This window comes from Micrasema longulum, unplaced genomic scaffold (genome assembly GCF_059751315.1).
Source record: "Micrasema longulum isolate JH-2025_06_02 unplaced genomic scaffold, ASM5975131v1 h1tg000328l, whole genome shotgun sequence".
Taxonomy (NCBI): domain Eukaryota; kingdom Metazoa; phylum Arthropoda; class Insecta; order Trichoptera; family Brachycentridae; genus Micrasema; species Micrasema longulum.
This window is the reverse complement of record NW_028277532.1, coordinates 118468-262646: the sequence shown is the minus strand read 5'-3', so window position 1 is coordinate 262646 and position 144179 is coordinate 118468. Positions and strand designations below refer to the sequence as shown.

At 32.3% G+C, this 144179-nt stretch overlaps 8 protein-coding genes across 23 annotated transcripts in view; 3 read left to right on the top strand and 5 right to left on the bottom strand.

The window, feature by feature from the left end:
• LOC148282447 (uncharacterized) overlaps positions 1–196 on the bottom strand; it is a 5080-nt gene extending 4884 nt beyond the window's left edge. Inside the window, exon 1 of the mRNA XM_088225080.1 lies at positions 106–196. Coding sequence (XP_088081206.1) covers positions 106–117 — 12 coding nt within the window. The 5' untranslated portion in view covers positions 118–196. The remainder of the gene's footprint in view (positions 1–105) is intronic.
• Positions 197–4075: 3879 nt separating this feature from the next.
• LOC148282446 (uncharacterized) lies at positions 4076–11363 on the bottom strand. Its single transcript, XM_088225079.1, has 5 exons — positions 11175–11363; positions 9961–10111; positions 6582–6693; positions 5966–6092; positions 4076–4618 (listed from the first exon to the last, which is right to left on the bottom strand). Exons 1-5 carry the CDS (start codon positions 11251–11253, stop codon positions 4476–4478), a joined length of 612 nt encoding a protein of 203 aa, XP_088081205.1. The 5' UTR covers positions 11254–11363; the 3' UTR covers positions 4076–4475.
• Positions 11364–13833: 2470 nt separating this feature from the next.
• mldr (mitochondrial ribonuclease P catalytic subunit) lies at positions 13834–20666 on the bottom strand. Of its 5 annotated transcripts, XM_088225058.1 has the most exons (6): positions 20088–20386; positions 18546–19374; positions 17357–17734; positions 15642–15834; positions 14104–14162; positions 13834–14018 (listed from the first exon to the last, which is right to left on the bottom strand). In XM_088225058.1, the coding sequence occupies exons 1-5, from the start codon at positions 20170–20172 to the stop codon at positions 14139–14141; spliced, it is 1509 nt and encodes a 502-aa protein (XP_088081184.1). In that variant the 5' UTR covers positions 20173–20386; the 3' UTR covers positions 13834–14018; positions 14104–14138. The 5 variants fall into 5 exon arrangements, with proteins under 5 accessions (XP_088081184.1, XP_088081186.1, XP_088081183.1 ...); XM_088225060.1 differs by lacking the exons at positions 14104–14162; positions 20088–20386 and adding an exon at positions 20548–20666; XM_088225057.1 differs by lacking the exon at positions 14104–14162.
• A 1446-nt stretch (positions 20667–22112) lies between these two features.
• On the top strand, positions 22113–30352 carry crn (pre-mRNA splicing factor crn). Its single transcript, XM_088225053.1, has 5 exons — positions 22113–22275; positions 22363–22548; positions 25947–26062; positions 28484–28640; positions 28720–30352. Exons 1-5 carry the CDS (start codon positions 22237–22239, stop codon positions 30262–30264), a joined length of 2043 nt encoding a protein of 680 aa, XP_088081179.1. The 5' UTR covers positions 22113–22236; the 3' UTR covers positions 30265–30352.
• Positions 30254–42011, bottom strand: Naa20A (N-alpha-acetyltransferase 20 A). Of its 3 annotated transcripts, none has more exons than XM_088225055.1 (6): positions 41914–42011; positions 35674–35811; positions 35476–35591; positions 32353–32482; positions 30715–30851; positions 30254–30475 (listed from the first exon to the last, which is right to left on the bottom strand). In XM_088225055.1, exons 2-6 carry the CDS (start codon positions 35724–35726, stop codon positions 30390–30392), a joined length of 522 nt encoding a protein of 173 aa, XP_088081181.1. In that variant the 5' UTR covers positions 35727–35811; positions 41914–42011; the 3' UTR covers positions 30254–30389. The 3 variants fall into 3 exon arrangements, with proteins under 3 accessions (XP_088081181.1, XP_088081182.1, XP_088081180.1); XM_088225056.1 differs by having other exon boundaries at positions 35674–35863; positions 41883–42005; XM_088225054.1 differs by lacking the exon at positions 41914–42011 and having other exon boundaries at positions 35674–35874.
• Positions 42012–46686: 4675 nt separating this feature from the next.
• e(y)3 (PHD finger protein enhancer of yellow 3) lies at positions 46687–78890 on the top strand. 4 transcript variants are annotated; one of them, XM_088225066.1, is made up of 15 exons: positions 46687–46901; positions 47059–51354; positions 52688–53123; positions 57318–57445; positions 58604–58705; positions 59285–59381; positions 59751–59880; positions 60548–60720; positions 61976–62196; positions 64326–64476; positions 64731–64956; positions 67518–67706; positions 68115–68310; positions 72682–72791; positions 75729–78890. In XM_088225066.1, the coding sequence occupies exons 2-15, from the start codon at positions 47087–47089 to the stop codon at positions 76364–76366; spliced, it is 7065 nt and encodes a 2354-aa protein (XP_088081192.1). In that variant the 5' UTR covers positions 46687–46901; positions 47059–47086; the 3' UTR covers positions 76367–78890. The 4 variants fall into 4 exon arrangements, with proteins under 4 accessions (XP_088081192.1, XP_088081191.1, XP_088081193.1 ...); XM_088225065.1 differs by having other exon boundaries at positions 61964–62196; XM_088225067.1 differs by lacking the exon at positions 72682–72791 and having other exon boundaries at positions 61964–62196; positions 75729–76009.
• Positions 74048–114029, bottom strand: LOC148282441 (uncharacterized). 3 transcript variants are annotated; one of them, XM_088225070.1, is made up of 11 exons: positions 113644–114016; positions 106757–106941; positions 98897–98970; positions 96165–96270; positions 93387–93553; positions 92600–93309; positions 91495–91808; positions 90166–90327; positions 89112–89277; positions 88364–88465; positions 74048–75109 (listed from the first exon to the last, which is right to left on the bottom strand). In XM_088225070.1, the coding sequence occupies exons 1-11, from the start codon at positions 113756–113758 to the stop codon at positions 75090–75092; spliced, it is 2121 nt and encodes a 706-aa protein (XP_088081196.1). In that variant the 5' UTR covers positions 113759–114016; the 3' UTR covers positions 74048–75089. The 3 variants fall into 3 exon arrangements, with proteins under 3 accessions (XP_088081196.1, XP_088081195.1, XP_088081197.1); XM_088225069.1 differs by lacking the exon at positions 74048–75109 and adding an exon at positions 80241–84652 and having other exon boundaries at positions 113644–114029; XM_088225071.1 differs by lacking the exon at positions 74048–75109 and adding an exon at positions 80241–84652 and having other exon boundaries at positions 92596–93309; positions 113644–114015.
• Positions 114030–114327: 298 nt separating this feature from the next.
• On the top strand, positions 114328–138724 carry LOC148282440 (REST corepressor-like). 5 transcript variants are annotated; one of them, XM_088225047.1, is made up of 10 exons: positions 114619–114860; positions 118160–118297; positions 119736–119950; positions 121501–121671; positions 126700–126809; positions 130216–130435; positions 133571–133721; positions 134514–134696; positions 136298–136413; positions 137778–138724. In XM_088225047.1, the coding sequence occupies exons 1-10, from the start codon at positions 114752–114754 to the stop codon at positions 137874–137876; spliced, it is 1512 nt and encodes a 503-aa protein (XP_088081173.1). In that variant the 5' UTR covers positions 114619–114751; the 3' UTR covers positions 137877–138724. The 5 variants fall into 5 exon arrangements, with proteins under 5 accessions (XP_088081175.1, XP_088081178.1, XP_088081177.1 ...); XM_088225049.1 differs by lacking the exons at positions 126700–126809; positions 130216–130435 and adding an exon at positions 123866–123949 and having other exon boundaries at positions 114328–114860; positions 118145–118297; XM_088225050.1 differs by lacking the exons at positions 126700–126809; positions 130216–130435 and adding an exon at positions 123866–123949.
• The last annotated feature ends 5455 nt before the right edge of the window (positions 138725–144179 follow it).

The window sequence follows — 144179 nt, the reverse complement described above, 5'->3', positions numbered from 1 at the left end:
TTTGGTTTTGGTGCCATTAATGGTTCACAGTTTAATGTTTTAGTATTATAAAGCATTCGAAACAATTGAAAGAAAGTAAAATCAGGTATTCAAAGAAATACTTACGAAAGAATTCATCTTGTGATATCAGGAACTACCTCTTCTTGGGGTCTTCCAAAACTGCACTGGCTTGAATATTATTCCTCGGATCCTTTATACAAAGGGACACAAGGTCGATTGATGCACTGTTATTATATGTTGTTTTTTTTTTTTAATACCTATGTATTTCTGGCACGTATTAATTTCTTATAAGTTGAAAAACTGCAGCAAGTCAACCCTTTATAAGGCAGCGTGAGATTGTTCACGCGTTAACAAAACAAAGTACATCGACAAACCAATCATTTAATTTTACTTTATTTTATTTGGAAAACCAACAGTTCTACATATTTAAAGTTTACATTAGGAAATATTGCAAGGACTCGGGACCAATAGTAGGCTTCCACGAATTGTACAAAGTAAATAAAGAAATACAATATAAATACGTTATACATTAAGTGTTAACATAATTCGTCCGTTTGTTGAAATAAGAATAATAAATAACCAAACAATTACGATCGTAATGATTTTTAAAAAATTTTCGTGCGACACCGAATAAATTTTCTTCAAAGGTTTAAAATATGTGTTGACTGAATTACCCGAAAACAAGACGTTTCGCGCCCTGTGAGACAAACGCAAAAATGACGTTTTGGCGACATACTTGTACGCAATGTTTATTACAAACACAGTCGGCGGGCATAACGTGTGACGTCAAAATGACGTAACGCCAACTGCGACCCATTTTGTATGTGCTTATTTTCAAACCCGAAAATTATAAATAAAATTTGTATACGGTCATTAGAATCGTAAAAATTTGCCATAAATACATAAAAATATTCATCATCATCATAATTCCCTATCCGCAACTAATGGTACTGCATTGGTACACCAATCGCACCGTATCTTGAAAAAAAAATGTTACATGAAGGTAAGATGATCAGTCTTACGCTTCAGGTACCAGTTCAGGGACTATGAAATATTTTAGTGTGAAAACACCCTGGTAAATAAATATTTCATATTAACCCTGTCGAGAATCGAAGGAATACGATATCGATACGAATATATTAGTAGATATTTATTAGACTTTTTTTTTATTATTCGTATTTACCTGCGTATCTTAGTCAAAAAACTAAATGTTTCATTGAAACTATCTTCATTATATTTTATTTCAAGTTAATGTGATATATAAGAAATAAAAAAAATAATGTGTAGAAATATTACCATTTAAATGATTTTTGTTTGTTTATTGGGGTGTAAAAGGGTTAAACCTACCCAAAACGACATGTTTTAAAACAGTGCAAGGGCATTACTTACTTATGTACCACCTACCTATAATCCAACCACATATTTCTCATCAAGTTTCGTGAAGCCGGTACCCTTGACAATACTGAAATGTACAGATCTACAGGTGTGGTTAATATTGTAACTGATACACATCCTCAGTAATATTTTTCTTAATAATTATAGTATCGTACTAATTCTTCTAGACTTTTCTTTAATTTGATTTATTTTGGAAAAACCACAACTAATCTTTATATTTATAATTCCTCTGTACGTGTGATGTCACTGAACTCCTCCTAAACGGCTTAACCGATTTTCGTGCGGTTTTCAGAGAAACATAGATCTTTGCGCTGTGCGTGTTCGTAGGTATAAAAATCTTCAATCTAATATATAAAAGAGAAGTTTGGAGCCTAAATGTTTTATTCATCGATCTACCGGGGTTACATTCGAGGAGAATGCATTTACAAAAAAAATTGAAAGATGTTGTTTGTTTGTGTATAAAAAAAGTTTGTTTTTGAATGTTTACAAACAGCATTTGTTTTTTGTGAATCTCAATCAGATTCTTTCCTTGAATTCCTTAATATTTCTACCCATTTATTTCTTTATACTGGATTTTCGGTACTTTTACTACTAAAATAATATTTAATTCAATACATTTTTAAAAATCGTATTCCTACATAATTACAGCCCTCTGTTGGTGAGAAGACCGGAATTTGACGTTTGCAAAAAGAATGCCATATTCGAAAAAAAAATATTTTTGTTTTAGAATTCAACCATAAACAAGTACCTAGGTACCTTCTTATCAATAAAAAGTATTTTTCCAAGCTTATAGCAGGCATGCCAACGTTCAAGCAGAACAACGTCTGTCGGATCCGCTAGTTTATTATAAATTAAACAACATCAATATTATTATCATAATTTATCATTCATACCGAAATCATCACTAAATATTAATTCCATAATCATGCAATTAACACCGCTTATTTCAAGGTTATGTAGGTACTTGAATCCAGGCACAGATAATATTATTGCTAGTACTACATTTGACAATAAATTTATATTATAATGTAACACATTGGCAATACTACTTTCCTTTGATGGGAAACGCCAATACGTGGCACTAAACTCAACTAAAATAATCTCGACCCGGCCAGGAATCTAACCTTCGACGACCTGAATTATTTTGAAAAAGAGCAGACTCTCAATCTGCCTTCATCGGAGAAACGTAGAACGGATGTGGACCTCAATTGCAAGCAAAACAAAAACAAACAAACCATCATGCCGTTTCCCCGTAAAGGTAGGCAGAGAGGATAGAACGCCACATCACTCTATCTTTGCGTACATATCTCCCTTCCTCTATATTGATACATCTTCTCATGCACGCGCGCCGATTATTCCGACTTTAACCATGTCCATCTTCAAGTATTTGTTGGATTTGGTCATGCCATATCTTTCTCGGTCTTCCTCTATTTCTGCATCCATCAATATTTGCATCGTAAATATTTTTAGCCTTTCTTTCGCTGTCCATTCGCTCTACATGTCCAAACCAACGCAGGCTCCTTTCTTGATTTTGTCGATAATGCTTATCTCAGCCTTGCATAATGAACGGATCTCAACATCTGCGCATCTATCGGACATACTTTTACCGCACATTCGCCTGAGAGATCGCATTTCGACAGCATTAAGCCTAATTTCATGCCTGTTTTTCCAAGTCCATACTTCGCTCCCATACATCAAGGTCGGGAGCAGGACTCCATTGTGAACTGCTAATTTTGCCTCTTGCGACAAACATTTATTTGCCAAGGTTAATTTAAGTGCACCGTTAACTCTGTTCCCGGCACTCACCCTCCTTTCAATATCTTTCTCAGTCATTCCATCCCTAGTAAACATACTTCCCAGGTACACAATTTCCTCTACCTGTTTTAGTATAACCCCATTCACAGTGATGTCACATTTAGTCATCCTTTCATTTCTTTCAAAAACCATCACATTCGATTTATCGACATTCATTAGCAAATCGCTTCCCTCGCATACATCGTAGACCTTTGTTACCAAGAATTGCAGTTCTTCTTTGTTGTTTGCAAGAAGCACGGCATCATCAGCATACAAAAGACAACTGACCCTCATATGCATTTTCAAAATACATGCTATAAGTGATGTGCCATCTGTGTTGCAATCAATTTCTTATCATGTTCCCAACCGTGTCACCAGAAGCCAAAATCTGCTACTTATCGAATCTTCTAAAACCAACTTTTGTTTATATGCCTTAATGTCCAAAATGTATAGATTAGACAATTCGTAACACGACTTTGAATTCTTCGGGATAGATCTTCCGGCTTTTTGTAGATCTCTTCGTGGGATGGAGATCGATTGACATGGGTTAGCTAGAAGTCTTACATGTTTTTCAATGTATTGTATACTGATCATTTGTTGTCTCAGAATGCAATTCACACAACTACAATTATTTTATTGCCCTTGTTTGTCTTTGCTACATAGTTTTATGTTTTTTTTCAGTTTATGGTACATAAATTTCGTCGTTTTACTGTTGTAATGAGCTTAGGCTGTATATTTAATAAATAAATCATTATTAGGCGAATACTACATTTCGTGGCGGACTTACCTCCACTCAATTTTTTTTATTTTTAAGGATTTAAAACCAAACAATTTTTGGAAATTATAATATTAGATACTCTAGAAAGTAAAAGTAATATTATTTTATATCATTTATTAGATCACGTAAAAAGAGTGTATACAAATATATCAAGTAGGTTTAATATTATGTTTTATACTATAACAATGAGGAAGTTCAGTACTATAGGAAAATTGGATGTAAAAAATGTTTTCTTACGCGCAGTAAATTTTTTACGGCGAAGTTTCGTGAAGATGTGTGAAAAAAAAAACGAACCACTTTGAACAACGTAACTAGTTCTGTGAAATCAACCAATGATGGGGTGTTGTGATAGATTTCCGGTTGCCGGAAAGCCAATTCACCAATCAGGACTACTCGCTGAAGATAAAACAGCTTTAAATCAATGTTTCGGACAGTTTTTAATGCATTTTATAAATTTATATCTTTCTCTATGAACAATATTTCTGATTTAATTATCTTGGCTTTGATTCTATCTTAAACTAAGCAGACTATCACTCAAGCCTTGGTTAGCCTCTCTCACCACGCTTTCCACCCAAATGGCCACTCTGTCTGAGATTGCCAACATGAAGCGAGCCAGTCGAGATCTGTCCTTTCTAGAAGGTTTCTTCTGACCTGTGGAATACTCGTATTATCAACTCATAATACTACCAAAAGTAACAAAGGAATAATAAATTAACTCAATTTAATTGTAAATAGATATATGGGTAAATGTGTCGGTGGCGGTTCCTCAATAATAGCGAAAGGGACAGTGTCCCCATAAAATTTAGAAAAAAAATAGGGTTCAAACTATATTTTATTAAATGGGTGCGTAGGTTTTCACTGTAACCGTTATCAATATGTATCTTTTTTGGGTGATCCTGTCTAAGTTGGATTCATTCATAGGACAACAAATCAAATTATAATTACTACCTCGAGACAAGATCTGATCTATCTTAGTGATTGTTCAAATCTATAAAGACTTACACCAAAAAGTTCAGATCTTGTCTCGAGTTTACAATGCGACACATGGACATTGGTACATTCAGGCCATAGTTTATGCCGTGCTGATCAAGGAACAACACTTTATTATTTTGCAACCAGTGGATTGGAGCATTAAATGCCACTTGTTTCAGTAATTAAGCCATTTAGTAAATTAAACACAAATATGGAATCAACGTTTTTTCCACTTTTTTGTAGACTTTCAGCATTGATTCCATTTCTCCATAAGTGTAGTGTCCTCTCTCGAGGCCAATCATCCATGCTACTTTTCTTAGCAGACGATATTGCACCGATTCGATTTGATTTATCCGGCCCACATAAAAGGGAGACCAGGGCCTCGATTACAATAGGAAATTAACAGAGTTATCATCAACTGTATCGAGAAAAATCGATATTTGTGTACGAAAATGAATATATTTGCATGAACATTTAATGTATCTTTGTCGGAAACCTACAATTAAACATGATTAGAAGAAAAAATTGTATGGATATTTTGCTTTTCATAGAGAAAACTTAATTTTACTTTGTATATAAAATTTAAGATAAATGTTAACTTCCCATTGTAATTGGGGCTCAGATAACTGAGGCGTATTCTAAAAGAGAACGAACAAATGAGCGATAGAGTGCTTTAAATGTAAACATATATGTAAACATATTAGTAAAGTCATTAGAAGTTCTGCTAACAAAACTTAAGAGTTTTCGAGACTTTTTAATCATAGTATCAATATGTTTATTAAAAGGTAGTTAACAGTCCATGATAACTCTGATAACTTTATTTCCTTATTCAGCTGACAGCAGCCATGGAGTCCAAAACACTCGTCTAGGGTTCTGGTTCTATTTCACACACCCGCTTGGACACAGAGAATCGCAAAAATTCGCTGTAAACATATCATATATTTTCCCTATTACTTTTCTTTCTTTAATATTTTTTTTCCTGTTCTTTACTAATCATTTTTTTTACTTATTATATTAATTTCATACCTAGAATATCAGAAACCTTCTCCAAAACAATATCTGCCATATCCTTTACACTCAGCCCGCCATTTTGGTCTTGAGAAAATCCATAATCTTTGTGCTCGACCACCCACTCGCAGAGATGTCGAGCAACCTGTAGGTATAAATCAAAATGATGAATATTGTTATTTGTAGCGTTTACCAAGAATTTTCCATAAAAAAAAATATATATATCCATACTAATATTTAAGACCACCAGACTTGGATGTACTTTCCACACAAAATCTTTTCAAACAAACTATGCTCAGTTAGCCCGATTAGTGCGATTTTATCTAAAGGACAATAAATTTAACAATCCTTTTGATATAATAAATACTTCACCTGCTTTAATTAAATCAAAAATTATGTCAAAAACAGCATAATAAATTATCACCAAAAACAGTGTTTAATTAATTAATTAATTAATTAACTCATTTCTCCCTAATACCACGCAAACGAAGCCGCGGATAAAAACTAGTGATATTTATAATTTAGTAGGTATCTGTTTTTACGAGACATTCCTGCGTTTAACTTTTCTGAGATTCCCCGGCCACCATAAGGTCGCGTTTGTTGCATGTTGTGGACAACAATGGGGGATTAATACCTGTGAAGAGAACTCTGATAGCCATTGTCTCCTTTCGGCTGTAGGAATTTTCTTTTTCCTCTTCCTGCCAAAATTATCGGTAACTCGCTGACGGAAATAATCTTCTGTTTGCCTAGAAAAATAAATCAAATTGTAATGCAGAATATTTTGACTACAATATTTTTTATACTTGGAAACGGCATGTCGGCCCCGTGGTTTAGTGGTTAGCGTATTCACCTACCATGCAAGAAGTTTCGGGATCGATTCCTGACATGGTTGGCATGAAATATTTATTAAAAAGCTGTTTTTACACAAGAATATTTCATAGTTCCTGGACTATCGCCTGAAACGTAAGACTGATCATCTTTATGTAACAAAAAATGATGAAGATACGCTACGATTTGTATTCCAATCCAGTGTCCTATTATTATTAATTTTAATCAAGCAGTTTAAAGCTAATATGCTTAAATCTATATAAATGAAAGTTAGTTGTTGGCTCACGTTAACTTTTCCGAAACAAATCTAGTCCATTTTTCGAACCCGTTGAGACTACACATTGAGATCAGCTCTTGTGGCAGCTTATTCCAACCATCAACAACCCTATTGCTTAGGAAATGCTTCCGTAGATTTAGATTGAATCTCGTTTTCTCCAGCCTGCGACTGTGGCCTTTAAGACGAGCATCTTGTTTAAGCTCGAACATGGGATCCAAATTTGGGCAGCTATAGTGACTGTTGAGTATCTTGTGTGTCTCTATCGGGTCACCCCTTTTTCGCCGTTCCTGCAGCGTTGTGAGACCGCGAGTTTCCAGTTTCTCCACATATGGAAGCCGTTTTAGGGTCGGCTACAACTTTGTAGCTCGCCTTTGGATGCACCATTTGGTGCGGAAAAGGAATGTTGATGATACTTGGCAATTGAAGCCTAAACTTATTCACTTCCTTTCATGTAGATTACAATTTATATAAATATATTCCAAGGTAAACAAAGGCTGTGCCCTTTGCAATATAATAAAGCTTCTTTTACTTTAATTATTTGTTTTTATTTACTTAGTTAGTAAATTAAAAAATAAAGTGAAATTTTACCAATAATGCTATACGTTCGTAACTGGAGATTAAAAAAAGAAAAGATTACCAATGGGGAGTAAAACAGAGTCTCAAAACTCACTGTGCAAAGAATTAAAACTGTACAATTAGTTGCCTGAAGGATTAAAAAAATTTAATGCCTTCCAATATTTTAAATCAATTAAAAAATATAAATCCTTTATAAATATTGATGTACATGTAAATTGTATCATTGCTTAAAGTTTCTGTTAGTTCTAAATAATTTTAAAGGTTACGTTATTAATAATATTAATTAATTAAATAAATAAATCACTTTAATATTGTAAAAAAAATAAGAAAATTAAAAAAACAATGTACATTTCGATGATGAATTTTTCACATATTTTTTTACTGGTAGCAAAAATAAAAAGTAACAAATTTTATTTTCAAAATATACTTTGTTATAACAAAATTGTAATCTTAATAAGAAATTGAAAAATACTTTAAAAAAATAAAAATCACTCAACGTGTATTTCCGGCGCAACGTAAATGTAAATATTTAAAACGGGGTACAACTCGGTTTATCCGAAATTCAAACTTCAGTCACCCAGATTGCCAAATATCCAGATCGTTATCAGAAAATAAAAAATAGAGGAGTTTCATGAAAATTTAATTGTGCAATTAACTTTTCAGAACATGTTAAAGCAAGTTTTTAATGGGATTCCAATCTGGCACTCATTAATTGGCATAGTTGGAGTTTTATTATTAATAATAATAATTATAATAATAAATCTTTATTAGCTTCATTCAGATATTCACTAAACCCTGTCACATCCGAAACCACGATGAGCAGTATGAGCAAGAAGATATGTAGGCACATTAAAATATTTTGTTAGAACGGATAATTAAAAAAAATATATATATCAAAAAAAACAAATGGTTGCAGAAGTAAGCAACCATTTGTTTTTTTTTTTTTAATTTTCTTTGTTCTTCATAGAGTCTTTATTCAATAAAATATACACATAAGTACAATATTAATATAGAAAATAAAGTATCAAAATATATTTTGTCCCGATAAACTATTCAATAATAGTTTGTCATCGGGTGCTCAGACATTAGTTTGATTTATAATCAAATAAAAAGAGTACATATATAATAATGTATACGTATAAAATAATAAACATAAAAAATGGTTTAAAGAAATATTTTATTTTTTTAAGTAAGAAAATAAAGTAAAATAATACAATTAAAATAAAAGAATAGCAATTTACTTGAATATATTTTGAATAAAAGAAAAAAATTAAACAGATATATAAATAGTGTGTGCTCATAAATGTAATCAAAACAAGATAAAAAATGAAACAAAGGAAATCGAAAATTTCAATTCATATCTATGGAATTTTTTTTAAAATTAAAAGTACCTTTTAAAATTAAGATCAAAAAAATGTAAGTAAAATAAGAAAGAAATAAAAGAAAGGGTAACCTAAGAAAATAACAAAAATATATTTAATGAGCGATAAAAAAAAATATGTTTTACATAAATAATAAATCAATATAGGAACGTTCTGTCTACTAACCACTTACGTAATAAAAACATAATTTTACTTTTATTATGACATGTTTTTATGTCAAGTGGCAACATATTAAATATTTTTGAAACAACAGAATCCAACGTACGTTATCCATATTTATTTTTTAATTTAAAATATAAATATTTTTTTTAATATGCCAATATGTCTTCTTGCCCATACTTATCATTGTGGTTTCGGATGTGACAGGGTTTACAAAAATAAATAAATATTTATGCTTAAATAAAACAAAGGTATACACAGTTAAATAGCGGACTTATTGCCACTAGCAATATCTTTCAGTCTGACCAAAAAATACAGTAATGAAAAAAAAAAAACATTAAAAAAAAAACATTAATTAAAATATTGTACATACTGTGATTTATCATTGAACTAAATAAATAAAATAATAATAATAAAATTTACAAAAACAATTGGCACCTAAGCGGTAGTAATGGCACAAGTACAAAATTGTCGTAGTAAAGCAATGTCGGGCCGGATCTACTATAGGTGCAGTTGGCACAAAGATCCAGACATTTGCTTACAACGGAGGGAAGAAAAGTATCTATACTTAACTTTACAATGATCATTATGCCATTGTTATTTCTGAAAATATTTTAAACTAGATAGCACACTTGATAAAACTTTAAGTTGTGTCTTTATTTTTGCGAATTAATGTCGGTTTAATAATATCGCGGTGTGTGCGAAAGTGCTCTTCTGTAAAAACGAGTTTTTTTAATTGTGCCATTATTATTCCCAGGGTGTGAACTGATTAAAATGAAAATACAACTAACTCTGGCGTAACAAAGTAATTAGCTTCAAGTGCACTCTTAATATTATTGCTATAACGCAAAGGTAGGCTGAGTCCTTTCTCATTCCACAGTTCTTCAAGGCGACGCTGGGATGGATTTGACAGAATAGAGACCCTGGATGGCTTCTCTTTCACTTTAAATGAAAAAAAAATCACACATAATTTATAATTATATAGATATAAATATAACACACTACCAGGGCTGGTGTTCCGAACGCACTTACAGCGCGCTATAACGCGCAGCCCAGGGGTGGTATTCTGAATGCAAAAGCGCCCGTAGAAAGCGGATTTTTAACGCGTATTTACGTACTAAATACACACTAACAGACCGATCTCTTCGAGCACAATAGGGAAATATGACATACTACGAATACCGATAAAAATATATGAAATGGATTTAGAATGATTAATTGTATTTTCAAAATCAATATGGATTTTGTGGAGAAATGTTTTCATCCATAAATGGAAAAAATAAATTTAATAAAAATATGTTGCTAGAAAAACGCGACGTGTTTGGCCTTGGTTGTTGTGACGTCAAGACGATTGTTCTGAACAAATTTAAATGGCCAGGAACAAATAAACATGAATCGTGACGTATTAGGGGCGTGGCCAATGAAATGACCGCTTTTGCGGGAATTCGAAATCACATATTTAAAAATATTTTTTATGCTATTAATAATTAGCGAAAATTATTTTTTACGCTCCCAACTTTTTTTCTACAGATTAAATTGAAGATTTTAAAAGCTATAAAAATACCCAGCGTAAAGTTCATCACTTCCAAAAAAAATCGCACGCAAATCGGTCCAGTAGGTAGTTATTTAGGACGTAAATAAGGACGCACATACGAACATTGCCTTTTATATATATATATATCAATAATAAAAAATATAATAATCCATCGGGCAAACAATTGTACAGAAATGAGAATGTGCAATATAACAAATTGTAACTAAGCTATGTTTAAGGGAGAGACCAAGAATTTATGTTTTACTTCCATTGACAAAATACATATAGTTCCCATCTTATTGTGTAAAATTATTTATTTTAGCGGCATACACATTTGGATTATTTAACACAGATCAATAAAGGATATTTTAACATCCTAATACGATTTTTAAAATAATGTTTTCAAGACAATGGTGACATATGGGTGACATCATGAGCATTGAAATAATTATAATTATTATGAGGACTTACCTCTTTTAAGTCTCCTGTTTATATTTTCATCGGTGTGGTTAAGATATGAAATTGAGGAAGATGCATACGAAGAAGACATATTATGTAAAAATAATTTTCAAGAAAACAAAATTTCAAATTTAAATGGAATTATAATTAATACAAAATGTCAATTTTACACACCGACATATAATTAAAAATTTCTATTGTTTTTTATAACTTTCGACGTTTAAATAAGTATTTAAAAACAAAGTTCTTACCTAACAAACAATTTCATACCATCAATAAAACAAAAAATACAGCGGAAAGTAAATCCCAATATAAATTCCAAAAGCTCAAATTGAATTAAGAGCATAAAGAAATACGGGAATTTATTTAACTGCCATTGGAAACCATCACACCATTTCCCCATAGGGGTAGGCAGAGAGGATAGAAAATCATATTACTCTGTCTTTGCATATAGACCTCGCTTGCTCTAAATGTATACATCTCCTCATGATTATTAATACTTTTGGTATGTCCACCTTCATCGTATGATCACTAGGATGTCCCAGACTATAAGGGCAATTTTTTTTTTACAGATTGAGACACGCATACCCTCTTATTTTGTTCCATTTGACCTTAATAACTGAAATAATAAATATTATTGAAATTGGATAGCGATAACCCGTGCCGACTTGATGTCAAACTTTGAATATAAAAGTTTGTATGGAATATTTTAACTTAATATTTATTTTGTAAATAAAACAATGGTACTTTGATTATTGTATCATATTTATTATGTATTATACATATCAATTATTTAAAGGACATTATTAATTAGATTTTCTTTTTAAGGTTTGTTTTGTTTGCATCTTTTTGCAAATTTCTCCAATCTTGGTATAAGGCTACAAGTTTCTTAACACAGTTAGGTAAAGATTTAGTCGGTGTACGTGCCTTTTCCCAGTAAATAATGCATTCACGAATAGTAAGATTTGCACTTTCATTGACGCTTACATTGACTTTGCGAATATTATAAAATAAAACCGCCAGCACTTGTCCATTAGAGGGAAGTTTAGAACCTGTAATTTGATGTTTTATATCCCCAACCAAAAATATTTCCTTAATTAGAACTGCGTAACTCCACAGACATGTTGACACAACGAAAACAATGCGTTCACTAATAAAAACAAACACGATATAACAAGCACATTAACACTTAGTTTGCGCGCGCCGTACTATGTAAGTTTTGACAAGTTCCGATGCAAGTCGGCACGGGTTGCCGTGATTCAATTTACGTGAAATTTTATTTATAAGTGTTTTGACATCATTCAAACAAAATTAGAGGGTATGCATTGAAAAGATAAAACTTTAATTTTTCTGGGACACCCTAATGATCACATTTCTTTTCTCCGATCATTTTTCTTAGAATCATTATTTTTCCATACATTTTGCCAAGAGCTTTTAAAAGGCTGATAGATTTATAATTTCTGTATTCCATCCTAGCCTTTTCCCTCATATAGAAGCATAACTACAGCCAATCTTTAATATAGAGAAGTGTAATCCTCTATACATTGACTAAAAAGCTTGTTCAGCCATATAAAAATTGTCTCACAACGACACAACCCACCTTTATAAACTCTGCACCAAAATTATCAAAACCTTGCGCCTTTCCATTCCACCAGGGGCGTGCGGTGGGGTTTTTGATTAGGGAAGCAATTAATACCTATATAAGAAATTGGTACATAATAATATACACTGCCCTTAAAAAATTAAAGACAAAATAAATACTTTATACATATGATTAGAACTATAAACATTAGTTTTACATATCTAGTAATAAATTGTAATAACAAATTAACCAACTTCACTAAAATACTATAGTAAAAAACTGCGAAGTATTTTGTGGAATTATATTTTATTTGACTAAAATGCAGTGAAACCAAAATAAATATATCTTGTTAAAAAACATGGCTTTTCAACGAATATTGATTGGTCATTATTTGAACCCGAAAAATCAATATATGTAGTAGATTATAAACTTTTTTCTTATAACAAATCAACATTATATTGATGTAATGTTTGAATTAAATTCTAGATTTAATTTTGTATTCCTACTCTACCACAAAATAATTATTAAACTATTATGTCCAGCGCCAAAATACCAAAATCCCATATCTGTGCTGTGCGGTGCGGCGCGGTATTGCGTTCGGATCACATGGAAAATAATGTATTGTTATGCTTCGATTGCTTCCACTGCCTAGTGAGAATTAGGCGCAGACTGCGCGTTCAGTACGGCGCTGGAACGGAATTTCGAATTTGCTTCCATCGCGATCGTTCTTTAAATCGATACCCAGCCAGCCAGTAACAAGTACTTGCCGATCAGTACGCGCTTGACAGCGCTGGTAAATGGGTGTGCCGGAGGCTACGTTGCTTTTTAACGTATTTTTTTAAGGCGATAGTAAAATTCCTTTACAATTTATCGCGATTATTAATCAAATTATTATTACATAATTTGTTTATAGTAATCTTAATGTTCTAATTCCTGCTCTCAATTATAAAACCTTACCCCTGAAACATACAAAGATACATAAAAAAAAAGAAAAATAACAGCCCTTTCCAATCCAAGAGTGTTATTTATGTAGCCATAAGATAATTTATATGGATTAAGTACTTATTAAAAAGAAAAACCATTTCGTTCTTGTGCAATATTATTTATTGAAAAATGACTTCTGTTATAATACTCGTATATCAGTTCTTTGGTTGGAGGCATAACCAATTTAAAGGCAAATTAATTGTGTCTTGGTAAATTTTGTCATCGTCCATGTTGAATGGAACATGCCAACCAACAGTTTTATGGGCTACCGGTAAGTGTTGGGTAGGACTCTGAAATAAGGATGTGTAATATAAATTAATCTTAATACATATTTATAAAAAAGAACCTTAGATGTAAATAATATCAAAATATTACCTTAATTAAATACACTGAAGTGCTAAGAGTATTTGCTATTTTGAACGTCCGCTAACAGCCTATTCAGATAAAAATACATTTTCACTATTTGGCATACTTTTACAACGAAATAAAAAAATACAAATGATATGCTAACTGTCAAAATGAGTCACTTTGACCATTCAAATATCATCATTGTGCCTGCAATATCCATTGTCATCATATCATTCCCTTTCTGGCACTGCATTGGCACACCAATCGCAGCGTATCTTTGTCATTTTGGTTACATGAAGGTAAGATGATCAGTCTTACGATTCAGGTACCAGTCTAGGGACTATAAAATATTCTAGTGTGAAAACACCCTTTTAAATAAATATTTCATATCAACCATGTCGGGAATCGAACCCGAGACTTTTTGCATGGTAGGCAAAACGTGCTGACCATTACACCACAAGGCCAACATAGTATCCGTTAAGTGGCATTTAAAAAAAAATTAAGGAGATAATTTAAACAATGTACCTTTTGATGATGGTTTTTTTTTTTTACATAAATTTTTATCGACAAATATTAAAATTTATTTTGTTGAAACAAAGTTGTATAAGAAATTAAAAATACTTTTAAAAAAGAAAAAGAAAAATAATATTTTACATTTATTGTATCTTATTATCAGAAAAAAATTGTGAGTGTACACACATATGTTTTTGTAAGAAATATTTTATACAAAATAATTACTGTAATGATTTATGGCCACAAAAAGTACAAGCACATCGTGTACATAAATTTAATCAGATACCATTTTGAACGTATAAATAATACAACAATGTTTGATTATGTCCAAATGCTTGCAGACTGGCTGGATTTCCTCCCTAGGGAGTTGTTCATATTTAAATTTATTTCAACAGAGAGGGAAATTATTTTTGAGAAGGGAATATGGAAGTCAAGGCATTTACAGGGCTTATGACCTATCATTGGCTGGTTTAAAGGTAAAAGAAGAAGTATAAAAATTAGAAAATTGTTTTCAGGCGTTGCCTAGTAGGTGATTTGGTTCAGCCGGATGAATCTCACCCACGTGATAAAGGTTTCAGCAATTTTACTTCACAAAAGTCAACAGATAGAAGAGTTGAGGAAATGTGGATGTTCAAACATGGGCAGAATGGTGAATGTTACACAGTGTGTAAAGTGGCCACTTAAACCAGCCAATGACAGGCCATAAGCCCTGTAAATGCCTAGACTTCCATATCCCTTCTCAAAAATGTTTTCCCTCTCTGTTGAAATAAATTTAAGTATAAATAATAAATCATCTGTGACTTTTACTGGCATTACATTACATTATGTTATTTCATTGTAATTTGTAAATATGTAACTTTTTCAGCAGATGTTATCATGTTTTGGTGGAAGGCCTCAATAGAGGGTAAAAATATTTAACACCACTATTTTTTAATATTTAAACTTAGAAATATTGTTTGCATACATTTTGCTCACTAATCTTAAAGTAAATATTTTAAAAGCCAGCCAAATGTGTGAATACCAGCACTAATATGCAATAATCCAATACTAACTTTTATAATGGCTACTTCATTGGCATCAACAAATGTCAGATACATTTGATTCTTTTGTTGCCACCTTCGAAAAATCAACTGAAGTCGTTCATTTTTTAATAAAAATTTATGGGCACGCATAAAATCCCTTGATAAAAACTTTGTGTGCGGAGATCTTAATGATGCAAAAAGAAGAAATGGGTCATCATAGGATCTGAAAAAACATATAATGAACATCTCGATACCTTAATGTTTTTATTATTGTAATTAAAAACTTTCAAATGAATGTACGGGGATTTATATTTTAATATATCTGTACCTTAAAGCTGAAAGGCTGGAAGTCACATTTTTTGCAAAACTGAGTTATGAATGTCATTTTGTTCATATATTCAGATTATATTAATGTTAAAAACATTAGAGTCCTATGGTATACCACTACTGAAATAGCTTGTTCTAAAACACCAGTAGTGTAGTAATAATACTCATGCTTTCAGCAAAATTCAACGGTTTGCTGGTATTAAAGCAGTGGGTACCGGATAAATTCCAGAATTTTTATAACAAACTACCTCTGATGCAGCGAGGGATTTTGCACAAGATTAAGTCTTATTGTCATAATCAACCATACTTAACCATTATGTCAATTCTTTTGCAGTTAACTTAATTATTTTACTTTGCTTTTTTTCACACACTGTTTACTTTCAATTACTGTTTTATTGCTATTAATATCATGTCATTAAATTTATATTTACCCATTATTTTCATAAGTAATTCATGTTTTAATTAATGGCACGTAATTTAATGTTTTTGCCTGAAGAAAGCTTTATAAATACATTGTTTTTCATTCAATATTCTACATGACTTTTTATACTACAGTCCGAGGAGGAATTAGGGCACGGGCTGGGCGGTTAAAACAAAAAACATTGAAGTCTCATTAGTTATTTGATAGTCCGTACTTTAAATGTTTTCTTATTAAATATTCTTATCAAAAGCCTATAAATCCAAAAAAAACAAAAATAACTTGTGTTTTTATTTCGAGAGATACATTTGAAACAGTTTTACAACTTCAAACCGCTCTCCTGAACAATTGACCAAATGTGACTTCCAGCATTTCAGCTTTAAGGTACAGATACATATTATATTTAAAAGAGCAGTTGAAGAGATGTACAACAACTTTTTTAAACATTATTTAACCTTTGTTTGAATGAACTTTTGCTTGTATTCCGTTGTAACATTGTACATAACTGAATCTTAGAAATTCATACCAATATTCAAGTGAGGTTGCAAGCGAACATGGGCATGTGCCAGCACTGCACAAATTACGTACATTTATTGTCTTCTTTTAACACATGACTTGCCGCTACGAAGCATAGTCTTTCTAGCTCAAGCCACGGTTTCACCACATTTGGTACTTTTCATGCAATTTTAGAACTGAAACTCGTGCAGAACAAAATATGCACAGTAACGAGTAGCTGATGCGTGAGCAAGATAAGAAGGTCGTACGCAAGAGACAATCTTACTAGATCTTTTGGCACTTGTATTAAATAAAATATACATATGATGTTGCAATAAATCCAACTTTCTTTCTGTTACTTTTTTAAATGACCTATTTTTTACTAAAATTTTTACATGTCACAGACTTGGAAATCGCATATGTTTTCAATACAGTTACAATTACAGTTAACCCTATTTTGTTTTGATTTGATTTAATTTATTGAAAACATAAAATAGGTACTCACAAATCATTGGTCAAATAGAGAACAGCATGTTTTTCGATATCATCAGTATCAGATTTAGACCACTTAAGCATATGCTTTCGTCCAAGAACTAATATTTTCTTATTTTCAACTGCAAATTTCTTTAATACAGAAACAATAAATCGTGGGTTGCAATGGTTTGGTGCAGAGTAGGCCACGTTTAAACCATCCACAACAATATCGAAAGGTGCGTGTTTGTCAAGCATATCCAAAAACTCTTTTTGCTCCTTCGGTGTTGATTTGATGAAAATATTATTTCCAACTAAAACCCGATTGTAAAATTCTGATTTTAAATCTTCAAATTCACTGTTTGACACTTCTATTGGACTGAGTTTATTCTTACATACTTGACATATTCCGCTGAAAAAATATAGAATACATTCTTTTTTATGATAATAGCAATGTTCCAACTATCTTATGACATTTTAAAATATAATTTATTCAGTATATCCACCAATAGAGTAATAATAAAATAAATGGAGAAATAAAAAATTCATAACTAATCGAATATGCAATCTCCTATTGTTTTTTATTATATTATATTTTTTACAATTTATTTTCATACTAGAATATCTGCAGGTTTTAAAAAAAGAACATGGCATGTGTCATCCTAGCGCATTATTATTGTTAAGCATACCTATATATCGCTAGCCGAAAGCAACAGTGAGATATCTCTGAAATACAAATTCTGAGATAATCAAACTTTTACGTTTGCAAAGGGTCTGACTGAATTAAATTATTTGAAGTAGGTTATGAATACTATATTTTTGAATAGGTAAACTATCTGACTTCGGTATTTTATTATTTGAAATCATTAATTTACTAACATATCTGCGTGTTTATCACATTGGAAATTTCGGGTTAATCTCACTGTTGCTTTGGGCTAACAATATGCACTCAACAAAAACACAATATCCATACTCAAGTAACAACTTACACTATCGTAAATCCAAGTTATAATGAAAAAACATTACTTTTATTTATTCAATTAATTAGGACATACTTAATTAGTGAAATAAATATGCGATAGTTTAAAACAAACCAGGTTTTTTTATGATTTAGTTTACAATAAAGGTTGTCAACTAATGACTATAAAAGTAAGAACGCACAATCAATTACAATGAATCAAACAAACCACACCTGTAAATACAATTAGCTGTATTCAACTTACTTTGGCTTCATTTTTAAAATATCTGTTTTCCAATTCAATGATGTTGAAAATATTTTACCTAAACTTTCCACAGCAGTCCTTCCTATAACTATATTGTTTTCTGCAGTGTAAAATAATATTCTCTCCAGCTGCATTAGCAATTTTTTTTTGTCATTTTTGCAGGTAGAAAGGCAATAGTTAAACCAGGATAAATATACATGCGTAAGGGGCTGCTGAAAACATTTGGCCATGTCACGAAGTATCGCCCACCCAGTATCGGGATCTTTATTTATAAAAGCTGCACTGGCTATGGAACTATGGCCGAAAATTGTTGGTTTAGAAGCAGCCTTGACCATTTCAATAATATTAAGACCTTCTTTCCAATCCTCTGTTAGAGAAAGAGCACCGATAAATCCATCACCTAAAGTGCTATCCAGAACTGCATACTTGGAGATTGTATCCTTATACATCTTTTTAATAAAAGATTTTTCCTTTTCTGTAAGATCCCGATTCGATCCCAAGTTGTAGTAAAATTTTAACAATTTTCCAACAGCGCCAATATTTAGTTGTGTACCGGTTCGATTTATGTAAGAAATAAAATCCTTTACTTGATTCCAATAATTGTTTTTACTGAGGTAATCAATAATCAATGCATCAATGTTTCGCAGGTTAGCATTTCTATCTGCTTCTATATATTGTTTTTTTATATTTTCCCATTCCAAATTAGTATCTTTGTCAGAACTACTGAAATAATCACGTAAAAAGTTAGATCTTTTATACATGTGTGAAGTGTCTGAAGCTTGTTCATTAAAGCCTTTGGTATTTTGTCTGGAGTGAAATAAACAAGATCCTGAAAAAAAAATATCAACATTGTCAGATAATTTTTTGAATGGACATTAGAACAGATGAAGAACCTTTAGGAGAGAATATTGAAGCCTAGGAATTTATGGAAGTCATTGGGTGGAGTGAACACTTTACACTTCTTTTTTTTAATACAGCCATTGACATTATTGTAGGTGCACCAAACTGAATTAATTCGTAAATAATTAATGAGTTTTTGTTTGCCGCTATTTCTTTTCAATTATAGGCATTCAAACCCGTTTTTGCCAGGTGTTTTTATGTCTGGTTAAGTAATTATTACTTGAATCACCGAGTCCATTTATGATCAATAAAATTATTTTCTTAGATAATCTTCAACGTGACTAACAATATTATGTAGATTGATATATGATAGCCAGATTATGAAATAACTCAAGGGGCAAGTTCTTTTAACATCATAATATCACCATGATTTTTTCATGGCAATTTGATGCCAATAAGGAAGTTCAGTAGTTACATTTTCTTTGTTAAAGAATATCAAACTTAGACAATTTTTTTTAATATTTTTAGGTATTGTATTATCAGCGCTACGATTTTTAAAAGTTTTTTTAATTACTCAGCCTGTGACATTACAAATTATCTTCATTGGATTCAGGTTCAATATTCAGTAAAAAAATAATCACATATATACAAAAATATCATCATAGGTAGGTAAAAACAATAACAGAAAACGACTTTTCTTACCATTAAATGAAGTGTTTTTAATGTTTAAAACACATAAAATTGGAGTTTGAGAATACCTGAGTATATGAAGAGCTGATTTAATCATGATTTTAATATTTGGAAATGATATATTTAATTGCAGGTCTCTAAATAACCGTGCAAAACTCAAATATACGGTTAAGTAAATAACCGTATAAACTACTCGTATACTTAACAACTACCACAATGACTTAAATTGCGACATATCTCAGTTGATATTTTACTTTAGAGGTTAAGTTCACAGACTGTTAAGTTCTTAAGTTGTTAAAAGTAAAAGTCACAAAGCCAAACGTCAAAATTCAAAACGCTCTTATCGGCCATAGAGGTAATATCAGCTCCGATTATTAATTACTATTAGTGATGCACACGGCACACGATACATCGCTAAAAAAGCATCAGATAAAACATCGATATTAGATTAGAAAAATATATATATTTATACCGAGATTGCAATGTTTTTCGTAATTAATAAAACGGTTTTTGAGAGATTTTCTTATATTCTGAATCGGGACTGGCACCGTGGCGCTATTGACTGGCTGTTGACAAAACAACTAATCGTGAAATTGTCGTCGTGGCACAGTGTTTCGAGTAGAACAAGCTAGGTTGACAAAATTATTTTAGATGATATTTCTGTGTAAAAATATTACATTGTGTGCATAAAATACAATTTTTGAAAAAAAATATATTAATAAGGACGTTAGGTATTTTAGTAAAAAATATTCATTGAATTGTAAAATAAATGTTTATTTAAAAAAATATTTAGCCGAACAATATTAAATGGAATCATATAAGAATTATTTTCTTAATATTTGAATACATTTTTACATGAAGAAAAAATACATATTTACAAATATAAACGTAACATTTAATTTTAAAAATTACATATCTAAATATAAAACATTTCATTTCGATCAATTGCTACTAGATGTTTTTTGTTTAAAAATTTCAATTAGTAAATATTTACATATCTAATGCCTATACAGGTTCACTATTAATCGCCTAATTATGGATAATTATTAAGTGTCAGAACCTTCTACGAAAAATGATTTATAAAATAGTTAGCTAGTTCTACTCGACACTCAGTGCGTGGGTTCGATTCCCGCAGTTTTAAGAAAAAAAGTCAAGAACGATTTTTGTAATTGCTTTCTTAAAAAGCTCAGCGAGTTTTTTTTTATTTTTAAAGAATCGTTTATTTGTTTTCTTTTGTATATTTATATATATTAGTTTTCAAAAAAAAAAACTGGAGTTCTTATTATTTACTCAAATTTTTAGACCATTTCCGAAAAATCGTAAATAACTTGTGCTGGAAAAATGGGAATCGAGTTGTGGTAGATTATGTGGAATTTGAACCTGGAACCTTCGATCCGTGAGTTCGCAATATTACCATGGGACCACAACTCTGTTCCGCGAACGTACTTTTTCAAATGTGGGAAGTATAAAAAATATGCTATTTTGCTTGAGTAGTTATTTATTAAATTTAAATGCAAATCACAAAATCGGGTGGACATGTCATGTGCGGATTTATTCTCCAATGTGCAAATAATTACCAAATTATTAGCACAGATCACAGATGAGAAATGCACAATGTCGTTATTTAGTTTATTTTTTCGTGTATCTACAATAAAACATCGAAAAATATAATTATATCGTATTGTATAATAGGGACGAGTACTCCTTTGTGTCCCAAATTTATTTCCCATTGTGCCCCGGGGGGTGGGGCAGAATGGGAAATTTCTTCTTTTTTTAGGCGCTATTGTTTATGGTAATTATGGATTTAGGTAAGTTAAACACTTGTTTTTTAGTAAATAAATAAGTAAATAAATGTACAAATTGACAAATAATGATGTTATTCATTTCAAACTCTCACAAATTGCAATCACAGCTTAGCTACCCCGTTTCGCCCCGGGTTCCCCCTACATCGAATTACCATAGAATCACCGCACCATAGATATTAGTTATATTCGACAAAACCTGCATATTTTGTCTGTGTAATGTGTTTTGACTTTTGACAAACGAAAATTTGTGAATTGCTGCCGATTGCTGGTTTGAGTGACTATAAAAACAACTTCCATCGTTTATTTTTCTTCATTGAATTCAAGCATTTGTATTGCACCTTTAAATACTCACAAACATGGAGACTAAATCGCAAAAAATGCCTAAAGTAGCTAAGGTTTGGATCATTAAAACACAGCGAACATAGTTAACCTCATATAATAATTATTTGACGTTAAATAAACGTATTTTTTTTTAATTTCAGGTAAAAAATAAAGCGCCGGCAGAAATACAAATCACAGCTGAACAACTTTTACGTGAGGCTAAGGAACGTGATTTGGAGATTCTTCCTCCTCCACCAAAACAGAAGATTTCTGATCCCGATGAATTAAAGGATTATCAACATCGAAAACGGAAGGCTTTTGAAGACAATATTAGAAAAAATAGACTCGTGAGTACAGATTTAACTTATACTAGATGATTGCAAATATTAAAATATCGTTTTTCATGTCAAAAGTTGACACAACTGAAGGGCGTGCATGACAAGATGTATAAATGTGGAAGAACCTATGAATTTATTTTTTATTTATTAAAATTTTTGTACATAATGTTATTTGTACATTGGCGGGCTTATTGCCAAATGGAAATTTCTTCCAACCAACCAATAAAATAAAAGTTTTATTTTTATAATTCAAGTTACAGAACATATTCAATAGAAAAAAAAGATTAAAAAGTTAAAAATATATAAAAATAGAAATAAACGTATTTGTAAATTACCTTAAATCAAAACTATTACTCAATGGGAAAAAGGAAAAAAGAGGAAAGAGGAAAAGGGAAAGGAGGAGAGATTAAGGAATCAAAGGTATATTAGGATAGGCGTGTCTAGCGGTCTATCCTCTCTGCCTACCCTTAATGCCAATGTCTTAAATTTTAATTTCTTATGGATTTTAAAAATAGATACTACTATTTTAGATATATCACTAAAACAACCAATACGAAATTGCGGAAATAGATTAATGATATTAAAAAATATATGCATTTAAAAACCAAAACCACGGAAAAAATATCAAAAATAGTACATACATCCAGTTAAAAATTTTCACAAATATTACACAGTAAAGAGAAAAAATAATATATTTTATAAGACAACAATATGAAGATTAAGGGATGAGGAAATAGAGTGGAGGAGAGGGATTTTTAAATGAACATAATTTTTAAAGGTACATAAACTTATACTGACAACTGTTTAATTTTAGACTGTTTCAAAAAGTTTTTTTTGATGTCACAATTTTTTTTTTTTATATCAAATGGGGACAAAGTAAGTTAAATTTGTAGCAGCTACGATAAATAAACTGGTTTTGAACATAATTTTTTTGGGCAATGGATTATAAAAAAAAAATAATAACTTGTGTTGACTTTATATTATGATTATTTATTTAATAGCTGGAAATCATCAGAGTTTTTTAATTGTTTTTAATAAGAACATTTAGAACTCTACATATCGTCGACCTGACTTGTAAAACTCGTAAGTCCCAAACTTGCTTTTGTTCAGGAGAGAGTAATGACAGTTTTTAGTAGCGAAATTTGTTTTTGTTTTTTTTGTGTAAATATCTATTTATTAATGGTGTTAAGTTGCAAGTATGTTAATCGTATTAAATATTAATACACTAGCTTGTATACATAGATCCATATACTACAATACGTAAGAGTGAAGTGATGTTTCGGAAAAAACTTAAAACCCACTGGTTCTCTAAATCATTTGAATAAATCCTTAGCATGTGATGACAAAGTACATTGTTTTTCTTATTGAAATTAAATTTATTTCTTTATATAATCACTTTGTAAAGCGCCCTTGAGGTATTATGAAAATGACGTTGTATAAGTTATCCAAAATAATAATACGAGCGACTGTCATGGCTTGTTCCGGGTCAAAATCAACACTGTTTGTAACATTTTTTTTACCAAGCCATTATCATATAAAATTTATATTTTGCCATGTGATTAAAGATAATAGTAACTACTCATAGAATTAATTTGTAAATTTAAAAATATGTCCTTTTTGTCAAATTTTAATAAATATTTTTTTAGTTTTGACAAAAAAAATCTTTAGCCTTAGTATGTTGTATACCACAGTAAAGGACATGAAACATGCTGTAAAATAACACCCCTTCCAGCTCTCTAGCTCAATTAGGAGAGCTCCGACCAAAGACTTGACCGGATTCAATCCCAAAGTCTGAGACTAGTCGTCAGAGCCATGAAATCATCTCCAATTAACGCTTTATAAGTAGAAGCTTGTGATCCCCCACTCGGTATGAGAAGACAATACTTGGTGGATAGATTTCTTCTAAAATGCTCTGTCCAAAAAAACAACCTGCTCCTCAAAATGGTACAGTTTCTCTCTGACTGCGTGACATCCTCATCTTTGGTTTCATAAACTGCCCCATTTACTAGTTAACAGTTTTCATTTTTACAAATCTTTCGAATCTAGCATTTATCCTAAAGACTTTCTCCCCTTTATCGTTTTCCATTTAAAGCTTTTATTTATGTCCCAAGTATTGAACTCACATTCGGAGTCGAAAGCCACCTACAGCCTCGGTGTACATTTAACTGTATTCGGTTGTCAAGATGGATAGGTAGGAAAATTATCTACACCGGTGGTCAGATTCGCCAACCCATACGGGTGCGACTATATATTGTGAAGACGACAATTTTCAAAGATTGTACAAATTGCACAAGAATGCATCTGTATTTACCGCGGAATGTATCGCAATCCGAGAAGCTGTCAAGTATGCCTTAAGCTCACAATATAACAAGTGCCTTACAAAAAATCAAATCCCCTCCATCCTCTTATCCTGAGGACGAACTCTGCGTGAAAACTCAATTTCTTTTTTCTTTATCAGAGGCATCCAATAAGAGTATTGTTATGTCCTGGATCCCTAGCCATTGTGGTATTCCCGGTAACGAAAAAGTAGACGCAATTAGCAAAGGAGGCGGTTCACTCCGGGGATCCTGCGTACAGTAATTTACTACCACTGGGTGATCTCCTTGTTATGACGAAGGTGAAGCAACTTCGCACATGGCAAGAATATTAAGTAGCCTCCTCCCAAGCCAAGGGTAGACATCTTTTCTAACTGAAGCCAAGCGTAACAGAAAAGCCTTGGTTTTCTAAAGTGATTCTGAACAAGTTTGAGACATCCTCCATATGCAGAATGCGTATTGGGCACTGCTGCAATGGTTCTTACCTGTTCAGAATCCATGTCCGGGACTCTGCCATTTGCGAATGTAAGCTTGATGAGGAAGATTTAAACCATGTTTTTTTTGGATGCCCCATAAATGATTGTTATCCTGATTTCCTATCCGACCTCTCTGATATAAATATCCCATTCCCTATTCATATTCTAACTCTCCTGTCCCCACCCAATAAACGCGTATTTAAAATCCTATGTAAATATCTAGTTATAAATGGTGTAAAGCTGTAAATATGTTATATTATTATATGTATATATTATATTAAATACTAACTTACTAACTTGTATATATTATGTTACTAAAACATGTGTAAATATGTAAAAAAACAAAAAACTCGACACTGGCCAGAACACCTGAGTTGAGAGGTGAAAAGGCCATTAAAAAAAGAAGGAGAGCTCCTAGAGCAATTTTTAAAAATGTGTGCGGTTTTTGTCAAATTTTCGAAAACTTTACATGGCTGTAATTCAAAAAAGAGCTGACATATCTCGATGAAATTTGTTATCTTTTCAAGTCTAAATGAATGGTGAACCTGTGCAAAATTTCATGATATTATTTACCATTACTTTACCCATATAAAATGTGTGCTTTTACTTGTTTAAGGTTATCAGCAATTGGTTAAAGTATGCATCATGGGAGGAATCACAAAAACAAGTGCAACGGGCAAGATCCATCTACGAAAGGGCCTTGGATATGGATCATCGGAATATTACTTTATGGTTTGTAAATTATTTGACACCGAATAAAGCAGTTGGTAGTAAGTGCTGAATTAAAACATGTATATAATGAATGTTAGAAGAGAGTGAAACAAGGTGTGTGTGAAAGAAAAAAATTGCTGAAAGAAAAAGAAGGGATCAAAATGACCAAAAACCTCTAAGAAAATACATATATAATATAAAGCAGTAAAAAATCCCGAAACAGTAATGAAAGTGGATGTATGACACCGGTAAAAGGAAAAGATGGAAAAATGGTGACGAGTGATAGTGGAATAAAAACGAGATGGAAGGAATACTTTCAAGGAGGTGTATAAAACACATACAGAAAATATAAGAACTGCAACTCCTTAATTAAGTTTAAATGCGGATGATGGTATGACAGATATAAGTGTGAAAGAAATTAGAAGCGCTGCCAAATATATGGAGAATGGAAAGGTGCAAGATTTTGATAATGTTGCTACAGAGTTCATAAGGGCGGACGGTGAAAAAATGTTTGTACGGCTGCCTAAGATTTTTAACTGTTGTTTAGAAGAGAAAATCACTCCTCTAGATTGGAAAAGGGTTGTTGTTATGCCTCTACACAAGGGAAAAGGCTCAAGGGTGGAATGCGGAAATTATAGAGCAATCGACCTTTTAAGTGCTGTTGGAAAAATGTATGGAAGAATACTGATTGAGAGAGTAAGAAAACTTGCTAAAAATAGAGCGTGGGATATACAGAGCGGTTTTATGAATGGAAGAGGATCTATGGATCAAATATTTGCTTTAAGAAACATGACAGAAAACTTTCTTGCTAAAAACCAAAAACTTTTCTGCGCATTTGTCAATCTGCAAAAAGGGTTTGATGGAGATGACAGAAAAAAAAAATGAAAGTGTTATTAAAGTATGAAGTGAATGGCAATCTAACACGTGCTATTTCTTCTCTGTATAAGGACAGCATAGCATGTGTTAGGGTAAATTAATTATTTGTAGTATGGGTGGTTTGACATTCCTAAGGGAGTAAAACAGGGATGTGTGATGTCACCATGGCTGTTCGATAACTGTATGAAAGAACTGGAAGATTTAGAAATTGGAGCAAAAATGGATGATTTAACTGTCAATTGTCTTTCCTATGCTGATAAGCCGATTTAAAATTTGATGCCGTGCTTCTTGCTAGCAACAAAGAGGACCTGCAATTCTCGGTAACAAAAGTCTACGATGTATACAAGGGGAGTGATTTCCTTGTGATCTGGCATTCTATCCTCTCTGCCTACCCTTACGGCATTATGGTTTGTTTGTTTGTAACCTCAAATTGAATCATAAAACATTTGCCATATTTTTATATGCCATAAAAATTCAAATCTAGCTTTGTAATGGTTGAAATTGTTAATGGTTTAAATGCGGGAAAATACAACCGGCTAACTTTAACACCATCTCCAAATAAAGGTAGAAATGAGGAAAAAATGCCATATTTCTTTCTATATACGAGTATTATATTTATGTATTTCACCATACACAATTATTCTGACATTTGACATGTTGGGAATTTGTTAGGTTTGATTGTGCCATATTTTTCTCAATCTTCCTTGCAAACAAATAAGTATAAAATTACAAATGTTTTGTACACACAAAATTAATAATAACGTTTCTACCTCTCTAATAGTATGAAAATTCGTGTTTAAAGAGGGAGTTTGCTTTGCATTAATTTTTATTTGTATGTAACTAACTAACTAACTAACCATCACGCCATTTCCCCAGAGGGGTAGGCAGAGAGGATAGAACGCCACACCACTCTGTCCTGGCACACTTCCTTTGCTTCCTTCACATTCATACATCTTCTCATGCACGCACGTCGATTATTCCGACTTTTCACATGACCACTTTCAAGAATTTGTTGTACTTGATCATGCCATGTCTTTCTCGGCCTTCCTCGACTTCTACAACCAGACACATTCGCATCATAAATCTTTTTAGCCGTTCTTTCATCATTCATTCGCTCCACATGACCGAACCATCGCAAAAGACCTTTCTTAATTTTGTCGATAATGCTTAACTCAGCCTTGCATTCTGCTCTAATTTCGACATTAGGGCACCTATCATACATTGTTTTTCCGCACATTCGCCTGAGGGATCGCATTTCAACAGCATTCAGTCTACTTTCGTCCCTTTTTTTCCAACTCCATGCTTCGCTTCCATACATTAGGGTTGGTACCAGAACTCCATTATGAACTGCTAATTTAGCCTCTTGCGATAGACACTTATTTGCTACGACAGACTTTAAGGCACCATTAACTCTGTTACCGGCACTAACCCTCCCTCCTTTCTTTTCTTTCTTTTCATATCTATATAATATAAATTATATAAAAGTTTGATTTTTTCAAATTTTTTATTGCTGTGATAAATAAAAAAAAATGTATTTCACTGATTGATTGATTTTTAAATGTTTAGGTTGAAATATGCTGAATTAGAAATGAGGAATCGACAAGTAAACCACGCTCGTAATCTGTGGGATCGAGCTGTCACCATCTTGCCCCGGGTAGCCCAATTTTGGTACAAGTACACCTATATGGAAGAGATGTTAGAAAATGTGGCTGGCGCAAGACAAGTAACCATTTATCTTTTTATACTTAAATCCTTTTAATAAATTGATATTTAAAAAAATAATTCTTTATAAATATTTGCAGGTGTTTGAACGTTGGATGGAATGGCAGCCAGATGAGCAAGCTTGGCAAACTTACATCAACTTTGAACTCCGGTATAAGGAGATTGATAGAGCCCGACAAATATACGAGCGTTTTGTGATGGTTCATCCGGATGTAAAGAATTGGATTAAGTATGCACGCTTTGAAGAAAACCACGGATTTATCAACGGTTCGAGAAATGTTTTCGAAAGAGCTGTAGAATTTTATGGAGACGAAACCCTAGATGAGAGACTGTTTATTTCATTTGCCAGATTTGAAGAAAATCAAAAGGAACATGACAGAGCTAAAGTAATATACAAATATGCTCTGCAGCATATTCCAAAAGAGAAAACGAATGACCTCTATAAAGCGTATACTATTCACGAGAAGAAGTATGGAGATAGATCAGGCATTGAGGATGTTATTGTGAGCAAACGCAAATTTCAATATGAACAAGAAGTCAAGGATAATCCCACAAACTACGATGCGTGGTTTGATTTCCTACGACTCATAGAAAATGATGGAAGTTTAGAAGAAATCAGAGAGACTTATGAAAGGGCGATAGCTAATGTCCCTCCAACAAAAGAAAAGCACTTTTGGAGAAGGTATATTTATCTATGGATAAACTATGCTCTGTTTGAAGAACTAGAAGCGCAAGACATAGATCGTACGAGACAAATATACAGAACATGTTTGGATCTACTTCCGCACAAAATTTTCACGTTTTCTAAAATATGGCTTATGTATGCACAATTTGAAATCAGATGCAAAAACTTAATGCAAGCCAGAAAAACACTTGGGTTAGCTCTTGGTATTTGTCCTAGAGATAAACTTTACAGAGGTTATATAGATTTAGAAATACAACTCAGAGAATTTGATAGGTGTAGGATTCTGTATCAAAAGTTTTTGGAATTTGGTCCTGAAAATTGTATTACGTGGATGAAATTTGCAGAACTTGAAACCCTTCTCGGAGATATCGACAGAGCCAGAGCTATTTATGAGTTAGCTGTAAATCAACCCCGACTTGATATGCCCGAATTGCTTTGGAAAAGTTTTATTGACTTTGAAGTATCTCAAGGAGAGACAGAAAAAGCGAGACAGCTGTACGAAAGACTTTTAGATCGCACGGTTCATGTCAAAGTGTGGATGTCCTATGCAAAATTCGAACTGAATTCTGAAAATACAGATAACGTCAATGTAGAGATGGCCAGGCGAGTTTATGAAAGGGCTAACGATAGTTTAAGAAATGTACAAGAAAAAGAATCCAGAGTTCTTCTACTGGAAGCTTGGAGAGACTTTGAAAATGAAAGTGGAGATGATCTTAGTATTAAGAAGGTGTTAGATAAAATGCCCCGTAGAGTCAAAAAGAGACAAAAGATTGTGTCAGAAAATGGAGTGGAAGAAGGTTGGGAAGAGGTATTTGACTATATATTCCCAGAAGATGAAATGGTTAAACCTAACCTGAAACTTCTTGCTGCTGCTAAAAATTGGAAGAAAATCAAAGAAAAGGAGGGAACCGAAAGTGAAACAATACAAACAAGCTCATAAATACTTTATTACCATAATCATTATACACAAAAACAATATCAATTAATAATTGCAATTCTCACAAATCATAATAAACTCATTATCTTAATAATTGTTTTATTTTTAAGCAATATTACATTTTATTATCAATCAACATCCTCAGGTCTAACAGGATGAGTTAATGGTATAACAGATTTTTTCTCAACATCTCTCGAACATGCTTTTCTCATATCTGGAACAAAAATACATTTAGAATGTAGTAAAGTTATGACAGATTTAAAACAAAATTAAGATATTCAATATGCAGAACAAAAAACTTGTTCAATTCTGTTAATTGAGATGTTGATTTTTCTTTGCACTTGATAATTTACAATTGAGATAGTGGTGCCATTGATATCCTTAATTCAGTGCACTAAACTAAAGGAAATATTTTTATTGTTAGCACAGCTAAGATTTAAAATATTTTCATACCATATGCATCTTCATCGGGATCTCCAGAATAATATTCTAAGACTTTTCTATACACGATGTAGCCCAGTTCAGTATACATTGCTATAGCCACCTTGTTACTGACTCTTACAAATAAGTCAACGAAGTATGCATTTTTACTGGAAAGCAATATCACAAATTTATGTATTAAAAAACTATTTTGCTAATTGTTTTGACATGCTTACTAACCTAGAGAACATAAATGTATTTTCTAAGCCCTTTTTTAACATACCTTTTTGTTAAGAATAAAATATTTTTAACACTTAACAAATAAAACTTTCTAATCTCTTAATTTAAGTTTGCATGTGAATATTTTCTTCATATAAAATTGATGTTATAAAATGTATTAAATAAAAAATTTAAAATATGTATAATTATTTGGAAAAATAATTTGTAATAACTTATTATGCAGAAGTATTTACATTTTTATGATTTACCCAGATATTTCAATTTCGGGGACCATTTTCAAAGAGTTTTTACAAATAAGTCACTATTGGAAACTCGGCGATAGGCTCTAAATAATCATCTAAAGCATCTGAAAGTACAAATACCGCCCACAGTTTGGACTTCCCTACGTGGAAAGTTCTCAATAGACTAAGGGTAGGCGTGTCTAGGTGCAAATACAATCAACAGAGGTGGGTTTTTCTCGCGGGAGATGACATGAACTGTGATTGTGGAGAGGTGCAGGATGATCCACATCTGCTGCGGTATCCACAAATGCAGTTAACTTGTGATGATAATGATTTGAGGATGGCCACTGACAAGGCGATATCTGTCGCTGCACGCTGAAGTGGCAAGATCTGAAGTCCGGACCCGGTAAGTAAGTATTAGAAAATGGAAATCAAGTTGTAGTAGAGTGGGATTCGAACCAGCCAAAACTGTCTTTGTAATTTTTCTATTAATAATATTTTTAATATAGTTTTTAATAAAGTAATCAATTATTTTGTGTAATAACCTGTTTACTTATGTAAAAATAAACAATGTACATTATTCCAAAATATTGATGTCTCTTGGTGGTTTTTTTTATTAATTTAACCTCTTGAAAGGTTTTTTTTCATCGTGATTTTCTTTGAACTTTTGATTGGTAATAATACCTGTCTCTTGTTGAACTTAGAATGACATTTTTTTACATTTGTACTGTAACAATACTCAAATCAATAATGGAAAGCACACTTGAACAACATTTGCAAATTGTGGAAATTTTCTCTTCGTGAAACTATGAATTTACCGCATGACAAATTTGGTGACAACATTATTTCCAAAAATGGTCCTGTTAGTAGGCCTCAACGATCCTGTGATATGAAACTATTGGATTATTTTCTATGGAGCTACAATAAGTCCACGGTCTATGGAAAAAATCAACAACCCTAGAAGCATTAGAAACCAATATAACATGCACCTTTACGGAAATAATGATGGATTTTTTTGGTAAAAATTGAACTGACAGAATGTGCTAAGTAACTGAGAGAACATATTTCAGGTATTTAAAAAAAAAGTGTATTTTCATTCTTTCGAACACGAACACAATCCAGCAAATATTTGCTTCTTTAATTTCAATCTCAAGTTGTATCAAGCTCAATGGAAATAACATTAACACAACAAATAAATATGGAATAATACTTTTCTGACTCATCTTCAAGAAACTTCATGAGCGTAGCCGCTAGTCCCAATCTTCTATACTCCGGTGCCACAGTCAGTGCTGTAACATGACCATGCCAGTTTTCACCGTGACCTTCCGCTTTTCCCATTACTAAATTTCAAAAAAATAAATTCTTCAGTGCACATGAGAAATATAAAAATAAAAAGCAGAAAAATCACCACATACAATTTTAACGCCAGATAGTTGTGGTCCACTTTATTCTTCACCAAAAATCCAAACTTGATTGATGCCGATATCTAATCAATAAAAAAACTATTTCATTAATCAGAATCGGCCATATAAAAAAATAAAAAAAATACATTGCCGGAAGGAACCTGTCTGTGAATCGAATTTTTAAGACAGATTTTGTAAAACAAATTAAATTTTTTAATCGATCGAATATTATAAAGTAATTCTTAACCAAGGCGCAACTTTTTAAATATTAATTACAATGATATTTACACAGTATATATTTTTAACAAACTACTATTTTTAACAAACAATTTTGTTCAGGCCAAAATTTAAAAACTATTTTAGTTTTAAAAAAAAATCTGAAATTTAGAATGATCTCAAAACAAACCACCGTGCATTTGATAAGGTGATTTATTTTTACCTTGAATTTTTGTTTATTTGTCGGGTTTCTGTAATAAGTTAACAACTATAATTTTATCAAAAAATATATTTATTCATAACAACTGGTATCAAATTATCTTTGTTAAGTAAATTAAAATATTTTATTAATACAAAACTGTGTATTTTATAAGATTCAACTGCGGTTTTATTTTAATTGTTGATTTGAGATGAGCTTTTAGCTTCAAAAGTGCAATAAACTGAAGAAAAAAAAAACTAAATTCAAATAGAAGGCTGAGAAATAAATGTGTTAGATAACTTATAAATTAAACATATGTATATTGTTATTATTTGAGCACACATAAGAATATGTTTATGTGTGCCCTATTTCAAGATTAAAAATAAAATAAATATCTCAATAATATCAATGTTTATTTTTTGGGTGATACCGTGTGTGTTGGATTTGTTCCGACATTTCGGCTACCATTGCAGAAGCCATCTTCAGGGTAAACTGTGTGTGACACTGTACAAAGTACTCGTAATTTGTACAGTGTCACAGTCGGCACTAGGAACATTTCTATTCGTTTTTATAGTATGTAGTGCTGGAAACCATGTTTAGTTTATTTTGAGCCCGTTGTATTAGTTAATGTTATTTGGGTGCCTGTGTATTTCAATTGCCCCTTTTATTATGCGTGCACTGTAATTACTGGAGATGGCTCCTGCAATGGTAGCCGAAAAGTCAGAAAAAATATCACCCAAAAACGAAACATATTGGTAACAGTGACCGTGAAAACCTTCGCACCTACTAGTAAAATGTTAGTCACCAACTTGTTTCAGAAACCTGATGATTTATTGGTATAAATGTTACTAAACTACAAAAAATATATAAACTAATTTTAAGATATTTATGTTTATGTTTTTGTTTATATGGTAGAATTGGCTCTGCACTATGTAGCCATTTTATTGGAATAAAAAATAAAAAAGAATAATGTTATCAATAACAATAAAATATTAATTTAAAAGGGAACATTATTTTGTTAAATGAATGTAATCCATAAGGATAATAATAAATAATTATAATTATATGATAATAAATAAATAATAAAATTGGCAATGAATAAATGAAAGCAGCAATATATTAGAGAATTATAGATGATAAATGCCAATCGTAAGTTCGGATTTAGGGAAAACCCGGCAGCCCCATACCAATTGGTAAGATTTTTAAATCACAGCCTGTCTTTGGTAAAATAAGCAATAAGAACCAAATTCAATACAATACTGAAAGAGACACAATTCCTTCCTCAACAAGATTTACATCTGTTGATGGCCTAGTAGTACCAAAATTTAAAAATAAATATGGACAATGTACGTTGGATTATATTGTTCCAAAAGTATTTAATTTGTTGCCACTTGACATGAAAACATGTCATAGTAAAAATAAAATTAAGTTTCTATTACGTAAGTGGTTAGTAGATAAAACGTTCCTATATTGATTTATTATTTATGTAATACATTTTTTTTATTTATTATTTTTTTTATTTTTTACCCCTCATTGAATACATTTTTGTTATTTTCTTGGGTTAACCTTTTCTTTTCTTTTATTTCTTTCTTATTTCATTTACATTTTTTAGATCTTAATTTTAATATGTACTTTTAATTTTCTTATTATTTTTTTTTCTGTTGATATGAATTGAAATTCTCGATTTACTTTGCTTTGTTTAATTTATTTTTTATCTTGTTTTGATTACATTTATGAGCACACACTATTTATATATGTGTCTATTATTTTTTTTTCTTATATTTTAAATATATTTAAGTAAATTACTATTCTTTAATTTTAATTGTATTATTTTACTCTATTTTCTTACTTAAAAAATAAAAAAAAATCTTTAAACTATTTTTATGTTTATTATTTTATACGTATACAGTATTATGTCTGTACTCTTCTTATTTGACTATTAATTAAAACTAATGTCTGAGCACCCGATGACAAACTATTATTGAATAGTTTATCGGGACAAAATATATCTTAATACTTTGTTTTCTTTATAATGTATTAATATTGTAATAATATGTATATTTTATTGAATAAAGACTCTATAATGTATTTTACCATCTGCTCATTATCTGGTTAAAAAATGTCCCTGAAATATATTTATTAATATTTTATTTTATAAACATCTTTTGCTTTCGGGGTAAACAAAAATGGCAACACATGAGGAAAAAACATTAGTAATTATCATACTATATTCATATAGATTTTTTTTAAAAGATCAACCCGCTAAGCCTCTATTTAGAGGCTTGTCAGGAGGTGGGAAAGAGGGGGGATATGGAAGGAAGTTATGAAAAATACACCACAACACCCAGACCAATTGAGAAAAAAATCGTTCTTGATTTTTTTTTCAACTGGCGGGAATCGAACCTGCGACGCCAGTTTCACGGTTAGCCGTCTAACCAACTGCACCACGGCGCCTGTCATGAGACATAAAATAATAAAGAACCTAGCATTATCAAAATTAAAGAAACATACTAACTATATCCCATAATTTCGCCACTTGGTGACTCCGCAACTTGGAAATATTCTGGCCAGTGTGCCAAATACTGAGTATAGAACAGAAGTCCATATGTTTCAGTTAGTGGATCCAAGTTACTGTGAATTAAAAAATATATTTAATATAAATACTTAAATGTTCACTGAAATATTACAAAAAATTAAAATGTGAAGTACTCACACGTTATTAAATTTCAGCATATCATTACAAGTGAACGGTCGCAAAGTAGTCATTTTTTATTTGCAGGTTTCGCAGAGAAAATGATTTGCTCTAACCTAAAAAATATTTTTTATCCGTACCAATGTTCACGGCACTCAACTACAAATAAAATATAAAAGTGACAAAATGAGAAGTGTTTGGCCAAAAATCTCTGTAATATCCACAGATTACAGATATCTTTAGATAGGAAACTATGGTACTATATCTAAGCACTTTGGGCGTCGATCGCAGCGCTGTCTAGTGTGGCATACAAGAAGCTTTGACGATGGCGCGAAAATTCAAATCACTGCGTTGCATCGTATATTGATATTTATTGTACAATATCAATACAAAATTGCTTAATTAAATACAAGTATTAGCACGCAATTTAATTTTTCTGTCCTGTATTTAAAAAAACAATTTTATATTGATATTGCACATTAAATTTATTATGGAATAGGAATACATAAATAAAAATTTTTAAAAACATTTTTAATAGTTTTATTTTACTGTTAAAATAAATCGCTCGATTCTATTATATACGTCAGAAAGAATCGAGAAAGAAAACTGACACTTGTAAAATAATATTATATACATGTGTGGTTAGTATATTGGATTATCAAAAATAACAATTGAGTATTATTTAAAAATTGTGCAGCATTGTGATCAGCATTGGATCCCTGCTATTCCTGGATGAAAAATATTTTCTTCGTGCAGATTAAGAGCCATGGCATCAACAATCACCATTCTGAAACAAAAGAATATTATTAATGGTGGATAATTTATTTTATTTCACATTGACATTTCTAGGCTGCTGCTTAGGAATAAAACAAGAAGGAAGCACTTATAAGCTTATTAAGTAATGAAATGAAGTGCTTATATGGCAGGTAAGAAGAAAAGGGTATGCATGTATCTACTTTATTGTCTGCGCTTCTTATTCTTAAGTCTTTTATTATAAGACTTTCTAGCTTGTAATTTGAGAGGATCAACAATGCAAGACTCTAATTTTTTTCGCCCAGTTAATAGAAAGTTCATTTGTTTACACCAAGAAAAAATACATAATCGTAATACTAAGTTAACAATAAAATCAAAAAGATGGCCTCTATGTGCTGGACAAGATAAACATGCTGGATTTAATTTAGATAGTACTATTTCCTTCAAACTCGACATAACATGAAACTTATGGCAAATAATCGGTAAATTATTTTTGCAGTGATTGACAATGGTATTAAAAACTTTATGGATTTTGATTGTTGGGTGGATTAAAGTATTTGGACCACATGCCCTAGAAGTTATTAAACTATGCCCCGGTAACTGTATTTTAGATTTAAGATCCAGTCTACATTCACAACAAGATCCAAATTTAGATAGAGCCCGTTTTGCCACATAACCAGCTATATATTTACAAACCGCAACATATTGACTACTTTTCTGTCTTGAAGAACTTGTTGGTAAGGAGTGACTTCGATGTCCGATGTTAAAAAAAGTTTTAATGAATCTAAAATTTCACCGTCATCATTTTCACAATTTGCTCCAATGGAGCGAGTATGAGATAAGTTTGATATGAGAAGCGACTTAAAAGCATCTTTAAAATTTGAACTAGAGGGGTTAATGTTACGTGCACCCTGACTTCTTACCATGCCAAAAAAGTTTTCAATGGGGTCTTGGTTAAGGTTACGTGGAAGCACAAAAGTAAATTTATAACATGTAAGTAATTTATTACTCAAATATGATATTGCTTCCAGAGTTGTAATCCAGTTACGCACTGTAGGTGGTATTGATATTTTTTGGTTTTAGGAATCTACAAATTTTACTGATTTTAAGATGGAAATAGCTTCCTGCCAAAATTTCCAGTAGGGAGATGTTAATCTGACTCCACAACGGTATTTACAAATAATACTATCAGCATTGAGAGAACTGCCATTTAAACTGTCGATAAGTTTATTTATAAATAAGACAAGATCAGCAGTCTGCGATGCCCCATCGTCAATATCATCCACAGTATCTGCCAAAGATTTCATGGTAGTTCCTACTGTCCTGCTGAACACCAACCTTGACCTTCATTTTTCTAAGTTTATCAGGGAAAATATGACAATCTGTTAATTTGTGCATTTGGAAAAAGTCTTCCCCTCTTGCTTGATCGTATGTGTATGATTGTACAATATGGGACCACTTTGCTATTTTTGATACAGAATTTTGAATAAAATGTACATCTTTTACTAGCATATTATTTCTAAATCCCTTCAAAAGATGTGGCACATCAAACATTTGTACGATTTCATGGCCTTCAATTTCAAACCCGTGAACTTTATATTCAGTACCACCCCGAAGGTACAATTCACGGGTTTCCTGTTTCAGGATATTTATTTTATTTACAGCAGAGTTGTGCAGTGACATATACATAAGCCAACAGAGTTTGTATTCCACCCTCTGTGGAAAACGTAGCCAGTGTAGTTCCTGAAGTAGTGGAGTGATATGACTGAACTTAGAGATTCCGAAAATAAGTCTCGCTGCGGTATTCAATACAGATTGTAGGCGAGTCATTTTGTTCATTGGTAGACCTGCATAGATACCATTACAATAATCGCCTCTAGACACTACAAACGCATTTTTTAATTGACGGGCGGCATCAAACCTTTATTGATGTCGGTGAGTTTCATCTAGATAAATTATTTCACCTCCTAGGTAATGCCTAAAAACACTTTAATTTTTTTATGCAAGTTTTTTAATCAACAATATTTTAAGAGTATGTCCAAATGTTTGTAGGGAGTTATTTAGATTGAAACTTAAAGATAACTGGTAAATGTACTAAGAAGTTATGTTATTTCTTGGTAGTTGTAATAATATAATAAAAAATAAAAAAAGTTTTTGTGCAACTGTCTCACAAATTGATATTTCTTCCAAGAAAAATATTCCGTTTCACTAATAGCTAGTTCACGCATAATGGATTGAGCGAGATAGACAACAGTTGCCGAAATTACAAACAGCTGTGGTAAATTACATATTTTTTACATTTATATATGTATATATTTAATCTTACTTTGTTACTCTAACAAACAATTTAACTCTGCAAAGCGTCCTTTTTATTGTGAATAAATTTACAAAATATATCATTCAAAATGATAACGGATAGTGAAAGTGATATAGAAATAATAGTACCTCACCGAGAAACTTGGAGACTTAGCAGCTCAACCTATTCCGAAAGTGAATTAGACAATAACGATCAACTTCTAAGTGATGTGATGATAGTTTATATGACTCTTAAGGAAGAAATCGAAGAAACTTTTTCTGAAGTATTCTTGGATCAATATCGAGCTGATATACCTCATTTACCACAATTACGTTTTGTTTGTAGAATAGTTTGTAGAATAGAGTTTGTATAATAATAATTACGTTTTTTTTGTAGAGTAATAATTAACACCTAATGAACAGCTAAAACATTTTAATTTCCCATTACTGTGGGTACCCATTATAATAAATTAACAAATTATTTTTTTAATATTCAAACATCCTAATTGACAAACATTAGGTTCCATGGTAAATTATTTTTATGTTTTATGGCTCTTTACTTATTTGTTTATATTCTTAATTAAGGGGTTTTCCGGTGATATTGGGACCTCACTAGATAGGAGTTATTATATTAAAGTTAAAATATTCAATTAGTTATTCAACGAAGGACATCAATATTTTCGTAATCACTGGGTCGGGCATAATAGCGGGGAAAGCACAGAATACAATTATTTTCCTCAAATATCATATAAGTGATTGAAAAATCTAAATATTAACATTGACTACTGGACTACATTACTCTGCTGGAGTGCACTCAGACCAGAAATACGCAGTGGGCCTGATATGTCATCAGCGTTGATATCTAAAAACATTATTAATTAGTAATATGTGACAATGTGTCAATGAGTCGGACAAGTAACTGTATGTATACATTTTAAGTTCTTCGAAAATACAAACAGCTTTAATATGCCGATTTGCTGGAGAAAATTATGGGTCAGAAATTTGTTTCAACTGAGAGGGTCACTTTCATGGTCATGTCATACGATATAAATGTGCTATAAACTTTTTAATAATTAAAAAAGGAATGGCCCACGCTCAGACGCTGTAGTCTTTGTCGATCACAAAAACGGCATTTGTAAATTTGCAGAAAACACCCACAAAACTAGAAAAATCTTATGGTACTATAAAAATCATTTAAACTTGTCAAATACATAATAAGATTCTTGTTTGTAATATTTAAAAAAACTTATGTATTCATTGTTATCATTTGTTAGTCAAAAACATTCCAACTGTTGTGTAGATTTTATAATTCACCCTTTTCACAAAATGGCTATTATCTCAGTTTCACTTTTCTATGGCTGGCTGCTTTCTGTATAACTACGTTCAAATATCATCACTTTTGACTTAGTTTGGTTCATCGCCAATTGGCTCTCCAGGCATACATCATACATTCTAGAGACTATTTGTTGCAAATCCTCGTTGCTGCTTGCTAACAGAACTGCATCATCAACATACAACAAGCAGCTGACTGAAAAATTATCAGTTTTTGCTCCAATACCCATACATTCTATCTCTTTCATACAGTTGTCCATGTATAGATTAAACAACCATAGTGACATTACACATCCCTGTTTCATGCCTTTTGAGATCGCAAACCAAGATGTAAATCTCCCATTAACTCTTACACACGCTGAACTCTCCTGAATTTATATGTATTTTTTCTTATTTTTTTCTTTTTAACAAAGAAACAAAGATGTTTCTCTTTCTCTTATATATAAATATGTATGTCTGTAAATTTTTATTACAAAAATAAAAAAATATTACTACAAACCAGAAATAGGTTGGATGAAAGTCGTACCACTGCAACTGGCAACGCCTTCCGGGAGTGCACAGGGGAGTTCTTCAGTAACAGCTACGCCGACTGTAATTCACAATAAAAATAAAATGAACATCATACCAGATAACATAATGCAAGAATTTCAGGAAAAACCTTGAAAGATCGAGTAAGGCTTGAACGAATAGAAAAAAATAAGCTGAGATGGTTAGGACGTGTAGAAAGCATTAACGATAATATAATAACTGAGATAGAACATAAGTCTGAAAGAAGGGGTGTAAGGAAATGTGAAAATTATAGAAATACATACCCGAACTCTGTTCACCAAGTAAATAATGAAAACTATTTTCTTTGGATGGTGACTTGTTAAACCCTGTAAAAAAAATACAAATTACCAACACCACATTTCAAAAACACATCCTTACAATTGTATACACACCATGCCACCCTAGTAATTGTTTGTAAATAATGACCAAATAAAAATGTCGGAAGTTGCAGGAAAAGGCACTACGCCAACTTTGTACATACATTATAACCCGATTAATCAACTGTAAAAACAATATAAACTCCGATTGAGACAAAAAATATGGAACGATATAGCAAAACTGTAAGACAAATCACAAACACCACATTCCAAAAGCAGACTTGCAATTGTATAGACACAAGACAGATAAATAAGGTGCAATTACAGTGGAAAGCTAACCTAAGTCGTACATATATTTTTCTTGCAGAAATACTAATAACTTTAATTGTAAAATGGGTCCAGATTAATAAAAGTATGCTTTCCCTATGAGTTATAAATTTGCAGGGCAGGCAAACGGGACGAATAATGGTGCAACATGAGACAAATTCTTGAAATAATTATGTATGAAATATCATGTAATTTACCTGGCAATCCAATGGTAGGCACAGAGCACAATAAAAGCTGGATGTCATTGTATTGGCTAAAGTTGAATGCGTTGAAGTGTTTAATGCATACAAAACAACGTCGATTAATCTTGTCATCGGATAAATTCATAAATTTGGGACTTTGAACACGATTGATCCGTTCTTTAAATAAATGTGGATATCGTTTCGGAAAACGATGTAGTTTTTTCGTAGAATTACGATTCGGTACGCAACAACTCGGTATTTCGAAGAAAAAGTGCAAAAACACAGAGAGCAGTGTGACAGCGATTTCGAATGGAAACGGATAAATTGGCGGTTCGTCTAGAAGGACGCCGGCCGGCACGGCGTGGCTGGGCGCACGCCGCCGACAGTTGCGCCACAAACTGTATTGATTTACTAGCAAGTGGCTTGTGCGACATCGGAAGAATGACTAGAAAGTCTTGTATTGGCTGAAAACTGCCTGGTAATATCCCTTAAAATACTCTTCCTACATTTGGCACTATTCGCCTATGAAAAATCGGTAATCTGGCAGAATTAAACATTTGACGTTGTTTCTTGTTTCTACTGGTAGGAATAATCGAATTAAAATAATCGAAATATTCGATTATTAAAAAGGTCGGGACATTTCGAAATGCTTACAATTAATCGAGTTTACTCGTACTAATCGGAAAAATAATCGAGATCTCTCGAGTGAACTCATTCGAAATGGTTTTCCGAGACAATCGAGATATGAATTCGGGCTTGAGATTTCGAGACAATCGAAATATGATTTCGGACTTGACATTTCGAGACAATCGAAATATGATTTCAGACTTGAGATTTCGAAACAATCGAAATATGAATTCGGACATGACATTTCAAAAGCAACGATAATTAATTTTAATGATTTTTCGGAAGTGTAAAATATCATTCCCCAGATAGCAATTTAAACTTGCCTCAAGCTTGTATCAAGTTTGAAGTATCAAGAGTTCAAGCTTGAACCAAGTTTGAGATTGCAACTCTGTAAACTTGAGGCAAGTTAAAAGCAAACTTCCTAGTTACCATCCAACAAACTTGCATGATGTTTGTTTTTTTACAAAAAAAACAAACATCATGCAAGTTTGGATTTATTTAGCAAAAAAAAAACAATAACAAAAATACAAAAAAACAAAAGAGTAGAAAAAAAAAACAAAAAAACAAGAAAAAACAAAAAAAAAGGAAAAAAACAAAAAACACGAAGCTTCTTGAAAATATTAATATTAAATAAAATATCTTGTTATTGTTACTCAGTATATTTATTTTGAATAAATAATAACAATTACGGGCTATTTTTGCCAAGAAAGTCAAATGATGTGATGTCAGATGACAAATAATTCATGTCAGTTGACTGGAGATCAGAGCCTGGTGCAATCTTTTGTTTCTCAACTCTGAAACAAATAAATAAAACTGTTTTATGACTTGCTAGCTTTTCGACTAGCGAGATTTCTCATGGTAAAAAGTATCCGATATTCAAATCAAAATTTGTTGCAACAAAGGGAAAACATTTTGGGAAGGACATATGGAAGTCTAGGTATTCACTGGGCTTATGTACTGTCATTGGCTGGTTGAAGTGGCCACTTTACAAACTGTGTAACATTAAACGTTCTGCCTATGTTTAAACATCTTCATTTCCTCAACTCTTCCATCTGTTAACTTTTGTGAAGTATAAGAGCCTCTGAGGTTAAAATATTGGTTTATTCCGTTATACAGCCTTTTCGTTCTGTAAATAAAACATAATTCAATCAATTAAATTCAATAATAGTATAATGTTTGTGATATTTAATAATTAATCAGTTTAAACTATTGTAAGCATTATACAGTGGATGAGATATTAATATCATACTTACTTTTAAAGAGCTCTTGACAAGACGGTTTTGTCGCGTGATAGTGCAACAAAAACTCATTTTTAATGTTTTTTCCTCAGTGGCATATCAATAATCCTTTAAACTAAGTATTAACACTTCGACAATATTAAAAGTTTTAAAATCGCCGGAAAAACGTTCAATAATAAATGCGTAATTAAAAATGACATGAAACCCACGGACAAAAGCGGTGAAATATATCATTTTTCTATGACTTTGATAGTATTGCCAATCTAAATGTTGTTTGGTATTAACCACTTTTTTGGATATTTGTCATGCACTAATTTAATTCAGCGGCCTCCATGGTGTAGTGGTTAAGACATTTGGCTCACACATGGAAGGTTCTGGGTTCGATTCCTGGTGAGAACACAAAAATTAAATGTGATTTTCTTAAGGCTGGGCGTACCGTGCTGTAATTCACCACTGTAATTGGGCCTCACGGCCTGTTGTGGTGCCAAAAAAAAAATCGGTCTTGTAGAAAAGTCCTGGGTCTAAATATAACAGTTTAAATAAAAAAAATAATAAAAAAAGGAATTCTCTCCATATTTTTATGTATATGGCAATGTGTTGATCATCACTATATAACTTTCGGATTCTGAAATACCATTCTTGACATAACAAGATTCCAGAAAGTTTTGTCAAAACTTGTCTCTTCAAATTTGTCTCAACAATATTCCAGCAGCTTTTGATAAAAACTTGTCGCGTCAAATTTTCCTTTTCAACCTTCCATCAATCTTAAATCAAGTTTGTACCAAGTTTCACTGTACCAAAATTCAAGAATTTAATGTTTAATAAATTGTTGTTATGGGTTCATGTTTATAATATAAAGGGACTTTTTTAACATTTTTGATTCACAATTTTTAACATTTTTGTGTGTCTTATTATCAGCGCTATGATTTTAATTGAAATTTGAAATTACTCTGCGTGTGACGTATTAGGTTCACGTCTGCTAGTTTGTTTCCCGGAAATAAGATAACTATTATTATCATCTTCATTCCCTTTCCGCACCTAATGGTGCATAGGGCACTGCATTGGTAAACCAATCGCAGCGTATCTTGATCATTTTGTGTTACATGAAGGTAAGATGATCAGTCTTACACTTCAGATACCAGTCTAGGGACTATGAAATATTTAGTGTGGAAACACGCTTTTAAATAAATATTTCAAATCAACCATGTCGGGAATCGAATCCAAGACCTCTTGCATGGTAGGCAAACGCACTGACCACTACACCACGAAGCTGACATATAACTATCACAACGTATATTGGATGATTTCGGTGAACTAGTGACGTCATTCAAATTAGTTCGTTTTTATTAAAATAATTTATTTCATACATTTTCAAGAAATTTAAAATTTATTGCTCTTATTTTTACCGTGCGTAATTAAACATGTTGGATACCCAATCTCCCGTAGGTCTGAACTTCCTCATTATTATTTTGAAGTACTTTGTTATTACACATGTATTTGTTTACCCCCCCCCCCTCCAACATTCAGAGATATATTTTTATTTTTTTGCCGTTTTCTGGCATTCACGGTAGCAAAAAATTCGATTGATTCGATGGTAGAGTTCGATTATTTGCATGTCTCGAATGCTTGTATTCCGGTTATTCCATCATTAGTTGTTTCTTGTTTCATTCAATTCCACAGATTTAGCTTTTTAAATATGTTCTTAAGTCTATGGTCTTGCGTCTATACTGGCGTCTAGCAATTGACAATGCGTCTACGAAATCCATAGATCAATGATTTACACATTAGAGTATATATATATACATTTATACTAGTATTTTATGTTTAAATCTAGTATAAATATATGGTCTGCGTATTACTTTACTTTGTAAAAAATGTAACTGCTGTTTTATAACAGTTAAAGTTGCATAAAAATAATCGAAAAACAAAAACTAAATCACCAAGCGCAGAAGAAAATAAAAAAACATTTTCAAAATTCAACGCCTAGCCGCACTCCGTATTGTGCTTCGCCCTAACTTCAAATCTTTTCCATAATACCTATCTACTCGTATTACGATCTCCCAAGGAAGAAGTATTTACGCTTGTTCATCCGTTTCTTGAAAACGAAATTTAAAACCGCACGAAGTCGTTACCGCTATAAAAAAAAAACACCAAAAACTGAAGGTATTTCCACAATGGAGTAACGAATCAAACTGAATCAATGCCATAACCATATGAGTTATAACCTTTAAGACATTTTAAGAAAACGGGAAAACTTCATTGTTTAAAAACAACTGTGAGCCTACACCATTTAAAAACAACTGCTTTTCAAAAAAGCCCTGTTTAAATTTAGCTGGGTGTTGTTTTTTTAAGTTTTTGACCCATCCATCCAAACTCTATATAACACTATCAAAATTTACACACAGTAATGAGGCACTTAATCAGCTCACGATTTATTTAAAATGCCAACCCTGGCGTTTAATTGTTTTTGATAACAATGAATAATTAGCACCTCATAAACACATCTGTATTAAATAATGAATACCATATTGTAAAAAACGTTTTATTTACAACGCGTTAAAAAAGTAACACAATAGAAATGTCAAGTTTATTAAGAAGTTCAATTTTAGTGTAAGCTCCTATAAATAATATAAGCAAAATATAAATTCAACTTTATATTTTGTTTTATATTAAAATAATTTTGAAGCAAATCAAAATTTTATCAATTCAGATAATTTTTTTATTTTATTATTATTATTATTATGGATAATTTGTGTAGCGCCATTTTAGTAATAAAGTACCTCAAGGGCGCTTTACATATTGATTCTATTGTTAAATTAATTTTATTGAAGCTTTTAAATTTGTAATTTAATTAAAAAACTTATTGTAATATTTTGGCGTACCGTAAAGAAACAAATTAAATTTTAAATTATTATTTTATTTTACTGAAGAAATAATCACTTTACATAAAATACATTTTATAAATTTCATAGGTATTATTACAAGATTTAAGAAACATGCTTATTGCGCTTATTTTAGCAGGGAGCGTCGAGAAAATCATGTGTTTACATCAAACGTAAATTTACATAATTAGATAATTAAAGGAAAATACTCTGCAAGAGTGCTAATCAAAATAATTAGATTTGAAGAAAGGAAGATGAAAGAAAAGGAAAATGCTAACCTATTATTTTCAGCATATTTTGTGACTTCAGAAGTCCATCAAATTGATAAAAAATGACATTTTTTATGTTGTTGAACAACCAAAATCGAAAGATGATTGAAGCACATTTAGTAAGGTAGTAATATTCTTTAAAATTGAATGCATTCTTTAGAAAAAATCATGAAATTGGTAACCTTTGTTGATGAAGTCGGATTTAGTTCTTACCTACTCTGTTTTATTATTTGTTCCTCAATAAATTTAACGTTGTCTACAATGACAGTTAGATTTTATTGTTATGTTGGTTAAGGTGGAGCGATACTGGCTGCCATGTTTGTTATTTGATGGTTGGCTCCGGCCATGTCCTTGGCTTGAAAAATGGCGTTTACAAGCTTTTTGTTTGCCGGTTTTCAGTTTTGATTTTTTATTAGTACAAATCTTCAGTTCTCGGAGTGGATTTTAAGTTTTTTGAATATGAAATTATACAATGCGTGTACGTACAAGTTAAAATTTGCATTTAAAACACCGTTCTATCAACGCGATCTCTTAAATTTGTGCATTTAGTCGGGCTTGTCAAGTGTAATGTTAGGTTAGTTGAAAAAAAATATTCGACATGAAATATTTGTAATTTACGGTTTGTTTATTTGCAGCAATGGTAACTCTGTCAATCAACAGATAATGGAAAGTTCTGAGGATGATGCGGGTGCCATGCAGGACGCTGCGCGCCAATCGACGACGCGGGAAAATACGTGTGAAAAGTTGTCTGGCGAGGTCAGTGATGAAAACCCCTCAAACGTCCTGAATGTAAATACTGCCCTCGGATCATCTGCTAAAATGGAAGAAGATATTATCGGCAGTAATTCGACGGCGCTCAACGAGTTCGTGAATCGACTGAGCCCGCCGATCGACGGTGAAACCTGTCACAATACGGAAACAATTCTGAATATGATCGATGATATAATAGATGGTCCCAAGCCGGCTAAACGAACCAAATACATAGCGGATTCTACTGATCCTGATGACGCTTTACTTAAAAAAAGCGAAGTTAGCATAGGTCGAGAGCGAGTGGCGTCTACGGAGATTCGGAGCCCCACAAAAACTAACTGCATAGCTTCTGGTAGCTCTGACGCTATTAGTCACAGGCCGGGAGAGGATTCCGCCGAGTTGAATGACAGTTTAGGTGAACAGCACAACCTTCTAGTTACAGGTGGTGTTGAGAAAACACCGAGCAAAGAACCCACCAAACCCCCCCATATACCTGCCCCGGATTCCACCAAATCCGACGAAATGGTTAATGTAATTAGCAGCTCCAAGACTGCAGTGTTAGTGCCTGTAAAAAGTAATAATAAGATTGTAGAAGAACATAAAATAAATGCTAGCGATGGAAGTGCGGGCAACGATTCCAACGTTGCCAACTCTGCCGGTGATTTGAAGAAGGAAACTAACTCTCGCGATGGGACTTTACCCGAAAGAGCTTCTAACAAAACCGCCAGCCCTCCAGTGTCCCAGAGAAGCGAGGTTAAACCTTTAGATAGTAATATTGTTTCCAATGAACAAAATGCGGACGGTTCAACTTATAAAGCTTTACCGGTTCAAAGGCGAAAGCTTATTCGGCCGTCATCCCACGCATCGAAAGTGGTTGAACCTCCAAAGTTAATTATTCCCCCCGCTAGTACTACTCCCTGCGCTGAGAACGCTGTCTCCGTTCCACCTGGCGAAGTCACGCACAAGACGCTGGAAGGAGCTCTCTCCGAGGCAAGTGCTTCAGTGGGAGGTGAGTCCCCAGAGATCGCCGCGAATGTGTCTCCCAAGAAGGTCAAACTGGTACGAAATCCCAACCTAAGGAGTCAGCCCCTCACCATTAGCCACGTACCGCCTCCTAAGCAACCTGTTGTTAGCGAAGCGACCGTGTCGTGCTCCGAGAGGTTAAGTTCGCCCGTCGCTTTTGTAGCTCCGAGCGAGAATAAATGTGATGTTCCGAAAGAAAATGCCATTACTGCGACTCCAGAAGAAAAGGCCCTAGAATTGAGAGATTCTGATGGAGTTTCCACTATAGAACCTTCGAAAGTTCGGTGTACAAACCCCGAAGATAGTAGCCGGAAAGAAGTTTCTAGTGAAGTAGTGAAAATTGAAAAAACTCCTCCAGGTGAAAGTGCCGCTAATTCTGACAGTAATCATTCTTGTAATTCTATTGATACGTTAAAAAATAACATAGACGAGTTAAGAGAAGATCGCGACATAAGTCCTGATAAATCCAATGATGTTTTAGATGTACGAAAGGTTTCTCCCTTAAAGTTGAGCCGATCCGTTGTTGCAGAATCTCACGTACCCGATATGCCCGATTCTTTTGTCCGTAGTGTTATAGTTGAAGAGTGTGAAGACATTCCAAAACGAGTGAATTCCGAAGAATCCAAAAGTATTCCCAAGTTAACGCTGAAGTTATGCCCTAAGGCCGGTGAAGAATCTAAACTAAATGTTAAAACGCCTAAAGTTAACATCAAACCCCTTATTCCCCCGGAACCCAAAATCGACGGGCATAAAAATGCTAGACATTTAAAATCCAATGAAAATTTAAATGACGTTACAGAACCCAAAATTCCCAATGTATTGAAGCTGACAATCAAACCGATCAAAAAACCTGAAGAAGACGATGAAACGGCAGCGTGTACAGAAATGAAATCATCAAGTTGTAGCGAGGTTTCCGAATCTGAAAGTTCGGAAAACGAAGTTTCTTCAAAGTGCGTGCAGTCACCGACTGTTGAAACAACTGACTGCGAATCCATAGACAGATGTCCAGCTGTTCCCAAGTTGACGATAAAGTCAATTTCTACTACACCTAAAGTGGACTGTGAAACAGCTAAACTGAAATCTGGAAAGAAGCTCCCGACGAGATGTGATTCCCCTGGCCCAGTTATTCCCAAAGTTACGATTAAACCGCTAATTCCTCCTCCAATTGAAAAAATGACCATTAAATTAAGTAAATCTCACGATACTAACACTGAAAGCAAATGCGAATTGGATACAGTGACTCATACTGAAGGCATACCAAAAATGACAATCAAAATTGGAAAACCCGAAGCCGACTGTGTGGAAAATAATTGTGTCGATGATAATGCCCTTAAAATGAAAATCAAACTTTCGAAAATAGTCGAAAATTCCTCTGAAATGAAAGTTGATTCTCCGAGTGATGTCTCTAGCATTCCAAAATTATCTAAAAGGACTAATCAGAAGAATGAAACTTCTTCTGAGCCGCATGTTCCTAAATTAACTATTAAGATTCCTCAAGAACATGAATCTAGGATTTCTGAAAGGTCAGACTCTCCTACAGTTCCAAAACTTACTATTAAACCTATCGTCAAACCGGAAGACCATATTCCTGTACTTAAAGTCACTCATAAACCCATTCCTAAACCTGTTGAAGAACCGGTGGCTAATGCAGATTGTGATTTAAATAGCATCGGAGCTTTGAAAATGGTTTTAAAACCTAGAATTAAATCTGACGAATTGTCCACTGTATCCAAGCTAAACATAAAACCAGTACTCAAACCTGTTGACACCCCAAACGCTAAATATGAGAATGCATTATCAAAGTCAACTAAACATCAAGAGAAAATATCAGGGGATATAGATAATAGTATTCCCCTTAAACTGACCATCAAACCTATTCCCGAAAATATGGATAAACCTCTAGAAATAATAACTTCTTCATCTAAATCTTCTCCAAATTTCCAAGAGAGTGGTCTAGATTCTCCTCGAATAATACTAAAAATTAATAAAACAGTTCAGGGATCAACTTCAGAAATACTTACTGAAAAATGCCAAAAGAAAACTGATTTAGAGCACAGTAAAAGTGACCCAGACCCTTTTGTTAATGCGGAACAAGTTGTCCCAAAACTTACTATAAAAATTCCCCCTGAGCAGAGCTCGGAACCAGAAAATTTAAAAGAAAAATTAGAAAGTGATCAGAACTTAAATTCTCCAGTGGGACACATCAAATTGAAGTTTACTAAGGATGGTTGCCAAACTAAATTAGTTAATCAGGAAGCGGTAGATAATGATGACATAGCTAAAGAAAATGTCAGTCAAATTTTAAGAGCTGGAACTAAGCGTTCAACACCTTCGGAAGATCTGTCAATGAATAATTGCCCAGATGTGGATAAGTCTTCAGACACAAAGAGATCAAAATTAGATAATCTTTCGGTTAATTCCAACACAATTACAAAGATGCCAAAATCTAAACCTCAAAATGATCCTCCTAATAAAATGGATTTGAGATCCAATGCATCAATATCAGTTTTATCACTGGGTTCCAAAGAAGAGAATATAACAGACTACAGTAAAATAAAAAGTGGACATAATGCCAGTATTTTGCCTAAACCTTCGCAGCTACTTTTATCTAACAACGGCGAGTCTAAAATTCAAGATATCTTAACAAAATTACAATCCAAGCAGGAAGAAAAAACTAACGCCATAGAAACTTTCCCCTTTGCTCAAGGTAAAAATATTTCCACTGTCGAAGCAGACTCCAACACGACTTCTACAGCTAGTTCAGATGATGCTCTGTCCGAAGCGAATCGTCTTTGCTCAGAAAGTCCCATATTCAATAAAGTGGATGATGATCTGATGGCGCTGAATGAAGCTTCCAGCTCTCAGGAATGCATGATCGTAGATGATCTGTCCCAAGATCCTTTAGATATCGATAGTGCTGCCAAGACACACTTTGTTCCCGCTGCAAAAGCGACTGTTGGAATAACAAACTTGAACAACAGTATTGCGAATATAATGACCAAATCTCCTCTGAATGTAGTCTCTCCCCCATTTACCCCCCAGCCTAGGAAAAGAGGACGTCCCCGTAAAATTCCACTGGCTGATGGAGTAGCTAGAACTCCGACTATTCCAACCCCTGCACTGGAAGAGCGACCAGTTAGAGCCACAAGAACTCCCAGGTAAATACAACATTTGTTGTAATCACACTTTTTACATTGCATCAATATAATTGGGCCTCCTGGCCTGTTGTGGTGCAAAAAAAATAAGTATATTACTGATGGGTATGTGAATAAATTTAGTGACTGCATTTTTAATTTTTAAAAAGGGAAAGGTTATGGGTAAATGAAAGAATAATAAAAAAAAAAATTCAAGTACCAACTTATTGACTTTCCATGATATTTAATTGAACTAAATTGTCATTGTGTTGTAGTTATCACTTAACGCACTGTGTAAGATTTACAGGGCTGGTTTAGTTTAATAATTAAGTTTTTAGGCTTGTCTAATGCAAACAAACCTACCATCATGCCGTTTCCCGTGGGGGACGGCAGAGAGGATAGAACACCACATCACTCTGACTTTGAATACAGACCTCATTTCTTATACATTCATACATCTCATCTCATCAAATGCTGTTTTTTCATTGTCCATTTTTTGATTTTGAGATTAACGAATTGATTGGGAGATTGCATTTTGACAGCATTCAGCCTACTTTCATCACTGTTTTTCCAATTTCATACTTCACTCCCATACATAAACCGGAACTCTGATTTGAGCCAATTTTGAGCCGCTAATTTGTTGCTTGCCTAATGAAAGAGGTAAATAGGAATAAAAAAGAAAATGTTGTGATTACTAAAATAGGGGCAGGCAGCTATCAGCTGATATGCCCCTTTCTTGTCTTTCTGGGCCTCGATTATGATGGGAAGTTAAAATTTATCTTAAATTTTATCTACAAAGTAAAATTAAGTTTTCTTTATGAAAAATAGAATATGTTTATATTTTTTATTTCTAAACATGTTCAATTACTGGTTATCGGCGAAGATACTATGAATTTTCATACAAATATACACAGTTTCACATATAAATATTAGTTTTTACCATCTCAGTACATAACGATGAAGATAGCCATTCATAATCGCGGCCCTGATAAGCTTATTTCTCTTCCTATATATGCCCGATTTGTTTTTGAATGTATTGGCAGATGCTACCATAAATATATCATGAGGCAGACCATTCCACGCATCCACAGATTTGCCTTGATAACATGTTGAGGATTGAAGTTGAACTTTGACTTGTCTTATTTCATAAAATGTCCCCTCAGTTGTGAATTCCGGTTAAATTTGAAGATTTCATCTAGTTCGCAGTCATAATACCCATGCAGCATTTTATAAATTTCAATAAGGTTGCCTCTTGGTCTTTTCTGCTCCGGTGTGATCAGTTCAATTCTCCGAAGCCGTTCCTCATATGGAATTCTACTTAAATTAGTTCAGAATTAAAAGTAGTTTTTTTAAATAGGGATAGGCCTATAATCCTACGCACCCCTCGAACGAGGGGTCGAGGGCGAGGTTCGCGGCGCGCTCTAGCGAGCAATGTGGCCATCCAGACCCGGGATGCTGCCACCGAGCCCAGAAGTCCCGTAGACGCGGCTCACAAGTTCTTCCTCAACATCAACTCCGGCGTAGCCTCTCCGCTGACGACTTCCTGCAAGGTGTCCGTAACATGCCTGGAGTCTATGGAACCCAAAGTGGAGAAGATGGACGTGGGGAGCCCCGAAGAAGCGGAAGCCCTCGAAGGAGCGGACGACACTCCTACCACCAGGGTGAGGGGGAGGGGACGGGGAGTGCGAGGGAGTCCACGGAAGCCGAGGGGAGGAAGGGGAAGTCGCGGGGGCAGAGGAAGCAGGGGTGGCCGGGTGCCAGGTGGACTTCGAGGTGAAGAAATACAACTACAGGTTAGTTTTGTTTTACTTTTTACTAAAATCATAAATACTACGAATATATTCGCTTATCTATTGATGTATGCCTAATAGGATGTTTTTGTAAATATACACCACTAGCTTTTTAGAGAAATTATTTAGGTAATTGATTAGTTTTGCCTTTTATCAATAAGACTTTTTTTATATAATATGTCTTCCAGTTAGTCTATGGTGACGTATCATTGTTTCTGTTCACAATTCCAAAACCCTACTTCAAAACCAAATCGAAAAGCTAACCAAGCTATACGTAAATAAAGCAAGTCAATTATAGAAATTTAAAGAATTAATTTCAAATAGATTATCTTTGTCATCTTACCTTACCGCCTACTTGTTTTCAAATAATGTTGCTCGTTGTCGAGATATTATATATTTTTTTCATTGTACTGTTTTTAAATTCGGGATGAAAAAAATTATCCTATTTTACTTCTCATCTCTCCGGCTATCCCTATTAAAAAAATAATGTCAATCTGTTGCACGTTGAGACGTGAAGGAAACACAAACTAACAAACAAGCACACTTTCGCATTTATAATATTAGTATGGAATATACATAAAAAGACAATCTTCTTTTCCACATCTGCTCCTAAGTGGAGCATGTGGATATCACTAGTTGCCTCCAGGAGACCCTATCGCCGGCCAGCACTCTCACCTCCTCCCACGTCCATCTAATGCACTTTAGTTCTGCCGAATAAAGCCGAAAGATTGTCATTGATGGCCTTCCAGGACGGTGCGAGCCCGCAGGTTTAAAGAAGAGGCAACTTGGGTTTAGGCTCTCCTGAGGCATGTGCAGCACGTGTCCAAGCCAGGTCCACTGCCGCATCCTCAAAATGCTCGTTATAGGAGGCTGCTGCGTCTGTTCTTGGACTTCAACGTTAGTTATAAAATCGAACCACCTCATACCTAATATTCTCCTCGAGCACTTAATCTCAAAAGTTTGGTGTTCTGAGCTTTGGTAAGGTGCCAAGATTCACACCCATATAGGAGTACTGGCATTATACAAGAGTTGAATAACCGGGCGAAGATGGAATTAGTCCCGAGCTGATAAAAAGTAGCCAGCCTCTCCACACTTTATTATCAAAAATCTGGGATGAAAACGTTGTCCGAGGGATTGGATTAATGGTACGATCATTGCACTTTACAAGAAAGGTGATCCTTTAAAGTGCAATAATTACCGCGCAATAACTCTGCTGAGCATTCCAGGAAAGATTCTTGCACACATAATCTTGGGCAGAATACGAGCTCCTGTACTGCAGAATCTGAGAGTCAACCAAACTTGTTTTATCCCTAGTGAGTCGTGTGCGGACCATATCCATAATATAAGATGCATTCTCCAATAAAGTAATGAAATGAACTCACCCCTTGCGTGTTGCTTCATTGACTACGAGAAAGCATTAGATAGTCCGCATCGACCATCTCTTTGGAAAATTCTCAATACGTATGGTATTCCTCCCAAGATTATTGCTGTTATTAAAGCGCTCCACATATACAGCGATTGTCGTGTGAGAATTGGCAGCCATTTGATTGGTTGGGGATCTCCACTGGAGTGAAACAAGGCTGCGTCCTTGCACCGTTTTTATTCATCATACTGATGGATTTTATCTTATGCAAATCAATACCACCTGATGGAGGCATAGAAGTGAACTCTCCCCTAAAGTTGTGCGACTTGGAGTATGCAGACGGTGCGGTTCTTCTTGAAAAGTCTGTTGGTGATTTTAAGGAAATTGTTGATAAACTGCAGGAAAATTCTACTTGTCTGGGTCATAATATTAATACCAAAAAGACTCAGATTATGTGCAACAAATATTGTCCTGACCCTAATCAGCCCCCCAAAAATCTGCCAATTTAAACTTAATGAAATGGGAAAAATTTCATTATAAAATCACTAAAAATTCAAACTATTCTTAAGTATAAATGAACAATTATTTTATTTAAAATAATAAAAAGAAGTATTCTAAAAAATCACAACCATAAACAATATTTCACATTCACAGCACTTTTGCAATTATATACTTTGTATAGTATTCAATACTCCCATTATGTTGACTTGTTAAACATAAATTCCCCCCTAGAGAGAGTTGTAATGTTGGTATTTCTACATGAGCACATGTTGTGTATAAATGTGAATTGGTGTCTATTTTTATCCAGTATGGTCTCTGTGTTAGTGTAATTCGGGCTCAACTCGCTTCCAACTTATTCTAACACTCAATATTAAAATCTATCACTCTCAAGTTGGAAATTTGAACAGTAATCACATTTAAAATGTAAATTGTTTATGTAGTTTTACATAAAACAAAATTATTTCACCTGTATCCACAAGTGAATCGCTGCCTCCACGGTTATAATTGTCAATTCACTTGGTTTATTTTAGTGGTGATTTTGGTTTTCCAATAAGATTTATTGAAAATGAAGATGTATTGCAATATCACCTGTACATTGAATGTGGTGAGTTTCAATTAAAAATCATCTATTTCCCATTTTCTATACTTAATTTTCAAACAGATATAATTTTATACCTGTCAAATTACACCCATTTTTTGTGGCTATGCTAGAGATGTGTTATTTTAGACAAGCTTTTATTATGTCATTTAAAACACCTTTACTATTATGATATTAATTATGTGCATTCATTTTTACTTACAATTATGCTAAATACAGTTATGGATGCATCAAATGAATATAATAATAACCTATTCAATAAAACATTTAAGTTTGTAAGTGAAAATTCTTGATGGAAGTTGTAATTTATTATATAAATAAAACACGAGTGATACTTTAATCCACAAATTTGGAATATCCAGTGACCGGTTTCATCGCTTTCACGACATCTTCGAGACTGGTATCTTTATTAAAAAGTTAAATGTATATATACAGAACAGAAGTAAGGATACATAATTCAAAGTTATTTATGATTATTACTTTGAATTATGTATCCTTACTTCTGTTCTGTATAAATACATTTAACTTTTTAATAAAGATACCAGTCTTGAAGATGTCGCGAAAGCGATGAAATCAGTCACTGGATATTACAAATTTGTGGATTAAAGTATCACTCGTGTTTTATTTATATAATAAACCTATTCAACACAATAAAAATCTGTATAATCTACTAAATTTTTATCAATGTATTACGAAAACAATAATTAAAGCAATACAAACATCTGAGAATAAAATATCCAAAAATATATATTTCACAATTTTAAACCTCTTGTCAGTTGTTAGTTAACATGTGCAAGTATAAATTATTAAACCAATCTTTTAGTGATCTTTTAGTGAATTTTTTGCTCTGTTCAAAATTAAAATCAAAAGCTTGTAGAATCCTTTCAATTTAATCAAAAAACATTTTTTATTTTAAATTTGGATTTTAAAAAAATTATATATCGGCCAGCTGATTGATAGACTGTTTTATTTATTACCTTTTGTTTTAAATTGAAAATAAAGCAAGAAATGGTTTAATACGGTTGTATAATTAATACTGGCATAATGATATATTGAGGTATAATGGACAGAAACATTGTTCCTTTATTAGCCACATCTCATATTTAGAAATATCGCATTACTCTCAACAATTGGAAATAAAGACATTGCGAATTCATGATACATATGCAAATATTAGTGTGAGCAAGAGTTATACATATTTTTAAAATTCATTTGTAATTTACTGCCATAGCTCTGACACTGACTGCCGGTGTTATTACTTATGTACTATAAAATCGTAAAAAATGCATCAAAAAATATAAAACTAATCATCGACATAAATAAATTGGATTGTACAGTAGAACTCTAGTCATCTGGATTGCTAAATATCCAGATCGTTATCAGGAAATAAAAAATAAAGGAGGAGTTTTTAATTAAAATTTAATTGTGCAATTAACTTTGCTGGACATGTTTAAGTAAGTTTTTAATTTAATTCCAATTCGCTGTATTATTTCAAAAGCTATAAAATAATTAGAGTTTTACTGTATTTTCAAATGAAACCGTACATCTGTTCTGTTTCAGATATGAACTATTATTATCAAAGCACTTTCTCATTGCACATGCCAGATTTTTTTTATTTACGTAGTGTCATGTCTAATCATTACAAAAGTCTGCCAGAGAAAGAAGGCAATGGCCACGAAGTGAATTGCATCCACTATGCGGTATTATATAGTATTCATATGGCAATTTGTTTCAGGATGCTCTTCCACTGACTGAGATCAAAAGGGAGGGAAGGAAAAGTAAATTGGAACCAACCCTAACTCCGGCGCTTCAAGTATTTGAAGAAGAAACATGCATGATAGGCGACAATGCAACTCCTCAAAGGTAAGACAAGACAGCGATTGTTTCAATTGATTTTATATGTTTTCTGTGTAGTTTTTTCCTGTACTATTGGATTATCAGTAGACCAAATAATCGAGGCATTGCAATAAATGAGGTAAATAAATAAATAAATAAACTTGACAAGTTAGCAAAAAACGCATATTTTTTTCGTAGTATCTGCATTTATTCAGCTACGTTAATAATACATTTAGTATCAAAATATTCATTAACATGTTTACAAATTTTTTTAAAAGAAAACCTTATGAAAAACTTTGTTATCAAAAGTTTTCACTTGTGTCTTTACAACGACGAAATAAGAGATGTAATTTTGTGTCTTTATGTTTTTATATTCTTAAAATATCTCTTTTAAATATGAGTATTAGGTGTTTATAAAAATATGTTTTCAAGGTACATATTATTAATTTTATCTATTGAGTTGAAAACATGAGTGTCCGGGATTGAAGTTTTGAACACCAGTCTAACAATATAATATAACATCTTCATTCGCTCTCAAAATCGGTTTTCTGCTACTTTTTTATAGTTAAGTTGGCATTATGTGAAAGGGCTGTACGTCTCGTGGTGTAGTGGTCAGCGTGTTTGCGTTTGCCTACCACGCAAGTGGTCTCGAGTTCGATTCCCAGCATTGTTGACGTGAAATACTTATTTAAAAAGGTGTTTTTACACTATAATATTTCAGAGTCCCTGGACTGGCTCCTGAAGCATAAGACTGATCATCTTACCTTCATGTAACCAAAAACGATCAGGATAAGCTGCGGTTGGTGTACAAAGGCAGTGCCCTATGCAACATTAGGTGCAGAAAGGGGAATTATGATGATGTAAAAAAGTACATTTAAAAAAATTGCAACATAATATGCCTTCATCGACTCATATCTTCAGTTGTCTTTTGTACAGTATTTATTGTGAACTTTTAACAATCGGTTCTAGCTTTTTGATATAATTAGTTAAATAATACACTAGTAGGTAGTCATGTTTTATTATTATTTTGCACTGCACATAAAAAATGTCTGCCTTAAAACAGGTTGTACCTAGTTAAGCAGACTACATGCAATCCAGAGAAATCAATTACCTCAAAAATATAGCAGATTATTGGAATTGTTATGTTAATAAACCATTATTATTATTGTTGATTTTCTTTTGCAGAAATATCGCCTTGATAGACGAGGAATCCCAAAGTTCTGAATTGAGTAGTGTTACAACAGATTGCGGTAAAATAAAACGGACGCGACCTCTGCTGGACGAAGAGTAATATACATTTCAAAATATGTTTTTTTATATGCCTCTTAAGTAAAAATACTTTTATTAAAATATCAAAATTAGTGACATTTCTTGGTGGAAATTAATCCTAATTATTTAAAATATGTTTCTTTTACTAAATGACATGTTGAAGCTAAGATAAGGCACCTAATTAATTTTCTGAATAACCTACCAACAACTTCAATAAATGAATAAAAATGTATTCTAATTTGTTTTCAACAAATGTAGCCAAGTATATTTGGTTGATATTTACATATTACGATAACTCTTATAATGTTATTTTAATGCCACTAGATTATTTTTTTAAATTTGGTATCTACGGCATTACCATAAAACTAAAATAATTTCTTTCAAACTTTCATGAACCAAAAGGAACATAGGTTAAATTGTCACTTTTGGAAACATTGTGCATTTGAAATGTTTAAAGTTAAAACAATTTTTCGCACATTCAAGAGTTTTGATATTCATTTAAATGATTATATTGTTATCATGGCCAAAAAAAATGATATCCGATTCAGCCTTGCTCTAACATTCGTAATTTATTTTTTATTAATCTTTTATTTACAGTTATAAAGAATGGACCCCAGCTGATGTTGCCGAGTATGATTGGCCGCCGGAAGGAACGTCTTCAGAACCTACCCAAACAGTCATGATTCAAGAACAGGTACCTAATTTATATTGTACTTATTTATTCTACAGCATACTTTACAGGTGGACTAACTACGGATTGAGAAACAGGAAGAATAAAATGTTTTCAAGTATTTAAATCCTTTCCGACTAATACGGGCAGATAACATCACAAAACCAATGAAAGAAGATAGCTCTTGCCTTTTCTACAAAAACAACAGACCATCACCGGGAAAACAACAATATAGTGTAGTGACTTAGAAGCTCGCCTCACGCACGGAGGGTTTCAGGTTTGCTTCCCAGTGACATCACTAAAATTACATGTGATTTGTGCTGTATTTTACCACTGTAATTAGGCCTATTGGCCTGTTGTGCAGAGAAAATAAACCATGTATGGAATTTTTAGGTTTCATCGTATCTTGGAGTTAAAAGTTTTAAGAGGAGATATCCAGATTTAAAGAGAAGACCACTGAGTGCCGAGGAGAAAAATTACATCAGAGACAAGGGGCTAATATCCGAAACCTTGTGTGACCTAGGTATGTATTATTTTTATCTTTAAAAATATGATTATATTCTTAATATTTTTTAAATTTTTTATTCTTAATGTCTCCTCAGGTTGGATAAATCAAATCAGTATTAATGCTAGATTTAAAAAAAATGTATAAGCCCCCCTGTATGACCGATTAAATCATTCTAATTGGACAGAACTTGGTTTCAATGTCTAAAGCATTTGAAATTATTTTTCATTTTCAATAATTGCAGTTCTGTAAAATGATAACAGATCACTGTGCAATATAATATTAGTTGAATTCCAATTCTGAATAAATCAATTTAATTGAATACTTCATGGTTAACAGGATGTGTTTTAACAATTAATTACATATTTAATGTAATAATTATGACTATAAATGTTATATGTTATATTACTACTGTACTTTATGTACCTTTAAACTGTATATTATAAGAGCTCTTTGGGTGTTTAATAAATAAATATTTTTAAAATATTAAATTTGAGAGTCAGCCAGTCCCTGAGTAGAACTGTCAAGTGACCATTCTTGGAAAAATTGCACTGAAGGACCCAATTTCATATTTTTCCAGTATTTCCACTATTCTACTGGATAGAAAGTGTTTGCTGGGATTAATTGTATGACTTGAAATAATCTGTTGAAATCACCGTTCACTGAACATTGTATCTTTATTTAGGTGTGTGGGCGGTAGACGCAGGAGAGGTACTAGACATTATGTACACCGACTATCCGGCCAAGTATGAGGAATACAGGAAACACTTGAGGGAGCGGAGAGAGGCCAGACCGCCACCACCTCCGCCCTCCAAAGTGCCCCAAACTCCGGCCCTTCCCACACAAAAATCCAAAACTGTAAGCAACAACTGCATTCGTATTTAATATATTGAATTTCTCTACTGACATTTCTTGGTGGAACTGCATTTTTATTATTATAATATTCATATTTATTAATTTACATTACTTAAATCGTACTACAACTGCCACTTTCTATGCGCTGCTATAAGATAAACATTAAGTTTTCATAAAAAATTCTTACATTTTTAAGCTGAAACAAAAGGTTTTAGCCTAATTTTACTAAATTATATGCTTGTTACATTCACTGACAGGTACTAACACATATATAGGTTATTAAACATTTGTGCACTGTACATGCTTTAAAATGAAACATTAATTCTCAAAAATGTGATCCTAAAAAACCAATGTGGTTATCTATATCCATTGTAAAACCGAGTAAATCAACTTTTCGCCCTTGAGCAATTAATACAACCCGTGATTTCTTAGTGCTTTTAAACTGTTTTCTTAAAAGACATAAAGGAGATGGCTATGTTTAATCTGAATATTATTTAAAACAACATAAGCAGTCATATTAACCAAAAATCTCAAAAATGATGGTGGCTTGAGATGCCTCATTTGTTTTTTAGCGTCACAAATACACTAGAACCTCGTTTTATACGGTTTCGAAATAACACGGTCTAAAAATTATGTTTTATTTTTTGTGCATTAATTTAACAATTTAATATAGTTAAACCATTCGTTGTTGGAATGCCCTACATCGCTCTTTTACTTTCTAGGCGTATAATATATGAAAGTGATGGTCAATAATCTTGATTTATTATAGAAATAAAAGACAAGTGATACTTCAATCCACAAATTTCATGGTTTTATTGTTTTCGCGACATCTTCGAGACTGGTATCTTTATTAAGAAATACAATGTATTTATACAAAATAGTGGTAAGAGAATTAAAAATTATATGAAAGTAAATTAAATTAAATTATTTTTGTCTTGTGTTTCACTCGTCTTTTATTTCTATAATAAATTATAATAAACTTCCATTAAGAATTTTCACTTACAAAGTTAAATTTTTAAAATAATCTTGATTACGATTTTTTAAAGTACTTTGATGTAAAGTTATGCTTAAAAAAAAATGATACAGTGAATAGTGAACAATTTGATTTGAATCCCAAATAGATAATTTTTTTAGTATATTTTTTTTCACGGTACTGTGTGGAATGTATCCCCAGTGTGAAAAGAGATTCCAGTGTGTGGTTGTCGAGAGCAATAAAAAATGAAATATGTTCAATCCCATGTGACAGAGCACCTTCCAGGAGACCGCGGAGAAGGCGGCGCAGTCGGCTGCCGCGTGGAACGCTCGCCTCAACCGGCTGCGGCGGCCTGCCTCGCTGGACCTGCAGACTCTCACGCTGCACCGCCCTCGTCGGCCCGCTCCCGTACGCGAGCCGCACCCGCAGCGCGCGCACTACCCCGTGGCCGTGCTTCCCGGACAGTACACGGACTACTACCGCTGCTACCGGCCCCAGGAGCTCAGGTATGCGCAGGCTTCTTCACCCAACATGCAAACGTGTCACTCATATTTTTACAAATTTAACACACAAATTTTTTGAAGGAATAAGAACTCGGACAAAAAGCAGTACACGAAATATAGGCGCATCAGCAAAGGCTGCCTGCCTATAACCAATAATAAATTAAAAATTTGAATTTAATAATTGAAAATAAAATTTGCTCATGATTTTCAAATTTAACTTATGTATTCATAATTTACTTTTATTAGAATATCATAGAAAAATAAATTACTTACTATTTTTTTTTTTGGTTTGAACTTTTTAATCTTATTAACAAATACCGAATCGAGTTACTAGAAGTACTGAGCTGTTTGCAACTACATATAGTAGATAATAATTTTGCAGAACACTGCGATTCTGTATTTACCTTTGATATTAATTAAATTTATTAATTTACCCACGATAGACATTTTTAATGAAACAATTACTAATCTCAAAATATTCTCCAGTACATTGTTTAACCCGTATTTTGACAGAACCAAATAATTGTTTTTTTTTTTCACATTTAATTGTTGAAAAAGCTTCAGAATTCCAAACAATTTTTTTTTGTTTTTGTTTTAACGAAGTTTATTATGAATTGCGATAATGCAGTTAAGAATGAAAAATATGGTAAAGCAGTTTTAACTGAATGTTGTTTTACACACATTTTAGTTCATGAGAAAAAATGAGATCATAAGTATCCTGTAGGATGGATACATTGCTGAGTAAAGAGTTAAAGCTAATTGAATCTATCCATGTTTAAATGTTTAAGGGACACAAGTCCATAGACTCAAAGTTTGAGAAAACCGATAGAAACTGTCTCTTATTTTTTTTTAAGGAACTTGTCATATTTTTGATAAATTATTTGGTATAGTAAAGTAATACTGGTATCTTGAGAGAACTAAATAGTATATTTTTTTTTACACATTTAATGGTTGAAAAAGCTTCAGAATCCCAAAAAAAAAAAAAAAAGGTTTTTCTTGTGTTTTAACAAAGTTTATTATGAATTGCGATAATGCAGCTAAGAATGAAAAATATGGTAAAACAGTTTTAACTGAATGTTGTTTTACACACATTTTAGTTCATGAGAAAATATTGGATCATTAGTATCCTGTAGGATACATTGCTGAGAAAATAATTAAAGCTAATTGAATCGACCCATGTTAAAGGGGCACAAGTCCACAGACTCAAAGTTTGAGCAAATTGATAAAAACTGTCTCTTATTTTTTTTTAAAGAATTTGTCATATTTTTTATTAATAATTTGGTATAAATAAATTATACTGATATAAAAGTTTATTAAAAATATAATTTTTTTGGTAAGTTTTTTTATTACAATTTTTTTTAATCCACGGACTTATTCCCTTTTAGCATCTCAATATTTTTTAATAAAAAAAAAAATCATGTTTTATTATTTTTTCAGTAAAAAAGTATTACAATTCAGTGGTTACAATGTTAAGTCTACTTCCTACAGTTAGAATGATTTATAGTTCTCATTTATTTCAACATCGTGATCACATTCGATGGCTAGATTAGCAGAATTTTGTTTCCGCTTTCTCGTTGGATTCTCCTCTTTATCCATGTTGAAATGACTTGAATATCCCACAGCGTGTCACGTTGGATTTTTAAGGTAAATCTACTAAACTGACAGCTGTCGTATTGCCAGGACACTCAGAGTATTGCCACTAAATAAAATGTTTTATTCTAATTCCATGTTAAAAGGGAACTTGTCAATGGACTAGTCTTCTTTTAACATGGAACTAAAATCGCTGTAACAATTTTCTACGAGTTATTTGTTAGATTAGAGCCTTTTTGTTAGATATTGAATGAGGACTAAAAGATGTGTATTTAAAAAAAATAATCTTCCATAAAAATGACAAAACCACCAAAAGTGTGACTTGTGCCCTTTTAACATGGATCGATTAAATTGAAAGTCAATATAGAGCTTTCTTTTTCATGTGATGTTTTCTCTGTATTTGATCTTAAACTTTTACTGCAATTTAATTTTTATAATTAATATGTATTAATACCAACATTTAAAAAAAATATGTCTTCAGTTTGCTTCAATCTAAATAATGATTCAAAGTCATTTTTCAATTTGTACTGTTTTAATTTTAGCTATTTCCCCCTGAACACTGTAATGAACTTGTTAACCAGCCCGAGGAGAGGTAATGATGATTTGTCGTCAGATTCCTCCAATGATGATTCCGACATTAGTAACTCCAGCCAAGATGACTCCGATAGTGAAACTAGTGAAAGACATTTTAGGGTAAGACTAACATTATTATTAAATGATGATATCTCATCTTTTTTTAAGCCTAAAGCATTGATCTGTGCAAATTATAATACGAGTTAAATTCATTATGACTTGCTATTTGTAGCATTCATGGAGGAAGATACAAATATGCAATTTTAGTGCGTAATTGAAAAATTCTGATTTTGAAGTTACCGAGTTGTAGTAATTACCCCACAATATTATGTTGTACGGCAAATATACTCAAAATATCATTTTAAATTTGACAGCGGAAAGGCGGGGCAACTGCCAAATCCAAGCAGCGTCCCTCAGCCGCTGTGTCTCCCTCCCTGCTCCCCACGGAGGGTGGAGAGGGTAGCGAGGTGGCGCCCCCGTCGGCGCCGCCCCCCGCTCCCTCGGAGCCCCAGCGCTGCAAGCTGTGCGGGGGCACGGAACACTGCAACAAGAGGTACCCCCACGAAAACTTCATCACCTGCGCTACCTGCAACAAAAAAGGTACATATTTTTTTTTTGCATTTGAATATTCTTGTTCAATTATTCTGCTAATCTTTCTGAAAAATAGATGTTCATTTTGAACAAACCAGGCACCTGTCGATTGGCCTAACTTGTAAAACTCGTAAATTCCAAACTGACTTTTTTTCAGGGGACATTAAAAACCGTTTTTATTTGAGTCGAGAAGTTTTTTAAAAATATTTTTGAAAAAAAATTATGCAACTCTGCACGGATGTATAAGTTTTACACACATATAGATTATTTGAAGCCCTAATAGAAAATGCCAAAATATAATATTTAGGAGTTTCATTAGTTAGGGTCATGATATCGGAAAGACTTACAGAATGGATAGGTCATATGCTGCGACATGAAAATCTCCTGCACAATATACTGCTTGGAATGATTGAAGGATCCTCGCCGAGAGTATCTGAAGCAAATATGCCACAATATCGACAGTAGCTCATATACAGAACTGAAGAGGATCGCCGAAGACCGAGCGGTGTGGAGGAAGAGATGCGGGATTTAGCTGCTAACTGATCCCTAAGTTTGAAATTGAAAAAGAAGTATTAATATAGGCAAAATAATGAATGTTACACAGTTTGTCAACTGAACTTAAACCAGCGAAATACCGGTCATAAGCCCTGTAAATTTATTGGCATAAATACACCCTGAGGGCTTTTATAAAAAATAATTGGTAAATAGAAAATTTCCAAATCAAACAGTAGGGCAGCGAAGTAAAATAAACATTATTAAAATAATATTTTCAAATGCAATGAAAAACAATTCAAAAGCAAAAAATGATAGGACTAAAAAAGAAAGGTAGTTCTATTCGCTAAGGTAGATTTTCTCGATTATTTCATCCAGAGTATTTTATGGCCATGCTTCAAATTTCACATACATATCTATAACAAGTAAGATAAGCTGCCGTTTCATTTACGTACTCGCATACTCTTGCACAGCTCTTATGAGAAACATGAGAGCTTGTGCGTAAGAACATTTGTTTAGTCAATGAGTTAGCAAAACGGCCACATTTTCGGATAGTATTTTTTATATTATAGATCGCCGTTCTGCGAATGCGAATAAAGACAAATGTCTATTTATTTTTTATGACATGTTATAGATATATTTGAATTCTACTCTTATCTCTCATTAGATGATCACAAGCAGGATATGGTGAGTGTGTATTCAAAATAACGACATAGTAATTTTTATAAAACTAGTAATTATTAAATTTTTTGCTGATTTTTGCCCTCTGCGTTTAACCTGTTACATTGTAGTAAAGCCCGCATAAAATGTGTTAATGTCACAACTATACATTATATGTATTTATTTTATTAAAGTATTTAAAGGTGGGTCTATTGCCTTGAGACAATTTCTTTCTGCCTAACAGTTCAATAGGAGAAAATAATACTACCACTACGAACATGTCTCCATAATCAAAGGATTAAATTTTAAAATATTTTTATTTATACATGTAAAGATACATATTACAAAAAAATAACATATTCCCAACTCTATGAGGCCAAGAGCCCTGTGTTGATTAGCCGGGATATAACATAATGGAAAGTGAAAGCATGCGTATTATAAAAGAATACTAAAAATAAAAATTATTACAAAAACATAAATTTTAATAAACATTTGGACAACACACTTAATAGTATATAAATCTATGCAGTGGCACGCAGCAGTCTCCTTAACTTAGAATAAAAAATAATATCTACACTATACTATAAGGAGGGGAAGGAGTAAATGTGGAAAGGACAGAAGGAAAGGAGGAAAGAAGAAAAGGAGGAAAGGAAAGGAAAATCGGGTTGTGGTCCCGTGGCTAGTGTTGCGGACTCACGCGCCAGAGGCCCGAGGTTCAAACCCCACTCTACCCCAACTTGATTTCCATATTCTAATAGTGAGTTATTTACAACTCGTTAAAAATGGCCACCAAAATTGAAATATTGAACCTAATTGTACATTATTGTATTGTATTGTATTGCACATATTGTAAATTATAAGAACGCTAATATTTATTTTTCTAAAAAAAAAAAAAATACATAAACATGTAGTACCGATATCAAAAACATTGTAATACAATAAATATTAAAATTGTTAAAAAATTTAGTAGCCTTCCAAAATCATCCTCATCATTATCGTTTCCCCACCCGCGCCCAGTGGTGCATGGGGCACTACATTGATACTTCAATTGCAGCGTATCTGGAGCATATTTGTTTCATGGAATGTAATGTTATCAATCTCACACTTCAGGGGCCAGTCCAGGAACAATGAACTATTACGGTGTAGTACTTGAAAGATAATATTTTACGTCCACCTTGCCAGGAATCGAACCTTGGTCCAGTAGTATGGCAGATGAATGAGGCAACCATTAAACCAAGAGTCATATGTTTATCTTATAAGGTTTCTCGCTTTATTCACACACACATCTGTATTCTTCATACGCCCGGATGTAAATTTCTCCACTCTGGTTTCCATCGCTTTTATTTTTAATCTATTGTTTTTAATTTTTCATCGGTGGTTTTTTGCATTTTTAATTTTTTGATTGTTGCCTTTTCCAGTCCACCCGTGGTGTCTGGAGATGGTCCCTTCAGTAGCCAAGATGGTGCGAGAGTACTCGTGGCAATGTGCGGACTGCAAGTGTTGCGCTCGCTGCGGAGACCTGGCGGACGATGACAAGATGCTGTTCTGTGACCTCTGCGATCGGGGCTACCATATCTACTGCGTCGGCCTTAGGAAGGTTCCCACCGGTGAGTTCATTAAGACTACATTCCTTTTGGTCCTAAAGGTAGCGTGAACAGTCTTACGCTTCAGGTGCCAGTCCAGGGACAATGAAATGGTCCAGTGTAAAACCATCTTTAAAAACGAATATTTCATGTCAACCTTCCGAGGAATCAAAGTATTAAAAAATATGACTATCCCTGATCTTTAAATTTTACCGGATGTTCCATTGGAATTACTACAACAATAAACAATCACGGTGAGATTTTTTTATCATGTCGGTTACAACCAACAAATACGGCCATTGTGAATGAGCTGCAGGATTCTGATTCTATTTCACACATAGAACTGTGTTCTTCATCCGCCCAGACACAGACATTATCACGTCCATAATTTCTGAAGTACATATCATTTTAATAACTTGATAACCATTTCAGGTCGGTGGCACTGCGGCCACTGCGCTATATGTCGGTCATGCGGGGCCCGCTCCCCATCTGGGCCCCCGGGGTCCGAACCCCCGCCCCTGACGGCGACCGGGGCGCAGCCCCCCCCGGACCAGTGGCACCACCACCTGAAGAAAGGACATTCCGGCCAGCGGGTGTACTCTCATACCCTGTGTGCCCCCTGTGCGAGGTAAACTAAAAATAAACCATTGTGTCTTTGTGTATTTTAAAAAATATGTATCACGGACAGGTCAAGCCTTTGTGGAATAATTTTGTAGTTAATATAATTTATATGTTTTGTAATTAAACTAAAAATAAAAACACTTTGTTTTTAACCACTTATTTGCTATTTTAATACTGACCGGTTTCAAAGCTACACAAGCATCCTTGTCAAGGTATAATTTGGCAATGCATATTTTCCTATTTTATAATTTTAACACTCTTCTTCTTCTTCTCGATGACCACTTGGGAGAAAGCTTCTCTATTCTAAGCAGTACGAAACAGTTCCTGCACATTTCTAATCCTGGTCCATGCTCGAATGTGCCAAAGCCAGGAAAGCTGTTTTCTTCCAACCCCTCTACGTCCCCCGTAATACTTCATTGTTGGTTATCATATCGGTCCAAGATATTCTTAACAAGAATGTGGAAACAGTGGATCCACATTTCAAATGCTTCAAGGCGGTTTACAATATTAACTTTAAGAGTCCACACCTGTACACCGTACTGTAAGACAGGCCAGGCCATATATAACATTTGACAATTATCTCAGCTTTGCGTTTATATTATCGTCACAAAGAAGATTTTTAATATTGTTAAATGCTGTTCGGGCCGCTTCTATTCTGCATTATATCTCACGGGGTCTAGATTCTCAGAGAAGATACTGCCCAAGTACCTGAACTGTTTCACACTCTCAATATTGACACCTTTTATTTGGAGATTTACATTTGGATGACTCTCTCGGCTAAAAACTAAGAGTTTAGTTTTGTTTCCATTAATATTTAAACCAAAACGTTCACCAAAGGAGTCAATCTTATCGATTAGTTCTTGAAGGTCTTGTATATTGTCTGCAATTAGAAAGGTGTCATCTGCATATACATTATTATTAATGGCTACACCATTTTCCTTCACACCGATATTTGTATCAGTCAGCGCTTCTTTGAAGACCAAGTTAAACAAAGTAGGCAAGAAAACACAACCCTGTCGGACCTCTCTTTGAATGGGAATACCATTTTCCAATTTTATAATAGCGCTTTGGTCCCAATACAGGTTTTTTATTATTCTCACATCCTTCTCATCTATACCGCATCTTACGTCAAATGCTTTTTCGTAATCAATAAAACAAGCATAGATATCTTTTCTTCGGTCAAAACAATTTTGCAACAATATATTTATTGTTGTCAGCGCTTCACGGGTACCAAAGCCATTTCTGAACCCAAACTGAGTGTCATCCAAATCTCGCTCGCACCTCAGTCTTATTCTGGCATGTCTTGAGAAACAATTTCAATGTATGGCTCATAAGACTTAAAGGCGATAATCATTAGATTTTTTCGTGTGTTGTTTTTTGGGTAATGTAATAAATATTGATTTTAACCAATCTCGGGGGATAATCCCTGAGTCGTATGTGTTATTAAACAGTCCAAGAAAACAATAAATATTGTTTTCATTAATTAATTTGATAACCTCCATGGGGATTTCATCATGTCCACATGCCTTTCTAGACTTAGATGTTGAGGTAGATTAACAGTCTACTAAGTATTAAATCTAAACATAATGTGGAAGTAATATGTCTCTGTGGGATGTCTTTTTTTTTGTGAATGAAGGAAGATGAGGGGCATTGAAATTTGATTATTTGTTTTTCTAAAATAAGACAGGAATTGACTATAGGAAATATTAAAACAAATGATCGAATTACAACCCCCCTCATCCCTCACTCCCCATGCTTTCACAAAAACGAAATATTATGTACATGACACGAAGACTTGACTTATTACCTACATATTTTTATATTCAACATTTAGTAGACTTTCATTACTAAATTATACCTTGATAAGGAAGCTTGTGTAGCTTCAAAACCAGTCGGCATTAAAATAACAACCGTATCAAGTATGTGATATTTCCCTATTATGCTTTGTAAGATTTTTGTATGTACAGTAAAACTTCATTTTTACGTTCCTCAATTTTATGTTTTCCCGCTTTTTACGCTAAAATGTTTAGTTCCCATTTTTTTCCATACATTCTCATTCAAATATCCCCCCAATTAACGTTTTTTACGTTTTTCATATCACCGGTTTTACAATGAAAATTTTTCGAAACTCGTTCGATCTGTCAAAAGATGCCGAGCCACGCGCCGCCGCGTTTGCCCAAAATGGTGAATAAAAACAAAGTAAATAAAAAAATCTGTAAATTGTTGTCTCAAACTAAATTCAAAGTAGGTTCAGTGTAATTGACCATTTTGTTTAAGTGTCTAATTTTGACATTTTACTAAATTGTGACATGCGGTTGACGCATGTTTAGGAAGAATAAAGTCTTTACATCAATAAATTACGATGCAGAAAGTCTAAAAATTTGGCAATAGAAATATTATTTGAAGTTATAAACATAATTTGGAAAGAAGATTGTTTAAACAGTTATCATAAAACTGTGAAACAGTTTTGCCGCGATGTAAATGACTGTTGAAAAAAGTGATACCATATAAGCAAAATTTCCCAATATTTAGGCAAAAAATCATTACATGCATTTTATGCAAATCAAAATGTTATTTTCGTGCTTTTAAGGTTAAATACCTACTTAAAATTATTTAAACATGTTTTCTTTTAATTATAATAAAAAAAAAAATACATTGTGGTATTGATTGAAAAAATATTTTTTTTTTTAAAATGAAATCATAGGTAGTTTTTCATTTCCTCACTTTAGCGTTTTCCTCAGTTTAACACTTATTTGCTGCTTCCCTGAAAAACGTAAAACAGGGTTTTACTGTATTTGATATAAATGTTATATGATAGATGTGGACGATTCGTTTACTTTCTTTATTTAAAGGGGTTGTATATTGTTGAGTTTTTATGTTTTCATCTTTTTAAGTGTATCTTTTACAGGAAAAAATATTCTTACGGCATGAAAATTCAACTATTTAATAAATACTGCATTAGGATTGTTCTAATCCAGTGTGAGATTTTCAGCGCTAAACATATAACTGTTGAAGAGACCAATAACTAGGAAATGTGATAATCTAGGCATTTACAAGACTTGTGACCCGTCATTGGCCGGTTTGAGTTATCATTTTACACACTGTAACATTCAAAAGTCTGCCTAATATTTGTGATTTCCACATCACCACGATTTTCAGAAGTTGTAAATAAATATCTAATCAATGCAATGCCCTTTCTCATCTCAACATCTGTTGACTTTTTTGTGATGTTTTTATAGCAATTTTTATTAACGCAACCTACCATTATTTCAAATTATATAGTCTAGAATACGCTTGCATTATTGGTCTCTTCAGATGAAATCATAAGAGTTAAATTCTAGTATTTAGTCTACCAATAAATATTGTCAAGAACTGATGGAAATTTCCATAAAACAGTATTAAATTATATATTTTGATATATTTTTTCCTCTAAATGTTTGATAGTTTGTATTCAATTATTTATGTGTATGCATTGATAATATTGAGTTAATTTTTAATTCAAACATACTGGGTTATTTTTTAAATATTGTTTTTTTTTATGGATATTCAATTAATTTCTCATCACACTAAATATTTTGTGTATGTTTATGTGGGTTGGTCACCTTTAACATATGTGTTGTGTAACCCCGTTCAGAAAAGAATTTGTGTTTACATCATTTGTGTGTCCATTGCTTCTCATCTCAGTATTATAACATCTTTGCTGCGCTCACCTGAATACAGCTGCTATGTTAACTAAACTTGGTGCAATTATTTTAATGCTCTAATCTGGCTATTGTGTTTTAATAAATCTTATTTTTTTATTTAAAATATATTGAGATTTTTTTTGCATTTAGAAAAAATCATATATGCAAAATTATAAAAAAAAGAACAAAATTGTTTATTGCATTTGCGGAAACTGTTGGCTGTTTAATTTATTTACATAAGGGCAAGGCCATCAGAAAAATATTTCATGTTTATAAAATCTTATAAATTGATCATCATCATAAGATATGACAATGAAAATCAAACTACTTAAAAAAACAAATTTATTCAAAATATCCTCAATGTTGCAATAAAAAAATATTTTGAAATCATTCAAAAATTATGTTTTATTAAGAGATTGACTGCAGCTTAAAATTAGCGTAATCTTTTAATAAATCATACCTGTCAGTGATGAAAGTAACTCATTAATTAAATTTATTATAATTTCTTGATTTTTATATAAATAATACCACACATATAAAAAAGAGAATTAATCGAAAACTAACTTTAAAAGATATTAGAATTAAACAATTTAAAAAATAACTGCATCGACTTTTAGTTAGTTGTGATGAGTGAGGCAGCAATGACGGTGTGTAGTGGGTGTTCTGGGTGTGTATGTTCCGGGGTGGGCTTACAGAGCGTGGAGAGCCGGTCGCTTCTGCTCCGTGTGTGAGAAGTGCTTCATCGGTCGCAAGGGGGCCATGGGGCTCGTCATCTGTACCAACTGCAACAGGAGATTCCATCAAGGTAAGGTTACCAGACCGCTAACTTCGCATTACTCTGGACTCGCAAGATCTCCATATCTAGTTCAAAATATCATCGCTTAGCTAACACCGCACAAGTCATTTTTGTTATTTTTTACAGGACAGTGAAAAAACTGCTTATTTTATTGAATTGAAGAGGAATTAGACTTCAGCTTTTAATAGGCAACATTTTATGGATGAACGTTTCATTTTATTTATTTATTTATTTATTGATATACAAAGCATGACGTGCCTTTTACTTTACAAAAATACTTATTTAATATAATGTTAACACTTTAGTATAATGTAAAAAGAAAAAATATATTAACATTTAAAGACATATTTAAGTGTTGAGCTTTCAATAAATTATTATTAAGCAGTTTTTTTATCATCCTGTAAAAAGATAAAAATTACTTAAGTAGTGTTGTTAACTAAATGATACATACACACTTTATTTCCAATAACTTGAATTTTAATAATTATGTGTTAGTTTCAAAAGTTGTGTATTATTATTATTTAATCTGCATTTATCAATACAATTTATAATACCTAATAACTATCGTAATTAATTAACATAAATTTCGAGATGGGTTGTGGTCCTAGAGGTAGCATCGCGGACGGCAGAAGGTCCGATATACGAACATATCTCTACCAAAACTTATTTCTCATTTTCTAACACAGTTATTTATGACTAAAATACAATGGTCTCAATATTGAAATATTTGGGTACAGCATGCATATATTTACTTAAATTTAAATGCATATATTTATTTCAATTAAAAAAAAAATATTTCAACTAATTAACTAAAGTTGTATACTCTACGGCAGCCAAAACCATATCATGCATTTCATTTTGCATTTGATGAACTTTATTACATTTTTATTTTATTTAAAAAAATACATACTTTTCTTTTCGGGATAGTGGCAAATGGATTGACTGTAGATTGAAAACGTGATCCAAGGATTTATGAGATTATTTTGTTATTGTTTTAGTGTTTCAACTACAAAGTCCAAACTAATGTGATTTTAGCATTACATTAACACGTTCGGGTTAGACGTAGTGTAGTGTGCATTATCACGGAAGATGTGTCACCCCATATGTATTTATATCTAACTGACCCTTAATTTGCTGTCACTGTAAGCTAACTCGCAAGATTGTTAATTCTTGAGATTTCTTAAAAACATTTATTCTTCAATTTATTGCTATTAAAATATTAATAATATGTAATAAAAAAATGATCAAAATACACTGCATTTGCTGTACCAATGCAGTGCCTTCTAAAATTCTTCTAATTAAGCATTTAAAATTAGCATTAATATTTATTTTTAATAAACTTATGTTATTTGAGGGGTTTAAAAGCAAAAATGCCTTTGTCCGCTGTTACTGCTTCTTGGAAAACCAACAGCGAAAAGACTATTCATTTTAAGTTCAATGTGTAATTGCCATATTAACAAGTCAAATCCTAAATGTGTAAAAACACACTTACATATTAAAATGTATATCTGTATATATCAAATTCTGAAACTAAATGATCAAATTCAGAAAACTGGGATAATCCTTCAGTATCTGTATTATTTTTTCGTGCTTCAAGAAAACTGTTGTATTAAAATTACAAATTCACAAAAAACATATTTGTTTTTAAGAAATAACCAAAAATACTTGTTAATTTATTAATTACTGTGTTTTTACAACAATCAATAAAATTTTTTTTGGTAAAATTAAAAAAAAAACAAGTAGATTTTTTAATAAAAATATGTATTTGAAAGATTGGCCACCAAATGTCTACATTTAAAGGGAGATTCTTCTTAAAAACCTTATGAGCCTCTCTTGATTCCTTTTCACTCACTTTCACTTAGCATATTATTTTTATTTAAAATACTAGTTAACACATAATTTAAAACTGTCACTTTGTTAATACAAGAAGAAAGTGTCACAAGCAGCCATATTGTTCACTTGAAATGTATTGGCGTTTTTGTTTGTTGCATGCTAGTGGACAGCTGTTTTTACATCTTAACCAAAATTTAAACATTAATTCCACAGACATGATTTTGTATTTCACATCATAATTATCCAGAAACTCAATGAACATTTTGGCATTCAAAACTCAGTTTTAGGTATTCTGAACAGTGGCATTATTGCTTTTAACCATTTGTCAAATCATATATATATATAACGTTTTTTATATGAACCGGGTTGTGGCCCTGCCACAGTCTTGCGTACTCGCTGATCAAAGGTCCGAGGTTCAAATCCCACTCTAACAGAACTCAATTCAAATTTCTCCAGCACAAGTTGTTTAGAACTTTAAAGAATATTTTTATGGTCTGAAAATTGAAATATTTAGGTAAATAATAAAATCAAATATTTAATCTTATCATTATTTTTTAGGCAGAGATCTCATATTTAAACTAGTAAAGTCTAAATTTTTACCATAAATATTATGTTGTTATTATTTTGCACACTGCCAATTAATGTTAAAGAATGTGTGCAAGTTCAACAGTGACTGGGGCGGGAGGTATAAGGCAAGTAATAGGTGTGTTATCCGCAGCACGCTCATTCATGAATGCTTTCCTTTATTTCCTTAACATGTTATATGCCTTCACTCTTCACAATCCATTATCCCATGATGTTTCGTTTGTTGATATTATTTTACACTGGGGATCATATGAGGTCAGTGCAGGAGTGATGTTACCTACAAATAGGTTTAAATTGACTTAAATATTGGTAAGGGACCATACGTTTTATAAACTAGAAATGATTGGACCCACTTTTTCCCATCCACCAATTGCATTGATCACACCATAACCGGACTAAACTTTGCTACACATGTTTGTGGGTTACATCACCTTTCTACTGACCATCTCATATTTATATATTTAAAAAAAAAAAAAATTTACTATTCATCGAATGAATATAATGTATTTGCTTTACGATGATTCGCAGAATGCGTGCGCCGAACGGGAAAGCCACTGGACGTGTTGAACTTCACGTGCGTGGACTGTCGGCGCGGCAACAACCCCAAGCACAAGCGGCGCGGGGAACGTACTCCTCGCCGCGCCCCTCAACCCTCCGCTGACTCCAGCAATCACAGCATCATCACCGACTCCAATTCCTCCCTTCCCGCTGATTCCCTGGACAGGAATTGCGATTCCAACTCTGTTTCCGATCTTCTGCCAAAAAGAGATTCCTCCAATAATGACGATTCTCTTCCCACCCCTCAAAAGGTGACTAAACTAGACGATGAGCCGGTTGTCGCCGATTTCAAGACAGCTAGTAGACGCCTTTTTGGAGATGGAATCCTTTCTGCATCAGGAGAGGATACACCGTCTCAAGGGAAGAGCGAAGAAAGTAAACCGCCAGAAGTTTGCTGCGACACTAGTACAGTAGTTAGCGCCAGAGTCGCATCCGATGAACCGTACGATGACCTTTCGGACCGGCTGGCTGCGGAGGCTGCCGTGGCCTCTATCCTAGGGGAGTGTGCGGATGTGGACGTGGCAGAGTGTGAGAGTGCCGAGAGCCGGATAGACGAGAGGGACGGTGACAGTTTGGTCCCCTCCAACCTTACGGAGGGCGGTGTTTGAGTTTAACTCTCGCATCATTTAGTGTACAGAATTAACCGCGCCTAATTTTCCTGGCGAATTAGTTTAATCTCCAAATTTCAATTCCACTCGTTACTCCGGCGAATGCGTAATACAGATCCCATGAAACGTATTTCGGTATCGTTTAAAATTATATTAAAATAAAGGTTCCGCTATTATGTTGAACCTTGTCAATATCATGTTATATTTTTCGTACAGATGAGGTTTTAGGAATGCTATGTTAAAAATGAATTCTTTAACTAGTAGTAAATGTAAATATTGTAATTGTAAGCAAAATGCGAATTTCTTCTGTATAAAGTGCACCTAACTCGTAAGACATCAGTGAAAAATGTATCTGTTAGGTTAATATTATCTGTAAGGGAAAAGGACATTACATGTTGGTGGTATTACAATTCTGATAGTTCTATGATTCAATTTATTCCTAGGATCCGTCTTAATTTGTGAAAAAGTAATAATTTTCTCTATTATTTGTTCAAATCATCTTACGTATTTGTGTTAACTTGCAATTGTTTTAAACCATATGTTTGTAACTTTGATTTTATCACATCTCTAACAGCGCATTTGATTTTCTTAAAGTTTCTTTATTCCATAGATGAGCAAGCGCATCAAATGGACAATATTTCCTATAGACATTACACTGAACACAGATTGACTGCAGTTATGCAGAATATAGATGCATATTATTATGTGAATGGTTTCTATGGAGTTTTGCAACATGTTATATATACCGTAAACTACTTAACCGCATGTAGTGGTAATGTAAATGAAATCCCAGTGCATTTGAATTTGTGATAGATCTATAGGTGGATGCTTTGAAAAGTATTTAAATTCACGATCTTCCTTATCCCGATACTATTTGAGGTTGAGATCGTTTTCTATTAATTTACCTGTTATTTATCTTAGATTAGCTTGTAAAACGCGACTCTGTTATTATTTTTATTTTTTTATACATATTATTATTTTTGAAATTGCAATGGCATTATTTAAGAACGGGAATTTATTTTTAATAATCGTATTTATTGTATTTTAAATCAATGTGCTTTTGTTTGAAATTACTAAAATCAGATTGAAAGGTGATCCGGAACATATTGTATTAAATGATCCATTATAATATATTGATGCCGAATAAGTTATTATCTATAAATAATAAATATTTTAATGTATTAATTATAAAATCTGTGTACTTTCAATACAAATGCATAGCATGCTATATGTCCAAAGATATTCAATTCTCCCTAAGTATTCCGGATTAAGAAATTGTAATAGAATTACATAATAATATCTGTTGTACATTCATCCATACAATAATTTATTGTTCAAAATTATAATTCATTTAAATAGTAAATAAATATATTGAAATAAAAGTATTTTGCTATCCAAAAGGCAATAATCTCTACAACAGCTCTCTTGTACATAAACATGAAATAAATTCCAGCCTATTCACAATCTCGATAAAATTACTTCCTCGATCTAATTTAGTGTAAAATTCTCCAAAATCCTTGTTTTTTATGTTACATTATGCATTTTTTTAGCAAAGGACTAATGTCCTTTCATTTCATTACTTGCAAAATGATATTCAACTTTAAATATTTTTTTAAATATGCATTTCGTGGCCCCTATGAAAGATTTACAAAATATAAAAGATTTGATAAAATAAAAATGTTTTTTTCTATCAAATTAGCAGCTATGTCTATTTTACAAAATGTATGACAATTATTTTGTATGCTTTTGAATTGTTGGCGATTTGTTTAATTTTTAAGAGTATATATAATTTCTAGTTATTATTTTTTTTACACAGAATCAAAATGAATTTACCTGAATTTATTCCATCATGTCAAATTGCATTTAATTCACCATAATTATTAATTTTGTTTGGTAATATTGATCTCTCTTAGTAACATTAATACTATTTTTTTAAAATTAAAAAAAATAACAGTTTCTTCCTCAGTTCACAATATTTAGGGTGCCCTTATGACAAAATATTATTTGTGTAAAAATACAATCAAATAATGTGTTCATGTGTAAGCTTAACAACATGACATTCTAACTTTGTATTTATCATAAAACAAACAGTTCTGAGAACAGAAACCTTTCTGAGCTAACGTTCCGAAAGAATGTTAAATGATTACAGTTTGATATTGCATATAAAATATAGTTTAGATAATATTATGTATGCTGGGTATGTGGTGAATAAATTAGTTTTTTCTACTAACAATGCTTAAAGTTAAGTAGTGTTAATATTATGTTAGCGTAGCAAAATCATCGAAAGATTTTCAAAATTATATATCTAATCTATTTTTAATTTCTTCGTAAAACTGTACATAGTATTTTTGCTTACTACATGTGTAGGAATTGTGTATCCGTATATAATTAGAATAGTGACAGAAATAGAGACTTAAAACAGATATTTCAAGTAATACTTACATGAATATTAAACATTGAATCGTACAAATCTGTTGTAAACTATCTTACAAGAAATAAATCATAATCCCACACTGCAAAATTATTTTTGTGTCTTATTTTGATCTACTCGTTATTTCTAAAACTTTTGGTCCTTTTTTATACCCGATGTTCTCCAGGCTGCCACAGGTGATCTTCAACCTCCGTCTTCAGGTGAGTTACGCACTTCTAAAGTTGACAAAAGTAGGTATTGTTTGTAGACGAGGAGTGGATTTCACCCCCTAGAGAGTTACCAAGATAGAAAACAAGACATTACAACAGAGATAGAAAACATTTTAGAGAAGGAATTAGGATGTTTAGGCATTTACAGGGCTTATGACCTGTCATTGACTGGTTAAGTGGCCACATAACACCCTGTAACATTTACCATTCTGCCTATGTTTGAACATAAATATTCCTTCACTTCTTCCATTTTCAGCGTTTGAAAACCTTCTTGTATGACGTTCATTAAATCAATGTATTTATATCATAAAATTGGACTTATTGTTAAAAATTGTGTTTTAGATTCCCATTAAAATGGGTTTTTGATATTTATCCTACCGACCGCACTTGTCGAACCTTTTTCTGTCTTGGCGATCCAGAATGCCTTCACTGGGACGATTGAAACTTAGTTTCGATGTCATATCCGTAAACCCATGTTTCGATAATGCTGCATCGTCATTGACTTTATTTAGTGACACTTGAACAGCTTCCATTCGCCGCTGTTTTTGTTCAAAATTCAACAATTTTGGAACAAATTTTACTGCCACGCGTTTCATACCCAAAACATTCTGAAAAAATTTCATGGCATGAGCCAATCGTGATCATTAATAACCATCTCATTAACTTTTTCCACGTTTCCATCAGTTGTTGATGTGCTGGGGCGTTCGGGTCGTTCGTCATCTTCAATGTCTTCACGGTCATCATGGAAACGCCTATACCACTCGTGAATTCTTGTTTTACTCATAGCAGACTCACCATAGGCCTTTGTTAACATTTCACACACTTTGTTACACTTTATATAATTTTTTACACAAAATTTTATACAAATTCTTTGATCCATTTTTTTTAACAAACGAAAATCGCCAAGCTCATAAAAACATGTTTAACCTTAGCGGCTGCCACAGAAAAAGTAGAAACATTCATTTTCGAGGGTTTAAATAAATTAATAAAAAGATCTGAAAAATGTTGACATATTGAAGAAAAGGAAAGGAAAAATAAAGGAAAAATATTACCACCTTTCTATTTACCCCCTTCCCCTTCATTCCGTAAATTTTTGGACCTATGAGGGATCGCATGTTCAAAATTAACAATCAGAACATTTCACTATAATTCCTCATTCTAAATCATTAATTTATCTATTGGGATTATCATTATTCTGGTGGGGATTTGTGGGTTGAATAAACATAAACTGACGCATGATGGGTTGTAAATATATTATTAGCTACAATAGTTTATTATAATACAAGTATATATTCTATAATTCAATTTACAATAGGCACAAGAATAATATCCACAATTATAAGAAAAAAATATTTTATTTACACCTTACGCATTTTTATAAGTTATTTTTGTTACAGCTAAAACAAAAAAACAAGTTGGGAATATTTTGAATTTAGAAATACTCACGAGTTACATGCGTTATTTTTTTGGCAAAGAAGAACCTAATATATAAAGCTTATCAAATAAAATTATATGTAAAACACAGGCTAAATTATAATTTAGGAATATTTATTACAGCTTGACAGTAAATATATGAATTTTTTACTACTTTTTAAAACTTGTTTTCTTGGAAGGGACATGGCCAGATTGTTATGGCGACATACATATATGTAATTAAAATATATCCATATTTACTTGTATCAAAAGAGCTAGAATAAATTTTCACAAATTATTTTTTAAAACATTTAGGTTAGCTTTTTATAAAAATGCACATGGAAATTAAACACAAACATCTTTTATCAAGAAAACTTTTTTTAAATCTTAAAGTTACAAAAAAAACTAAATACATATTGTGATGCATTGATATTAACAATAATTCAACAAACTTATGTCTTTATTTTTGTTCCCATTATAGGTACACAGAAGCGATACATTTATTTGTTAACATAATAATTGTTTATTACATAATGTGAGATTAAATGAACTATCTATGATAATAACAAAACATGTAAATAATATCTTCTAGTTTAATTATTTCACCTTTCAAGTGGTTTTTTTTTATAAGAACAAATAATATTGTATCATTAAACCTTAATTAAAACTAGGATATAAGACAAAAGGGGACTTTAATAAAATAAGTTATTTATTTTATTTACAAAAAGTAAAAAATAAAAATTATAAAAGTGTTCATTATTGGAACCATTTATTTATTAAAGGCATTTTAAAATGGAAAACTGGAACTAAATCAATATTCAATTCAGTTTATATAAAATATATTGTCACCCTAACTTGTAAGTACACAAATAGTAAAAAATTGTATTTTTGCGTTTTCTGTTGACATCAAATAATATAATGAATGTGTAAAACGCATGTATTTGTACAGCGTTCCATTGTTCAAAAAAATATATCTAGAAAAAACTTGACAACTCAAGTAAAAACTGTTTTTACTCTCCTCTGAACAAAAGTAAGTTTGGGCCTTACCAGTTTTACAAGCTAAATATCTCAATCATTATCAAGAAATAAAAAATAAAAAAATATTAAATAAAAAAGGTTAAATGAGTTTTTTCGTCAAAGTAATTCATTTTGCTGGAGATTCAAATTTTTGTGATAACATCCGGCACTCATTAATCCGGATAGTTGGAGTTTTACTGTATTTATACACCCATTGCCCTTTATTTGATTTGTATCAGGGAAAACTACATAAGTATGTACTATGTATATTATTTATGAAATACATATGTACATTTATATCTTTATCTAAAGATGTCATAAATATGTACATATTTAATACAGGCGAATAAAATCAAATACAAACGAGTGATTTTATAAATTCTGAAGAAACTCTGGAAACTATCACAGATGAAATAGTTATTAGCATAATGAATTAGTTAAATGAATAATTAATTGAGAAACAACAGGTAAATGAAATACACAACGAAAGTGAAGAAGAAGCTGATAAAATCATCAATACTTTGGACAGCAAAAATATGAATGAAGTCTTCATGCATCTTTTTTCATGCAAGTTTTTTACTATCATGGAAGAATGTGATCCTAGCGTAGGGTGATTGAGAAAGACAAAACTTTTTATCAAACTACAATGACAAATTTTTAAAGAAATCACCAGAAAGCACTTAAACATGCCTCGTTAACTTAAGTATTTACTTAAAATATTGCAACAGAGATGAAGAACATTAAAGAGAAGGTAATATAGAAGTCTAGGCATCTACATGGCTTATGACCTGTCAATGGCTGGTTTAAGTGGCCACTTTACACACTGTGTAACATTCACCATTCTGCCCATATTCGAACATCTATATTCCTTCAATTCTTTCATCTGTTGATGTTTGTGAAGTTAAAGAGCTGAAACCTTTATTTATGCGGGTGAGATTCATCTATTTGAATTATTTCACCTACATACTAGGCAACGCCTGAAAATGTTATTTCTATATCTCTGTTGTAATATGTTAATAGCTCCCCAGGGAGTTGAATCCAGTCCTTGTCTACAAAAATTTGGACCAACTCAAAATATTGTTAATCATTTACATTTAAAAATAATTAAGTTAATGTATTATTGATCAATAAATAATGTAAAATACAATTTTTTATGATTTTTTTACAATCCTCGACTTCCGAACATTCAACGTTCGCACACATTTTCAGGAACTAATTATGTGCGAAAGTCGAGGGTTTACTGTACTTACTCTTTGGGGTTAACGATACATTAATTATTTGAAATAATAAGTTTTTAGACATGCATTGTAATAGTGTGGAAGCGCATACATACTAAAGTATATTGAAGATACAATGTATCAATGTTTATTGCTGGAACTGTTTACACTAACTATTTAAAAGGAAAAATAGATCCTGAATTGTCAAAGACTAATAAATTAATAATATATAATACATCTCTCAAAAAATTAAATTAAGTAAAACAATGCTAAATATTTCTAGCAAAAAAATTTACTCGTCAAATACACGTTAAACAAGAAATAGCACCATTGAAAAAAGGCATCACTGAGCTCAATTAGAAGCTCTCAGCTATAAAACGAAGTGACGGGTTGTATAATGGAGGGTTAAGCTTCAGAAGATCGAATAATATGGATTGAAGAGACTAAAAACTCACAGCCTATACGTATGCCACTTACTCCGTGTCCGATAAATAACTGTGTTTTTTTCAAAAAGCGTATTGTTACATCAACTGTTTAAAGTTGGTCTAGTGCTTTCTTTAAACTTTTTGTTAAAAGGATTGAAAAATATTGGGAGCTCAAAATTTAAACTATATTATTTTGATAGCAAAAGGCGAAATTATACAGTTTTGATCACTAGCTCCTCAAATATGATAATATGAAGTGTTCTTAGATGCATTGTTTCAATTTATATCTTACAAGTTGATACATGCTGGGTGGAATTTCAATAATTTCAATAATTAACCAGTTTTAATTTTGTTTCATTTAAATATTAATCTGTGTATTAAAAAGTACTAGTCCCAGTAGGTAAATAATACTGGACATTTAAGTGAAATTAGGTGAAATGTATACTTCAAAGTTCCCTTTAATCCGACTAGATTGTTTAATGGAATATTTACACGTTTGGCAAAATTGGCTAGCAATTCATATTGGAAATACAGATGCATTTTAGGAACAATTTTATTGGCTGCGGCTTTAATCATTGTTAAAATAATCGAAGACCTCGTTTTAAAAACCTTCAAATGTCAAAAATTTTCCAACACGATATTATTGAATTTTATTATTATCTGTCTACGCGTCCATACAATTATTCTTTCCTAATATTTTTTTTAAAATCGTAGATACCTCCAATTCAACTTAAAAAATAAGTTTTTTACGGAAAACAGCAATTATTGTCCACATCAATTTGTATGAAAGAACAAAAAATACCATTTAATCAGCATATATACCACTATGCAGCACCACTATCACTCATTTTGCAGTGTTTACTGAATATTTTTACAAATCTAAATATGGGGAGTTCAACTTCTAATTGTTGTTGATTTGCACTAAAACCCACAAAACAATTATTGTCAAAAAACAGCAAATGTCACACTAACATTTTATTTAATATTCAAGTATACATACAATATTTATAAAATTATGCAACGCACTTACTATGATTTTATTTCATTAAAATACATAAAAACAATAGTAAAATCGTGGTTTTCAGTTTAAACAGGTTTTAAAGTTTTTAAAACAAGGTCTTCAATTGGCGTGATAATAATTTACATGTCAAACAAACAGTATTTTGTGCAATCATAAATTGGCTGTAATAAAAAGATAAATGATAAAACAAAACATCAAATAGATGATTAATTTTATAAAGTGCTCTCGTGTCTTATTGCTGATATAGAAAGAAAAGTAAAAGCATTCTGTAAATGGACGACGGGGACAACGGTGAAAGCCAAGTTAGGTAGTTTATCATTTCTGAATGTTTTTAAGGCTCGAAGTAAAAGAGTTACGTCGGGTGCCAGCGAAACTTTGTAGAATATTCTAAGGCCCACCGTAGCTTCTTTTTGATAGTCCTTTAACAGTTTCTTGAGGCAGTAATCTAGGATATTAGTAATTTCTTCTTCTGTGATGCGAGTCGCCAGGGTTTTGTGTTGAAGTAACCATTCCTCGCTTTGAAAAGATAGCTGAGATGTTGATGGTGACGAGCCTACAAAACCAAAAATAAACATTGATAATTTTCAAAATACTCGCAGAACTAAAGCAACACTGAAATCTAAAGACTTAGTTTGCCGTTTGTACGCCGTGTAAATGTCTGGACATTCATATTCCCTTCACAAAAGGTAATAACTATTGATTTATCACAACTAGGAATTTATTAAGTTTTGTTAGATTTTTCCAACAAATGAACAATCATAAAATTACATACTACTTTTGTATATTTTTAATTTATTTATGGAAAATGTTTTATAAACACATTTTATGTAAGGCGAAAAGTAAAAATAAAAAAAGAAACAAAACGAAATACCCACCTAAAAACAGACAACCTCTTGTACTTGGTGTGGGATTAAATGTTAACTAAAGCACAATCGAAATGTTATTTAATAAATTAAGTTATATAATACAAAATTTATAAATATATATATATATCCATATAGCATGCTGATAAGACTGATAAATAAAATAAAAGAACATTTTGAGTCACTAACCAACATAATATAAATTTACATAAAAAAGCGCAATCAAAAGCGCTTATCGCAATAAAAAAGCACAAAAAAATAAATGAAATATTTAAATGTTATTCTAAAAAAAACATCTTTTATAATTTTAAATTTCATAACATATTTTATTGCAATGTTCCAATTGCTCGTATATTAATAGAAATTAGATTAATCAAAAACATTATTCTCATAGTACCTACATATCGGATTCACAAATAAAATGTTTGACCTTACAATAACTTCATAAAGTCATTCATTATCTCTTCACACTGCATAAACTTATGTACATTGTAGGGAGATTGAAATATGTGGCAAGACCTCTACTCACAAAACGACAATGTATTGTTTAAATTTGAATAAAGCGTAATGTAACAATGTTTGATTATGTCCAAATGCTTGCAGACTGGCTGGATTTCCTCCCTAGGGAGTTGTTCATATTTAAATTCCCATATTTAAATTACATATTTAATTGTTGAATTACTACCTGGTAAAAGAAGAAGTATAAAAATTGGAAAATTGTTTCCAGGCGTTGCCTAGTAGGTGATTTGGTTCAGCCGGATGAATCTCACCCACGTGATAAAGGTTTCAGCTCTTTCACTTCACAAAAGTCAACAGATGGAAGAGTTGAGGAAATGTGGATGTTCAAACATGGGCAGAATGGTGAATGTTACACAGTGTGTAAAGTGGCCACTTAAACCAGCCAATGACAGGTCATAAGCCCTGTAAATGCCTAGACTTCCAAATTTCTTCTCGAAAACTTTTTCCCTCTCTGTTGAAATAAATTTAAAGCGTAATGTATTCAAATATTTACATTTAAAAAACATCTCAATTTAAACATCACAATGTACATCACAAACGACTGATACTCTGATGAGACCTTTTTAGATTGACTTTTATTTATTGAAGAAGTATGGATGTACAGATGGCAGAATGCTGAATGTGTAAAGTAAGCATTGAAATAATTTAAGAATGAGGAAATTCAGTGGATTTAAAAAATATATTTGTTAATAGACTTAATAGGTTTACTAACCAAGACAAATTAAAAATAAATAAATTATGTATCGTATTATCAGCACGAAAGTTTTGTATTTCTGAAAATATTCCGCTTGTGACATCTCAATTTATCTTCTGCTTCTTCTCAGTCAGTTCTACCGATTGGTCCGTTGATGATAAGTTAACTGGAAATCTTCCACAACTCTCTTAGCATTGGTTGATTCATATGAATTAGTGGTGTCGTTCAAAGTAGTTCGTTTTTATTAAAATATTTTTTTCATACATTTTCAAGAAACTTGGTCGTAATTTAATGCTCTAATTTTTGACTCGCGCAAGAAAACATTTTGTGTATCCAATTTCCCGTAGTGCTGAAGTTCCCCATTCAGCTCTTCTTTTTCTTATCTCCTCCACCGTGCCACTGCACGGTGGAGGTTGCTATCATCATGGCAATTTTTATTTAAATAAGTCAAAAATATTTTTTTAAAAGCTAATGAACTTCCTTATTATAAATTTAATGCAAGAAGAAGGTAATGAGTTTTCAAATGTTAATTCCTTCACTGCGAATAAAATATTTTATTTTTAAGACGCATTTTTATAATTAAAAAAAAACTATTTTCATGCGCATTAATTTATAATACCTTTCCTTAAATTTAAAGATATAATGTTTGATGCTACTTTTGAAAGTTTTTTACCTCTAAAATATATATGATTATTGTGATATATCACACATTTATTCTTTGCACCTATTGAACTTTTTGTTATTAATTATTTATTTTGAATATTTAAATCAAAAAGTATAATATGTAGTGTTAGGTTAGTTAGAATGTAAGTTTAAGTATAGAATTAAAGACACGAGTGGAAAAATCTGAAATATCTGGGGTTAAAGTTTTGAACTAGTACAATAATTGATAAAACAACATCTCCATTCACTCTCAAAATCGGTTTTCTGCTACTTTTTAATTGTGTAGGTGGCTTTATGTGAAAGGGCTGTAAATAAAATCGTCATGTATGTAAAGAAACACATTGCGACACCTTCATCCTCTCATGTTTTCAATTGTAAAGCGCCCTTGAGGTTATTTTTCACAAAAATGGTGCTATATAAATCAGCCTATTATTATTACAAAGAATAAGTACTTTGGCAGACTTATTGCTAGAAGCAATATCTTCCAGCCAACCAAAACACAGACTGGTCAAAATTTATAATAAATAAATTTATGAAAAATACACTATAAAAAAAACTTCAATAATTAAAAAAAAAACAGTTGTTTTTTAGTGGGCAGATATCTTGCAAATATAGCTGCTTTTAATGAGAAATAAATATTTCTAGTCAACCATGTCAGGAATTGAACCTAAGACCTCGTGGTAGGCATACTGACTATTAGACCACGAGGCGGACAATTAAAATATTTTATTATTTAAAAATCATCGGATAAAATAATTAAAGAAATATGGACGTTCAAATGAAGGCGAAATGCTGCATAGCGTGTAAAGTGATTATTAAAATAATTTGGTTGAATAACACCCCAGCAATAAAGTAATCAGTTTTTTACTACACAAAAATCGACAGATAAATCACCAACAATGTTTTGAGTACGTCCAAACGTTTGTAGACTGGCTGGATTTCCTCCCTAGGGAGTTATTTAGATCTAAATTTGTTGTAACAGAAAGGGAAAACATTTTTGAAAAAGGAATATGGAAGTCTAGGCATTTACAGGGCTTGACCTATCATTGGCTGGTTTAAGTGGCCACTTTATACACGGTGTGACATTCATCATTCTACCTATGCCATTAGCATTCACATTTCCTCAACTCTTCCATCTGTTGACTTTGAAAAGAGCTGAAACCTTTATCATGTGAGTGAGTCATCCGGCTAAACCAATGACAGGTCATAAACCCTGTAAATGCCTAGACTTCCACATACCTTTTTCAAAAATGTTTTCCCTGTCTGTTGGAGCAAATTTAGATAAATCACCAGGTCAAAATCAACAGATAAACAATGTAAGAAATATGTTGTTCAAATATAGGCAGTAAAGTGGATGTTACACAGTGTGTAAAGTGATCACTCAAACCTGCATGATAGGACGTCAGCCTTGTAAATGTCAATACTTCCATATTCTGTTCCCAGAAATGTTATCATCCCAATTGAAAAATAAATAACTTAAAAAAAAATGTTTTGAAATTGTTAGAAATAAAACAATATTTTTTACCTGTAGCAACATAACATACAACAGCAGCAACATTATTTTCATAGTTCCATCTTCTCCGAATGGCCACCTTATAATCTCCCACACTGCATCCAGTTTCTTCATCTGAAATGTTATGTTTTACATTTTTATATTTATATACTTTAAGATAATTATTATTTATGGTCTTTATTTGGCATATGGTCAAAATTTGTGTAATTTAAAACAAATATTAGTTTTTTACTTTGATAAAAAATCAGTTTATTCTTCCTTTGAGGATATGGAAGTCTAGGCATTTACTTTGTAAGTTTAACAATTAATTTTGAAACATAATTTTGGAAGTTTTAAAGTAACTTTTAACCTACTTAAACAAGTTTCAGTTTCGTCCGAAACTAGAACAGAAGCCAAAACTTTGGTTTGGTTGAAAACCTTGTTTCGGTCGGTCACTACCGGGAAGCAAATTCACCAATCAGCAGAACTCACCAAAGACAACTAGTGACGTCACATGGAGTAATTTAAAAATTTAAAAAGTCATAGCGCTGCTAATCTGATAGGCACATAAAAATATATATTGTTTAAAATTTTGGCTTAGTTCGATAGTTTATTAACAAAATTTTTTTATTTAAAAACCTACTGAACTTCCTCATGGGCTCATTTTACCCTAGTAAGGACACAAATAATTTTTTTATAGGTACATTTTTTTCTTATGTATATAGCACAATAAAAAAAATAATAAAACACACATGCGGAACTAAAAATTACGACATCTCACATTCAAATCTGGAATTGTGTCTATGCGCCCACACGTGCCACTCTAGCGGGGCGTCACGCGGCAGGCGGGGCACCACAACATAGTCCACAATGGCGTTGTTGGTTCTTCTCTCCCACTGGCGGCGAGCTTCGGCGATCAGGGAAGGGTGCGTCAGGTAGCACACTGCCTAAACAATAAGTGACGATGCCAGTTATTAGATATATTTATTAATTTAAACCAGGTTGTGGTTCCGTGGCTAGTATTGCGGACTCACACCATCATTAAAACTGGTGAAATACACCACTATTTTTTTTTGTGTTATAAAAAAATGAATTTATGCATTATTTATTATTTGTCACTCTTTTCAGAAAAGTTATATTATCTCGGTTTCACTTTTCTATGACTGGTTGCTTTCTGCATAGCTACATTCAATTTATTTTCCACGTTTTTTTTATTTTTACAAAAAAAAAAAAATATGTGATATTATACTATGTACTTTAAATAACTGAATATTATAAATCCTTCAAAGATTCTGAAAGATCTGGGCTGATTATGGCTATATGTAGCCAGAACCACAGATTCGAGATAGTCTAGAATCTAGACCAGACTCTAGATGGACTAATAGTCATGGAATGGGGACCCAGAACAGGCAGAAGAAGTGTTGGCAAGCACGGTGGTCTGATGACATAAGACGGGTTTCAGAAAGTGGTTGGATGCGGTTGGCTCAGGATATGGTGATGTGAATATCTAAAGGGGAGGTCTATGTTCACCATTGGACACGAGAGGGCTGATGATGATGATAATGATATTACAAATCCCATTAAAATGTTAACTTTAGTTGAGTTTTACTTCTATGGCTTCAAATAAAATAGAACCAAATTTAAAAAGCATAAATTTGATAATATTTAAAAAATCAAGAAAATGTAAACCCAAAAAGTAATACAGAAACGGCAGTAGTAAAATAATTCATACTTATGTAAGGTTGTAACGGCATTTAATTTTAAAAATGGATTAATGTATTTGTAGAAAACTTTATACATATGAATTTAAAACATAATTTAGACAAATTAGTTACCTGCACAACATCTCTTATTTGAGTTTTAGAATCCATGGCATTAAGTAGCCTTTGAACATGACGCAGCGCCAAGCGACACTGAACTCTGCCATCATTCTCTGATAGAATCATACTTCCGGGAACTAATGGAATTTGGCCGGCTAGATTTATAATATCTCCTACCTGCAAATACACATTAAAAAAGTAATTTAATAATTTAATTAATTAATTAATTAATTCAATCAGATAATAATTAAATTATTTTTAAACTCATTCTAACAAATTAATTAAGTGATTCTTACAATTTAGTAGCATAATATAAGTATAAAATAATAAGTAAATACATGATACAATATACATTAGAGTTTTACTAGGGCTGGCTGTGTTCTGCAAAATGCACATCTAAGGTTGTGTGGACAGCCAGACTTCACAAGTCATTAAAACTGGTCAAATACTTAATTAAATTATTTTTTATAATATTATAAAAACTAATGTATGCATTGTTTATCATTTGTCAAAGTTAAAAACATTCAAAATATTGTGTAGATTTGATTATTTACACCTTTCACAAAAGTGCAATTAGTGCAAAAAGTGCAATTATCTCAGCTGGCTGCCTTCTGCATGACTATGTAAGTTTCCACATGTGCTTCTTGCAATTTGATCGCTTATTTTTAGCCATAACCACAAAAATCCAGATTTTGTGCGACAGATTTTACATGCATTCCCCCTCCCAACTCCCCGCTGTACCTCCCGCTAACGGATTGCGTGATTTTGGATCAGTGTTATTCAACGTCCAGTAGCAAGAGCAGCGCAATGTCATAAAGCATCTTCTAGCAACAGTATTTTATTTAAAAAATATGTATTTCACAGAAATCTTGAAATATTATGAAACAGTTTTATGAATACTAACTAACTACCATGACATAATGTATAATCATAATGAACTTTATTTTTTAAGTTGTATTTATAGCATTTGATAACTCACAGATATTTTTCACACTTAGACTTGGAAAGGTCAATAAACTCATGTGTGGTTTTAAAAATAAATATAATTTCTACCATTCATTGCAGTCTATCATTTATAGCACAAAAGAAAAATAGTTCAGTCTTACTCTTCAGTCCATGCACATTATGATAACAATAGAAAAGTTGGTAAGTATACAATTAATTACTAACATTTTATATTAACAATATGTTGAGAATATGTAGAGATGCTAAAATCACAAATATTGGGCAGAATAGTGAATGCTACAGTGTTTAAAAGTATTCTTAAATCAGCCAATAAGAGAGCGTATACAAATAACAAACAACAAAATAAAATAAAATCTTGGATAATCTGCAAATACTTACTCTAACAGCTTGACTGTACGGGCCGATGTTGGCGGGGGCCCAGTGAGATATTCCCTGAACGTGCATTGTGTGTCTTTCGTTCTCAAATCTATCGTAATCTCCATCACTCGATGGCCATTTATGGGCGAGCGCTTCCATTATAACTCCGATACTCTCCGGGAGGGGGCATTCTACACACACCCGCGCAGGGGGGTCCGGAAAGTTCATAGCCCGCACGTACTCAGCATTGAACAAGGCATAGTCATTCATATTCCGCACATACAAGGTGACGGCGCACACATTGGTTAGGGTAAGGCCCTTTGATTCTAGAAGATCTGAGAAAAAAAAGTTATATAATTACAAAAAAATTAAGAAATAATATTCTTCAAATCCAATTAATTACGTAATAAAATATGTGATGGACTAACAATATCAAAGATCAACAGATTAATCAGTACTGATTATCATTAGGTGATAACAGTTTACAACCCAAGTAATTAATCAAATTTCAACCCATAATGGCCCACAAAATCATTTGCATACATGGTAAATAACTTGATATTTCATCATCATTCCCTTTCCGCACCTAATGGTCCATAGGGCACTGCATTGGTACACCTATCGCAGCGTATCTTGATCATTTTTCTTACATGAAGGTAAGATGATCAGTCTTACGCTCCAGGTACCAGTAAAGGGACTACGAAATATTTTTAGTGTAAAAACACCCTTTAAGATAAATATTTCATATCAACCATGTCGGGAATCGAACCCGAGACCTCTTGCATGGTAGGCAAACACGCTGGCCATTACACCACGAGGCCGACAAATATTTGCATTCTTATAATATACTCTAATATTATAAATTTGGACTCATTTAAAATTATTCGTAAATAACTGTGCTAGGAAATGAAAATAAAGTTGTAGTAAAGAGAGTTGGATCCCCGTGCTTCTAATCGGTAAATCCACGAGATCAAAACCCAGATCTAAATTAATACGTCTTTTATTAAATGCATACTTATAAAAATGATGCGCTAAAATAACTCGATATTTTGCTTATTGTAAATATCAGATTTGAAAATATTACATGCACGAAATACAAAAAAAATAGATCGACAAGTTTACCTACTACAAAGTTTGTTCATTGCGTCGTTCATTGCAACGTCAGAAGCAAGTCCCTCCCCGACAATCCCTCCGATCCAATTCCAACCGGAAACGTTAGAGAAGACACTTCCGGTATTTTCTATCGCTATCTTCTCACACTCGTACTTAATGGGGCTAGGAGGATTAGACAGGTAGGTCTTGCTTGTTGTTCTACTTCTTCGGCCCTTCTGATTCTCTTTCTCCATGTCAATATCTACCGTGAGACTAGTTTGTCTTTGGTAGTTTACTCCGGAGTTACTTAAACTCAATCTTTTACAGCATACGGTTGGATTTCTCTGTGTTCTATTTTCTGCGATAGCATCTTGATTTTCTATGTTCGACACATTGTTTTCAATAAGAACGGAAGGGCACGAATATGTAGTCGGTAAACTGAGTACAGGGCCGATCGGATGGTCATCTAGGAGAGGATTTAGAACAGCGGATTCCGACATGGATTGTCTTCTTTGCTTGGTTATTTCTGTATTTTCAAATTCGCTTTCACTTAACTCTAGATCACTCAAATCGCTGTAGGATGATTCGTTCAAGTCAATTATAAAATCTAACGATGACTTTACCACGTATAGCGGTGTCGAATCAGAGTCGGTAGCTTTGGGTTCTAAGTGGAGTTTTAGTAGATTCATGTAGCCAACAGGTGCAATAGGGTCATTAGAATGGACAACTATTTGTGTCTCATCACTGTAATTAAAATAAAAAATATAAGTAAAGAATAATTAAGCGTACACAAATGGACGGCAAAAGTGTAAGGAACTTACACGATGATTCGACTTTTAAAAAGTGGACAGTCCAGAGTAAATGTTTCATACTCTCCCCCTTCTCCGCAAACATTAAGACCGAATTTATCCCGAGCTCTTAGTAATTGCGTTTGGAGAGCCTTCAGTGGATGGCCCAAGGCACTTGGTTCCAACCCGAGAGCCGCTACCTGCATAAGATATTTAAAACTTTTAGCATACATAATGAAACAAGAGTGAATAATTTGGCTATGAAAATGTTAGTTGAGGTTTCTTTGAAAACGGTAATTGTTACTAATTCCATTGTTGTTAATGTATTGTTTCTAAAAAAGTGAATACATTTTTTTTAAAAATGTACATATTCTGTCTACACACATTTAAAATTATTCGTAAAATAAAAAAAAAGGGAAATTATTAAATTAAAAAAATATGCGCACTCGTATGCTTTCCTTTAAAAAAGTTTTATCTTATTTTTTGTAAGCAATGTCCACTTTAACAAAAACACAACAATTATTAAATTCTTAAATTTTTTTAAAATTGCGTTTTTGTGGCCAAAAGAAGTTAAGTTTTAAAGTAAAATAAATGTTGCGATTTTTTCAAACTGGACAAAACATGCTGCAAGAAAAATAACACATTTTGCAAGCCTTTTTAACTGTGGTGAAAGTAGTCATCAAACATAAAAATGTATTATTACGAAAATAATTATTTAAAAAATAGGTGTAAAATGAAATTATGACTTGGTTTTTGAAAGAATTCATTCTTATCTGTGACAATAATGCAGACACGGGGCTGTTTTAAATTGTGAAATTTACATATTCAAGTATGTATATGAAATTTGTTAGTTATATATGAAATAGGTGCACTGAATGCATAGGTCAAAGTATAAGCTGAAAACATGACATTATCTCACAAAGTACTCATTCTAATCAATCATTAGTTATTTCGAGTATTTTTCAAATGCAGTTTTTCTCATTTTTTGTATTATCACATTTAATTTTATTTAACTCGTTTAGACGGGATGGGATGTTCATTCGAATATACACAAATTTTAAGATTTATTAATTCTCTTACAAACCGAAATAAAAAAGCAGAGTTTTATTTTTGATGAGCATCCTTAACTATGTCTCTATTTTTTTCTGATAAGTTAGAAGTCGGCATTACACAGAAAAGTAAGTTTTTAGTTTGACAGCTGGCCTCTGGCTGGCAAGTTTGTTTTGGAGCGAATTTCCGTCGCCCTCTATAATATAATTTTTAAATATATTTCACTAAAACGAAACTAATTTGATCTAATAACCATTATTTATATAACATAACTTTTTCAACTTATTATCAGTTTAAGATTCAGTTTTAATTAAAATATATAAAAGAAAGCATAAGCTGACCCATCACCCCCCTTTGTAATCACTTTCGAACACCCCAAACCACCCATCATTCTTTTCCGCAATTACTAACATGCAATCAGCTATAAAAATTCCGAGCACTCTCACAAACATACACCATTACCCATATTCTTATACTCATGGGCACAAATCTACATGGTACACATTCACATGGCCACACACACATTACATATACAAATATCTACATAAGCACACCTTTATTTACGATATTTTTTTTTTACTGTAAATATTTAAATAGCGGAATAACATTATACACTTTTAAAGAACACATATTTATTCCAGCATAATTTGAAACAATTTATTTTTATTTTTATATCATATTTCTATTGTTATTTCTTAATAGATGTAATTTCTTAATATGTGCAACTCGGTGCATCGAAGAATTCTGTAATTTACAAAATGGCAGCCTTAGCTTATTTTTATGTCTCGATTGATGTTTTAGTTATCATTAGTTAAATTTATTTATTCAATTTATTTGAGAAATACCTGTTTATTATTTTGTAAATGAACCGCATTACATTAAAAAAGATTAATCAATGCTGTCATAGTTTTTGTTTACTTTAGCAATGATTTAATCATTGTGTATTTATTTTTTCTTAAAATTAGTCTTATTGTCTTGATAAGTTTTTTTTATCTTCTTCAGTAGCCAAACATAAAGTATTATTACAATAATTTATATGGAGCACAATAATAGTATTACACATATTTTAACTAATTTATTTTGAATAATACTTTTTTTTTCATTTCTATATTTATTTATTTATGCTTATTAAGTTAGTTCGTAACATCTTAAGAATGAATATAAACTTTTACAAACATAACAATTTTTTATCGAAATTTCTCAAGAACATATATGAAGACCTCACTGAGGACAACCCGTGTCGAGGCATTATTATCGAGGCGTTATTTATATTATGTTACATTTTACATTTTTCACTTTTTTTTTGCACCACAACAGGCCAGGAGCCCTAATTACAGTGGTGAATTACATCACAGAGCACCCAGGCTTGAGAAAAATAACATTTTAATTTTTTGTGTTCTCACCGGGAATCGAACCCGGAACCTTCCGTGCGCGAGTCAAGCGTCTTGACCACTACACCACGAAGGCCGCCTTCCTAGTAAATACATTATTAACCAATAAAATCATAAGACAATCGAATAGGATGTTGCACACTTTTGTAGTCTGATATTATTACTTAAATATTAAACTATCCCAAGAGTTAAGAAATAATTATTTTTGACACAGGCTTGTTTGAAAGAGACAAGTAGGAAAAAAGGGGAAATGGAATTATTTAAGATTAAAAAAAAAAACATTCACATTTACGATAATTCAACTATAAATATAAATATAGGAATTAAGGTTTAAGCAATGTGCAGTGTTTATTATCTTAAAAATTATTACCTTAATTACTATGGCGTAAACATGACAGTCTATCATTTCTTGAAGCAATTCTGTTTGGTCTCTTCTCCATAAGTATGCTAGGGACACCAATCCAAGCCGACTGCAACTATAAAATATTTATTTATACACAGGGTTGCCAGACACTCGGGGTAAAACAAAAAAGAGGTGATAGACCCGTAAAAAGGGGGCCAGGTAAAATGTTTACTGTTTTTGAGATATCAATTAATATGCACAATAAGTTTTTCTGGGTTATTATGCCGTGTGTCGTTCGTACTCTCTACCGACGTACTACTCTACCGAGAGTACGAACGACACACGGCATAATAACCCAGAAAAACTTATTGTGCATCTTAACGGCCGTGAAAATCTAAGAAGTTCAATCAATTAATATAGTTCTATTTACAATATGTTTGAACTATCCTTTTCTTAACTTTCACCTGACTAACACGAGTCTCTTCACTCTGCAATTTCATACACGAAATCCCATTCTTCCCTCAAGAGAGTTCCACTCCCCTGAGTGCCACTTTATTTATTTATTATTATTTTTTTATTTTATAAATTTATTGCAAAAAAATAATATACATACATACTTAATAACAGGGAATCTATATAAAACCAATTGATGTAAAATGAAAACGGAGTGTTCTCTGTTTATGATAGATTCCATCTAACATGGCACAGCCTGTTCTAAGATGAAGATTTTCTATCTTTAGAGCATAAGTAGTCCTATACTAATAAAACAATAACATAAAAAAGAAAAACTAAAACTACTTAATTATAAATGCCTAGCTAATCAAATGTAAGAAATTAAAAATCGTTATTATACAAATATAAAGTATATATATGTGCCAAGAATACATGTTCCTTAAACATAAATAATATAGTATAATATATAATAAAAAACAAATATAAAGCAATGAAATACATAAAAATATAAATAATATGTGTACCAATTAAATAAAGTACTTTGTTTTTTGATCTACATATATTTTTCGAAAAATTCTCTCGCTACACTAGGGGAGTTATTTTTATTTTAAAATTTGTTTTACATTTTGAGACTTACAGTCATAAGTCCTAGTAAATACCTAGACTTCCAAATTACCTTTTCAAAAATGTTTTCCCTATCCGTTACAAAAAAATTAGATCTTAATAACTTCTTAGGGAAGAAATCCAGCCTGTCTACAAACATTTGGACATACTCAAAAAAATTTTTACTTGAGTTTGGCTTACTTACATAAATATTTTTTTTTTCCGGTATAGTTACATATTCTTAGAGGCGGGGGTCAGTGCTATGCAAGCTCCTGACGCCACTGCGACGTGACGGGTAAAGTTGCATAACTATTTTTATTATATTGGGTTTTCCAACAATTGCCAACAATATAAATTTTTGTATGAAATTATTGTTGATGCCTTAGAAACTGCACCCTAATAATTACAAACTTTTTGAGTATCATACGAAGTTTTTGAAGTACCACAAGATCTTAAAATGGACAGTTACGACATGGGCAGTTACAAATACTTTTGATAATGTCATAGATGGTTTTTTTTAAATGTAGTAATAATATATTTGATCCTTTATATTAACATTATGGAACAGGAAAAAAATCAAAAATTGTATATTTATATTTTTTGAAAACGTGTTTACAGTGATGCACTGACAGGAATATGTTTTTAAAATATAATATTAAGATATCGTTTTATATAATTAACGTGAGTTAATAATATTGTCTTTGCATTCTTAAAAAGCCAGCGAAAAGTAATAAATGGGTCGACATTATAAGGAATTAGAGGAAAGAACCTGATTGGGATCCACCAAAAATGAATGTTGATAGTTAACATTAAAATACAAACTTTTTTATGAACAAAAAATTAATACCCTTCAATTTTTGGTAGAATATGCATTAGAGTGGGCCAATGATGTATTGCGTTTTTTTTTTTAGACATCAAAGTGAAAGGGATCTAAAAAGTTGCATTTCCGACCACATTGAACTTAAAAATTATCAAAAAAATATTCCGTACTTCTTTTGGCCCTCAACCGAGGATTGAAGTTTATGACTGTCTGAACATTTTGTTAATTATCTATATTGATAAAATTATAACTTTGTTAGTAAAGATCACATTACAAATTTGAACACGTATTAAAACTACCGAAATGCAAAAAGTTTACACTCCGCGGAACTGATTCCGTTGAGCGCCTGGCTAAAATTGACGAAAACAATGGCTCATTAAAACAATGCTACCCATTTATACGAAATGACAGCCGGTTTAGCGCAAAAAATCGTCTATTTCGAAAACTTCAAGCTCTGGTTGAGGGCCAAAAGTAGTATTGAATATTTTTAAAAATATTTTTGCATTCCGAGTATTCCAAAAGGTGACTTTTTAGGCCCTTTTCATTTTAAAATTTGTAAATAAACATTATTGGCCCACCCTCATATGCATGCTCGTTGAATGCAGCCCTGGGTAAATAAACAAACTTAGTAAGTATGGGTACGTTTTCTTGTCACTACTTTTAAAAATATTTTATTGTATACGGCGTGTATATGTATTACATGTCAATGACAGAGATGGATTAACTTAAAATAGGCGATGACAGGTAGCCTAGACTACCATATTCCGATCTCAAACAGGGTCTCAATCTCTGCTGAAATACAAGTATTTTCATATCTATTTCTATTGAAGTGTTTATTTAGTTTACACAATTCAATAAACCGTTTAGTAAAATAAATTCTTACATATTTTCAACTCTAACCCTCTGATAGTCTGAAAGAATGGCGCCAACAGCAACTCCTTCAATGTGAATTTCATTCTGAAAATAAATTACATTTATTAAATTAATTATTCATCATCGTTCCCTTTACCACATTTACTGGTGAATAGGGCACTGAATTAGTAAAACTAATAATAGTATAATGTTTCTAATTATTACATGAAAATAATTTTTGTTATTTTTTATTAAAAGAAAACAACAGCCATTATAACAAAAACATACAATATTTACAAATAAACCAAAATTATAGGCCAATTATAGTTTTCTATATATTACTAAATACAATGCCAAAAAGTAAGCAAAAAAGCGTTCCTTTGAAAAGCCACTCCGTATCATTCCACTTGTAAAAAAATAAAATATTACAATAATAATTAAATAAAAAAATAATAAATAAAAGAAAACGTTTTATGTTTACTCGGTCTTAAAAATCTTTTCGCCGGCGGATCCATACGAAGTAACCCTAGATCAGCCTTCCCTCCTTTTTTCTTTTAAACAAGAGAAAATAATTACAATATGAAAGTATACAAAAAAAAATAAGTTAAAAAAAATATATACAGTTAGATTAAATTATAATTTGCAATTAAGGTTCTAGCATTTTCTTTATAGTTCTTTAGCGTGAGTGATATATCGATTTCAGAAAAAAAGTTGTTTTAATAATTAAAAATTCAGGGAAAGATGCATTCTTATTATTGTTTGTGATTGAAATACCAATATGAAACAATTGTTGCAGCCGAGTTGTACGTTGAGGGATAGGAATTTTAATTTTCTCAAGCAGATGTGGACAATCTAAGTTGTTATAAAAGCTCAACCAACTTTCGGGTGTCTACAGGAGTGCCTCAAGGGTCAGTACTCGGACCACTCCTCTATCTCCTTTACACTAAAGATATAGAGAACATTATCAAAGAATGTGGACTGTGGTCTCACTGCTACGCAGATGATATTCAGATTTATTTTTATTGCAAACCAGGCGAGAGAAGTGTGCTTGTCAATTTAATTGATGGATGCATCGAGAAAATAGGAAACTGGATGGCTGAAAACAGACTAACATTAAACCCATCAAAAACTGAACAACTATGGGTCGCTTCAGCCAGACGACAGAATTTGATCCAGGATACGGCCCTACCCAATGTAGGGAGTACTGCTTTACCCACCGTTAAACTACTGGGAGTTTTACTCAATTCTGACCTTTCTCTTGACGCTCAAATTAGTAGAACGATAAGTTCATGCTTCTACCAGCTGAGACAAATTAATGCAAAAATTTGCCGGTTGATGCCGCCCGTCAATTAATAAATGCGTTTGTAGTGTCTAGAGTCGATTATTGTAATGGTATCAATGCAGGTCTACCAATGAACAAAATGACTCGCCTACAATCTGTATTGAATGCCGCAGCGAGACTTATTTTCGGAATCATTAAGTTCAGTCATATCGCTCCACTACTTTGGGAACTACACTGGCTACGTTTTCCACAGAGGGTCGAATACAAACTCTGTTGGCTTATGTATAAGTCACTGCACAACTCTGCTCCGGAATATCTAAGGGAACTATGCATTCCAGATGAACTAGCTGACAGGCGTCTAACGCTTAGATCGGCTACGTCTACGGCGAGAGGAAAAGTTATTTTACCTCTACGCAAACAGCGCACTAAATTTAGTGAACGCGCATTTGCGGTCGCAGGCCCTATGGCATGGAATGCTCTCCCAGCAGAGGTGCGAGGCTGTGAAAGTGAAGTGATGTTTCGGAAAAAACTTAAAACCCACTTGTTCTCTAAATCATTTGAATAAATCGGTAGCATGTGACAACAAAATAAATTATTTTAATTAAATTACAAATTTAAAAGAATCACTATGTAAAGCGCCCTTGAGGTATTTTGTTACGAAAATGGTGCTATATAAGTTATCCATAATAATAATAATAATTATTATTGACTTTTTGGTAATGGAAGACGGTATTATTGATGGTTCTTCTAGATTCCAAGGTATTGATTTTGTGATGTACAGCAGCTTCTTCAAAATGTACATTTTGTCGATAATGAAACATAGACATAAAAAAATAATTATAAATTAAAATTCATTTAACATATTACAACGGAGATGTCCTGCAAATGCCTAGGCTTCACTATCCCTTCTTCTATGTTCTCCATCTCTGCTGCAATATTTAAATCTTAATAACTTAAATTAAATTTTTTTAAACTCCTACTGAATGTGTTATATAATTTTTATGTTTGATTTTTGTTTCTAAATCTTGAGTTTAAAGTAATGTATGTTTAAAAAAAAATAAAATGAAACCAAATATGTTTATATTACAAATTTTGTAAAAGGAAATTTTGCCATATATGTTAATAAAATAAAATAAGTACAATTACATGGATTTGTATTGTTGTTTTATTATATTACTATGATTTTTTAAGCTAATTTCACGTTTAAGTCCCACATTACTCATGTTGTCGATAAATCTAGTAAAATGCTTGGATTTGTGCTTAGAAACTCTAGATATTTCGATAATACTACCGCAATTCGCACATTGTATGATGCACTAGTTTGCAGCATACTAGAATACTGTTCCATCATTTGAGATCCTTCTGAATCGAACCACATCCTTGAAATAGAGAAGGTTCAAAAGCGATTTTTGCGATACTTATATCTTAAAGAAAATAATAATTATCCATTCTTGTATCCATCATAATTTTTAGCAGGGATGCTGGATTACAGCACTCTCGAATCTCGTTGTCAAATTTTTCTTGGGAAACATTTGTATAAGCTGATTTCTGGAAGTATATCTTTATATATATAATTCCTCTGTATGTGTGATGTCACCGTACTTCTCCTAAACGGCTTAACTGATTTACGTGCGGTTTTCAGAGAAATATAATTTTTGGGCTGTGCGTGTTCGTAGATATTAAAATCTTCAATCGAATATGTAAAAAAGAAGTTAGGAGCATGCATGTTTTATTCATCGATCTGCCAGGGTTGCATTCGAGGAGAATACATTTGCAAAAAAATTGAAAGATGTTGTTTTTTTGTGTATAAAAAAAGTATGTTTATGAATGTTTACAAACAACATTTGTTTTTTGTGGATCTCAATCAGATTCTTTCTTTAAATTCTTTATAATTTATACCCATTTATTTATTTTTATTGGATTTTGGTAATACTAAAATAATATTAAATTCAAAACATTAATTTAAATCATATTCCTATAAAAGTACACCCCTTTGTTGGTGAAAAAACCGGAGTTTGACATTTGAAAAAAATATTTATTTTATGTTTTGGGATTCAACCATAAATAAGTACCCCGGTACCTACTTAAATTCAATATTACTTGAATATTATCAATTTTTAGTTTGGGAATTTAATTACAAACAAGTACCTAGGTACCTACTTATCAATGAAATGTCTTTTTCCAAGGTAATAAATAGCAGGCAAGCCAACGGTCGAGCAGGAAAACGTCTGTCGGGTCCGCTAGTGTAATATAAATATACTGAAAGAGATAAGTTTGTATGTTCCTAATAATTATACTAGAGCAAGATCTCATGCACTGTTTTACGTACCCAGAAACCGTACAAACGCAAGTCAGAATTCACCCATTAATGGGGCGATTCGCTTGCTAAATATAGCTTCTGCGGATAATATAGATTATTTTTCTGTACATATCAACAGTTTAGCAGCTATCTGCTTTCTATTCATTAACTTCTAACTTATATTTACAGCCTGCATTACGTAATGGTTTAAACAGCCCATAAAGTAATGCAGACACAATTTGTCAAATAAATAAATAAATTAATTGAGCATGTTGGTTTCATATTTTTGTGCAACAACTATGGTGAAGGTGTATAGTGAGTTTTGCGTTTAAATGTGTCCTGACGAACAGACGGGTACGTCTCGAAATTGGTATACATAGAAAAGTCGGTAAGTGGTTATAAACAAATATTTAATAACATTTAGTTAAATCATTGCAAGTTTATTGATATTATAAATGTTATTATATCAACAAACTATTGATCATTTGACCAAAAATCTTATACCACATAAAGTAGGAATATCCACAATTGATCGATTGAACGAACCAGGTCCGTCGAACACCGAAGCCGAAAATACTTGTCGAGTCATCGATTTTACTATGGCCCGATACACAAAAGAGGAAAGAAAAATGACAAACGAACACCGTTTGCTACCACATGTGAAAAATACAGGGCAATATGGAAAAAAAGGCTGAAGTAAAATAAGAAAACCAGAAAAAATTTAATTAATTACTAAGCAAAGAAATGTTTTCTGAATGCAAATAATATTTTAATTTTATTGAAATACTAATTCTGCTGAAGTAGCCTGCTGATGAATTTGAACAATTTCTTAAGTGTCTGATTACTACATCATTTACCCTGTTTATTTATTTATTTAAAACTTTTTTGTATAGAGTAGGTAGGTTGGCGATTTATTGCTATGGAGCAATATCTTCCCAGTTATACCAATTATTTCCGGCATATAAGCGCATTCTTCTCTTTTTCAAGGACATCTGACCGTAGTTCAATTGTTGCTGGTTTGTTCCCATAAAAAAATATACATATTCCCCAAAAAAATCATCTTCTGGCATCTTAAAGCGTTCTAAAAGTGTGGTATAATCTGACAGCATTCTTTAAGCGTCTATCTTTGCAAGATGAAATGTTTACTGGATAGAATGAAAAAAAAGGCATCTTTATATACAGTTTATCTGTCATTTGTCCCTATTGAAAGATCTCAAGTTCTTTACACTCTTTACAAACTGAAATATAAAACAATGTACCTAATTATAAAAAATAAAATAGTAGGTATATTTTGATAGGTGAGCCTTTTAAATCGATGAAATGGAAGTTTAGTATGGAATGATAGTGATGACCTCAAATATAACACTTGATTAAATAACAAATTGCTTTTATGAACCTATGAGGGACATTCCAATAGTTTACGCCGGGAAAAATACTTGTAATGTTTTAATAACAGATTTTAATATGTACTTGTGATGATTTTCTGGGTTTCGTGAGTGTATTTTATTTTATTTTTGGGGAGCGTTATAGTGTCCATCATCTGGGGCGGATTTAATGTATTAGCACAAAAACATCACAAATATCTAAAAGGCCGTAAAACCCCACAAACGTTTTCTTCTGAACATTTTAATGAAAATACTTTTTAACTACGTAATTTTACATAATTAAATTTCATTGAGGTGTTAAAAACATATGTATGAAAAATACTATTCAACAAGGAACATCAGCCCTACGGGAAATTGGATACAAAAAATGATTTCTAGCGTGCGGTAAAAATTGGAGCATTAAATTGTACAGAAAAGTTTCCTGAAAATGTACGACGAAATAATAATAAAAGATATTTTAATAAAAACGCACTACTTTGAACGACGTCACTGGTTCATACGAACCAACCAATGATATGAGAGCTGTAAAGGATATCCGGTTTGCTAATCGTAAATGAACCAATTGTAAAAACTGATAGAGAAGAACCTCTGACATCACATGCGGATTTATTTTAGAAATACAAAACAGCGCTGATAATACGATATGAAAACTAAAAAGAAAAATTTTTAGGCTTAGTTTAAGTCTATTAACAAACAAAAATAAAGCACTGAACTTCCTCATTTAAAACCTGTTCCGGACATGCTGACTAGTCAAATAAATATTATGAATTGTTCGTGTTTTTTATTTTTCGGTAACATCAAATATTGAATAGTATAGGGCCCCACCCCAGTAAGAGTGGAAGATAGGCGAGCAAGCGGCCTCCCTCACCCCCTCTCCTCGGCGCGTACCTGGCCGATGGGCATTGAACCCGCTACGGTTTACTACGTGTACATTTATAAATGATGAATCAGTTTGCTCTTGCCACTCGACGATTTGTGTTTCTTTGACACCCGCTCAGTTAAATAAATATTATGAATTGTTTGTGTTTTTTATTTTTCTGTAACATCAAATATTGAATAGTATAGGGCCCCGCCCCAGTAAGAGTGGAAGATGGGCGAGCAAGCGGTCTCCCTCACCCCCTCTCCTCGGCGCGTACCTGGCCGATGGGCATTGAACCCGCTACGGTTTACTACGTGCACATTTATAAATGATAAATCAGTTTGCTCTTGCCACTCGAAGATTCGTGTATTTCTATGATACCCGCTCCATGGCTGCCGAGGACTGCGCTCGCCTCTCGACACAAGCCCGTTGCAAAGTTCTTTTAAGGACTATTAAGGTTGACTCAGCAGTCAGTGCTCTCTCCGCTCGCAGGCCTTTAGCCCACCGGGGCTAGCGTCACGTTTACGCTGGGATGGTCGATTGCGATGATCTAGGATAACGAAGCCTCCATCCTCCCCTGTAACGGGTCAGTTACAAAACCCACATACAGTGAAATACAATTTTACCGATCTAGACAAACTTTTAACATTACCCTCAGAACTACATTGTGTCATGAATAAAGAGAATGAGGACATACTTGGATGAAAAATAACAATATGAAACGTAAAAATACATTAATTTGTATCAAGGTCATAACAATATTATATTTATTTATTTATGCTTTATTAAGTTAGTTCATAACATCTTGAGAAGTAATATAAACTTTTAATAATATTACAAATTTTTTTACCAAAATTTCTCAATAACATATTTTTGCAAATTAATTTTAAATATTAAAATTTTTTCTATTTCCTTTATCTCTTCAGGTAACTCATTGTACAGCTTCAATCCCTTGTACATTGTATTTCTGAGATTTCCGAGATTCTGTTTTTCTCCTCATTGGTAATTTTACCTTTTTTTTGCCCCTTGTTTCATATGTATGACATTATTGGTTAAATTTTATTATTGTTTTTTTTTTATTCATCCCCTCAATTATTTTATGTATAAAAATTGCTGCATTATATTTAATTTGCTGCTTTACTGTGAGCAAGCCAATTTCTTTGTGCATTATTTCTACATTATAATAGATATTTCTTTTGAGTATAAACCTCATTGCCTTATTTTGAAGAGTTTGTATATTTTTTATTTCTCCTTCATTACAAAAAAAAAGAATTGATAGATTGAGTTTTTCTACTGACATTTCTCGGTGGAACTGCATTTTAATTATAATAATAAAAATATGCATATAGTTTTATTATGATTTACAACCCCTGCTTGCACTTGTATATAACATAGAAATTTGTTTAGTCTCCCACCAGTCCGATGATGTCAGTCACGACGAAACACAGTCGCTGGTAAAAACTATAAATAAAAGTGGAATATAACTATATACATATTTTTATCATTATAATATTTATTGCAGAATAACTTCCATATCTTCCGATTGTAATTGTCCCCCAGGAACAGATTAATGCCGAATATACAGGTTATCATTATTATTATTGCGGATAAAATACATAGCGCCATTGTTGTGAAAATCACCTACATATCGTATGGACGGTTGGGATTCTAGTTCCCCGTTTCCAATTATGATAGAATTTAATAATTGATAACAGATAAGAGTTAGATTACAGTACGTCTTACAGCTTTACAGCGAATGGGCGATATGAAATCTAGCTCCCATTTACATTATTTAAAAATGAAATATTTGGTGTTAAAACGTTTTTTTCTAAATCATTTACAAATAAGAGCTGGATACGTTCTGTGGCTGTACATATATTTTTCTTACCTGTAAACAATACTTTTGCGGTTGTTCATATTTCCAGGAAGTTCATTTTACATTATGTACTTAGAATAAAACTATAGAGGTGTTTATTATTCTTATGCTTTGTCATCCAATAAGTTATTCAAGTATAATATGTACATCGTAAAAGCCCAATGGGCGTACTTACTAATGACTTACTTACTTTTACATGCTGCAAGAGTTCATATAAATCTTCAACTTCATCGTTTTCAGTTTTTTGGTACAGTCTGCCCTTCTCTAAAGCGTGTCCCTTAGTCGTTCCTCGGTAAAGTGGTAATCCCATAGCCTCTGCGATAATGCTGATACCTTGATGCCCCACTGTTTGGTACATATAGCTATCCAATTCATCTGCGAAAAATAAAAACTAGGATAAGTAAAATGAAGACTAAAGCAGTTTTTTTTTTTTTATTTTTTTTTTTATTATATTGAAAACATATTATACATAATTATATACAATATTCCCAAGGAGTTTTTTTAAAAAAAACTCATTTAGGGACATACAGATAATAATTTTTTTAGAGACGTTTTTAAATTTTAAACTATAATATTATTTAACAAAAGCAGAAAAATTAAAATTATGATATACTACAAATTAAAAAGGGTATGAAAAATACTTGAAAATAACAGAATAAACAGAATACTAGGCATGGAAATAAATTCAAAATAATGTTTACATTATGCAATCTGGGAAAGAAAATTGAAAAAGTTTAAAAATTACATGGATGTATATATACATACTGAACTAGTACAAAATAAAATCATTTTTTTTAATTAACAAAATATGCGCACACCCAATACAGGTTAATTTTTTTTATCAAAAACGTTGAAAAAATTGAAATTATGTATACAAGCCAAAAAAAGTATATAAAAAGAAAAAAACACAAATAACATTTAAATAGTATTAAAAATTACATATACAAGCAAAAACGGTGAAATATTAAAAGGTATATGTTCAAGATGCACATTCTCTATAAACTAACATTATTTATTCAAAGTACTTCTGGAAAAAATAATTCTTCAATTCGCACGTCCTGTTTCTATATTTTGAAATAGGTACTTTAAATTTTTGTGGCAATTTATTAAATTCCTTGAAACCTATGTATTGTAAAGATCTAGTACCAAACTTCGTAGACTTCACAGATCCAATATATATATTGTTTTTTGATCGAGTACTGTACCGATGGATGTCTCCAATGAAAGCTGGCTTTATGTTACTGTGCATTGAGTCGAGAGTAGTATTAATGATAGTGTCAGTTATCTCGAAATAGGAAAGCATGCTAAAAGGCATGATTTTTGTTTCAAAATAAATGTCCCTTACATGAGTATCATACGGTAGGTGAAACACATTTCTGATCGCTCTATTCTGAATAATCTGCACCTCAGAAATTTTGCTCTTAGTTGCAAAACCCCAAACACAGCATAGGTATGATAAATGCGAATGGACCATAGAAAAATAGATTGCTCGAAGCAGCGAAACTGGAAGCATTCTCTGAAATCTGTACAGTATTCCAGCTACAGGGACAATCTTTCCTTTCACGCGCTCAACATGTTCATTCCAAGTAAGCTGCGAGTCCACTAACAGTCCCAAGTACTTAGTGCTATTTTTTTTCTCCAGACGATCAACACCAATAAAGACATCAATAGATTCATTACTCTTGTTTCCAAATAGAAGGTAGTGAGTCTTTTTTGCATTCAAGCTCAATTTATTTAAACGCAGCCATTCCGCCAGATGTAAAACGTCACTTTCAACCATCTTCTGTAAATCTTGTTTGTTTTTAGTGTGATATAAAATAGTCGTATCATCTGCATAAAGCTGTATTCCTCCTTTGATGCCCCATTTTGTCACATCGTTGATGTATATAAGAAATAGCAACGGACCGAGTATAGACCCTTGAGGTACCCCGCAGGTGATTTTACCAGAATTGCTAAACTTACCTCCAACTTCTACCAAAGATGATCTGTTTGAAAGATAGTCTTTAAAAATTTCTAAACGTATTCCAGTTACACCAATATACTGAAGTTTTTCGATCAAAATGCTGTGGTCCACAGTGTCAAAAGCCTTTTTTAGGTCTATGAAAACACCAGCAGTATAATCACCTTGGTCTAAATGTTTCTGTATCGTAGAAATAAAGTCAAAGGATGCGTTTTTTGTACTTGAATTCTTCCTGAAGCCATATTGTAATGGAGTCAGTAAATTACAGTCATTTAAGAATTTGGAAAGCCTGTCTTTAAGTACTCGTTCAAAAATTTTTGAGAAAACAGAAAGAATGGATATGGGTCTGTAGTTTTGTACATTTTTTTTGCATCCATCTTTATAAAGTGGTATAATTTTGGCCAATTTAAGTTTTTCAGGAAATATACCTTGTACTATCGCTAAGTTAATGAGGTCAACTAAAGGTTCAGCAAGTTCGTATTTACAATTTTTTACCGTTTTTGGCGTTACACCGTCCCTTCCTGCAGCCGCTCGTTGCTTAAGAGTAGAAATGATTCTCAGAACTTCAGTTTTGGATGTTTTAGTCATATGAAATGATTGGGCAGCTGTTGTTTGCGCGTTTATTGTATTTAAATCACCTGGAAACTTTTTTATTTTTGCAGCCAGTTCTTCTCCAATCGATATGAAGAAATTATTAAATGATTCTGCTATTTGTTCCGATTCATCAATAATTTTATCATTTACTATAAGGCAGACACATTTATCATTAGTTTTTTGACGACTATTTGTCAATACAGAGTTTAAAATTTGTTAATAATATTTTATTAACCTTTCCGAGCCTGAAGGTGAAAAAAATTCCCGAGTTAAACAACACTGATCTCTAATCTCAGTACTTGTTAGCGTGGCGGTATGGTGGGGAGCGGGAATGTATTTAAACTGTAAAGCACAAAATCTGTTTTTATGTGGTGGTTATGTTTTTATGTGGTGGTTTGTGGCTGTGGTGGAAATTTGCGTATAAAAAATATATATTTGCTAACTGATTTTTAAACTGTAAAGCGATGCATTTTAATGTTTAAAGAGAAATGTTAATTATTATTGAAAGAATTCAGAAGAAAAATATTTTAATAACTTTGATACTTTCTTTACATTATGGGATAGGATTATGCAAAAAATGAAATCAATATGATAATTAACAAAAAATTGAAAAAATATGCTACCTGGGAAACCCTAGATAACCCCCTTAGGCCCGGAAAGGTTAAATACATTTTATAAACCTATTTTAAAGCACAGATTATGTTTATCATTTATTTATTCATCATTTTAGTGATACTAAAGAAGACATAAATCCACAATAGATTTTTATTGTTTTTATTTGATTTTAATTATGTATCTGTTACAAAAAATATTTTTGAACATTTATGACATTGCTGAAGTAAAATTTTAATCCCGATTAAATTTAATTGTCTTTCCCAGATCAATCTCTCTATCGACCTATGTTTTTATTGGAAATTTGAAAAGTTTCTATACTTGATCAATTTTTTGAGATTTTGCATAAGAGAGGTTCCAAAATTTTTAAGTACACTGCTGCATTCGATTGACACATTTTAGGCAACTTATTAAAGAAAATCTATGTTATGGTAAAAATATTTTTAAAATATATTATAAACATAATCTTTTCATTACTTTTATTGTAACTATTATTCGGATGAGTACTGAGTATTCCACATAAAATTTTAACACACCTAAATCCCTGAAATTATTCTTTGTCAAATCTTGTAGATAATAATTTTTTGAAGCATTTTTTTTCAAATTAAATTTTATTTTTACTATGAATAGTAATTCTTTCAGGGATGTCTCTTTTAAAGCGTATTCCCTTTTAGTCATGGACAAATACATCCGACCTGCCTGTTTTTCCAACTTTACATTTAAGTAAGAGTATTATTTAATTTCACTGATACCAGTAGTTTCATTTTCAAAAATTGCTCAAATCTCAGTATTTCTTTAGATTCCAGTCTTTATCTAAACTTTTAACTTTTCCAATTTCTTTATACATGTATCAGTATATTGTTGTGGGTTATTGGATATTAGAATGGTAAAGTAATTTTTCCTTCTGATTCATAAGCAAAATTGTTAGCACATGGACAAAATTCATTTCGATGGGGGTAGCTAACATTAAATATTATTTTATAATATGGGTTAAAATGCGGTTTGTCGCTGTCTCTTACGCAATTAAAGATACCTGGAGAATATTATGAAAAATCCGTCATAAACTTAATTTTGCTTCAGGGTAGACAAAATATGATTTGATGTATTGCTCCCCAAATGCACTTTATATGTAGTCTTGTAATATTATGTTTCAGGAAAAAACCCGATGTTTAGAAAGTTTTGAAGAATTTTGGAGAAATCCCTAAGAATTTAAAAATTTTTATTTCAAATGTATGTATAAATAGATAGTTTTGGGACCGGCTGATTATGATAACAATAACTGATTGATAACATTATCCGGGATTCTAATATCTAGTGTTTAAATTTTGAGGCAATTTTATTAAAGTCGGAAATAACTGTGCTATGAAAATGGTGTGACCTGGCGAGGATAAGGGGACATTAATGAAGATAAAATACTTTATCACTTAATATGTCTTCATTAGAGGAGCATAGAAAAAAGGACTTTATTAGCATTTAAAAAATACTCAATGTTATTAGTTATGTCCTATCTCTGTTGCAATCAATCTCTTTTTATGTTCTAACTCGTCGTAAATGGCCCCAAAAATTGAAATATTTTTGTAAATCATAGGAACGCAAATATTGTGTGTGTGAATTTGGTAGTCGGCCTCGTGGTGTAGTGGTCAGCGCATTTGCCTGCCATTCAAGAGGTCTCAGGTTCGATTCCCGACATGGTTGATGAGAAATATTGATTTAAAAATGGTGTTTTAACACCTGAATATTTCTTAGCCCCTCGAATGGCACCTGAAGCGTAAGACTGAACATCTTTCCTTCATGTAACAAAAATGATCCAAGATACACTGCGATTGGTGTACCAATGCAGTACCCTATGCACCATTAGGTGAGGAAAGGGAATGGATTAATGAATTTGGTTATGCCCCAATGTCCAGTTTTTTAATTTTTTTAAAGGATTAACCTGCTAAGACTCTATTTAGAGGCTTGTCAGCAGCAGGTGGGGAAAGAGAGGATATGGAAGGAGGTTATTAAAAATACACCACAACACCCACACCAATTGAGAAAAAAATCTTTCTTGAATTTATTTCTTGCAACTGGCGGGCTTCAAACACGCGACGTCAGTTTCACAGTGACCCGTCTAACCAACTGCGCCACGGTGCCTGTCATGTCAGCCATGTGAAGATTAATACATTCTTCGCACAACTCCGGACTTCTCTAATAAATATAAATCTCTAGAAAATAGTCCAGTTTTTCGTAGATCTGTTCGTATTTATAAAGTGTGTGATATAGCAGGAGTGGCATGGCTTAGCTCGAAGTCTTATGTAAAACATGTTCTTTGAATATAGACGGACTGTACACCATTATTTTATTGTCATTGTTTTGTTTTTGCTAAATGTATTTATGTTCCGATTGTGCAGTTTCTATTTTTATATGTGTAATTGTAATTTTAGACCATAAATAAAATAAAATGACGTATTTAATGGAGGAGTAAAGACAAACATAAGTATACTGAGCAGCTAAATACAATAAAAAGAAATGCACAAAATTTACCAACAAACTTAAAAGTGTTAAACTAAGGTAAAATTAAAAGTAGCTAATCATAAATGAACAGAGTACTTGAGTTACAGACGATATATTGTCATAGAGGGAAAAGCTGAGGGGACAAATTACAGAGGGCGCCTCCGACGGGAGTTTTTGGAGCAAGTGTACGAGGATTTGAACTGCACCTCATATTTCGGGCTGAAGCGGGCTGCAGAGAATAGAGGCCAATGGAGAACGAGATGCAGGACTTTGCTGCAAACCAATCCCTAGGATTGAGACTGGGAAGAAGATTATCTATTAAGTTTTTTATTTTAATGGTAGTTGATTGATGCCGTTGTTGACAAATGCTATTAAGGTGTTTTTCACCGAGATGGGTCCGTTTCTACTAGTGCTTTCAATTCCCTATTTTTAACCTTTATCTCGAGTCTTCCACTTCCACATACACATCAATGATAGTACCACTCGCATGAAATAATAATGCAAATTTTCAACTTATCCATGGTTAAATTCATTAAAATATATGAAAAAAAAACTAACAAAAAAAACAAATGACTATCAGATTTTGAGAAAAAATTACATGGCTTTAAAATAAATAAAAAAAAGAATTTGGAATTCCTACGCCAATGAAAGTCAGTCACATTCAATTACATCTAAACAAAATCAGCAAGATCACTCGTCTTTTATTACCAAGAATTTTTTAATATTATAATTAAGATGTAGGAAATGGATTAAGTAGATCTACAACGTTGTGAGCCAATGATAATTTCAAAGGTAACAAATGATTTCATGAATGCATCTTACCTGATTTGGCACAGAGACAAATATTTCTTACAAAATGTTATTTTTGTATAAAAGGTGAACCATATTAATGCACTTTATAATAAATTGTGGGTTATTAAAATACTTAGAAAGTAGAAGAGCAATTTTTTTTCAGGAAAATGATTTATTAGGTGAGTATGTTTTGCGTGTTTGTACTTCTAAAACAAAAAACCTTTTAAAAAGGGATTTTCTAAAACTCTAGTTAAAAAATAATAACACTAAAATTTAACTGCACATAAATCAATTAAATAAAAGGATTTTAAAGAATTCAAAAATATTTTCCAATAGAACTGAATTAAATATGAATATTTTATTTGTTACGTACCTTCTGTGATGGGTGAATAAAAATATTGATATAACAATAACGTAATGCGTATGTTGTCAATTTCGCTTGTAATTTATTATGTTAATTTATACACTTAATTATGTATACGTGATAATACATAATTAAGTGTATAAATTATCAGGTATAATTTGATGCGAATCGTGTTTTGACAATTAAAATAATAAATATAATCATAGTGTTGTATAAATCATAATGTATAGGAAGGAAAGAATAACAAGGTGTACCAAAATACCTCTGCCACTAGGTTGAATATTAGCCAATGCAACAATAGTGTGACCAGCTGCTACACACTGCATCATATTGTAACAACTGTCTTTTCCACCACTTATTAATCCCACGACTCTCATTTTTGGGGAATTGAGTTACGACATAAACTATATAAAACAATACACAAACATTGCGAACACCCGGCGTTTTCACAGAAAATTTTCTAATAATAGAGATGCTCCAAAAACACTTTTTGTTATTGAGACAGGAAAACACGCAGAAGTAATAAAAACTAAAACATAATTAACACGAGCACACGAAACATGAAAATCACCCGAAAAACATATACCGGTCTGATAGAAAAAGAAAACGCGATATTAATAAATTTTGACTGACAACTTTTCTTATCTCAGGGTCAAATTTTGCTAAATAGCGCCATCTATTGAATATGTTGTGTACCAAAGTCATTATTCTTATTTCTGTCAATTTAGTTTATTTAAATAAATTGGAACCGGTTAGCTAGTTGAGATTACTATTGGTTTTATCTAATATGTATAAAATGTTGTTTAAAGGGGAAAATATTTTGTAATGATATCAATAATATTTTTAAAAGACTTATTAAGTAAAACGGAGATATCATTGGGTAACTAAATTTTAACTGTAGTATTCCTCTTTTTAAATCGGTGGGTAAAACAGGGATTCTGCAATCAGTTTGATTACGAAGCATGCGTAATGAGTTCATTGTGGTGCATTTATACATTTAAAGTTTCTTGTTTCTTCGCGTGGTATAATTTTGTATGATCGAAATTACAAATAATTTGCATTTTGTTGAAATAATACGTTCATTATCTAAAAATAAACATATTTAATTTATCTTGGGAGTTTAGTATTGGAAACTGTATTCATTATTTGGTTTTGTTTGAATTTGAAAGCATCTGTGCGCAATCAACTTTGAAAGTACAGGCGTCTGTAGAAAAGTTTGCCAATCACTCGTTGTCAATTTATTGATGTGCCCCGCGGAGTCTGGATTTGGATTTCTGGTGTAACGTATATTGATACGAGTATAAGTTAAATGGTGTGACAGCACCGAAACGTTTGTTTAAGAAGTGAAAATAAACTCTGAAGTATCCAATATGGTATTAGCAGAAAGAAATGCCGATGGTGTTCGCAATGGACGAAGATCCAGAGGACCAAGCCCCAATGGTCATGGAAGTCCCGGATCTAGCTCCGACGATGAGAACGGTAAGTCTAATTTTTCGTTGATTTTACAAAATACCTGCCTAGTGCCATTTATAAATTCTCATTTACTGTAATGTTTCGCCATTTGTGTGAATATAGATCTCCAGACTGGCGCGTCCTCCATTTTGTAGGTGGCTGATGATGCTGAGGCCAAGGCATATGTTATTTGAGTAATGGTGATTTGACGCTAATCAGCGCATTTCTATGTAATATTTCATTCGAAAGTATCATCAGAGTAACGTTGGAAAAAATACATTTTTGAAGCCATCTAAAAGTTATACATCCTGTGAGATCTTGTAGAACCTCGCTGGAAACTAACTCCTGCACGGATTCGATTACGGTTTATTTGGAGCTTTAGCTTTGTACGCTTTAATCTATTAGGTTTTATTGATAAACAGCTTTCTTTAAGTGGGTGTGCACCTGAAACAGAGCTTTTATCACCATGCTTTCTCCCCAATGTCCTCAATCTTATACCCACCTAATCATTCCAGTCATTAGTCACCCACCGATTACACTTTTCTTATATTGCTCTTTGACAACAAGAATTGTATTTTTATAATATTATTAGTCCCAAAATGTTCCAAATGGTACCAGAATATACCAGTTCTGGGTGCTGATGCTTTCCTCATAAATATCAATAAGTTATTAAAAATCAATAAAACCTGTAGATGTAAGCATGTATAAGTATTTATATTTTCTTTATTTGGAAGCTTCCACAAAATTAAGTTTTCTCGTATTTGCTATTTTCAAGATGCAGTAAAGAAATGTAAAGTAACCAACCAAAGAGAAATATTTTCATTGTAAGATTTTGAATATAATTTTTAAACAAATCGTACTAACGACGGCAAATATTTTTGTCTGGAAATAAAATAAAAATGCCCAATGATCTAGAAATAAAAAAATAGCTACTTAATTTTTCCTTATTTTAGCAAATTTGTGACAAATTTAGATGTGTTAAAAAACTTTTTTACTCAGTGTAATTTTTTTATGTAGCCATATAAAAAATTTCTAGATCTTTGAATAAGTAGGTACTTTTGTTCATACTTACTCTAACTTGTGATAAGGTGTCCTCAGATAAACATTTATTGATAAGTAGTTTAGTTTCATATTACAGTAACATAATGCCTAACATTCATTTGAAGAACAGCAGAAAAAATATAATATTCTAATAAATAATATGACTCAAATATAATAACTACATAAATATTTGCATTTTATTTTCTCCATCGTATATAGGGTCCGTCGGCATACATTATTGCTAATATACCAAATATTTTTTTTCCTGGAGGCAGTAAAAACTATCTTTAAAATAAAATCTAACAGATTCTTTACTTTGATCCGCGGTCCCCTTCTTCAGAAAGCTTGCTTACTATTGGATCCACGCGTATCGTATAATTAGGGAACATCCAATAAGAGTTCAAAATTAAAATATCATTTTTATCAAAATTGTAGACGTGGGTGAATGATGCAGTGTGTAAATCAAATCAGCCAATGAAAGATCATTATCACCCTATACGTATTTGATGGTGCATAAGGCGTTATATTGGTAAACCAAATGCAGTGTATCTTATAAACCGATCATCCGTTACATGAAGGCAAGATGATCAGTCTTACGCTTTACCTGTCAGTCCCGGGACTATGAAATGTTGCAGTGTTAAAACACATTTTTAAATTAATGTTTCGTTTCAACTGTGACGTGAATCGAATAAAGGTTTATGACAGGTCATAAGCCCTGTAAAGACTTAGACATAAGCCATTAACTAAATGCCACAAGTCAAGCCTTTAATTTAGCTTTACTTAATTTTTTTTATTTATTTAGCTTCCAACTTTAATATTGGAGCTTGAATAATGAATAAGTGGGGCTTAAAACATATGAACACTGAACACATTAGTCGGCCCCGTGGTGTAGTGGTCAGAGCATTTGCCTACCATGCGAGAGGTCTTGGGTTCGATTCCCGACATGGTTGATATGAAATATTAATTAAAAGGGTGTTACGCTTCAGGTACCAGTCTAGGGACTGTGAATATTTCATAGTCCCTAGACTGGTACCTGAAGCGTAAGACTGATTACCTTACCTTCATGTAAAATGATCAAGTTACGCTGCGATTGGTGTACCAATGCAATGCCCTATGCACCATTAGGTGTGGAAAGGGAATGATGATGAAAGCATATGTTTTTTTTTACATCTAACTAACTACATACTCAGATTAAATTGATGTCAAATGTTGCTTAACCCTCCCTCCCCGGTGATGTGTAGCTGGTACACATTGCCTCTAATAACTATAATATCTTCATAAATAAATATTGGGTTTAGATTTTCAGTATTCCTCCATTACACATTTACGTATCGACTAAAATAATTTGTTATTAAATAATAAGTACTTATTAGGCACAAAAAAAGCATTTTATCGGAAATCGGGGATAAATTACAAACATATTCAAAAATATACACGCAGTATACCAATAACACCTGGTGTTACACGTCCACTACATGTCCAGTCATGTAGTCCAGTACTAGCTACTTAGTAGCTCTCGGGAAGTTGGTGCAGGTGCACGTTTCGCCCGAGTCGTTAGCGATACCTAATTGTTTTTTCATGTTTTCAGCAGTTAGATTTGAAATATTATCATATTTGAATTAAAATCATATTTGAATTAAATTATGGTTAATTAAAGGCATTCCCTATAAATATTCCATTTTCCCTTTTTCAATCTCTTATTTTTTTATGTGTAGTGACTACACAGCACCGTAACGCGCAGGTGTTTTAGGACAGTAAGGGAAAGGTTAAGCTCCTATAGCTCTCGGTGCCTCATATTATTTTAACAAAACGAAATAAAGTTACAATTCAGAACAAAAAACCCTGACCGAATAAACATTTGTCCATATTCCCTAATGATTCTTTCATCTCTGTTGAGATATCTATCCAATAACTCCGTCTCCATTTAAAATGTAGTTTGACGCCTTTGATTGTAGATGACTCGTGTGTTATATCGACCCCTTGGAATAACAAGGTTCCAACCAACAATTTTAGTTAGTGACTGGGTGACAACAGTTCCATTTGCATTTGATAGTACATAGTAATCCTTAACATACCGCAAAAGGTTCGCAAATTATATTAAAGTATCAGTGTCCGATGGAACCTTGTTATTCCAAGGGGTCGATATTATTTAGAATAATTAACCCCGCATTTCATCCGCACTAACCCGGGAACTTAAGCTTGGTGTATTCATTCATTGCTTTTCTCTGTTCTATTCCATTGGCGACTGCTTGTATCCCTTGACGAAGCAGTGGTACCATTTCCAGCGGAGAAGATCCGCGTGGGGCGAGACTACCAAGCTGTGTGCCCCGAGCTGGAGCCTCCCGAAGACAGGAAGCCTGACCTGATAGCCGACCGCGCGTTGCTTGTCTGGTCACCAACTGTGGACATAGCTGACTCCAAGTGTTAGTAACTTAATTTAACTTGTTACACCTTACAATGATCAACATGAGGTTCAGTTTAGTGCTACTTACATTTTTCCTTTTTAACAATTTCTCAACTCAATAGTAATATCGCACCTGCGATAAAATAGTCATAAATTAAAAAATTCTGATTTTGAGATAAATGTTCAAAATAAATTACGAAAAAAAAAATATGCTTAAAAATAGGCATAATCCTAGCTTTAAGATTTGAGATGGGGGGTTGTTATCCCTCGGCTGGTGTCTCAGACTCCCCATGAGGAGGTCTGAGGTTCGAATCCCGTTCTACCGCAACTTTTTTACTGTTTTTGTTTTTTTTTAATTAATATTTGCTTTCTTATGATTTTCCCAAATATTTCAAAGGCCATTTTCAACGAGTTGTAAATAACTCACTATTAGAAAATGGGGTAGAGTGGGATTCGAACCACGGACCTTTGATCCGTGAATCTGAGACACTAGCCACAGGACCCCAACCTGATTCAACATAGTTATTTACGACTAGTAGAAAATGGCACCAAAATTTAAATATTTAGATAAATCATAAGAATGCAAATATTTCTTTTAATTAAAAAAAAATCTTAATGGCCTTATGACATGCTTACATTAACACTCATCTGAACGCAGCCATTCTCAAACAGTGTCATATTTTAACTATTTTCTTTATGACAATCGAGATTTTCTTTGTAAAATGTAATAGCGATTTTTGAGTCAAATCTAAATATATATGACACATTGGCATTGCTCTAAAGGATGTAAAGAAAATAAAGAAAATATGTCATTTTAGTTTTTAGGCTCTTGGAAATTCTGCTTTTCTGATTTATGACTATTTTATCAGATGTGTGATATGAACATTTAATTGTACTGTGAAACTCATGTAAAATTTAGGTGAAAAAAAGCTAAAAATTGAACAGCTTATTTGAGTTAATTTGATATTATAACATTTGTGAATGTTAATACTTTTTCTCTCTATTTTTACTTATTCATTCGGATGAATGTCGTCCACATCAGTTCGGTTCAGTGGTTTTTTTTTTTTTTAATTGGCTATTAAACTAAGCCACATTTTTTTTTTCAATTTTTATATATTGTATTATCAGCGCTACAATTTTTTAAAGTTTTGTATTTCTGAAAAAACTCCGCGTGTGATGTCAGAGGTTCTTTTCCGCTTATTCTCATTCAGTTCTTCCCATTGGTGGTCCATCCATGGCAAGCAAACCGGAAATCTTCCATAACTCTCATATCATATGAACCAGTGACGTCATTCAAAGTAGTCTGCTTTTATTATTATTTCGGGTTGCCAAACTTCAAAATAAATCAGTGGATTTAAAAATAAAAAAATTTGACATGGTACCCACTTAGTCGGTAACATGACAACATATTGTACAGCAGTGTCGTTGATCATAATTTATAGTATATTGTCCTGCAGTGGATGAGTACATAACTGTGGCCAAGGAGAAGTACGGCTATAACGGGGAGCAGGCCCTCGGCATGCTGTTCTGGCACAAGCACGACCTAGACCGAGCTGTCCTCGACCTCTCCAACTTCACCCCCTTCCCCGACGAGTGGACCGTGGAAGACAAAGTTCTATTTGAGCAGGCCTTCCAGTTTCACGGCAAAAGTTTCCACAGAATCAGGCAAATGGTGAGCATAATATTTTGAGTATGTCCAAATGTTTGTAGACTGGCTGGATTTCACTCCAAGATCTATTTTTTTGCAACAGACAGGGAAAAAAAATTTGAGAAGAGAATTTGACCTGTCATCGGCTGGTTCGAGTGGCCACTTTACACGCTGTGTAACAATCTGTCATTCATCTAACAAAAAAGTGATCAAGATACACTGTGATTCGTGTACCAATGGAGTGCCCTATGCACCCTTAGGCGCGGGAAGGGAATGATGATGATTTTACTAAATAGTTGAATGTGTACCTCTATTTTTATAACTTAAAGTAAAAAACTTGAATATTTTAATAATTTATCAAACAAGATCCACATAAACATCACTACTCACAGTTTCAAGCTCAAATTTCAATAATAAATTACTTGTCATACAGAGGAGAAACACATCCACACAAAAATTCATAAATGGTACTACCAGACGAGACTAGACTAGACTTCCTCATTCCCTACTCTGTTGTAATTTGTTAATGGTGCCCATAGAATTATAATAGTCCAGAAACCCGCATATGCGCATCAAACTGAAGCCGACTAAACTACTCATAAATGAGTAGTTTTATATTTTTCCTTTTTTATTTTTAATGAAAATAAATACTTGCGTTCTTATAATTTACCCAAATATTTAATTTTGAGGACCATTTTCAACGATTTGTAAATAACTCACTAATAGAAAATGGGAGTCAAGTTGGGGTAGAGTGGGATTCGAACCACAGACCTTTGATCCGTCCGAGACAGTCCGAGACGCTAGCCACAAGACCACAACCCGATTCAACTTAAATTGATTAACTATAAAAGAATTATAAACTATGCTTCGTAGTCTTAGAACACTCGCAGGGAAATTGGTTATATATTTGTCCATTTAGTACATTAAATTTTTTTATAAAACAAAAATGTATATAAAAATTACTTATGTTGATAAGAGGAGAAAAAAACTTACATATTATTGAACAGATTAATCGGATTTTATAGCATAACTAGATTGAGTTTATGAATTCAAATATTTTAATGAAAATTGTTTTTGAGTAGATACTACTTTGTGTTATTTATTTATTTTGTTCATTGAGCATTTACAAAAAAAAAATCATGCTAACATACTTAAAAATAAAACTAACATACTTAGAAAAAAAAAGTGAAATTACTTAAATTAGAAAAGATATAGTATAAAAGTTATACAAAGTAAAAAAATAAAGTAATAAAGGTTAACAAGAAAAAAAGTAAACCTAAACAAAGAATGCAAAGGTATAATGGTAGGTATTATGGATAGAACCGATAATCTGAAATGTTTCTGCATATTTTACTCAAAAATGAAATTTTGTAGATACGTTTTTGTGTTATTGACCCATTGATTTTTGAGATATTTTATGATTCGATTGAATAACAACAGAAGCTTTTGTAAATAGAATGCCATTCCAACACATTTTTTACACCCAGACTTTTTTTTACATTGATAATTCAGTCTCGTGTCCGTTATATTTATATATATATTATGATTGATAAAATACTTGATTGGATCTGTAGTTACCTGACAAGTCCATCGCGTCACTTGTGAAGTACTATTATTCCTGGAAGAAATCACGCACCCGCAGTTCAGCGATGGACAGAGCCACTACCGCCGTAAAGAGAGAAGGTTCACCGGACAGAACGTCGGATCGAGCATCTGATGACCGAGAATCAGACACGGAAGAAAAGGTACGTCCCCTGCTCGCTTTCTACCCTAGATACATTGTGATTTATAATAATTTATTTCCACAATCTTCATGCTGATTAGCAAAAAAATGCTGTTTCCTTAGTTTTGTCCACATTAATTAATTTAAAAAAATAAATAAACAGCTTGGATTTTTATCGATATTTTTAACACAAAATGTGTCTGGATTTTCTCCAGTCTGTGTTATAAATGCCAAAATTGTTGCACATATCTGCAATAAACATCGTTTTGAGAAATTGAGTAATGTTTAAAACAGGTATTTTCTATTTAAGATTTACTTAACCATCTTCATACTACAGTTGAGTGTTTTTGGTCATATTACACAATTACATATCTGTTTTGGAAGTGAACTCATACTCTCTTTGAAACTTACGTTTGTCATTACATAGTTCAAATTTAATAAGCAAATATCTCAAACCTGGCCAAAATGCAGAATTGAGACTTTAGCAACATGCAAAAACTCCAGTTTTGTACAATAATATCCCATCAAACTGATTCTATGATAAATTATAATTATGATAAAGGAAAATGTTTCCCTAAAAAAACAGTATTATTTTGTCAACTTACACTTGAGATACAGCACTAACGTGTTATTGGTGATTTTTACTGCAGGTGATTTGATAGCTAGTCTATAGATACTTATGTTTGTAAATTTCATCACACTTTTGAGTTTTTTTTTGCTTCAGAAGCGCTTATATAATATAGTAAGAGGGCTTACATAATGAAATTTTCATATCTACATTATATTGTAAACATCGCTTTGTTAAGAATGCTCGCAGATTAGAATTTTAGTTTTACGAAAATTAGAATTTTTATCAATTTATTTTATTATATTTATGCTGGTACATCTCAAAAATCATCAATAAATTTTTGTACTAAAGAAGTACTTTTACTAAGAAATAAAAATAATGCATTTATTTGAATTATTATTTCAACAATGTTGATGATTTGTTGTACATATATATTTAAATAATTTTGTCATTCTTATGGTACGGTGCGTAAATGTGAAAATCTTAATTTGTATGTGTAAACATACATATATCTACCGCCTGTTATTCTGTAATAATTTTCCTATAAATAAAACAGTTACTGAGTAAGTTGGATGTCAATGACTCAAACAACAATAAGCCGCCACCCGTCCCTTTTAAATCTAAATGACACACTTTGGGTTTTACCTACAGACATTATTTGTCACAAAACACAGTTAAGTTAGATTTTTTTAAACAAATCGTAAGCGTGATTCAAAATCAGTAAATAAAACTGATAACAAATTTTGGTATTTCTAACGCTTATGTTTCCTTGGAAGCTCAGTAGTATTTTATGCGAGGAATCAATTTCAAAGTATGATAGCATACATTCATATAGTTGTTTCTTACTAGTGAATGAATAAATATGAATTTTCTTTCAATAGTTTAAAAAATAATGTTTCTAACCCTACAAACGCCAATCAGAAATACACTAGTTGACATCCCTACATCAAACTGTTTCTGACACTTTTAAATTTGTCAATATCTCTGTCCAATTTAAAATGATATTTTTAACAAATCCAGTATCGCACTTCTACTCGATTTTTATTTGAATGAATATTACATAAACGATGGAGCATAAATTCACGCTGTTCGCCCACCATTGTAAACTAATACATGTACATGCTAGCTGTTTTTTAGTGTTAACTAATTGAGACATTCACTATTATGTTCCTAAAATGGATAATTGCGGGAGTACTAGTGTCCCTGTGAAAAAAATAAAAATACAATGGAAAAACGCCATGTAATAAATGATACTTACGTTCAAATTAATTTTGGATGGTCAGATTTTCAAGTCAACTGCGACTAGTGGAATATTCGATACAAAGTAAAATGCGTGCATGGAATGGTGCGCATTTTTGCATGCGTATGACATTCGTTGGGTTAAACTTTGGTTCTTAACTTTTATTTAAATAACCATTAATGCCCCCGAGAATTAAATCCAGTATTTGTCTTTGGACATACTGAAGATATTGCTAATGAAGAAAATGATGATGGAAGTCTATATACACAGTAAAAACACAGAATACTAATTTATTAATTGTATTTAGGATTCATGCGCCAGTTTGTTGTGGGAAAGATCACATGTCGGGCAAGATTGTGCATATGTTTGTTAGTTTGTTTTGATTCTGACATGATTATGTGTGCTCAGAAGTGGACCATCCACCGCGGCATTAGGCGAGGCTCGGGCTCTCCCCCCCCGCCCCTCCCCGGCCGCCCCTCCAGCCCCCCTCAGGTGGGTCAACCCCCCCGCCCCCCATCATCGCTACCCGAACTCTTCTCACTTTTGTGGCTATTATTGAGTTTTGAAGATGATCCCTATGACAGTGTTTCATATTATTTTTCTTCCATCTTTTCGTTGCCACCATTCTGCTTTGGATGATGACACGTTTTGAATAATAGTAAAAAACAATGTTCTAAGAAATACCAGACAATTTCTGTTTAATTTATTTCGCAATCTTCCGATTCATTTCATTGGACCAGTCTACCAAACATGTTTTCCTTGGATCAATTATTTTTTGTAAAACTTTTTTTTGCTCACTTTGCCTTATTGTTGTTATTTAAATTTAATAGAAAATGCAATGAATTGAATATTTCTTCTTATTCGTACGCCTTATTGTCCAAATAGTCTAATTTAATCAATTTTAAATAACATGTTTTGAGATTAAAGAACCATTGTCGATGGAGAAAAGAAAAACTACATAATGCCTCAAAATTTGGGAGATGTCTACTTCTTTTAATTTTGCTCCGGCTTATCACCCATCTTCAAGTAACAACACATTCTAGATGTGTTTCTATGTTGTCATTTTTATTTTCATCATCATCAAATTTCATGATTCGCTTTACCCTCAACATCATCTTAAGTTGCTTTATTATTAATATCCACTGCATTGCCTTCTATATCTCACGGCTGTTCTCTACTGTGCTGTATTAAGAGTTATAACTGAGTTAGGAATATTGTTTCCATCCCCTGCAATTTTCATTCACATTTTTCTGTGGCTGTCACGTCTACACAGTAGTTTTTTTTATTTGTTTTTTCTCAATTGAAATTTTTTTATTCCGTAATGTACTACAAGGCCGATTTTGTGAATCTTAATTATTTTAATTTTGTATTTTTTTTGCCAAATGAGGAAATTTTTTCAAAGTCAAGTAATATTAAATTTTAAATCTTAGCTTGTACTGGAGAGTGTGGGTAGTGTCGCCGCCATACTGGCAAAAACTTTTGAATAAAATTTTATTAAACTGGTATTTTCAATAATAAATATATATTTTGTTTGACATTATATTGATAAAGAGTTAATTTAAATCAAGAGTTTTCATAAATCCATATTTTAAAATTAAGCATAAAAATAATATCCGCATTCTGAAATTGGAGGGAAAAAACGGATAAACCTTCAGATTATTACTACATAATTTTATGTAGATACGACGTTGAAGAGTTGAGTTTTTTTAGAAAAAATAATTGTTATGTATCATTTCCCACGTACGCCGCGTGGTGTAGTGGTAAGTGCTTTTGCCTACCATGCAAGAGGTCTCAGGTTCGATTCCCGACATGGTTGACATGAAATAATTCTTTTAAAAGCTGTTTTTGCCCTAGAATATTTCACAGTTTGTGGATTGGTACCTGAAGCGTAAGTTTGAACATTTTACGTCATGTAATAAAAATGTAATAAAATATGTAATAAAAATGATCAAGATACGCTGCGATTGGTGTACCAATACAGTGCCCTATGCACTATTGGGCGTGGATAGGAAATAGTGAACTGAGAATTCAGTTATTAATATACACAGTTTGTATTCTTTAAATCATCGCCTGATAGCAGATTTATCTAAGTGACTTAAAATAAACTGTTCAAAATCATGTTTATAAATAAAACATCTTTTTAATCGCAGCAGAAAATAATAATAATATATTTCCTACGTAAGTTTAGTCTAATTTCATGTAAAATACGTTACATATAAAAAAAATATTGAGCTTACATAGAGCTTGAATTCTGATTTGATATTATTCATTATAAGATTATTTCTTCGTTCTGTGAAATGTTATTTCCTTTGTATTCATTTTTGTAGCTTGTGTAAGACTTATCTACCCGCAGAGGTAAATAACATCTACTTGGGATGCATCATGGCAGCTTCTATGAGCATGGAATCATATTATTGTTTATGTTTAATTATTTTCAGCACGGGCTGTGGTACGGCGCCTAGTTTCAGCCTACAGCCCCAATTCCTTCTCACTCCTGCATGCTTCCATATTTTAACGCTTTAATTCACATTAACCCCTTGCGTCTTTCACAAGACAACTTGCCATCTGATATTAATCATTAAAATGTGTGCAGAAAACATGGAATACCCCCCCCCTATTGGTTCTTTCTGATATTACCATCTGAACCTATAAAATAAGAGGCATTCAGGAGTTACCGTATTGTTTATCATATTAATTCCCTCCGTTTTCCAGCTCTTACAGCTCAACTTGATATCTTCATAATTTATTTATGTTTGAATTGTAGCATTTTGGTAATGGATACATCTGTGAAACATTCGGAGTTTAAATGAATCTATAAATTAATTAACATATATATCCATGTAACCATGTGTATAATGTATCTTTAGCGAAACAAATTATGATTTTTATTTTTTTTATTTATATAGATTGCCAAGGAAACATATGTTGGTACAATTTTATTTGCTTTTTTGTGAAGAATTTAGTTCAATATTCCAAAGTTTTTCACTTTGAAATCACATTAAATCTTTATTCAAATTTCACATTTGCAAATGTTTATTTTTTCTTATAATTGTTAACCAAAAAATTATCCACAGCCTTTGGATAACTAGTACTTTTTTATTTTGAACAACTGTTAAAAGTCAATGTATTTTTGAGTTGCATCATTTGTTAATGAATATTTTAAAGAAAACATTCGTTGTTTGATTAGTAAATGATGATATTGGGAGAGCATAGTAAGTGATTAGATGAATTGCATACTGTAGGTTGGCCATGAAGGAAGTGGAGGTTGGTGTTCGGTGTGCGGTATACTTTGCAACAAAACAACTCCCTACAACACACATAAACTGTGCAACGCCTGCTACACACACGTCAGGTGTGTACTCTTCCTATACAGCAACGCTAGGTTTACTGCCATACTGACCTGTTGTCCTACTGTCCTACCCGTCCCACCGTCCCACTGCACCACCCGAGCATGTATTACGAGCGGAAGAAACCCAGAGCAGATCAAATAATTGAATTTTCGAACTAAAAATAAGTATCGAGTTTTTTTCTTTAGTGTTTAAATTCGGCATCGAATTGCATAAGGAGTTTATAAAATTTATTAGTAATATTGAAATAGTTATGCATTATCAATAACCTCCTAATTTGAATACATGAATCGAGCTATTGAAAGTGTAAAAGCTAAGTAAAATTTAATTATAGTGAAGATTTGAGTAACGATTAAGAATAAGACTTTGACAAAATTATGTTGTTTCACAAAAAAATAATTTTGCAAGGTATTTGAGCATTTATTTGCAAGTATTTTGTTACTTTATTGAAAATTGTTTTTAATTGAAAATCAAATGAATTAATAAAACAAAATACTTTAAAATTTATAATTTTATAGTAATTTGAATTAAAATAATATATTGCAATCAACAGTTATCTTTTCCTCGTAATACAAGCTTGATTAATTACCAACAAACTTGCTTTATTTCTCAGTAAGTTGCCCATTCCTGAAGGTGGCATGTAGTAACCCCCTCCTCTCCATCCCCTCACTGCTGACCGACTGCCCCAATGACTAAACTGCTCGTCAGCTGACTCGCCTAGTATGAGCATTAGTGAATTAGTATTAACTTGTCCAAATAAAACTCTGTAATTCGGTGCATCTACATCACATTCTAATTTTATTTATTTAAATTATGTATGATAAAAATTTCAAAGAAATTTCATTACAATAATTTGACAAACAATAGTGCATGATGCGAATTTTTATGTTTTGGTTTTTGTGAATTTCTTAAGTATTGCAATACAAATGTGTCTTGTAGTACATTTTTTTGCTTATGACAACATACAAGTTAAAAACAAAATATTCATGATAGAGGTTTTTAATCATGTATTGATTTCTGTTAACTAAATTTTCTCCGTGTTAAATAAATATAGCTAATTATTTTTGTGCACCTAGAGTTCTTGTTATTAACTAAGTTTTAACATAATTCTTTTTAAAAAATATTTCAAACAGAAGCATTCAAGTTAATAGTACTGGAAATTCAATTATATAGGTCGACCATCATCGTTATAAGAAAATGCGTGGAAATAGATGGGAAAGATTGATGCCTCTAGAATATGAATATCATTTTAAGTTCTCACCATAACTAATTATAACATCTTTTCTTAATCAATTATTTTACGATCTTCGTATTTAGCAGACAAATAATAATTTATAATGTAGTTAATAGTTATAGCGAAAAATAACAATTTAAAACTCCATTTGACAAGTTGCTGAGAGATAGTTTTGTTTGTTGACATTCTGGCAATTTCACCCTTTCTGTCTCTTTCTCTGCATCTTCTTCGACATCCGACTGTCGACCGGCACACACCACTAGCGGTTACAAAATTAACTTTTTTTTCATTTTTTTTTTCAATTTATGACATTAGTTTTTATTAGTCAATTTCTTTCAAGATAATGTTAAAATATGAATTTCCATAGTAATTAATACATTTTCTATTATTAGAATTCTGTTATTTCACACTGAAGTTACTTAACTTAATTTTCCATAATTAAAAAAATAATAATGTTACTCAGTAATTTTAAACTATTCAGATAATACCTCTGAATTCTACTGGTTTCCGGTCAATACAACCTATCTTCAGAACAAATAAGGATTGACCCAAAATGTATTAATTGTGTATTGAGAAAGAATGAAATATATGCATTTTTTAGTGCTGTAAATTATGTGTTGATATAATGTGACACTAGTGAAGATGTGTATAATTTCCAGTATTATTAATGTTAAGTACATTTTGTATGGGTCAGAAAAACAAACAAGAAACTGGTCAGAATTCTAAATAAAATGCTGTTTACATGTGGAATGTTCCGTATGCAGTAGCACGCTACAATTTAACAGATCTCTCATCAGTGCAAAACAGAGAACATAATAAAGTTACTACTCGAATGCCAATTACGTTGCAAATAATGTAAGTTGCATATATAATATAATCGAGCAATAATATCTTAAACACTATTGTTGTTATGGGCGCGTACATTCTAAGTCATTGATTTTCAGTTGAAAAATTACAATTTTTTAAAAAATCCATCATTTAGCCAATTTTTTTTTTATGTGGTATACCTAAACCACACAGTACCTTGTAAAAAAAGTATACTAGAAAAGAAAAATGGTGGATAGGTTGCCTTGCATAAAAATAATCTCAGGATTTAAAGAGTAGATACTATTTATTTTACCTTAATTTTATTTAAAAATATAACAAAAAAATAAAATACTTTAAATAATCAAAGGAAGCGTTATTCGCAATCACGCTTCCCTTGCGCAAACCTGTCTGCGCCTAGTAAGTAAAAGAAAAATGTAGGAAATTCCTAAAACGAATAATATCAGGTTGTGGTCCTGTGGCTAGTGTCTCGGACCCACGGACCATAGGTCCGTGGTTCGAATCCCACTCTACCCCAACTCGATTCCCATTTTCTAATAGTGAGTTATTTACAACTCGTTAAAAATGGCTTTTAAAATGAAATATTTGGGTAAATCATAACTCAAATATTTCATTTTTATTTTTTTTTTAATAAAAATATTTAATTATGTAACTATTACCCATTGTTAATTAATTTTTTTTTTTTTTTTTTTAAATCATTTTTGTACCATGTTATTTCAAAACCGTGTAAAAAAAGGTTCCGGTATATTTGTATGCTGTCTTAGAATTTTAATTAACCACTTTGATTACGGCGTGTTCTTAATTTTCGCCTTTCCATAAAATTCATCTAATTCATATTTTACCACATTTCCTTGGTTATAAGACACATGTTTTTCTCATTTTAGTGTCTCTGAATTCGGGCTGTGTCTTATAATCGATAGCATCTTATCACTGTGTCTGTAGTAATATATATATATTTTTTTCGCAATTGGCAAGAAGGCTATCATTACGATACTTTAGTAAAAAAGAAGTATTGTGCATGGAAAACAAAGCCGCAGGAGGTAAATTTGACATAAATGAAGCAAATATATAATGTCATTTTGTGGGAAGACGCAGACAATGACACGTCGGAAAGTGATAATGAAAACACTGACTGAATCTTAAGAAATTTCACTCTGATGACTTTGGCTATTAATAGTAAGGTTTTTTTGGTCTTGAAAACAAAAGTGCATCTTATAATCGAGGAAATATGGTAATTCACATACATCGTAATGTAGCGAGGTCTCATGTAGGCACATTTGACCAGTTTCTTGTTATGTTTCGTGACCTGTCTGCGTGCGATGGGAGACGGTATTAAATGATGCGTGACTCAGGCGCACGGGCACGATGCGCCCCGTGTGCGGCCCCGTGTCACGGCGCGGCGGCCCGAAGCAGGCGCGTTTCAAGCACCGCCTGCCGCGTGGGATCTACATCAACTACGACGACCTGGTGGCCATGGCGGGCGCCCCCGCTCGCTGCCCCGACGGCCCGCCCTCCCAGGGGGATGTCATGCTGCGCGCCATGGATCGCGAGATCGTTTCGCTCAAGAGACAAGTAAGGGAGCTACACTGCCGGCTGCCTACTAAACGGAATTGAGACCTCCCCGCAACAACGCTATATAGATTTCGAGTAGATGTGTGTTGTTATGAATACCATATTGTTGTGCATCTCCCAGTAGCTCAATCACAATGGGCACTGCTGTCAGTAATAATCAACGTGATAGAAGTTTCTCATCACGATTATTTATTGTTTTACCGATTCCAATGGAACGTTGACTTATGCGCGCTATAGTCTGTAATAATCGACGCCATAAAATGACTTACCCCAATTGTTTATAGTTTTACCAATTCCAATGGAGCATCGACTTAAATATATTGATTGAGTTATTCTTTTGACATTTCTTAGTAGAACCTGCATATTTTTTTCATAGTAATTTCAAGTTTAATATTTTAGAGTAATTTCAGTGCTTCGGGAAATTAGATACAAAAATGTTTTCTTATATTCGGTAAAAATTAAAGCATTTAATTAAATGGCGAAGTTTCTTGAAAATGTAAGAAAAAATTAATAAAAACTAACTACTTTTAACTACGTCGCAAATTCACTCAGATAAACCAATGTTAGAGTACTGTGATAGATTTCCGGTTTCCATGAAAACAACTTGCCGATCAGCAGAACTCTTCGATGAGAACTTGTGACATCACGTGCGGAGTAATTTCAAAATCACAAAATTTAAAAAATCATAGTGCTGATTATATGATACGTAAAACCATTGAAAAAAAATTTTGACTTTGACAGTCTATTGACAAATTTAAAAAAATCACTGAACTTCCTTATTTCTATTTCAACCAGTCTGACAATGTCGGTCCCAACGAAACCCGGTCGCCGGTGAAAATTATAAGTAAAAGTTTTATTTAACTAAAATGTGTTTCGATTATTCTGTTATTAAATTTTATTTTATTATTAATTCAATTTATCGATCGATTATTATATTTTTTAATACTGCCACACTTCAAGGAAAGGAAACCTTGCAAAGTGCAAAATAAACGACTAACTGGAATTCGGCTCGCATTGATATTGATGTAATGACTAATCTTTCCATTGAGGTCCGCTTTTATTGTGATCTGTAATGTTGCTTAAGGACTTTTAGTCGACGCCGATTAACATCTGTGATTGAGCTGCCGAGCATCGAATGATGTATTAAACAATCATACATATTGTCGGCCGAAATTTGAAATGGATTAAGAGGCATAATGTAAATTACACTGATGTTTAATGAATAGACACGTTATTTCTGTACTAGCTACAAGATAAAGCAAATATTGCATTTCCCTTAACAATTTGAAAAAGAAAAAGAGATAGCAAATCACAATACATATGCAAACATTCATGTGAAAAAGAGATGTCCATATTTCTTTAGTTTATATTTATTACTATGTAACTCATTACCACAGATAGGAAACTACCCGGCAGCTGTCACAATTTTTATTTATCTACTTTTTCCATAAATTTGTTGGTATTTATAATTGAAATGATATATTTATTTTATTTTTCACAATTAAAGTGTGGTCGAAGCATTTTTACATCACATTCACCGACTGCGTAGCATTACGCCTGATCACATTGAAAGTTTGTTAGAGAATGGAGGCACGGAAGGCCATTATTAATTTCATTTTCTTCGCGCTTGAGATGTATCTATTTAATTATATGTGTATGATTAATATCGTTATTTCTAGTGCTATCACATCTGTATTTTTCTTTCGTTTTTTGTTAAAAGTGAAAATGATACAAAAAAAAAATCACACCTCTTAGACAATATCGATTTTGTGCACAGTATTTCGAATTTCCGCCGACAATATTAATTAAGAACATTGAAAACAAGCTAAAGTCAATATTTGAAGCACTAACTTTGTGATTCTCCACGTTAAACAACTATACATTTATTTTGAGTAAAAATCACTCAATTAAAATTAATATGCCAACTGGTTTCAGAACTATTAAAACTTCAATAAGACGTTTTTCATTTCGCCAACATCTTATTAAAATCAATATGCAGTGGTGTTGCAGGGGATGTCTCAAGTATTGTCAGATCTTTCAACAGATATGGAGAACTCCTTTTAAAAAGGAATATTAATTATAAGAATCAAAATATTGTTGATGTATGAATATTGTCTACATTTCACTATAAACTAAAAATACTAATGGCGAACGGTCAGTTTTAGTACTAACGTTTACTATATAAAATTTTATTTGTCATTATTATTAATTTAATCAATACAATTTTATATATTATGATGAATGTAATTACAGACTAATCTTTTTTTTTTGTTTTTTTGTATGTAAAAATCAATATGAATTTTACTTCTCTGCATTTTGTCACAAATCACAATTTTATCAGGAAAAAATCTTTTGAATATAATCTTTAGTTCTATATTAATTTCCAAAATGACTAAACATCAATATTTATTTAAACCACTTTCCAGGCAAGAGTACAAATTATAAAAATAAATGTCATTTTTAAACATTTTAAATTGTTAAAAAAAAAAACAATTTCCGTAGTGATTTATATAAATTTATTTGAATAGACTAATGGAATTCTGTAATTATACAAAAAAATGCAAAAGCTAATTCTAAGTTTAATTATAATGATGTTTATTTTTAAATGCTTCACCTTTGGATAATTTGTGTAGTCAAAATTCATATACTCATGCTATGCAATATTTGTAATTCGTTTAGTAGACAAAAATTGCCGGCTCTGTAGCCCTTTTAGGCTATTTAAGTACTTTTATATATATTTTAATAGCGTTTTAATTTTCCGTGTAAATTTTAACACATGTTTGTATTCTGCACACATTTTACTGAATCTGGAATATTAGAGATTCACTCGCTTTGTGTCCCGTTTTGTCTTCTGCTCGCCCCATCTCACCCAACCTACCCCTGCATAATCATGTCTGATTTGCTAGAATTGTGATGCCCCATCCTGTTCTTAGCGGATTCCTTCATAATGTGTTAACTACATGCATGACCAATTTAATACAAAAACTGCTTGAAAATTCGAATGATTTTTGCCATGCGTGTAAATATCTGCAAAATATGTATTTCCGAGTCATTTCCATTTTGTAATGTCTTAGCATTTACCAATATTTATTTTTAAATAAGCTTTGTATTTATTGATTGCGTTTTCATCTGTAGGTTCAGAATAACAAACAACAAATTAGTGCACTGAAGCGTAAAAATTCCGAAAGCATCGAAGACCTTAGAACATCGGAACTAAATTCCAAAGTTAACGCTCGATGGACTAATGATGAACTCCTGCTAGCCGTCCAAGGTGTCAGGAAATATGGTAAGTCAAAATTCATCGTACAATAATTGTAATTAAGTAAATCAATTCTATGTATCGCACTTCCAGAATAATAGTGGCACAACTCACAAAAATATTTTTTACCAGACAGCAGTTTTACCCACACCCGCTTTCAGTTTTTTTCTACTCAGATTCATTCGCAAAAAACAAAGGCTCAACGTAAATTTTACTCACTTGTGCCATCTAGTTTTAAATGTTTTTAGACATTAATAACAACAGCATAATTGATCATTGTGCTATTATTATTTTTAAAATTTAAAACAAACCAGTATAAATTGCTTTTAAGGCAACATAAATATTTTAAAGAATCGTGCTGTTGATTGTGTGGAAAGGAAATATATTCAGGAACATTTCTGTATATTTTATTAAATAATCTCAATTTTAGACTAGTACCGTTATTATCACTCAGGTGTGATATGAACGTCATATGGAAATTATTGGCTATATGATGTAGCATTGACAAGACACAATTTTTTTTTTAACAAATTTAAAAAAAAACTTTTTTGACAACTTGTCTAGAATAAATTTCAAATTTTGTTTCAAAGTTTAAAAAAAAGTTCTTCACTGAAAAACTAGCTAATGTATATTTTTAATTGTATAAATAGAGTTCTAGAAGCTACTCAGAATTTAAATAAATTGTGTATGTATTTTATTTAGAGATCTTGACGATTATTACCCCTTCCATTTGAATGAAATTGTTTGATTGGTTGAATTAAAATTATTTGAACTTTTGTATCTATTATTTCATACCTTTGATAAATGTATTTTTTGCAGGGAAAGATTTCCAAGCTATTGCGGAGACCATAGGCACCAAGACGGAGTCTCACGTACGCACATTCTGGGCGAGCTATCGACGCCGCTACAACCTGGACGCCGTACTGAAGGAACACGAGGCGGAGAGTGGGGGTGCCGGACCCTCTCAGCCCTCCCCGGACTCCCTCGCTGACCTCAACACGGGTAATTAATACATCCAAATTAAATTGAAATAATTGTGGTTCCCGTGGTAGTGTCATGGACTCACAGATAATAAGTTCGAATTCTACCGTGCCACAACCCTTTTTCCATTTTCTAACCGGTTATAAATTTACATTAAAAATAATCATCATCATCCCCATTCTGCCTGCACCCAGTGGTGCATAAAGCACTCCATTGGTAAACCAAATGCGACAAAGTTTGATCATCTGTTACAAAAAAGTTTAATCATCTGTTACATCAAAAATCAGTCTTACGCTTCATGTGCCAGTCCAGGAGCAATGACATATTGCAGTTCAAAAATCCTTTAACAGGATATGCAATGCTAGACAGTTTTGATGAATAGGAATAACATTGTTTTTCTGTCACTCTCTCGCAAATGCCTACCCGATACTGTGCAAAAAAGACAACTGCACGTCAGACTAATTTGGCCTAACTAAATTGACATTTCGCCGTCCCGTTTTCCGCACCCCAAAACTGAACCGATTTGGTTATTTTTTTAAAGATATAGGTATCAGAATCAAATTTTCTGTGTCAGTACCTTTTCCATTTTTTATTTTTTTTTAAAATTATATTTGTATACCATAAATCTAAAAATGGCAGATAAAATTGGGAGTTTTTTTTTGGGTTTTCGGTTCATCAAAAAAGCCAAAAAATAGAGACACGCCAATGGTAAATATCTATAGCGTGTAAAAAAATCATGGCTCTAGTGCCATAACCCAGGGAGTAAATACGGGAATACATTCATATGAAAAAAAGTGAGACCGCGTTTCTTCTTAATATCAATATTTCGCGTCTATCCTGCCAGGAATTGATCCCTGGACCTTAAGAATAGTAGGTAAACACACCAGACACTACACATCGAGGCTGTTTATCTCCACTTAAGTCCAGAGTTGAAAGCACTCTCTAGGGTTCTGGTTCCACTGAAAATGACCCCGTAATAATAAAATTTATTTTTTCCCCGAAAAATCAATGTTAAAAAATATTTTTTTTAACAGTATTGTAAGAAAACACTAGTACAAATGGGATTTATTTAATGCCTTTTTTTATTTACAAATAAATTTACCGCTAGATGTATTCATATCTAGATTTCCCCATTTCCTTCCCTGAGAGGTCTACAGAGCCCCATCTCTGTCAAAATGTTTATAAATTTATTTCTTTTTAATATGGAAAATCATTTTAAAAACAAAAAATACAGCAGCACGGGATCTGAAAGTAAAACTAATTTACAGTATATTCTAATTTTCATAAGAAATCTTTATATTTCGGATCAACAATAGTCGATAAATTTTCTCATTTTAATTTGAAATTTGTCCGCCTCGTGGTTTGCCTGCTATGCAAGAAGTCTCAGTTTCAATTCCCTACATGCTTGGCATCAAATAATTATTTTAAAGGTGTATCACCCCTGGGAGTATAATATCTTGTTCATAATATTTTTAAAAAACATGAATATCCCACTATACACGTTCTCTATAATATTTGTAACATGCTTATCACATAGCACATGTAAAAAAGTCAGTAAGTGGTTGTACTGTAACTATTTACTAACAAGTGTCAGTTAATCATTATAATTTTATTGTGTATAGGAAACAACGGTGACAGTGGGGAAAATGGTGATGCTGTGAACAACTCCTCGACTAATGGCTCGGCTGCTGGCAGCATCGGTAGAAGCACCACTCCTATCGGAGTCAAGGATGACAAGGTAAACTATTGTAATACAGTGCGACCCCGAAATTACGTCCCCGCAATTTGCGTTTTCCTGCGATCATATATGTACAATTTTTGTAGCCCCATTGAATTTTTAATTTTTTAGTACCATAAAAACCCAGTTTTACATTTTTTTCTCGCAATTAACGTCAGAGAAATTTGCAATCCGCACTGACTACTGACAGCTCGAGTTTGAAGTTAGTTTCTATCATTATACTACCTATCATTACTTACTTTTTTATAGAAATATGTAGTTTAAAGACAGTTTAATATGTTTTGCGAATATTTATTGCCGCCATTTTCGTGTTTTTGACGACTCAAGAATCTGAAGGTAGTCTCTTATCAGTATACCAACTTGTTAGTCGGAAAATATGCAATCCCCACTAAAAATTGACAGCACAAGCGTCTGAAATTAGTCCATCATTAAACTAACTTGTTGGTAAGTCAAATCGATGATCAAAATTATGGCTGCCATTTTTGTGTTTTTTTTTTATTGTAATTTTGCAAACAGTTTATTGTGTTTTACGAACGTTTATTGCTGCCATTTTCGTGTTTTAGTTGTAATTTTAAAGATGGTTTATTGTGTTTTACAAACATTTATTCATACTCAAAAAGTTACAATAAAAAAATGGTTCAAACATTGCTGCATAATTTTTTTAATGAAAAATAATTTTCTGATAGAATTGTTTTCACTACCCTCTTCTATTAACATTTTCCCTCCTTTCTTTTTTTGTCGGGCCCTTAAAAAACTTAATTTAGGGCTTTTACTGTATATGTATTTTTTTAATGTACAAGTTGTAAAATGAGTGAGACCCAATGATGGAACTTTAAAATATAAATCTTATACCCCCCTAGTGGAGAAGGTTCCTTGATGTAAACTCCAGATTGTTTGTGCAGAGTATAATGTAATGAAGCTTGCCAGTCATGTAGAGAGACAGTGATGGTAGGTATTGTATTGTTAAATATTTCACTTTCCATTTGACTGTCGTTGATGGTTTGAAGTAAATCTTATTTGACTAACATACTGGGACACTTTTGATGCAGTTCTTATAGGGCCACAATATTTCCTCTTACCATATATTATGATTACTTCAGTTTCACAAAGGCTTTAGCCGTCATTTCCTAAATAAGAGACAATTTTGAAATCTATAGCCAGCATAACCGCAAACGTGTTAACTAAAAATAAAATAAGACAATGCATCTCCAAAATTTGTATAAATCTGACAAAAACATGTGAGAGCCAAAAATGTGCCTACGTTAGTCTCCTTTTTTTAAGGATATACAAATATTTAATAATCGAATTTTGATTATTCTTTTTTAAAACTGGACAATTGATGTAATGTAAGGTTATTTTTGCAGATGGAGGTTGACAGTGAAGGATGTGCTTTGGGTTCTCTAGCAGAACAGGGTGGAGCACCCACTACCCCCTCCAAACCACAGAGCAAGACTAATAAATGATCCGTCACTCTCTAGTGCTCTGCCCTCCAAGCCGGACAACTGTATACTATCTAACCCACACACTATACTCTATACTCTCCATATACATAATGTAGGACTAAGGAATCATCTTCCTTTTGATTATTTTTTTATCAAAAATATTTTATATGAGTGCCCAAATAACCATAGTCAAGTAACAACTTTAACTTTCGAAGGATTCTACGAAAATACAACGCGTCTCAACAGAGATTTTTTTTAAAGCTTTTACTTATTTTCTGATATTTGTTGATTTTTTTTTATTTGTAAAAACAGTTACAAAAAAGTGTGGGATTCTAGGCTGGATCTAGCAACTGTCTACCTTGTGCAATTTTTGGAAAAATAAAACGTCAAAGAAAATTATTTCTTCCTCTGTTGAAGATGTCTGTATATATTTTTATTTCAAGCGTTACAATATTGTGTAGTGAGGAAGTTCAGTGTTATGGGAAATTGGACATAAAAAATTCAATCACTTAATTTTATGGGGAAGTTTCTCAAAAATATTTGAAAAAATGAACTGCTTTGAACTATGTCACAAGCTCTTCCGAATCAACTAACGATAGAATGTTGTGATCGATTTCTGGTTTCCGCTCACCACTCACTAATCTGCAGAACCCAATGACAAGATCTTTTCATGTCACAGGCGCAGTAATTTTAAAATTACCAAACTTAAAAACTCATATCGCTGATAATACTTAAAATTTGGCTTAGTACTTTATATTAACAAATAATAAAATATGTAAAAACCACTGAACTTCCCCATTTATACATCACTGACAATTATTCTTAAATACTTCATCAGCTTGAAAAAAAAGGTTTTTTTTTTTTTCAAATCTACTAATTTACATAGTTTCTTGATAAGGCTCAAGAAGTCTACTGACATCTCAATATAGTACCATCACGTGATATAAAATATAATTAAAAATACTATATCGTAATCATGTGAACTCACCTTGCATATAACTTTTTTTAAATCTAATATTCCACTATCTGTATTGGTAAATAAATTTTGCCACCATTAAGACATATCTGGTCTAATTAGCTTAAAGCAATTTTTACAGATGTTCTATTTTAAAATAACTTCCATCAGTTGGATTCACAGAAATAATCTGTTAGGAACCTTTAAGCCGCTTGCTAATTTTGAAATCCTCTCAATTTGAACAATAAACTTAATAGTTTAATAATAAAATATTACAGCTTTGAAAAAATATCAAATTTTATTTTTGGACGGGAAGTTAAAATATTAATCTAAATGAATCATCAGAAATATATCATACATCTGATAAAATAGTCATAACTCAAAAAAACAGTATTTCCAGGAGAGCCTAAAAACAAAATAAACAAGTCATCTTACATAAAACCATGTATTTTGAATTGAGTCTTGTCCTTCTTTTCACCATTTAAAGCAAGGCCGATGCGTCATATATATTTCATAATCATCATCATTCCATGTCCGCTCCCTAGTTTGAGCTTATGGTGTCCACAAATAGCCTCCATGCATGTCTATCGGCTGCCAGCTTCTGTGCATCTTTCCAAGTCGGGTTCGCGTCTCGTAGTTCTGACTTAAACTGCCGACGAACAGTCAGCAGCGGACGTCCAAAGCGTCGAGAACCCGATGCCTTGTAAAGTAGGCAAGCGTACAAGGCTCTCAGGAGGCATCCGCAGTACATGGCCCAGCCAACAGTATCGCCTCTGCGTGATGATAGTTGTCACCGGAGTTTGCTGCGTCCGTTCTCTTATTACTTCATTCCTCACTTAAGTCAAACCACCGCACACCTGAGGTTCTTCTGAGACACCTATTCTCAAAACTCAGTAGTTTGCTGTTTTGGGCACTTGTGAGGTGCCACGAATCACATCCATAGAGGAGAATAGGTATTATGCAGGCGTTATATAAGCGGCGTTTGGTTTTCACCGAGTGAATATCCGATCTTTGGACAGCCTTTATACTGTTGAATCTGGCACCCGCTACTCCTAGCCGCACTCCCAGTTCTTTTTGAATGATGCCATTTTTTGTAGCATATACTCCCAGACATTTGAAACTCTTGACCCTTTCGATGATTTGGCTCGACAGTCAGGGGATTTTGAACATCAAGGCACGAAGAAGTGTTATACAGAACACGGGTTTTTGCAATATTGATTTTTAAACCCATTCAGACAGGGTACCTATTTAGCTTATTTACAGTGACTTGAAGACCCCCGACTGAATCGCCAATTATAACCGCAACATCGGTATACTCTAGGTCGCAGTGCTTTTGAGAGGAGGAGATGGATATTCCTCGATCCAGTGATATTGACTTCCTTACGATGAGGTCCATACGGATTATAAAAAGGAACTCCGGTAGTGACCTCAAAGCAATCTGTGACATCATCGTTAATTCTGATTCAGCATTTGCTACTTGAGTGAAGGGGTTTAATAAGTTTGATTAGTTTTATAGGCACCCTATGACTGTTTGAAAACGGCTGAATTCAAATAAGTGTGTTTCATACAGCCACCAAGAGGGTAAATCGCTGGAATTATGTAAATTTTTTAGCACATTAGAGTTTTTTTTTCATAATTTATTCTGTATATTTAACAAAAAATTAGTTTATTCGAGTTATGATTCTATTTTATCGGATATGCAATATTAAAAAAAATATATAAGCATCTAAACACAACTTTAATCATGTGAACTCTGTACGAACTTATCTATGAAGATGTACTGAGAATGAATTGTGTACTGGGAATTATTAATGAAACTTGTAACAGATCCGCCTCGTGGTGTAATGGTCTGCACATTTGCCTAACATGCAAGAGGTCTCAGGTTCAATTTTGGAGTTATGAAAAATAAGTATTTGTGAGGTCTTGATTTGCAATAAGGAATTTCTAGTACACTATTCATCCTGAGGCTAGATCTATTGTTTTTAGGAAATAAGTGTTGAGGCATAAAACATATTTTTGACGCTGCCGACAGCAAATTTCTCTTAGCCCCAAAAGTCCAGCTTCAACTTATATAATAAGTAGGTAATGATAAAAACAAAAAATAATTTTCGCTATGTATTATGAATTAATATTGATTAAAAAAATACAAATAATTTGTAAATAATCAATGAAAAAAGGACAACAAATTTTTGAAAACACATTTGTTTTTTTTACTGCATTTAGGCTTTTACGCTAATTATGAAATTATGGTCTCACAAATCTGTGAGATATGTTATAGCTTAACTTTGATAATACTTTACTGCTATTGGAAATCATTATATTATAACATCATCATTGCATAATGTATTTTTAAAATTCACCTGTTCAACTGATGTACATTTTACAGTAAATACAATCAAGTAGTGGTAGATGTTATATCGACGACCCCTTAGTCAGCAATAGAATTGTTTTAAATATATTGAATTCTGTAAAATAAAAACTGCTTTGTTTTAATGAAATATTTTGAGTGGGTTGTAATATGTATCAGAATTAATTACCTACATCCATTGTGAATTAAGATTATTTAGTCTTCTCCGTAAGAAGTATAAAAATTGCTAGGTTAGTTCTATTTATAATTTATTTGTACATTTGAAATTATTGAAACTATAACTATGAATGTTTTTGTCCAAATTTTGTATTAGTTTTTAAACAACAAACTTCAAATAATGATGATTTATGTTTAATTTGGAGGATTCCGACAGCATTAAGTTATCAACCAATACAATTTTTAATAACCGTGTTAATTGCACTTTGGGTAGATTTTATTTAAATAAATATTTTTCGTGTGATGCATATCATCTAGGTAAATTATTAGTGTTTAATTGCCAAGTTTTCAATGGAGCCTACTAAGGTTATCAGTTTCTAGGATTTGGAATAAAAGTCTTCTCTCTCGACGAAAAAGATGCCAAAAGAAATTATGTCCTAATACAAAAGTAGGTATTTAAAAAAAAAAAAGTTTAGTTATTTGTTGCATAGCAAATAATCAGAGAGTTGTAAGCTTGACTCGTAAATCGTGAGCATACAAAGAAAACTGTCCAAGTAATTTTTTTCACCAAGTTTTTAGTGCTGGGTGTTATCCTTTACTGAAAAAAACCATGTCCACTTACATCTCAAATTTTTAATTTATTAAATTGTATATTGATCAAGTTAGTATATTAACATCTGTTACAGGAAATATCAACAGAAACAAAACACTTCCATCCTAACACAATACATTGCTAATAGATTTGTCTGTGTAAAACAAAAGAAACATAAAATCAAAAGTGTACTAAATAGCAAAATTATTAGTTTGTGACTGTAAAAACTTCAATCTTGATTTCTCAACAAACAAGAATTCTGACTTGGGCAGTTTTCTTTTTATGCTACAACTTGGCAATTTCAAAAGCAGCAATTTTGAGTTAACCACTAAAAACATGTTTTTGTATCCTCTGTGAATGCTACAAATACACAAGTCGTGCATTCAAATCATCATAATATCATTTAAATGCATCACCACATGTCTATTTGTAGCATTCATGAAGGAAGATACAAATGTGTTTTAGCGGTCAACTTAAAAATCCTGATTTTGATTTTACTTGGTTATAGTAATTATCCACAATATCACATCTTCGCTAATGTAAAAATCTCACCAGTAAACAATAGCAACAATAATAATAAATAATGAAAATAGTTAAATTAAGTATGTAATATTGAACAAAACTTTCCCAGACATTTTCTTAATTTTACTATTTACACTGTAGGCATTCGGGCTACATCAATGGAATATTATCTTAATCATAAACTACATAAATAAACGCCATAATTATTGCATCTTGGCATTAACACGGAAATGTACAGTGCGTTTAAATGTTTAATAAACCTATGTTAATGTGTTATTGCTTGTCGGTGAACCAAGTAAATATACAGTTTGTGCTCGTGTAAGCACGCACATTTGAATGATTCATATGAAAACTTTTTTTTACTCACACGTACGAGGTTTATTAATGATTTGAATGGAATTTAAGATACTGCATTAAAAAATGATAATCTGGCATAGTATACTGCTTTTGGCCGGCTTTTGTAATGCGGTACAATGTTTTTTTTTATTTTTTAAATTCTGTTTACCAATTTGATTATAATCAGCAGTTCAATGTTCTATAGCTGTTGAAATTCTAACCGCCTTGTACAGTCATCTATTATTTTATATTAGCATAATAATGTTTCTGTCTAGGGAAAGTGAGTAGCTTTTCTTCAGAGTTGAATGAATAAGTTAAGAATTGTTTTCAATCAATCGATAAGACTGTTTATAGAAAATGTAGTAAAGGCGATAAGGCTGCTTTACTTTACTGTCACCGCATACCTCTCTGGTTATACCAGTATGGGGTGTTTTTTTTTCCAGTACAATTCATTAAATCACCCTTAGAGGGATTTAGTGTTAGTAATTCTACAAAGATGTTATGACGAAACACATTTAAATATCAGAAAATATTTTCTGTAATTACTAAGATAAAATTGAACCATTTTAATGTATTTTGATGATTAGAATGACTTTGACACTGTTAAAATGTAAAATATCTACTGTCATTAATTTAATCCACTATAGATCGTCTAGTAGGTATATTTTATACACTTTCACTCTCAGTAACATACAGTCGAACTTGATTATAACGCTCATGGAAATAGCGAAATCTCGAATGTAATGAAATGTTTGTCGACATTTCGTCGTGTGAAAAATGCAACATTGACTTTCTTTTATATTTGAACTTGAGAAGGTTTTATAAAGGTTTGAAAAAAAAATATTTATCTAACCCATGTATCAAAGGATATACTTTTGTACGTTATACGTTAGTCAAAAAATTATTTAAACTGCTCTCTTGTAAAGTTGAAGAAAATCACATTTTTCATTTTACGATCATGATATTTTAGTTAATCGTTTTCTCCATGCGTTAATTCACTTTTATAACTAGCTACTTCTTGGACATCCAAACAAAAATATTGTCAACGATAGCGCAAAAAGTCTTAAATTGTTTAAAAACATCATTTTCAAAATAAGAACTTAAGCCTTTACCCGCATTTAAATTTTACATATTTTATTTATTAGCTTAAACACTCATTTTACATAGTTTATCTATTAGTTTAATCAATGATTTTGTTATTGACCATGAATATATAGACTCTATACTTGATGAATACTTCAGCTCTGAACCTTTTTGATAATAAATTACTTGCATATGCTGTGAGAACTGCATAGTAGTGCTGTCATAGGCGCAGTGAATGAGTTAAACAATAAAATCCAAACGGCTAATTTAAAGGACCGATGCTGCTGGGCGTTGGGGTCGGATTCCGTTTAT

Excerpts from the sequence above, each read along its gene's own strand:
- LOC148282446 (XM_088225079.1), bottom strand. The coding sequence starts at position 11,253 with ATGTCTTCTTCGTATGCATCTTCCTCAATTTCATATCTTAACCACACC. Across the intron at positions 10,112-11,174 it reads AAACAGGAGACTTAAAAGAG|TGAAAGAGAAGCCATCCAGG; the intron begins GTAAGTCCTCAT and ends TTTCATTTAAAG. Across the intron at positions 4,619-5,965 it reads GAAGGTTTCTGATATTCTAG|GTCAGAAGAAACCTTCTAGA; the intron begins GTATGAAATTAA and ends AGTATTCCACAG.
- mldr (XM_088225057.1), bottom strand. The coding sequence starts at position 20,172 with ATGATTAAATCAGCTCTTCATATACTCAGGTATTCTCAAACTCCAATT. Across the intron at positions 19,375-20,087 it reads TAAAAACACTTCATTTAATG|GATCTTGTTTATTTCACTCC; the intron begins GTAAGAAAAGTC and ends TTTTTTTTTCAG. Across the intron at positions 15,835-17,356 it reads CTCTATTTGACCAATGATTT|ATCCTATGATGACCCATTTC; the intron begins GTGAGTACCTAT and ends ATGTTTTTTCAG.
- crn (XM_088225053.1), top strand. The coding sequence starts at position 22,237 with ATGGAGACTAAATCGCAAAAAATGCCTAAAGTAGCTAAG. Across the intron at positions 26,063-28,483 it reads CATCGGAATATTACTTTATG|GTTGAAATATGCTGAATTAG; the intron begins GTTTGTAAATTA and ends TTAAATGTTTAG. Across the intron at positions 28,641-28,719 it reads ATGTGGCTGGCGCAAGACAA|GTGTTTGAACGTTGGATGGA; the intron begins GTAACCATTTAT and ends AAATATTTGCAG.
- Naa20A (XM_088225055.1), bottom strand. The coding sequence starts at position 35,726 with ATGACTACTTTGCGACCGTTCACTTGTAATGATATGCTGAAATTTAAT. Across the intron at positions 35,592-35,673 it reads ATGCTGAAATTTAATAACGT|TAACTTGGATCCACTAACTG; the intron begins GTGAGTACTTCA and ends TTTAATTCACAG. Across the intron at positions 30,852-32,352 it reads CTTGAAGATGAGTCAGAAAA|TAAAAATGCATACTTCGTTG; the intron begins GTATTATTCCAT and ends ATTGCTTTCCAG.
- LOC148282441 (XM_088225069.1), bottom strand. The coding sequence starts at position 113,758 with ATGAGAGTCGTGGGATTAATAAGTGGTGGAAAAGACAGTTGTTACAAT. Across the intron at positions 90,328-91,494 it reads CGTACAGTCAAGCTGTTAGA|GTAGGAGATATTATAAATCT; the intron begins GTAAGTATTTGC and ends GTGTATTTGCAG. Across the intron at positions 89,278-90,165 it reads AAATAAGAGATGTTGTGCAG|GCAGTGTGCTACCTGACGCA; the intron begins GTAACTAATTTG and ends CTTATTGTTTAG.
- LOC148282440 (XM_088225047.1), top strand. The coding sequence starts at position 114,752 with ATGGTATTAGCAGAAAGAAATGCCGATGGTGTTCGCAATGGACGAAGA. Across the intron at positions 114,861-118,159 it reads TAGCTCCGACGATGAGAACG|CGGAGAAGATCCGCGTGGGG; the intron begins GTAAGTCTAATT and ends TACCATTTCCAG. Across the intron at positions 121,672-126,699 it reads AATCAGACACGGAAGAAAAG|GTTGGCCATGAAGGAAGTGG; the intron begins GTACGTCCCCTG and ends TGCATACTGTAG.